The sequence below is a fragment of the Mytilus californianus genome, unplaced genomic scaffold (assembly GCF_021869535.1).
Source record: "Mytilus californianus isolate M0D057914Y unplaced genomic scaffold, xbMytCali1.0.p SCAF_2, whole genome shotgun sequence".
Taxonomy (NCBI): domain Eukaryota; kingdom Metazoa; phylum Mollusca; class Bivalvia; order Mytilida; family Mytilidae; genus Mytilus; species Mytilus californianus.
In genome coordinates this window covers 59,253,107-59,363,768 of record NW_026262668.1, presented here as the reverse complement: position 1 = coordinate 59,363,768, position 110,662 = coordinate 59,253,107, and the positions used below count along the sequence as shown (strand labels likewise).

Here is a 110,662-nt window from a genome sequence, read left to right as displayed (position 1 = left end):
GCAAACACTTAAACCTAGAGAATTCCATCACAAACAATGAGGGGTGTAATGTTAACGTGTGTTTGATAGTAATTAATGTACGCATCATACAGAAATGTCAATTTAAACCCATCAAATATAGCAATTGTGAATAATAAAAACTTTTCAAAAACTTTTACTTTAATGCAAAGGTAAATTGGCATTCCCTAATTGTACATTATTCATTGATTTACCTATGGTTATTTGTTATGTTCATTGCATTTTTTATTTACCGTTTCCTCAAGCGCCTACTAGACCATTCAAAACAACAGTAACAGCAAACACAAGAACAATCAATACAGCCAGAAATATAAAGCAACTGTTGTGTTCAGAAATTCCGTTCTCAGCAAATTTTGAGCTGTAAATAACTATCAATTATTATACCTCCTGTGATATATACATAATAAATGGCAAAAATGTGATGTGAGTATTAGTGGTAAAAGTCCAATGGCAAATATTACATGCATGTCAGGACGAGAACATGTTAATAGTGTATGAATATGAACTCCGAGATAAACTACCGAGGCACATTGTTCTGACTCCGACCCATCCAGTCTTCACTCATGCTCCTAAATACAGCGTGCCTAGCGAAGAAACTTCAAATTCTAATTTTCAAGTCTTGGTTTTGACCCTGTCGGGGATCGAACTAACGACCTCTCGCCCTCGAGATATGCACACTACCACAAGAAAACTATGCGGTAAGTGGAAAAATGAATGAATAGATAAATTAATGAATTAACAAGCTGATACTGTAATCAAAAAAGGTTTAGAGAAATGTGTTATACTGTAAACATATCGTTTGCGGTATGCAATTCGATAACTCACCATTTCAGGAAAACCCAGTCTTTGGGAATATGTTAAGCTACAAATGTCGGCCTTTTCAATATAATTATGTATAAAAGTTATGACTGAAAAAGTTTATGTTTATCTTCATGCTCTCTAAATTTGTAATTAAATGAATTTAAATAACATTAACTCCGTCAGTGTAAACTTTAGGTTCTTAACTCGGATAACAGTAGAAGTCATTGTTTTAATAAAATCAATCATATACTTCAATTTTGGCCGGAATGTCCCAGGTAATGGCAGGGTTTAGCGTTAACCCCGCCATATTCTTCACATGCCTGTCCCAAGCCAGGTAGTCAGGTGGTTTTCATGGTTCCTGTCTCTGTATGTGCCTGTCCGAATCAAGAAACCATTAAGCTTAATTGTTGGTTGTTGTCTTTCCTGATTGTATTGCGTTCATGTTTTTACTTAGATGCAACCGTTGGGTTTCTATTTTTGATTGTTTCATATTTAATAACCCAGGTCCTTTTATATCCTACTATGTGAGGTTGAAAATATGATAATATAATATATTTTTCAGATAATTGGCCAAAATAAAACAATAATCTAAAGCACTACTCCCATTATGCTAAAAAGATGTTAACTTTCCACAGAGGTCACAAATGTTCTCCCATTTAAAATGTGTAATCCACAAGCAATACAAAGATGTAAAAATTGTCTACCTGTAGTACACATCTTTTGATCCTGATTGTTTGATGGTGTGCAAATTGCTATCAACGACAATTACGTTACCTTTATAGTTTCTGTGTCCTGCAGCGACGTCATAAACGTCGTTGCATAGTAGACGATACAATAGAATTCCTTAACAACGTCCTTAGTAACGTGAAGTTCGTGATCAAATAGTGCTGCTAAAACAATGGAGAAAAGAGGGGAAGTCAATGAAGATAAGTATACAGAGCTGACAGAAAAGTGGAACTTAAAAATAAGTAAAACACCTTCAAGTGAAATTTCTGAATTACTGCCTTTGTTTTATCCTGCAAATCAAAAGAGAGACCGCTATATCAAAGAAGTTTTCGATTCCTTAGAATTTGATGTTGCTGATGTTGAGACCCTTTCTGATTGTAAAGAACAATTATATAGCGCTATTTCGTGTTTACATGGATCTACTGTAAAAGTGAAGTCTATGAAGCTGAAACGTGATGTATCGGATACCAGGAAAGAAGTTATTTTAACTGTTGAAAAGTTTATGAGCAAAATTAATATATTACTTTTATCTTTGGTAAGGACAAAACAGATTCCTGAGAGCCTCTATGTGGATGTTTTCATGTCGTTTTTAGATATATTTGGAATTCTTGGAATACCAGGTGAAGTTTTCAATCGAAAGATTCTTTTAGCTGGAGAAATTTATAGTCAACATCCGGGTTATTATCTTTTACCTCAAAATACTGCAGATTTATGTTTGAACACAATCGGCATATTATCTTACTCTACAAAAAACTTACAGAAAAGGTAAGACGGTTAATTGACCAACTATTTGTAACTTCATTTTTCATTTGTATTTGTTACTGAAATCACTGTTTTTGCCTGTCCGGTACATGTACAAAAAATCACTTATTATTTCATAGATTAGTGTACTCTTTTTAATGTTTGTTCCTCCTGTTGCCCCTTGAACTGAGGAATGTACTTTTTTACTCTAGATTGTGTGTATTCCAATAATCTATAGTAATACATAACAGTAACATTGAATTTCAATTTTATGAATAAATGTCTGTAACAGACTTTCGGACAAGCTACATAAGTTGTACTTGAGCCTCTCAGAAATACAGATGTTAAATCCGATGCCTCATGTAGAGAGAGTGCCTGCTGCAAGGCAAAATTTCTGTCCCTATCAAATATACCTTCATTTTACAGTGTCAGTCAGTAGACCTTCATCCCGGACGGCCACTATTACAGGACCTACCTATTGTATTTATTGTTATTTTTTTCAAGTTGTGATAATGCATGACATATTTGTCACTCGACGTTCAGCAACCAACAATTGATCAATCTCAGAAATACATTATAAATCTAAGTCGATAGATTACGTTTTTCTTGGTTGAGATTTTTTGATAAATGGGCGATAATTCAAATTGAATATTGTTCCATCGCATGCATAATATTTACATGTCCGATGCTTACTTTGTATGAATTATATCCTCTATTTGTAATTTTACTTGTGTATAAATGTACACTGTACATTTGTTATAGTGTATCTTGTATATTTACAGTACATTATATGCTTTCATTATATTATTTCCCATAATTTTGAGAAAGCAAATCTACATATTGATATCAGGAAAATTTTAGATATGAGGAAAAGAATGTCGAATGCGTCACTTCTGAAATGTTAATAATCTAAATTGATGAATAGTTTTTATGAAAACATATATAGCCGACTATAATGTATGGGTTTTGCTCATTGTTGAAGGCCGTACGGTTGCCTATGATTGCTTACAACCACTTCATTTGAACTTGGGTGGATAGCTGTCTCATTGGCAATCATATCACATCTCCTTATTTTTTATATAGATATGCAAGTGATATGATACAGCGGAAGTTTAACGATAAAAAAGCAAGAAGCTAAAAAAAATTTAAAAAAATGCACCCCCTTAAGCAAACTGGTTACAATAGCTATGTACATGCTACATGTATAAGTACATGTACCGATAATTAAGTCGCCCAAACCGAAGAGTTCGAGACTTGCGTTTGATACGTTTCGTTTTTTCTTCTTCTTTTTACCTTAACTTGTCCGACTATATAATGTTTTCTTGCTAACTCTCTATGATTGACAGTTTTAATTGTTTGATATTCTTTGGGTCAGTATCCAAACATGTACATGTATGCTGTTAGTTTGGTTATTCACATTGAACTTGTGTTTCTCTTGTGTCAACATAATAGATAAAAATAACTTGTTTGTTACGTATTTCCCTAAATCGTTTTTTTTAAATATAATAACAAAAGGCCCGCATAGATGATTGAAATTCAATGTAAATTCTAGTAAAATGTAGCATGAAGTAGGAAAGCAGTTGTTGTCTGTAATTATTTGATTTCTAGTATTTTTTATTAACGAACTGTGTTTCATATGTCTTTTATCAATTATTGGAAATCAAAAGTAGAAACGGAGATCTTTTGAGTGTTATTTTTGACCCGACGACATTGGATTTGAAAAAAAATGAATCATTCGATATTGAAGTTTTAAGATATTAGATTGATTAGAATAGGAATGAAAATAAGAACCACTAATATTTATATGACCAATAGGATAACATATTTCAGTAATCTGTTTTCAGCATAATGTGTCTGAAAAAAAACACAACACAACACAACACAACACAACACAAGACACCACACTACACCACATCACAACACAACACAACACAACACACCACAACACACAACACCACACCACAACACAACACAACAAAACACAACACAACACAACACATGGTTATCCCACATCTTCTTTTATTCATACGCATAAATCTAAAAAATCCATACATTTTCTTGTTGTATTGTAGACCCATTGTAGGCCTTGGGATGTTTTATGCTCTTTGGTCGGGTTGTTGTCTCTTTGACACAATAAATTCTATCATGCCATGCTCTATTCCCATTTTAACATGGGTAGGCATTATATTTGTCACCATTTTACACCTCGCTAACGCTCGGTATTAAGATATTGACAAATATAATGCCTACCCATGTTAAAATGAGCAATTGAAAAAATAGCAAACTTATTCAGGCCCCTAAAAATTATGTTAATATTACAGTTGCTTTAGTCTGGAAACTAGTGCAGAAAGGTTACTTGTGATGTCACTAATAAAAGTACATTGTTTGGGCCTATTGTTGAAGTTTTCCGTTATTTCGTTTTCAGCTCATCAAAGGAAAAGATCGACAAAGAATCGACTAAAGCATCTTCACCTAAATCTACCTTAAAAGAATCATCAAATGGTAACAATGTTGACTCTATTGCACAAACACCGTCTACACCATCGTCAATACATGAGAAAGCACAACCCGAGACTTGTAAAACGCCAAATCCGGTACGAAAATCTGATTGTATAATGCGTGAAAGAGTTTCACCACTGGACCAAAGTGTTAATGCTGGAAGTACCTCGGACACATATGGCATGTATTGTCATATACGAAAAAGAACTGTAGAAGGCCGAATTAAACTACCAGCTGTTAAATTGTCTCATCCTAATGGAGTTATCAATAAAATTCCAATTATCATTACACTTGCTCCAGACGAAACTGTAACTGAAGGCAGTAGTGAATCAACCAAGACTCAACAAGAAGAATCGTCTTCTCAGTTTGTCGGTCGTTCAATAGATTCTTCTTTTAGAGCGCCAGGCAGAAAGCTTAACATTCCTAAAAGATTGTTTTCAGGTGTCAGATCAGCAATGGAGCAGGAATTTCCAAGCTTTCTGCGGCAAACACCTAAACCTGGATTTTCGAAAGGCCCACTACCAATTATAGTCTCTACACCAGAGGCAACTGAAGCAGATATAAAACGAAAGAAAATGATATCGGAATCTACAGAAAATAATAAAAAAGAAAATATTCAGTTGAATGTTTCAGACGGAACTATGTCCTATTCTAGTGCTCAAAATGAAATAGCCTGCAAGTATTCAGAACCGATAGACAGTGGTGAATGTTCAAAGTCAATTTCTGTTCATCAAAGACAGATTAAAGATACCAAAAATGAAAATCAGGATGTTACACTGTGTAATTCGGTATCTTTGTTAGAGGATGACAGCTCCCATAATGGTACTGTCAAAAAAGAAAGCATATTTTCCCGCGTATCTGATATCAGACAATATGATAACACCACTATAAATGATATGCCTCGTTCTGAACAAATACGAAACAGTGCAGGAAATAATAAAAATACATCATCTAGAGTAGCAGGAAATCACGTGATAAATTATGCAAATATCTTTGAACCAAATGAATGTCTATACAATAAGATGAATAGCGAAAACATATTGCAAACACAAAGTAATTGTCAAATTTCATCAAGTAACTCAGACATTTGCCTTCACGACTTTGTTTTGAGACATGAAAATTGTGAGAATGTCTCGACTCAATATCAAAATAACAAAATGTGTATTTTTGAGAAAACAAAGAAACAAAGGTACAGAAAGAAAAGAAAAAGATACAGAAAAAGACCAAACCAGGTAGATATTACTTGTGTTCAAAATGCAAACTGCATACAACACAACAATAATCATTCACAGAAACATAAGAATGAAAAAAGAAGAAAGCAATTGCATAAAATTAAAACAGAAAAAAATCAAGGAAAAGAGCGAGTTAGCAGTGATTCAGGTGTGGCTGAGTTGAACTTCCATGGAAAGTTCGATGGCGTACATGTATGCGTTTCCTCCAGTAGTTTTCCTCAAAACTACATAGAGGAGAGTAATACTGTCTTGTCCAATTCAGGTGGACCAGATAAACCTGTATTTACTGCTACAACACAAAACAGTGTTTACTCTGTGAAATTAAATTCAGAATTTATATCAGTACAAGATGAATGGAAATGTAATAAATTCAAAATAGATAATACTGATGCCGAAGATTGTGTGCATACACATCAAAGTAAACAAAAAACGTATGCCCGAATGAAAACTGTTGAGTGGTTATTACAACAGCCGCTATGTGTTCCCGATACTTGTGAAGCTTTCACGATGTTAGATAATTCCCCAAAAAATATTGATGTCGGTGAATACCCTGATCAATTGTTAACAAATGACTACACTACAGATTTTGTAAATTATGTAGTAGATACAAATTACAATGCTACAAAACCATTATATACACACATTCCAGATGAATTCGTTCGAAGTTTGCTCCTTGAATGGCCTCACACAAGGACCAAACCAGTATCAGTTGGCTTTATCTTACACAAAACTAGAGTTGTTGTTGTCTCCCTTGAAATGTGTCATGATCATTTCGAACATTTAACCATAGACGGTGTTGTTATAACAGATGATGTAGCTGTAGTCCGTTATTCTTCGCCGTTCGATCTTTTAAACATAAAGGACAGAACATGTCTTTATAAGATTTTATCTCGTATTGGAACTGACTGAAACACTGTTATAATCTGAATGTGGAGTTATATATATTCAACTTCTAGGATGAAACATGTTTTGGCATTTAAGCATATTCAACTTTAATATTAAAAAAAAAACAGTAAACCATGGACTTATTTTAAAATTAAATCCCTTATACAAGACAAGGTTGTTTTAACACTTCTTTTTCTCTTCTTCGCAATAACTTGGCAACTTTACCACATCTTCATTTTATATTTTTAGCAGCCGGATAACAAAAACGGATATGCATCTTTCCGAAGGACCTTTTGGTTGATCCTTCCGGTTTACCACAAATAAAGGAAAAACAGGTACACTGTTTCGATAATCCTAATTTTGTTCCAATTCCAGTCATTAGGCGTACTTGTATAGATTTAGTTTAAACCCGACTTTCTAGAAATGGAAGTCTAAGTGTATAATTTTAACCTTGCCAAAGTCTATAAAGTTTCGGTGAACAAGAAAAACAATCTCGAAAAATAATGTTGATTTTTTTCAGTACTACAATGAATTGATACCTCTTATAAAAAAGAGACGGAAGATACCAAGGGGTCATTCAAAGTTCAAACAGCATTATCACCTCAGAAAATATTTTGTATTCCTTTATTGAACTTCTTTCCAAGATGACAATACAATTAAGACTAAAATTAGTTTCAGAAATCATTTTAAGCTTTCAGTGAAATAAAATACAGATCGCCGATCAAATTGGGCATCGAAACTTACTTGTATTCGTATCAAAAATAAAAGTATAAGCCTTCAACAAAGCTAACTTGACACTATGGTTTCTGACAAAGTAGTTTTGAAATTTCCTGTTAAAAGGAACAGAAATATTATCCAGCTTATTGAATTAACTGTAAAGAGTGTCACAAAATCATCGGCGACTTACTAACCTTTTTAAGCAAATTTTGAAAGAAGAAAAACGCTGATTAAAAACAATTGTATTTTTTGTTAGAATACTATATAAATATGGTTGATATTCGTATAAGTATTTCAAAGTTAACTTTATACAAAATTGTTTCACTTATTAATGAACAATTATATCAAAACTGAAAATTAAAATTCTCTCAGAAATCTATTTATTTGTGAGACAGTTGAGAAATCGGCAAACAATGTTGTCGCTTTCTGGCATAAGTGCTATACCAAGTGCAAGATACTCAATACTTGGTTTACAAATTCTAGAACGTTCGTTAATACTACGTGATTTTCTACTAGAGAAATGATAGCAGAAGAACACGTTGATACAACATATTATATGTGAGATGCTGCTGAACAGCTGTCAGACCACCAATTCATCCATTCCAATTTAGAACATATGTAAAAGTAACCCTACTCTGACAAATAAGTGCATTTGATGTCATTGTTTACTTAAATAAGAAACGAATTTGCAGAAATGAAACTTTTGGTGAAAGAGAAATATATTATACCATTTTGAGCCAAATTTACTTGTCCATGATTTTGAATTAAATATTGAGGATAATGCGATCCATAGTATACTTATTTAAGATTTCCAGAAAACCAGTGGTTATTTTTAGTAGTAGTTGACTACGAACGGTGGTGTTACACTACAACACTTTTAGCATTGGTTGAAAAAATTGGCATATATAAAGTTGATACATGTACAATCCAGGATATACTTGTATTTTATAAAGTTAAACTTGAGGTAAAATATTTAGAAAGCTGTGAAAATTGGAAAATTTGGTTGATTATATAGGGGTTTTGAAGTGGTGGTCTGACACATAAACATAAAGTTTTTACTACGTATTGTTCTCGAAAGTTACACACAAAACCATAGACGCGCTTTATCATTACATCCGGTAAACTATATTTCATCTGTGATTTGTTCTTTCCTTCTAAATAGTGCTCTTCCAACCAACAAAGAACTGTTTATAAAATATTGTAACAATTGTTATGTAAATAGCGATAATGAATTTCAGGAATGTTAAATTCTTCAGAAGTGTTGGATAAGCTTCCGTAATATGTTTTTTTGATGTTCAGTTTGTTTTGTTGACAGTTATGACATCTCAAATTTGTATACTTCATTACTAAATAATCTAAAAAAAAAGAATTCCTATTTAATAAAATGTCCTTTTGTAAATCTAAGAGTAATTATATTCTGTTGTAGTAGTTATACAATTCTTTGTTTTATAATAAAGCTTAAGAAAATGCCCTTGTTCGACAGGAAAAGAAATAGTTAAACCCATTATTTTCCTTGATAATTTTTATATTGGTTTTAGAAATAAAGTACCGGATATATGAACAGAGTTGTACATGTACATGCACAAAGAAAGGTTGCTGTCAGTGAATGACTACCAAGTGAATGTAACAAATTTTTGCTCCTTATCCATACACATTCATATTTTGTTTCTTGACGGCATTTACTACATTAATCTTTGAATTCTTTCTGCATTCAACCTTGAATCAATCATGCATATTTTTTCGACGTATACTATTTGTCTGTTAAATAAATCTGTGAAAAAGTACATTCCAAGCTGCCATTTGTTTGTGGTTGAAAAACGACTGGTTTATGACAAAATTAATACATTAATTTAGATTTACAACCTTTTTAGGTAATTTTTTTTCGAATAATGTATATGTTCAATTACTTAAAATCATAACATTACCGTGTTGGTTGACTGGTTGTAAAGTACATGAATTAAGATAATAACAAAATTCAATGGCCTGCTTAAGGGCATATGATACAGTTACAGGGAAGGTAATGCCGTCGCTTCCGTAAAATGTTACTTTTCTCGACGTCAAAAAGGTGACGTATTGGTATAGACCGAATAATCTGTCTCTTGTGTGTATATATTTGTCATTTCATATTTCATATTTCCTTTTATCATTTGGATTTTTATTATTATTTGTTTTTGTGTTACATTTGTCATTTCACATTTCCTTTTTATCATTTGGATTTTTATTTTATTTTTTTTGTGTCCACATGAAACAAAAAAAAAATAAAAATCAAATGATAAAAAGGAAATATGATTTTTTTTTTATTATTGTTATTATTAATGACAAATATAAACACACAAGAGACAGATTATTCGGTCTAACGTATTGGGAAAAGATGCATTTTTTGACTAATTTTGATAATTGGCTTGAAAACGAGTATACATGTACATGTACCCCTCTTTTTTAAATGATTATTTGTACTAACTTCTATAACAAAAAATTCAACGAAGAATTTTTTTTAAGATTAGATAAATTTACAGCCGAAAATGCCTTAAATGGCCATTTTCATATGCATCTGTTTCAGTCATAATTACGTTCAGTAACTCTGCATGTTACTGTTTTTTTTAAATGATTATGTCTAATTTACTGGTTGCCAATGTGAAGTATGATGATTTAGTACCTGTATTAACTTAATGTCTGAATCATTATTTCTTTTATCATTATACATGTATGCATCCATCCGTTGGGCAACTATTTGTTTTTTTCATGTCGACAAGTTTAAAATCCACCATAAAACCACTTTTCAACACACCTTCCCTCTTGTTATACCAGATGAACCAAACACTTTTGAAGATCTGGTAACATGCATGGTTTTACCATATTGGTTACATAAATACATTTAACATCGAATTTTTTATATTTCCTAAAAACATGTGTTAGACACCATGTTGTACATGTGTTCTCTTCTTTAAAATTGGCATTTTGTATTAAGTGCTTATTTCGACATAAAGTCTGTGCTAGTTTTTTTTTTTTAAATCAAAAGCACGTAATATCTTGTATCTCTCTAGATACCGTTGGTGGAAACTGTATTTCATTGAATTATGGTGAAAGTATTGATGTTGAGCATAAATGAATTATTAACTCCTCAATATTGCCGAAATTGTTGTAATTGTTTTACCAGGTCTACTTTTGTCTAAATCGATAATCGATGGACCAATCAAAACCATGCTTTTATACAACACTCTTAAAGAGGAAAATAAAGAAAGATATAAAAAGAAGAAGATATGGTATGATTGCCAATGAGACAACTATCAACCATGTCCACCAACATTCATAGTCAATTATAGAAGAAAAAAAATTCTGCATTCAGTCCCTAGCTTCCACCGTCTACGACTTAAAATCGTTATTACTTTTAATATATAACGGCATATGAACTTAAAAGTCATGGCGAAAATTAAGTGTGTAGTCTCTGAAAAAATGTCGTTTAGGGAAGACGGCAACAGTGATGTTGATACGGCTTACGCACAACGGCTTACGCACATGGCACAATGTTGAAGATTCATACAATGTTATTTATAGACCTGGTAATGTCAGATGATCATGTTTTGCTGTTGCAAAGCCAAACACTTTTCCATAATTGACAGACTGCCATCTTTCTTCCAAAATCATGGTCCTGTAGGTTTTGATTCAACCTTGCAATTGGCTTATGAATATTTTGATGAGTTTATCAATGAAGAGGATACCAGTTCGTTCGACGTAATTGTGGAATAAACCAATAGGTAGTCTACAAGTACATTAAATACTAGTGTTACAACTCCACATTCAAGAGAAAACAGCCAAATTTGCCTCAAATTATATCCATAAACATGTTTCAAGGAAGTTTTGAGTTTTTGCATTGTAATGACAACGGTTTATTTATTGAGAGAGGGAAACTGAATATGACGCACTTCATAAAGTTGCCAATATTATAAAATTTGTTAACAGGACCTTTGAGGAAAGTTACAGGTACGACAAGCAAAATCTATACAACGTATGCGCGTTGAATTACGCTTGTTTCAAATCAATGAAATTTGTTAATTTTGCAATCCACATTGCTGTATAAATGTGGTATAAATTTGGAACATAATAATAACAAAGAAAACTTTCACAAGTCTTACCATATACCAGAGGCTTGATATTTGTTTGATATTAAAGTACACAATAATTTGCCTCTTCATTTATTCACTATAAAACTTCTTAGATGTGCCTCTAGTTATAAAATAAACTTCTCATAGATACCACTGCAGTCTTAACACACCAAGCGCCAGACGTACGGTTTGTCTACAAAAGACTCACCAGTGATGCTCGAATCAAAAAGGTTAAAAAGGCCTAAGTAAATAGAAAGTTGAAGAGCACTGAGGACCCAAAATTCTAAACGATTTTGCAAAATACAGATAAGGTAATCTATTCTTGGGGTACAAATCCATAGTATTTAGAAAAATGTACGGTTTTGTAAACAGTTAATTTATAAATATGACCATATCATTGTATTGTATAATATCAGTTTTGTAAACAGTTAATTTATAATAATGATCATACCAAAGTCCAATAACTGAAAAAGCTGCCAAGTTGTTTTGCAATGCTATGTTGGAATATTTTTTGTTTTCAAAATACAAACCATAAATATAAATAAGAAGATATGGTATGAGTGCCAATGAGACAACTCTCCATCCAAGTCACAAAAAGCTAACAGTTATAGGTCAAAGTACGGCCTTCAACACGGAGCCTTGGCTCACACCGAACAGCAAGCTATAAAGGACCCCAAAATGACTATTGTAAAACAATTCAAACAGGAAAACCAACGGTCTAATCTATATAAAAACGAGAAACGATATACACATATAAACCACACCAACAAACGACAACCACTGAACAACAGGCTCCTGACTTGGACAGTAGTGTAACATTACAACATAAAAAGACACACTATAAAATATCAATTGAAATGGCTTAACTCGATCAAAAAGACATTTAAACAACAACAAGTAAACATATACTGAACAAATAAGTTTGATCTATGACACAATATAAATACAATATTAAAACGTAGGTGCCTATATAACATAGACGTTACATGTAGTAATAAAAACAGTGTCAAAAAGACAACTCTAACCTGGGACAAAATGGCGTTAAATAAAACAACGGTCACAGGTAAATTTAAATATAATAATTTTGTTGTTAGGAGTACGGAAGTAAACATTTTTTACAAATTTAATACCTTTGTTGTTCAGAGTACGATTACAGAAGTGAACATTGATCGTGATACTAAATAGTTATCAAAGGTGGTACATATTAAAGTAGTGAGACGAGGTATAACACAAAATAAGTAATCATTGAATTACAGAAATGCATTACAAATTGTTTCAACAGGCCAAATTGACACAGAAGTACGATTTGAGAGTACTCGCAGTTATTGAAAGGTAGTTAAAAGGCAAAAACAAGTAAAAATAAAAATCATGCATCAGAGACCAAAATCATTTAAAACTCATCCCAGGGATTTAGTGTTTTAACGCCATGGACAGTCAAAGAAGTCATTACTTGTGCAATGCCAAAATAAAAGTATCGACTTGTTGTTATATCTTTAAGTTCTAGTTTCAAAGCAGATTGTAAAAATGGTAACGACAATGGAGGGCGTCAAAGTGATGAGAAATTCTCTCATATGCCTTTTTAGCAAAAATGTCTTCAATCCGATTGCAAGAAATTGTCATTTTTAATTTATCATTGCATTTTGTCATTATTCACCAACCTTCTTATTACAGCTGTTGTATATTCTTTTCCCTGTAAGGTAAATTCAAATATCAACGAGTGTCTGGTGGATTGTCTTTGGCAAGAGCTAGAGATTTTTTTCTGCGATAAAACGCGTTTCTGTAAGAACCTCTTTAGACCTGATACATGAAGGCAAATCTTTGGTTAGCCAAATGCATAACATTTAAGGTGTTTCTGGGCGGCGTTCAAGATATACTGGTTCGGAGTTTGCTTGCTTGAATCCCAAGAGAATAATACTTGCTCCTAAATCTCATAGATACCTATAGTTAACATTATGAAAACTGATATCATGTATTTTGATTAAATTGTTAAATTAACGTAATAAAATATTATATATTTCATTAGATACACAAAGGTACATAATTTTTGCAAAAAAAGAATATTGCTATTGATGCTATAATGTATTTCATAATCATGATCATGATGATAATGAAAGCAGATTTTGCAAATAGTACGAAAAACCATACACATCTTGCAAATATTTGAAAATCTTATTTTAGAATTTAGACACATATATATATATAGTGTAAATCAAATAACCGAGGAAAAATATTATGATTTATTATGCGGATATTCGTGTGTCTGAATTCCAACATTAATAAAATAAATACTAGTATTAAACTATTGTATTTCAAAATGCATTTTACAGTTAATGTCATTCCTTGTTAATCAAAAATGTCCTAAATTTTATATAGTTTCACGTGACGCGTTTTTTGGATCATCTTAGTACTTGAACTATCGAAAAGTCTGTAAAGTACTCCGGACAGAAGCATTGTTAATAAACTAATCATAGATACACGGCATACCATTTTAGTCTACAAAAGACCCACCAGTGACGCTCGAATAAAAAAAGTTAAAAAGGCAAAATAAAGTGCAAAGTCGAAGAGTAATGAGGTTCTTAAATTCCGAAAGGTTTTGTCAAATACAGCTAAGGTAATTTATTCCTGGGGTAGAAATCCTTAGTATTTAGAAAAATTGACAGTTTTGAAACAGTTAATCAAAAATTATGACCATATCATTGTATTGTATAATATCAGCTATGTAATTAATTAAGAAAAAAAGAATTAATTTATAATCATTACCATATCAATTTACAGTACATATATAACATTAATAAATTGTAAACAAAAGAGGGACACGAAAGATACCAATGGGATAGTCATACTTATAAGTCGAAAACAAACCAACATGACATCTAGCAATTATACATGTATCTCAAAAATGTTACATTATTTCAGGCTTTCGCAAAATTTTTGCATTGATGAAACAATGAAAGACACTTCCGGAATAAAATGTTGTCGAAACTATATTGCTAACTATCATATTTTATTGTGTAATTGCCGATTAATTTTCTGTATTTGTATATTTTATAATTATTTTTATGTTAATCCATCCAACCCCTGAGTTCGGCAATACATTTAACTAAAAGAAATAGAAAATCAATTCAGTTTAGATACCAAACTTTTTGCTTTAAAATTTGATTATGAAGTTCACGTTTGGCATTCGTTAACAATATTTTGATAATAGCGGTTGCTGTCGGAAATGAACACAACACAAAGGGGCTGTGTATAACTAAAATGTTATATTAGAAATATTTTAAGTGCTTCTTATTGATCCTGAGAAATTACTTGTTTCACCGTCACTTTAGTATATTTATTAGAAACAGTCTTTCGTACACAAAATAAATATTTAAATGCATCAAAAGAAATATATATTTACGATGAAAATCAAATAACTTGTGGTAACAAACGTTTTTAACCATTGTCTTTACTTTTGGCAGTATAAAATCAAACTTTGAGAACGGGGATACAACTTGTTTGTTCTGAATAATATTTCGAAAAAAAATTGCGATAAATTAGTTTGCAAACGTAGACTATCTTCAACATTCGTTCATGCAAATGATTTCATTAACATTTAGTGTTTATATTGCAATCAAATTTGACACATCAGTATTGTCATTCCAACATACGTAGTTAGATAAAAAAAAAACCAGTTAGTTATAACATCGGCGTTATCAAAGAAAACCGTTGAAATATGACACGCCTGATCACGGTGTAAGTGTTGACAAGACTTATGTAGATTAGTTTTGTCTACTTCTTTTTAAAATTATATTCAAATGAATATAACATAACCTCGAATGAATGTTAGATGAGGTGACATGCATTATTTTTTCTAAATTTCTAAATCGTACATGCACATTGGTAACCAGTAAATTATACATAATTATAAAAAACAGTAACATGCAGAGTTACAGAACGTTGTTATGACTGAAACAGATGCATATGAATATGACCATTAAAATCAAATACGACGATTATCACGTTTAAACGCAAGAAAGCAGACGGATATACTATTTTCGAATGGATTAAGGCTGTGAGCTCGTTGATACAAATCAGAATTGAAAAAAACGGAATGGGTCTATGAATATTCATGCTACATCAATCTTTAAAAACCCAAATGTCTTAAAAACACTTGTCCTACCTCCATGATAAATATGTTGTTGTCCCTGCAGATAAAGCACCGACAACATCGTTTTTGTATGTAAATCACATTACATAAACTGCTTGATAAATGAATTAGGTATTGACAATTCACTTTGAAACTCAACATATACCCCCAAGACACTTACCCAGCAGGAAATCCTGGATAAACATAGGTCTGTTCTATGTTCCTTTGGAATTTCAACCAAAGATGAAAAACTGGATCTTTCTTCACTGTATTGGATACCTAAACTGCATAAATGTCCTTACAAACAACGTTATATTGCTGTGTCTTCAATGTGTTTCACGAAACTTCTTTCTAAATTATCAACACCAATTTTATCAGCAATCAAAGCCGGGCTTTAAAATTTATTGTGAAACTACCTATTCTAGTAGTGGCGTGAATCAGATGTGGATACTAAAAAGATCCTTTAGAGTACATAAAATCCTAAGACTCCTTCATCTTGCAATAGAATTAAAACATTTGACTTTTCTACACTTTACACAAACTAAAAGACAAATTTAAGAGATGGAACTGCTTTGTTTCATCAAAAAAGAATGGCCAACGTAGATACAAGTATCTTGTGTTAGGAAGGGATACATCGTATTTTGTAAAAAATCACTCTGATTCAAAATTTTTTTTCTTCTGAAACTGACATTATCAAAATGCTTGATTTTCTTGATTGACAACATATGTGTTATGTTTGGAGGAAATGTTTTTCAACAAACAATCGGCATTCCAATGGGAACCTACTGTGCTCCTCTTCTCGCCGACTTGTTCCTTTATTCATATGAGGCTGAATTAATACAGGAACTTCTTATGAAGAACAAAAAGAAGTTAGCAGTATCCTTTATCCTCATTTTCCGCTAAATAGATGATGTCCTCTTACTTAATAATTCGAAATTCGCATCTATCCTATCGAACTTGAGATAAAGGATACAACAGATAAGTCTGCCTGATATCTAGCAATTAACAATGAGGACCAGTTGAAAACAAAACCTCACGACAAAAGAGATAATTACAACTTCCTTATTGTGAACTTTCCATTTCTATGTAGCAACATTCCAGCAGCGCCTGCATACGGAGTATATATCTACCAGTTGATACAATATTCCAGGGCTTGTATTTCCTATCATTATTTCATTGATAGAGGGTTGCTGCTCACACGGAAGCTATTAAACCAAGGATTCCAATTGGTGAAGTTGAACTCATCCCTTCGTAAATTTTACGGACGCCTTCACGATTTGGTTGACCGTTATGGAATATCTGTTTCATAGATGACGACGGATAGGTTCCTATCGTCGAAACAACAATCCCGTCCCCTTTTCCCTGAATTAGACATATCACCGGCTGTGTACGTACATGCATATGATCAACACGACCCGTGCCACATGTGGAACAGGATCTGCTTACTCTTCTGGAGCACCTGAAATCATCCCTAGGTTTTGGTGGGGTTAATGTTACTCAGTCTTTATTTTTCTATTTTGAGTTTTGTGTACTAATGATTGTATGTTTGTCTTTCTCTTTTTTAGCCATTGCGATTTTAGTTTATTTTTGACTTATGATGAGTTTGAATGTCCCTTTGGTATCTTTCTCCTCTCATTTATCAATCATAGTGACATCACAGGTGACATTTCTGCCCCAAAGCTTTCTTTTTGGTTATTTTTAAAATCAAAATTTTATCATTTTGTTTGTATTATAAAAGAATGTTTTACTGATATAAGATAAAATATTCTCAAACCAACTTTTTAATGTTTTTATTTCATTTTAATGTAACTTTGTCTGATGTTTAATTGATGTTTTATATATTTTAATTTTCTGTAATGTGACACTGAGTTATAAAAAAATCATTGGACCTGTACATTGTATGTATTCATAAAATCACCATTTTTCATCTATTTAGTTTTAAAATTTTTGTTATGAAATTAAAGTTTGTGAAAAGAGATTAAATTGTACTGAATATTTTTATTTACCACAGGGATGACAAATGGCATTTTTGTTGTATTTTTCTATGCATGTAATAAAATATTGTTGCATATATTCTGCCGTTGCACCTCTTGAGGGGACATTCAACTTTTGAGGAAGTAAAATTATATTCTTATGGGGTTTAAAAAAAATCGATTAAGAAATTCCGGTATCGTTAATGCCATATATCTTTTTAATAAGGCTGTTGATTTTGTGCTAATACTGGAATGTTTAAACAGGGAAATAAACATTGATTCATTTTGGTGTTTTCAATATTTATAGTATTTAATAAGTCGTCAATACGATTAATACACTTATATAATGAATAACTATCTCATTAAAATGTTATCGAACGTTCAACTAGCAATCCTTTTTCAAATGTTAATTAGCTTTAATTGTAAATTTGTTTATGTGATCTTTTAAACGAACCCCTGTGTAAATTAAAAACCAGGTGTCTATCATTTGTAATTCTTTAAACTATTATAAGAGAATATTTGATATTTCAAGTTAAATCTAGTAAATTTGTATGGCGAAGCTTTATGGGGCGTCTATTAAAACGTGGAATTTAGAAGATAACATTGACTTGACAAATTCGCTATTGAACCCCATATAATGTCATAAGAAAAGACATAACTAAATAAGGAAGAAATAATTTGTAGCTAGTAAACACTAAAGACGTGCTCCAAGTTCGGTCATGAATGTTTTATTTTTCTATTTGAATAGGAAACTCGTGTGCCTACATGTTGGTAAACCACATGTCTTATGAATTCTAACATATCAGGTAAAATAAAAGAATAATGCCACAAAAATAATGGTCTTTTCCAAGAAATATGTTCCAATGTTGCCATATTACATGTATAATAGTACATACGATCTTTGAAAAGGGGGCGATTTCGGATATTTCAATATTTAATGGGTACAATTTCAAATTATGTGCAATTTGCGTAGAAATTATATAAGTACTTGCATTATATTTTACTGTTTTGATATATGGTTACAACTTCGATAAGCTACAGTAAATTACTTTTGATGTTAAAGTCATATGAAACGAGTTTCTTGTAATTTTAATGTTATCGAAATTATTGAACTAAGTCGTGCATATATACCTGGGGCCATATGCATAACGCTACTTAAGTTAAGATTTTGCTTAGTAAACACTTAAGTTAAGGAAACTCCGCCCTTTTTACTTAAGTGGTATGCATAAAAAATCTTAAACTAAGTATTTCCTTAGTAAAATCTTAGTTGGTTTAAGTCACGCCCACAAATCTTAAGTGGCATGCATAAAACCCCTTAAACTAAGAAAAGGCCTAAGATTATACTTAAGTATAAGGTACCTATAGAGCTACCTTAACTTTTCTAAAATATATAAAATCAGTCGAATGTATGCGTTTTTCGCAGAACATGGATAGATTAGCTCCCATTTAATTGAATAATGATTATATTCAGTAATATTTCGTTTGTTTATTGCTAAATATTAACGATCATTGTAATTTTCGTAAATTCACCTATAATTAACAAAATCAAGAGATAAGAGAGGGTAGTTCTATGATTTCATTCTACCCTTATTTCTCAATCTCGTTAGTGTGTATTCCGAAAAGTACTCACAGTTTTTACACGCATGGAATTCATGCAATTATATTTCTTTTGATTTGTTCTTGCCTGCTTACACAAGTACTATGAAATACACCGCCTGGTATCGATTGTAACTGTTAGATTAGTACAAAACTGTATGAAGGAAGGAAGCGATGAGGACCTATAGACATGCAACATCCTGTTTTGTTTTTAATTTTCAATTATATTGGTTTTTTTTTCCTACATATATTGGACAAATTTCCCCTGAAATTGTTTTGTTTCACTAACTGGGACAAAATCAAAACGTTTTAAGACCTACTCCGTGGAATTCGAAGTCTATATATATGATAATGGATAATTGTTCAATTTTTTCTAAAACCTACCATAAATACATGCAGTTTTGAGTCATCTTTCGGCGTGATAACTGTCAAGCGAAATATTCGAAAATACGCAAAGATGTTGATAATACCTTACAGTAAACATATGAATCTAACAATGTGTGTTTTAGTAAAAGATTGAAGGACTTTTGAAAATGCCCCTGTTTTGATATGAATTCATGGAAAATCAACATACCCCCTGTTTTATTGTTGTAAAAGGGAAGTGACAAAACAGTTTATTTTAAATCAAAATTAAAAAAAAAAAATCTTTATCATGTATTGTTAGAGTGAAAACATATAATTGTTGTCTCTAGAAAATAAACATATTGCCCTTCCATCCAGCATCTCCTATGAAAGATGAATGGTCGGTGCCTTAGAGATGGTACAAATCTGTTTTATAGATACGATGGCGTGGATTTATCTTTTAATTAAGATTTAATTAGCATATACCATTATTAAGCTGGATGGTTTGATCATGGAAGTAATATTTAAAAGGAATAAATTACTTCCATGGTTTGATACAAGATAATGTTGAGTTTTCATTCAGCGACTCCTTGGGTGATTGAAGTTTTGTTTTCCAAAAAGAATAAATTGCAAGTGGATTACTCGGAATCTTTTGATATTCTACATTTATCACGCCATACATAAGTTGTCCCACTTCTTTTGTATCTCTTAAGAATCTCTCCTGAGGGATTTGTTTTTCTACTTATTATATTGTTATATATTTATTATTTTGTTTCACCCTAAGGGTGAGTGGCGACCAGAAACACGGCATTTGGTCTATTTCAGACTAGCAGTAAAACTCTTGCCAAAACGGGACGTTCGTTTGGCTGTGCTGGATGTATAAGTACGCAACCACGTCCGGTCAGAATAGGGAGTTAAATCCTATGCCTCGTGTGTATAGAGAGTGCTACACACTCTGAACGTTAAGAACACATACAACATCTCTTTGGGGTTTGTAGTTGAGCCGTTGCAGGGAAGAATTCTGTCCCTATCCTATATACCTTCATTTTCCGGTGGTAGTACAAATTTTCTTGACCTTCATCCCGGAAAGCGTCTATTACAAGATCCACTTATTTCATCTATTGTTAATGTGTTCTCGTCCTGAACATGCATGACATATTTGCCACTGGACTTTAAGCAAACATCGATAAATCAATAAATTTCCTTCCAATTCCCTTTAGTAACAGTAGGGGGAAGTTTTGCATTATAAATATTTTGTTCTTCCCACGCTCGTCCACCAAAACAACCTTTTCTCTTATGCGCCAATTTGTTTGGTTATTTAAGTTGGTTACGTATTTGTTAATCGTTTTACACAGCAACATCAATTTAACCCCAGTGCTTTATACAATTATAATGTATTGTTCAATCAATGTAAATAAGACAAGACATGTAAATAATCAAAACAAACTTTTACACGGATGAGTACATGCGATGAGCTAACATATATCATACGGTAGTTATAGAAAGGTTCCGATTTAAGTATTCCTTAGTTAAGTGAAGACTTAAGTAATTTTATGCATACGACTAAAGAATTTTACTTAACTAAGGGAATTCTTAGTGAAATCTAAGTTTAAAGAACACTTAGGTAAAGATGTATTATGCATACGGGCCCTGGGCCCGTATGCATAAAGCTACTTAGGTTAAGATTTTCCTAAGTAAACACTTAAGTTAAGGAAACTCCGCCCTTTTTACTTATATTAAATCATGGTATGCATGAAAAATCTTAAACTAAGTATTTCCTTAGTAAAATCTTAGTTGTTTTAAGTCACGCCCACAAAACTTAAGTGGTATGCATAAAATCCCTTATATTAAGAAAACGCCTAAGATTATACTTAAGTCTTAGGTACCTGTAGAGCTACCTTAAATTTTCAAAAATAGTTAAAAATCAGTCAAAAGTGTGCGTTTTTTGTCTCGAGAAGATAAACAGGCCCTTCCATCCCACAACACCTATAAAAGATGAATAAAAGATTAAGTAGGGGGAAGTTTTGGATTACAAATATTTTTTTCTTCCCATGCTCATCCATCAAAACGTCAATATTTTCTCTTATGCGCCAATTTGTCATCTGTTTCAACATTTTACTTTGTTACGAATTATAGAATTGTTTTAACATACCAACATCAATTTAACCCCAGCTCTTGATAATAAAGTATGTATTGATCATTCAATGTATATAATCATAACAAACTTTTACACGGATGAGTACATGCGATGAGCTAACATATATCATACGGTAATCATGGTAATTAGAGAAAGGTCCCGATTAAAGTTCCCTAGTTAAGTGAAGACTTAAGTAATTTTATGCATACGACTTAAGAATGTTACTTAACTAAGGGAATTCTTAGTGAAATCTAAGTTTAAGGAACACTTAAGTTAAGATGTTTTATGCATACGGGCCCTGTATACTAAACTAAGTTCTGTATGCATTTTTTTCTATAACTAATCTATAACGTTATGTCGACAATTAATATTTCATTCAGTGATCGTTGATAGCAAGCTTATTGACTTTCGAGTTTGTTGCCGAAGTTAACCAAATCGTGAAATTGAAAATCAATCAACACAGAGCATGTGGAGCACGTGACAAATAAGTGAATAGATAGAGCTTTGTTTTTTTTTATGTTTTTTCCATGCGTTTCCATTTGTTAATTAAACTTTTCCTTATCTGTAGTTTAATGATTTGTTGTACTAAATTTGCTTTTTAAGAATCAGTTATTACTATTAACCTTACAGTGCACGTTTGTTTACATTCTTTCATTACGGTTTCTCCCCTCGCAGTTTCACTGTGCGGTGACTGAAGTTCTAACAAGAGGTCTCGTAGTTGAGGTTACCAGTGTATATAAGGTGCGAATCCAGTTAGTTCATTTTCACTGTTGTATGCGAGTATGTCTATTGTAGAATAAAGGATGATGGGAAAAACTGCGTTTGTTTACTCTTTGAAAATACAAAATTATAGATTTTAATGTATGTTTTAACAGAATTTCATTAGAATATAACTTTTTAATGTATAATAACAGGATTAAAGTCCAAAAAAGTGTTATTTATGCAGCAGAGTCCATAATATTGATTACTGAATGCGATTCATTTTAACTATAGATGCGATGAATTATCACTGTAAGTGCAATCATTTCTGGTGTGGAATTTTTGGAAGTGCGATGAATTTTCATTGTCGTTTTATATGATTATTCGACATACAACAACTGAAAATAGTTTTTAAATGACTTAATATTGATGATATTTACAGTTTGAAATGCAAGCTAGTCGTAGATGCTTACTTGAATATACACGGGTATAACCACGTTCATATCATGAATATTCAAATATTGTTGCCGTGAGTTTGCTATTAGCTTGTCATGGATCCAAAAATTTACTGGAGCAGAACATCCATGAATATAACGTTTTTCTACGACAAATTTTCTTTGAAAAGTTTTATAACTCGCTTATTTAGCTTTGAACAGTTGTCACGCCGTGTCATACATATTTCTGGCGTACTGATAGGCTTTTGCACAACGAACAGTACAAGAATGTACAACGAACGGTACTAAAGAAAGAAAACAAACTACAAAGAGAATGAATCGTACAGTGTCAAAATTCTGAGGTTAGTTTTTCAAGTAAATGTCTTCAAATAAAATTTAAACAACGGGTTTCTCATTCGTATTATGTATTTTAACAACAACAAAGCACAAAATACACGGTCGCATTTAGTGAAAGAGCCGACAAACTATGCTCTATTTGTAGTTTAATCAAGACTGAGTTACACATAGTGATTGTTTCGCGATGTTTACAAGTAATTCTCAGACCTGTCTATTTAAAAATAGTCACATGGTGTTCATGTAATATAAATGATATACAATGCTGCCAGGAGCAGTAAACTTTGTTTTCATAAACATTGAATACTTAACTGAACAGTTAGTCAATTAGTCTTTGGTGTAAATATAAGAACAGTATATCTACCAACATTGCTTCGCGATGTAGCGATTAGCGTCTGGAATCAACTGTACGGCGGTTATACCCCGTGGTATAGAACCATTTAAACATGTAATAATAAACTGTTTTCAATATTTTTTTGTATTCTCACAATTGCGTATTGGCTTATTTGTAACAGTTACACCGACTCATAAGAAATTCAAGAATATTTAAGGTGACCCGACTGTTGCTCGAACTTTCTTTACTGTATAAGATTTATACACAATGGCATGATACATATTAATGTATTTTGAAATTTATTTAATTATCCAGTCATCCAAGCGTCAATTGTTTGTGCAAGATGAAAACGTTTCCACTCATTCAATCGTGAAATGAAGATCGTTTTGTGAAAGCTCTTTGTTATCTCAAAATGCATCCATTAGAGCTATTTTCCTAACGCTTGTAGTTTAAAGGTTTTGTTGGCTTGCTTGCTTTGTTTGTATAAACGTTTGCTCAATCTTAATTACAATGCTTAGGCAACATTTACACAATCAAGGCCAACCACACCTTTTAACTACAAGCATTAGGAAATTAGCTCTAATGACGTTTAATTTATTAGTATGCGATGTAGATTTAGACCGAAACAGAAACTTTGCTTTTCCGGTGACGTGGATTGGCTTAACTGTCCAAGATATATATATTTAATGATGACGTTTCATAGGAAAGAATAAATTTTATCCTATATATAGATCAGGACAAATTATTTGAGAAAATAGAATAGACTATATTAGCAATAGATACCATGTTTAAGGAATTTATTGATATATTACCTCAGACTTTCACTCAATAAGTATGCATATATAATCAATCCTTCTGACTTCATAAATTTTGTTAGAGAGTCGGCTGAATTAAGACTTTATATAATGAAAATTAATTAATTTCCTTCTGTGAAAATGCATCGCATATACAATAGAAATGAATCGCCCTACAGTGAAAATGAGAGTCTAGTATCATTATTCGACAGTAAACATGAATCGCATAACAAAAACAGCATAATGGGATTTGATTCAATATCAACAAGCTGAATAACAAAACCTGTTTTAAGTTAAACTACATTAATAATTATGTTAAAAGGTACATTTTTCTGCAAATGAAACTTAACTGCTACTTTTAAATCTCTTGCACGCTCTGTTCGTGAACTATTCTTAATATTTATCTATTTGTGTATCAATTTTGCACCTGGATGGCTGTAGGCGCGATGAAAACCCGTCCGCATCTCATACCTATATCATGAATTTATAAAAACAGTACACATTATATATTATTTCTTATTTTATTCAAAAATCTTGAATTTGAGGTCTGTTTATTTATCATTCTACATCAGAAATTCATCACAGATACAGTAAAAATGACATTTTAGGATTCGCACATTACATACACTGGTTACTGCATATGAGAAAATATCAGCGATTTAGTGTACGACAAGACAATATTCAATAGCAGTACATTTATGAAGTTTTTGATAATGTAAAGAATTGTCTTTTACAGGAAAGTTCATATTCACTTGTTTTATAGTAAAACTGAGCCATTCAAGTATATAAAACATACTTAACCTTTTTTTTTTAAATTGGAAGTTTCATATGACTTTAATGTACGAATGACATCACCAGGTCGAAAATCAGTGATGTTCAAGTTGTTTAATAAATTGCGTAGGTATGATTATGATGTAGTTTCATAAATTATTTAAAAAATAAAAGCTTTTCATGTGCATTAAGATATCGACGCACTCAACCATGGACTATATATTTGAAATCAATTTAAAAGCATGAGGCCATGGTTACATGTATATAGCATGAGAATGTAATTGTAATATAAATGCTTATGCTTTATAATTGGCAAGGGGTTGAAGAAGCGTTGCTCGTACGCATATTTTTAATTAGAAGCGATTTCGCATTGCATATAAAATTTGTTTCTTTAACACGGTAGTTAAGTACGTAATGTCAATATACAATTGTAAAAGAGAGATAACGAGTAAAAAACGTTCTACAGTAAAATATGGAAAGCCAATTGTAACCCTATTGAAAACCTTGCACATATAAATTTGGCATGAATTTGATTATAAAGTTTTTTTTTCCTTTATGAACCTCTTGATGTCACAGTCTACATTTACTTTATAGAACGGGAAAATTTTAAAAAGCCGTCTACCGCAACGATCTAAATGTTCGCTTTGAGGGACTTTTCTATATTGCGGCTGTCTGAAGTGTTGCCGATGAATCCGCGTTCTCTCAACTAAAATATTCCCGGTTTGTCTGATGTATATTTCTTTGCAGCCGCAACATTCAATACAGTATATCAAATTTTCACTTTTACACGTCATGTCGGTACTAGCATATATTGTTTGTTCGGATTCTATCTTAAGTTCGCTTCCGATATAGATGTATGTACATGTACCACATCGAATATCCTTGCATTTAGACACTTGGAATTGTTTTTCCTCTCTGTTTGGTCGAATTTTACATGGGTCAATAAACGTTTTAAGTTTTTTGGTTGCCTTTTGCCTTGAATCAACGTTTCTTGATTTATTAGGGTACTTAATTTTGAATTTTGTCCAAGAGTTGGTAAATTTCTTCTCGCTACGGAATATATATTCCGGTAACGAGGATTGTGTGTGACAACAAACGATGTCATCATTTTCGGTAGATCTTTCGAATGTTATCCGTAGTTGTGCAATTGGGATTTGTTTAGCCATTTCAATACCCCATTTGATGAGACTTTGAGGATACTTTTGTGAAAAAATAAATATTTCAAGTTCTTATAATCGTATATCCTTTAAATCTTCATCCTCAACTACTGTGCATATTTTCAGAAACAGAAGGGGATATTCCTTTTTGTATGTGCGGGCAAAAATGTTTTAAATATTGAAGTGTCTTTATAGTAAATATCGGTTTTCACATCAGTGCCTTCTTTAATTACCTAAATGTCCAGAAATGATAGTTTATAAGAATTCATTTCCATGGTAAACTGTATAGCTGTATGGAGACTGTTTGGAATATCGGAAAACATTTTCAGCTCTTCATCGGAATTTGTCCAAATTATTAAGCAGTCGTCTAGATATCTTTCCAGGAAGTTTCAAATTGCCTGGCCATTTCTATATCCTCAATATCCTGATGCAGATTTTATTCTACAAAATCGCTAAGGTCGCGTAAGTTGGGGCAAATGTTGTACCCACAGCAGTTCCTCTCGTTTGTGTATAGTTTTCCAATCAGAATAAAAAATATTGTTGTCCTAAAAAAAATTTACGGATTCTAAAACGAAATCGATTGTATTGCTTCCCTGTGTTTTTCTATCCAATATTTTACAACTGCAATTCCCAGGTAATGTGATATATTTGTATATAAACTTGTTACATCAAAACTAACAAGGTCGGCATTCTTCATTGTAGTCCGTGGTTGATGTGATAAAATATGTTTTTTCTATACCCAAGACTTTTAACAATTCGATATATGTGCATTGTTTTTGCATTATCTATATCAAAGCTTCCTGTTACTAGTCTTCATATAAGGGAAATAAAGCTATACCTGCAAATTTATTAGGAATTGTATATGTCATATAAAATCTTAAATAAACACATGTACATCCCTCTGAAAGAAAGGTGTCTTGTAATGGGGGGATATTCAGAATTATCAACAAATGAATAGTTTTATTACTTTCAAATTTAAATTTGGATCTGTTTTGTTAATGGACTGTCTGATATTGTTTTATGTGTCTGTTTGTATGCTCGGGTGTATAAAGTTTATATATAAAGGCAACAGTAGTATACCGCTGTTCGAAACTCATAAATCGATAGGGATAAAAACAAATCCGGGTTACAAACTAAAACTTAGGGAAACGCATCAAATATAAGAGGAGAACAACGACACAACAAAAACACAACATTAAAATGTAACACACACAGACACGAACTATAATATAACAATGGCCATTTTCCTGACTTGGTACAGGACATTTTAAGAAAAAAATGGTGGGTTGAACCTGGTTTTGTGGCATGCCAAACCTCCCGCTTTTATGGCAACGTCAAACACAACACCAAAACGACAACATCACATGACAGGACCACAATACAAATAATTGGGAGAACATATAGGACAAACAAACACACGAATAATAGCTAACAAAGGGTACTAGGCTTAAAATTCAATACGCCAGACGCGCGTCTCGTCCACACAAGACCAACCAGTGACGCTCAGATGAAAAAAGTTTGAAAGCCAAAACAAGTACAAAGCTGAAGAGCACCGAGGACCAAAACTTCCAAAAAGTTGCGCCCAACACGGCCAGGGTTTTCTGCATGGGACAAGAACATCCTTATTATTTAGAATAATTTATAATTTTGCAAACAGTAAATTTTATAAAATGACTATATAATAGATATACATGACAAAACCGAAGTGGGGACTAACTACAGAATATAAACGGATACATTACATAAAACAATTTAATCCAACACATAAAAATACACAGCCGAGTTAGCCAAAGCCTCAACGCACAAAGTGACGTCACATTTGAAATTCTAAAAAAACACACAAAGTGACGTCACATTTGAATTTGTAAAAATATTTCTCAAAAATAGGATAGGATTAGGATTGATTCAAGACTAGATTTGTAATACTGACATTACATTTATTAATAACAATGAAAATTACAATACTTATAAATATCAAATTGTGTTAGTAATTAGATAATTAATTGTATTATCTAGCTATGTCGGTGTTTCTTCTTAATCAAACTGTAAACCAAATATATCGTATAAATTTCGTTGAACTAAACTAAAATCTAATAAATGAAGGGGGTGATTAATTATCTTTACCATAGCACACGAATATAACAGAAAAGACGTTAAGACATTTGACAAAATCCGACGAGAATAACAAATATAACATCAAAATTAAATACATGAATTTGGGATAGAAAAGTACCGTGACACGTCTTATAGCAATGCGGTTTCACACTCAGCAAAACAGTCACAATCGGGAATAAGTCACGTTCGGTAATTAAAAGATCAGACGACGTAATGACAAACACAATCTAACACGTGGTAAAAATGTCCTTAGTTAATTTGGACAAAGACACATCGTATGGACTAACCAATTCGTGATGGTGTCCGTAAAATTTACGGAGTGTCATTTTAATCTTTCCTATTCATAACTTTGTTGGAGCAGTTTCTGCGTAAGGAGCACACTCCTGTATGTGAAGTCCGTATAGTGTGAACAAGCACGAGAATAACGTATCAATTGAGATATGTAAACACCATACGAAGGGGCAGAGGGTATGTTACTGCTGGGAAATGGGAAATTGATAATTGGGAAGTTGAAATCGTCCCGTTTATCATAGACTTTCGTGTGAAGTCGTCCATCTGTGTCAATATTGAGGAAAAGATCAAGGTATGGAGCAGTCCTTCTAGTATCAGTAGTATCCTTAATTTCAAGTTCACTGGGATATATGAGATGTAAGTATTGGCTGAAATATGGGTTATTCAATGATAAAACATCATCAATATATCGGAAAGTAAAATTAAAGAATTTCACAAGGTGCTTTTTCTTTTCGTCTTCTAGAAGGTTCTGAATGAATTCTGCTTCATACGAGTACAAAAACAAATCGGCCAAATAATATCATTTATTTCTAATTGCACGTATATTTTGTTTCTTCCAATGTGCAGATATTAAATTTTAATTTAAATTTTTTTTTTTAAACTTTGAAATGTGCAAGGTGGAGTTTTTGTTTGGGACCAAGTACTTGACATCTCACTGTCGGTTTTAAGTGTAACATGTATGAAGCAAAACGTGTTTCTTTGGTATCCTTCATTTCAAGTTCAAGTGCATACCTTCGATCAAGAAACTCACCAAACTTTGGTTTACATAGAATGATCTATAGAGCAAACTGAAAGGTTCCCATTCTGCCTCCGAGTGAATACTTTCCGAATGCAGGCGTCACACTGTCCCGAAATTGACACAAAATGGCTATACGAACATGGAATTTTGAATTTCGCGTGAAGGTGGTCCCGAACTTGTTCAAAAGCCAATCATAAGCCGAAGCAAGTACGATGCCTACGGAAAGTCACACGATGGCACCCGAACCACACACGAAAGCAACACAAAGATGTGAATTTTTATTATGATGTTTATACGCAGGACACACGAAGGCAACACGATGAATATACGATGTCGTATTGAGAGTACGATGCGTTCGAACTTGGTCACGAAGGCGTCACGAGAACTCCCGATGGTATAAAACCTTCTGCCGGTCGTGGTAAATTTAATTTATTTACCTAATTGTTTGGTTCTCTATCCTTACTTTACAAGTTATTTTAATTTCTATGTTAAAGTAATTTGTAATAAAAAGTTTAGAAACAAAATTTATTCCTCTATACACTTTTTGCTTTGAATTAAATGCAATATGTGAAAATAATTTGTTCATCATTACAATATTAGTGTCTATGTATTGAGTTTACTGTCAAAGGCATTCTTCAATTACACGCCTGGCTCTGGAGAGTATATAGTTAAATATTTTCTTATGGTGCTCCATATTGTCTGATGGAAAACGGGTTCATCAAGCTCTTGTTGATCCCTAAAGCATTCTCCCCTATTATGAAGTATGGGACAGGAACGTCATCATCACATACAGACTTCTCTGCAAGGAGTGAATATGTTGTGCGGACTTTCCAGGCCTGCCTTCAGTTCTGACACTTTGTAGATATTGGCATCGTTCCTGGAACCATCAGAGCCGACATCAATCCAGATAGACTTGTAGTCAGTGGCGACAAGGGGCATGAGAACAATGTTGGAGAAGCCCTTGTAGTTTCTGTACGCAGAACTAGTATTCCCAGAACAGGGGACCGAAACATGCTTACCATCCAGAGCACCACAGCTTCATTTCTTCTCAAACTGCTCAGCAATGTCGGTCCACTCCACGTTGTAGTAAGGACACTAGATCACCTCAACAGCAAACTCGGCTTTGATGGTATCGCAGACACCATAGATAAAAGGGAGATGGTGTTTGAAGCAAATCTGAAGTTGAAGGACAGGCTTGGATAATTGTCAACGCAGGCCAGGTGTCGTAGAATATTGGACAGCTTGAGACGAGGAAAGAGAGACTGTCTGTACCATATTTTCATTCTTCTCTATTCTGCCTTATAACCTTCGCAGGACCTCAGCGTAGACGCCCTTGGGAGTCTTGTGTAGTGGTAGAAGGATTTCTCATCTTCTGTCTTCAGCTTCTTTATTAGAGTGTCCATAGCGTTCTCTTTTTTGTCAGACAGCTATTTTGTGACCCACATAGACCTCGGTTTCCTCCTTCGCCTCAGTTTGTCGCTGCACTGAAATGTAAGAAGCAAAACAAGATAAGGACATTGTCGAATATTAAAAAGGCAAATAGAAAGATATGACAAAGATATGCTGCCTTCTTTTTCCTGATTGTCTCATCATCAAAGTATGACATTCTGCAGGAACTGAATTGTGAATAATTATGATTTAAAATTTGGGAGTTACACACTCCTCTGTTCTGTAGAGTTGCTCAGGACAGTCTGAGGAAGATTCTGCAAGGCTTGTCCTTTATATGTCCACGTTACCATGACACATGTGAAACGCTTGAGCTACTCAAATTCGGCAGATTTCGCCGACACCGTGGTCTCATCTCGATGTTATCGTACTATAATACGATGGCTACACGACGGCATTGCGAGGGCTTCCCGTAGTCGTGTGGCCTTCCTAAGACAATCGGGCAGCTTCTTGTTTCCTTCGTATTGTCTTCGTGAGGCGAAAATCCCCGATGGCGCCGATGATCATACGAAGTAAAGTAAGATAACACGATTTGACAAGATGCCCTCACGATGGCCTTACGAAGGGCAAAATTGACATACAAATTCAACCTGAAATGAACCTTCGCAAGGTCTTTCGGAAATTGTTTGGCATGCCAAAGATTTTACCACCTCTCACGACGTTGCTGCCGGAGCCTGAGAACTCAACCGGTGGTCATACGATGGCTAAAGATGCCCCCACGAATGGCCCGTTGTTTTTACGATCACATTCGAATTTGAACATTTCCTTTACTGTGTGTTCATCTGGTGTCAATTTCGGGACAGTGTGACACCTGCAGGGAATAAAGGGCAAGTCGACAAAAAAAATGTTTTCTGCAGGAAAGCCAATTACATGTTTGGAAAACTCATTTCCCAGATGACGTATTGTCAAATATGTTAAAAAACAGAATCTTCACAACGCCAGTTACAAGTAACATACTCATGTTTGTTTATGATTTAGATTCGTTCTTAGTAACAGAAGGTTCTATTGCATTATGCGAGTGACGTTTCCATGTTTTCGCTACTGAGTAACAGAAGATTCATTTATATTATGCGAGGGACGTTTTCCATGTTTTCATTACTAAGTAACAGAAGATTCTATTATATTGTACCAAGGACATTTTTCATGTTTTTACTACTTAGTAACAGAAGATTCTATTACGATGTTTTCACAACTAAGTAACAGAAGATTCTATTACATTTAGCGAGGGACGTTTTCTATGTTTTCACTAATTAGTGTCAAAAGATTCTATTTCATTATGGGAGGGACGTTTTCCATGTTTTTACTACTCCATGTTTTTATTACTTAGTTACAGAAGATTCTAATACAGTATGAGGGGGACGTTTTCCATGTTTTCAATACATCAATTTCCTAACCCGTGCAAGCAGTTAGAACTGAATTGTCTTAAAAGTAGCTGAGTAGTACTTAAAATGGCAAGCTATACTTAAGAATTTGTACAAAATAGTAAAAGTCGCGAAGGTGACTGATTAATACGAGATTAACCGGATTGAAATATATGCAAAACAGCTTAATCTCTAAACAAGGTACACGTTTTTAAATTCAAATCTAAAAACAAGAGGCAACATTTTTATATTCAGTCATATCAGATGATGTTGAGATCAAAATGACATTTAACCCTTACCCATTTCCTAGTGTTTAAACAAGACAATATATTCAACTTGTCCCCAATTAAACACAAATATAGATTGGGGTTTCAATACCACCCCATAAGTTTTAAAGTAATGTCATTCCACTGTTTACTTAAGGAATGAGTGTTATATTTTTTCTGTCTATGAAGAAATAACATTAAAAATTTGGTGCACACTGAATAACTCGCGTAGCTCCATTTTTAAGGAGTAAATCATGAAAAAAAAACGTTGATAACGTCATGGTCTGAAGACAAAAATTATGTCTATGAGCTGATAGACAAAAACTTTCAGCCAATCAGAAGACGTGTTACATCCCAAATAAAATTATATGAACATTTTAAAGCAGCATTAGCTGCCAAATTCATGATCATTTATTTGCCTTTAATTCTCATATTTGATATATAACATACTAAAACGTACATTCAAATTACAAAAATATTAAAAAGGAACATTTAACAATATATTTACTCATTATAATGTATCGGGATTTCGTGCGTAGTTAAGACAAGACTAATAATTAACAACCGAGATGAACACCATAGACTGCCGACGGTCTTACGACCTGATATAAACATAAACATAGTAAAAAAAGATATTAAGCAGGTGCAATTGTATAATAACGATTTTTCTAGGTCTAAAATTGAGAATGGAAATGGGGAATGTGTCAAAGAGACAACAACCCGACCATAGAGCAGACAACAGCCGAAGGCCCCAATGGGTCTTCAATGCAACGAGAAACTCCCGCACCCGGAGGCGTCCTTCAGCTGGCCCCTAAACAAATATGTATACTAGTTCAGTGATAATGGACGTCATACTAAACTCCAAATTATACACAAGAAACTAAAATTAAAAATGATACAAGACTAACAATGGCCAGAGGCTCCTGACTTGGGACAGGCGCAAAAATGCGGCAGGGTTAAACATGTTTTTTGAGATCTCAATCCTCCCCCTATACCTCTAGCCAATGTAGAAAAAACAAACGTACAACAGTACGCACAGTAAAACTTAGTTTAAGAGAAGTCCGAGTCCGATGTCAGAATAGGAAACAAAAGAAAATAAACAAAATGACAATAATACATAAATAACAACAGACTACTAGCAGTTACTGACATGCCAGCTCCAGACCTCAATTCAACTGATTGAAAGATTATGTCTTCATCATATAAATACCAAGCACAATCCCTCCTGTTAGGATTTTAGTATTATACCATCATAAAATATATGAGAAGAACATAACCCTCTGTCATGCCAGCAACTGGTTTTAGAATACATATATTTAATTCCGATGCAAAGACCCTATAAGTGAATCAATATTAAAGCCAAAAATATGCAAACTTTAATGACCTGACAACAGTATCGTAACTGTTTGTTTTAAAACAGATGTAAAATATCGTTAACTGTGAAACGAATAGATTTTTGAGGCGCGAATCAGTCAACGAAATGGTTTTTTGGTGCCTTTCTTCTTTTACATTTAAATGTTGACATTCGTTTCTGTTTAATAACTGAACACAATTAGAATACGCGTGATCCATGGTCAAATCAAATATTGCATGAATACAGATTTAAATGAGTTGTATTATTGATTTGCAAGCCAATAATAAATTACCGATGTCTTTGAGCTAATTTTGGACCAAACTGACAGCTTATAGCGAAGTAGTATACCAATGTCAGGTAAAAGAATCCAAAGTCCGTGTATAAATATATAAACATCAAGATGAAAACAGTCACAATCATATGTAGGTTAATAGAGTCAGACCAAGAGGTCTTTGATATATATGTGTCACATAATCTTCTCTTTTTGATTTGCATTCAATGGTATGACGTTGCTTATATGTTTATATTTATGTATGATTTTTTAATATGTTCCAATTTATGGTATGCATGTATCATATAAAAAAGAAGAAAACACAAGGACGCGGAAGGGGTTAAATCTATTTATTCACATAAATACTAATATCATCAGTATTGACAGACCTGAAACAATTTTTGTCAATAGAAATGCAGAACACTTTGATAAAAATATTGGAAATGATAAAATCTGTAAAGTGTCAAATGATATTATCCTATTTCATATTAATGACGTCAAGTTGATGAAACTTGTAAGACTTAAATGATTGATAGTTTAAATTTTTTTTCCAAACCGAAACGGCCATTTTGATTTAAGCCAAAGAAAATATGAAAAGATTAAGTAAGTTTTTTTTATTCAGTGTTGTAGTCATTTTTTGACTTTTCCATATGAATTATGATTTGACACTTTGCTTTCGCTCGCAGTAAATCATGGTCTGTATAGCCTCTTTAGAGACTATAAAGGACATGTATTGTATATCTACTATGCCTTAAATAAATACCGAATTGACTGAAACGTGACTGAACAAACTTTAATTTGTCTCCTAGAAAGCAGACGTTCCAACCATTGCTTACAGAACGAATTGCATTATCAAAGACCTCTGTGGTATTACTAATCTTGAAGCAGCAATTTGACAACCATTGAACAACAGCCAATTAATCTGTTCAGTCTGTTAAAGAATAAAGTTCCAATATTAATTATATGTATAGAACATTTGTTGCTGAACTGCCTGAAACGTTATTGAACATATTATTTATAGCTATATTGTCTAAACAATACCAAATTACAACTAAGAATGCATTTTCAAAATATTTACAAAATAATTCATTATTCAAAGACATCTCAGTTTGAATTTATGTCAAAATGGTGATTTTCAGTCTGTGCAAATTAATTCATGCATGTCGTGTGGATGGACCAACACATATGACAAAGTTTGTATTTTTTTAATCAGTTTATGATTGCAGTAGTCTAGAACCGCAAAGGAATATGGTATATTATTGTCACTGCTTTTAGTTTGCAGGTGAACCAAATTATAATCTGGGTACGTATCTTTGATGAATTTTTACAACAAACGAAGGTGAACTTATTATAGAAAGGGATATATATTTTTATGATCCATTTTGTAACATCTTGTGATACGTTTATTTGGCAATCGCCAATGGCAGTCAGCAGGGTTTAAGAACATCTGTTGTTCGACCTGTTAGTCAAATGCGTTTTGTTAAAATATACTTTTTCACTTTTTTGGTCTTTTGGAAAATGTTGTTTGTGCTGTATTTAGACCCCTCTACCAAGAAATTTGTTTTGCATGCACACGTATAAAAATTGCGGTTTTCAACCAACGCAATCATAGGTTTGAACGTTGTTTTTAATTTAGACTTGTTTATATATATATATATATATATATATATATATATATAAGTACGTCTGAACCACTGACGACTCTACAACAGATTTTATCCATCGGATCACCAGCAGTGATGGTGATACAAGGCTGAAAATACATTCTCTATATATAATTTGTCTAAACAACAGCCAAACAATGTTAGATCTGTAAATTTGCGGAAGCAAATGTTTAGTTTTTCCCTGGCCGGAATTCGAACTCATGCTATTGAGATATCGTGGCACCAAATCGCCTTGCACTATGCCTGACGCGCTAGACCACTCGACCACCTAGGCTCTATAATAATAAAGCTTTCGGTAGCCCGATGTTACCTTTCCTCATCAGTTTTTATCTAGCGTCGTAACACAGTACATGATATATAATGCATAAAGATGGAATTGTTACAGATCAGCTGAACTATCTATTGTAAAGGATTAACGTAAGATGCAGTATCCCGGCCAGGGAAGAACAAAAAATTCGCTTCCGCAAATTTACAGATCTAACATTGTTTGGCTGTTATTTAGACGAATTATATATATATATATATGTGATAAGTACGTCTAAACAAGTGACAACTCTACGACAGATCCATCCATTGGATCACCAGTGAAGGTGATACACGACTGAAAACACATTTTATATTCATAACTACTCTAAATATCAGCACAACAATGTTAAATCTGTAAATTCAATGTTTGAAATGTCACCTTTATCATACATGTAATGTACATGCTTTATTCTTTATTATCAATGAACAGCTTTATATTATTCATGTATATCTACAACCAACAATCAATCAATCTTTTTGTAGATCCTTGATTTGTAATTGATTTCAAATATCCCCCCCCCCCCCCTGAAAGTAGATAAGATATAGAAAAACGATTATTCCACAAGGAGTATCTATGTAGCAGCAATATCTGTTCCAGTCTCTTATATAATTTGTTACTCCGGCTTAAACAATATTAAAACTATCTTTCCTAAAACATGGAATTCACTATCGATAATGTTATATACATGTAAAGACATATTTTCAATCGTTCTTTTAATTCCCTTTTGGAATTGAAGTATAATGTGAACCCTTAAACATAGATAGAGATGTTTATGAGGTTTTGCTGTACTTTAACATAATTCTTAATTAATATGTTATTCACATTATTCAATAGTGGACCCTGTCGCATTAATTGTTGAATCTGAATAAATGTTTAATCAAGGCTTCCTCGACAAATTGGCAGAAATCAACCTTCAGTGGATATTTAGTTTTATGATGTGACTGACTATTTTTGTAAACAATTATACAGCTTTTTAAAACGATTTCATTTGTATTCATTCGAAGAGAAATAGGGCGTCAATGTCATCTCTAGTTCTAAAATGTTGCAGAAGATGAAATGTAAATTTCCATTTTATCTTTTTTAATTTCATTTACATTAGATTGCTTTATAAAATAGACATTTATTAAATGAGCAAGTATTTTGATCATAATTTAAGATATGAAGATAACATCTTAAAAAATTTCTAATCGACAAATGTAAAACTGGTTAAATACAGACAAAATAAGGGTAGTCATTTCGTCTGTACGGCAACTGTTTAACATACCTGCACAAATCATCTATTAAATTACTAATATAAAACTACTTTAATTCTTTTTTTATTTCTATTCGATCCAAAGTCAATTTGTCTAACAGTGCTTAACACATGTAAACAAATGTGATGACCATTATGTACACAAATAAATCAAAATTTTAAATCTTGCTATTTCGTAATTATAAACGTTCACTTATTCACTTATACATATATGTATTTGAATATTAAAATAATAATCATCTGATTAATTTTGATCAGAAAATAAAGAAAATTACATGTATTCTAAGAATTAAATATTTTTTTCTGAATCTATCTTTCAAATTGATTTTATTCAACTGATTTTGTCCATGTTTGAATGGTATGCAATCTACCTTAGAAGTTATAGGACATCCTTAAATATTTCATTGTATGGCTTGAATTTAAGTTCGTTTTTAAAGACCACAAGCGAGCATCATTTGTGCATCTTACTCATTGTCGCATACAAATTACGCTCACATTGTCATTGCTATGTACAAATTAGCTTCGTACTTTTATAGGTGCAATACTTCAAATCATTTGCCTTTTCAACAGTTTTTCTGCATTCATATAAAAGCTGCGACAGTGTCCAGTCATAGAAATGTGTGTGAGCACAGCGATAAACAACATAGGCGTTGCTAATTGAAATCGACACTTAAGCAGTCTATCAAAGGAAAGCAATTTCTGTATAGTTATTATATCATATCTAATTTTGCATTTCAAATAGCTATATATCTATATTGATATATATGCTGTATTTTATGTTTTATCAACAGGTCATCGGAAAGGGTAACTTCGGATGTCGGAAATTAACATAAAGTGTTGAAGCGTACAGTGAACTATAAATATTCATATTTTCTCAGGTATAAATTATAATTTCATTTATAATTTGATGAGTATCATTAGTTATTTACTTGAGCACACAGGTAAGAGATTTAAAATGTTAATATTTGTTTATTCATTTGTATTTTTCTCTTGGTTAAAACTTTATTTCAGACGAGTTGCTTTTCCCAATATTTAGTTTTGGAGATATTATACTATATATGTCTTCATATTTCTTTTTATTTATTTCGATTTTCTACTTTTATTTTTGTTTTATTTTGTATGTTGTTATTTTTTTGAGTGAGTGCTTTTTTCAGAAATTTAGTAGTAATTTGTATTTTTGAGTCCGTCTGTCTAATTTGTATTTTTGAGTCCGTCTGTCTTCATTTCGGTTATTTTTAGTTTGTTTATATTTTCGGACGGAGATTCACAAAGAACACAACGAAATAGACAGCTTGTTGTGTATATCATCATATGCAAACATTATATGCACAATGTAAGAAAGAGCTCGCGTTGAATTTGTTTGCATCATGGTGTCATTCTTATGATAAAAGGCAGACGACCGGGCAGATGTGGTTTACCAACTGCATAGTTCTAAATAAAAAATTGTCATTTAAAAAGAACATCGAAATGTGCTATTAAATGCACCTCTCATTATTCTGGCTATTCACATCATAAAGTTTTGTATTTACTTTTTACATTCATATAATGAAGTTACATAAATATCATAAGTGCATTTAACTTCAAAAACTATAATATGAGGCTTTGTAAAGTAGTTATATATTCTTATTTGAAGTGCCGAATATATTATTTTATTTTAACTACTTATATTTTGTCCTTCTAAATCTAAATTATACATTTCACCTGATTCATGAATGTAGAGCAATTGTAATTTTACCACGGAAAAATAAAATTATGTTTTGATTAAATTTACATTCCCTTTTTTTTTACAATTTCAAAATGCTACTTATCACTGGAATTTCGCTATAAATGAGTGAAATAAGTGACTACTCCCGGAACAGGAACTGCGTACCTTTCTAGAGCATTTGCGCCTAACCTGCGTCCAACGACTGTTTTTTTTATAATATGTTATAGGAATATCAGGAGATTTTTCTTTTTAATGTATTGAAATTCATTACAGTTATTTTCGTGAACTCCAACACTATTCATGACGTTGCAATGAATGTGAAATATTCATCCAGAATTCATAAGTCTTTGTTTAGAAGTGATGTTTTGCAGACTGTTACTTATATTATCGTCTCTTTTCATTCTCATGCTGCTGTTTAGTATTTTCTACTGGAGATTTTAATTGTCCCTTTTTTTCTCCCAACTTTCAAAAAACCATAGTAATTACCTATGAAAACAGCTGTAAAATGAATATCATAAACGTTAAGATTAATTAGAAAAAAATGCTTTATCTTAATGAAATAGTAACCATAAAATAGATATTTTGTAATCATAAATTAAATTCAGCATGTACAATTATTCAACTCAAATGACCTTTTGAGAAATATGTTTGAAATATAATGAAATACAATATCAAAATACAGCCTATACGGTAATACAAATCATATAAGGTCCTACTTGTGTTTCCGGAGTATTTATATTCATATAACATTAACAAGATGGTTAAACTGTTGCCTTTTTGGCGTTAACATCCACCAATTCATTCATCCATCCATTTAGCCCGTTGTCCTAAATTGGCCGACCAAAATGATATAGTAAATGACTTATTACTTGTTCTGACTAATTACGTAAAATGGCGTATGATGCATGCACAGCATGAGACGCTTATCATGTGGACTCTCTCATTCTCGCTAATTTGTTGAGTTTTTATTTATATTGTTAGTTTCTTTTTGACGGATTTATGAAATTTGAACATTGGTAATCCAATATTGACTCTTTTTTATCACATGTAATTAATGTTGTTAGAGGATTGCAACTGGATCATGAGCGACTTGTATCAATTCACATATTTAAAGTTTCAAACAGTGATATAATATTTCTTATATTTTACCTGAATTTACATTAACATAATCGTGTATTTCTACACTGTTCGTCTCGCTGCTGTAGGACAGCTACGCCGGAATGAAGACGCTGATATTAGATTGTCGGACATTTTTGTATCAGCAGCTTCAATTCTAAACACTTGCTTTCAGAAACTGCAAACACTATGCAGATATGGTATAATTCAATCAGATTAACATATATGGGTTTTTTACTGGTGTATAATCAAGTATAGTACTCTTTTTAGCATAGTGTGATTAGCACAACTTTATTCTGAAAAACTACACGCCTGATTTCGTTATCTCAAATAATTTTTGCGTTGTAATGCTAAATATATTTTCGTTTCTATATGGTTAGGATTGTCTTGAGGCCTGTCCTTGTTATCAATTTCTATTAAATCCACAACTACATGTAACTAAGATGCGTCATAGGAATTAAACATTGTTAAGTTCAATGAAACTTTTGTTACCGCATTTTTATTATTGATGACTTGGTAGTTTTTGTGAATGCTTGAATATTATACCAGTCATTATCATTGATGTTAATTAATTTTTTTTCAAATTTTAATGCCGTTTAAGGAAAAACACTTGGTTTGCGGTTAAAATAAGACCAGTAATATGCAATTAGATTTAACTTTCACGTGTATACTAACATAATGATACTAGTAATAAAAAAGATATTATTAACAGGAATTATACAACAATATTGTACAGTACAACAGACTACACTAACAACCAACACGCGACTCCTCCAAAAATTAACTATAAATAGTACAAAATTTGGAGAACAGGGCTAAAATATGTTTGCTACTACAGGAAGCAAGCTAATGTTAACACAGCTGTAAATAAAATGGTGCGGCGCAGGAAAACATGTACTAATGTAATGATATATCTCCTGCGATTTATAATTTTAAATACCGTCGTTTCTATTAAAGTATTTTATTTTTATTTATGAAAAAAAGTTTTAAAGAATGATTACATTTTTATGACATTTATGGTGTTCAACTGATTTATATAGCAGATATAAACTTTAAGATAGTTTGATGCGAATTTCAGAGATAAAAAAAGGTGAAGAGGTTAAGCCTTTAAACAATAACAAATGTTTATAGTTTTACTCGCTTTCTGAATACTATGTATTATCCTTTAAAAAAGGGGGAAAACAAAAAAGAAGGGAATAAAAAGAAAGTCAAAAAAGAAAGAAAATATTTGAAAATAATTTTTATTTTTTTCGACTGAACAAATTCATTTTGATTTCAGGAAATTTTTAAACGTGATACTTTTCTCAATATGATGATTATTTTCTTTAAAATTTTCCAGTCAAAATTAGAATCGAATGCATGTTAAGCATTTAAAATTGTTTGTGTCAGTTTTGTTTCCTATGAGCTGTTAAAACGCTTCAAATTTTATTATTTGTCACATGATTGGCAAAGAAACAAAGTAATTACCATTTCGAATAACAACCAAGTTTTTTCAAAAATTTGTTATCTTCAACGTTTGGTAAATTGACAACTAAAATTTTTTCTCATATAACATATTTCAAAAAGTGTATAAGAGGTTGTTAAATTCATGTTACATAAACGATGGGTTGGAGTTCAAGATCTTTGTAAAATATAAAGCTTGTAATTGTCAGCTTTATTTCAAGAAATGTTTAAATTAGATTAAAACGCAAAACAGATTAATTAGGCATTTCTTTAAATTTCATTGTAAAGTGTAAGAGCTATTTGCAAAGTCCTATTCAAAACACAAGAAAAAAGTAATGCTCATTAATTTTCTTCTTCTATTATGTGTGTTTTCAAGCATGAAATAAAATTTAGTAGATACTATCTTTAGCAATGTCATCTTTATCATAAATATAATATCTTTAAAAGCAATTTATCATATAGCTAATAACTTTCATCAATATTTATCTGATAAAAGATTATATTTTTGCATACAATCTAAATATTAAAAAATGCAAATTATGTAATTTTGAAGGCTCGCGTTATGTTCAAACATTTCTGGAACATAGAATTTTTCTTCTTAAATTCTTGGCATCTAGGTTATGTTATTATGTGTAAACAAGAGAGAGAGAGAGAGAGAGAGAGAGAGAGAGAGAGAGAGAGAGAGAGAGAGATATTTTCGAAAACATTTAATAAGTTAATAATTATAATTAATTTTCGATATCATATTATTTTTTTAAAGAATAACTGGATGGACAAGGCAAGGCTTAGATAAAGTCCCGTTTTTGTTCTATAACTACAAAATATTGAATATATTACAACGGGACTAAATCTACTTTCTTTATAATGTAAATTTTTATTTAATTTAACCCATGTTTCGAGGGTAAAAAGTAATACGTTCATAATGCATTTCGATTTTGAATACTGTAAACACACTCAACAATTTTCTTTGAATATTTAGTTTGAAACCAAATCACTAACAGTTAATTTATCACTTTATGAAATCTGAGCCTTGCGAGCTCCTTACTATAACAAACATTCTTGTATATTTGACGTTTAACAAATTAAAAACTTGTGACTGACATGGCAGATAATACATTTAATGTAAAAAATGAATATGCTGTATAAAGAAAATTTAAATGTGACGTTTAACACATTGCATAAACATATCAACGGTATGATACAACTGATTTGGGCATATTGTGTAGACCACACACATTAGATAGCATATACCATTATAGATAAAGAACTATAATGAATAAAAGCGCTTGGGACGCATTACATTTCCAAAGTGTTATTTGCAGAAACTGGAATTTATTTTATTGTTTGATTAGTAAGCTACACCTTTAGAAAAGTGTGGGCTATAACTAAGGGGACGGGAAACTAAGCAATAAAAAGAAATAGTTGTTACAAATAGAAATCACGGAATATTGTATATTGTGTAATATGATCGAAACAAAAATCATGGCTTTATTGAGTTTCTCTGAATAGATAAGCAGTTCCATTCGCTTATTTCACCGGCTAAATGACTGCAAAAGCTTGTCTTTTTAATAAGAATTATTCAAACAATCGTTGAATCAATAATATTCTATTGATTTTACATCTAGTTAAACACACCTATTAATTCAAATGAAAAGCCATTAACTATAAAAATCAGAATGAACATACATTTGTTATCTTTAACAATTCGAATTATCATTCACGAGTGTCACACATCAACAAATAAAAAGATGTGTTTGATTTTATATAAATTAAAAGTTCGATGAGGTTCTAAAGATTCCATAACGTTGAAATGAATTATGTGGAAATGTTTGAAAATTCCTTTCATGGAAAATGTCATAATTAACTGGATTTGGAAATGACCATTTTGATCTTATCAAGGCGACAGTAGTTAGCCGATGTTAGTGTTCTAAATCTGTCTTACTGAGTCATGTTTAGGCTGTAAGTAAATTTTCGTGAAAATCAATGAAAATTCAGGAATATTCAGACTTTCTATCAATATAGATATTTTCAGTTTATTTTCAGAATGTTTGGCAGGTATTAATGACCTGAGCAAAACAATAAATACTAATACTAAACTCTCTTATAATGTACTGCAAATATTGGATTTTCTTTCCCCGTTTTGATAACGCTGCTGGTGGCATATAAGTTCCCGGGAATATCATCAGCTCAGTATTCTTTGCTGCAGTACTCACATGATTTGTAACATACTTTTCTTAAATTACCAGTTCATCAATTTAGAAATTATTAGGGTTCCTACTCCATCAAGCAGAGTCGACCTTAAATAGATTTCGTCGTGCAAACTGTTGTTTGTCCGTTTGTCTGTTGGTATGTTTCTTTGTTTAGCCGTGGCGTTGTCATTTTGTTTTTTGACTTATGAGTTTGAATATCCCTTTGGTATATTTCGCCTCTCTTTTAAATTCTGAGGTTTGAGCTGAATAATAAAAGCAATAGTGGTATACCGCTGTTCAATAGTAATAAATCGATTTAACTGAAACAAATCCGGGTCACAAACCAAAACTGAGGGAAACACATCAACTATAAGAGGAAACAAAACGGAACAACAGAAACACTGAACTGCTACAAAAACAAACGCCAACATACATAAAAACGGACTATGTGATAACAATTGCCATATTCCTGACTTGGTACAGAACATGTTAAGAAAAAATGGTGGGATGAACCTGGTTTAATGGCTAGCCAAACCTCACGCGTCTATAGCAATGTTAAAAATACCGCTAAAATGACAACATTACGTGACAGGAATAAAGTACAAATAAATGCAAGAACATTCAGGACAGAGAAATACATAAATAAATAATATAATAGAATAGAAAATTAATCCAGAAAGATGCATTGATAATTCATAACTCGGTGAAATGTGAAATTGGCATTGAGATCTAATCTTCGTAATATGCCAGAACTTTATAAATATAATTAATATCAGGAATTGAATTATTTTGCCGATTTTATCATGACCATAAATCAATTACTTTTATGGCAGTTTGTTTGCAAAAAGAAACAACACTTGATAAATTTGTTACGTTCTCTCCTTGTTTTGCATCAGTAATGTAATCTCAAATCATATCTTTTGGCATTATGAGGAAACAGAATGATCGCTTCTATATATTAATTAATATGCACTTATAGTGTATTTTCATAATTTGTTTAACTGAAAATCGGAAAATACAAAGAAAAAAATACAAAGTCTGACGAAACAGCTCTATGGACAAAATAGAAAATACGAAATGGCATAAGGACACCAATACATCAAAGAAAACAAAGAACAAGCTATATGAACCCCCACCCAAAAATAAGGGTGAATAAGGTACTTAGGTAAAGGAAACTGAGTAAATAAATGAATACAACAGATAAAGTTCCATGTTCCAGAAAAGTTGTGCTACATTTGAAATTTAAATATTCTTTTTAGGTTTCTTGTGATGGCTATAGAGTTATTATTTAGGAAAACATAACATATATTTTAGTTTGACACCAAGTAAATGTACTGGATGCCGATAGCAACATACATGTATGACGTTTCTGATTCAATCTAGTTATCACTATAAGGTTGGATCCGTTATTTTTGCAAGTCCTGGATACCAAATTAAATGTTCTTACAAACAAAGTTATATTGCTGGGTTTTCCAAGTACTCCACGAAACCTATTATCAAACTTTTAACATCAACTTTGTCAGCAATCTAAGCCGGCTTCAGCGTTACTGATTACCTATCTACACTAGGTGAGGTGATAAGCAGATGTGAATTCTTAAAAAATGACAAAGATATGTAAGAGTACTTACAATTAAATCCTCATTCATGTAGCAACAGAATCTAACATTTAACTTTTCTATCCTTTACATTAGTATCCCTAATTATCTACAACTACCTGTATTTGACAAAACCATTCGGAATGTTGGGTCCTCAATAATAATCACATTCGTACTTTATTTTACCTTTTCACTTTTTGGATTTGAGTTTCACTGATGAGTTTTTTGTAGACGAAACGTGCGTTTGACGAATTAAATTGTAAGCATGGTAGCTGTGATAATTATATGGTAGAGGCAGATTGAAAGAATTAATCCTACTTTGTTTTCACAAAGATTCAAATATCTTGTTTCAAGAAGGGTTAAATTTAGGCAACAGTAGTTTATCAATGTTTAAATCCCAGAAATCGACCAAGAAGACAAAAAAAAAGAGGCAACAAACACATACTGAGAAAATCACATGAACTTCATAAGATGCAAGACCAGGTGTGTAAAAAACCTTTGTATAAAACAATAAGATTTAAACAAAACTTACATCGTCCTATTCCCGATTGTGACATTTTGAATGAGTGTGGATAAGCATGGTGGGCGATGCATCTCGTGCTATTCCCGATTGTGACATTTTGAATGAGTGTGGATAAGCATGGTGGGCGATGTATCTCGTGCTATTCCCGAGCTTAGAACATCGATAAACTACTTTAGCCTTAATTTACATATAAAATCACAAAAAGGGTTAGATGAGAACAAATCGTTGCAACACAAATAATAATATGGGCTTTCCAATTATGATTTTTCCACTTATTTGAAGCATCGTTTGGTCCTCAATGCTCTTCAACTTCGAACTTTATTTGACCTTTTTAACTTTTTTGGATTCGAGCGTCACTGATGAGTCTTTTGTAGACGAAACGCGCGTCTGGCGTAAATACAAAATTTAATCCTGGTATCTATGATGAGTTTATTATTGGACAGCGCCTGCATATGGAGTATATACCAGAGCTTGTGTCCTATAACAGTTTCATTAATAGAGGTTTGCTACTTGCAATCAATATATTGGACTAAAGGTTCCACGTAGTAAAGTACGAAAGTTTTACGCCATCATGAGTTGGTTGAAAGTTATGGGATATCTGTGTCACAGATAACCATGAATATATTCAATTGTCGTAGCCCAATCCAGTCCTCTTCGATTGTGAATTCACCGAATGTGTACTAACCATGAGTCACGGGTGCCATTAGTTCAGCAGGATCTGCTTACTCTTCCGGAGCACTTGAAATCATTCTTTTGATTGGTGGCCTTCGGCTGCTTTCTGCTCTTTGGTCGGGTTGTTGTCTCTTTGACCCATTCCCCATTTCCATTCTCAATTTTATTCTGATGGTGTTTTGTTGCTCAGTCTTTCATTTCCTATGAAGTGTTTTGTGAACTTGTGTAACTTTTCTAAGAAATGAATTACATGAATTAAGCTATTACAATGTAATTTTCCATTACTATGTAGCATCATTCCATCAGCGCCTGTGTATGGAATATATATCTCTAAAGTGAGATACAGTATTCCAGAACTTGAGTATCCTATCATGATTTTCTCGATAGGGGTTACTACTTACAAGGAAGCTTTTGAAGTAACCCCTTAAAATATGTTCAGAGGAAAGCATGATCTAGGTGACCGTTGAATATAGAATATCTATGTGTCAAATTACAACGGATATGTTCCAATTGTCTTACCTACAATCCCGACCTCTTCCCCAATTTAGACATCACCGTTTTCGACTAATTCTCGAATTTGTACTTCCTTTTAACAACTCGCTGTGTTTATTTGGGTTTTCTCTCTAGATGTCGTTAATTGTAACAACATCGACACTGTAATTATAGCTTTACCGTGAGTATCCACAATTTCAAGTATTGTTTTCGACATTTTATTTCAAGATGTGGCTAAGTTTATTATATTATTTTTGTAACACTTTTTGTACGTAAAAGATTGAATAACATATTTAGTATTATCAAAATATAGACGTTGTCACTGTAAATGCGGCGTCCAGCTTATTTTAGATTTTGCCTTACCTCAGTTTTTGTTCGTTGCCTTGATTTGTCTTAAATATCTATTGGATTGAACACCGGTAAAAAATTATTAACAAAATACCAAATTCCAAGGTTAATTCAATAAGGGATGGAGGGGGAGGGAAAGTTCACATACCTGACAAAATCAAACGTTAGACTATATCAACCAGCGGAATGAATAGAAAACGATTGTCATATTCCTGACTTGGTACATGAATTTTCCGAATAACTACTTTCGCTTATATTTAACCTGTCGATTCACCCAGTATCTTCTGTGATTTCATAAGGAGTTTTTTACGTTGATTTGTTTGTTCTGAATCGATTTATAAGATTTGAACATCGATGCACTACTATTGACGTTAATGTACGAGGTCAAAGCTTAATATAATAATCAAATAACTCTGATGATTTTGATTTCGTTGCAATAGGACTTAAAAAACCTAGATATTATATCAATTTTATAAGAACTTGTTCATCATCATCATTCAATGATAGCCATTGAACGTGAAGCAATCATCAAACAATCAATCATTCAAGGATATTGATATGGTCAACTTTCAAGGTGTTACCCATAGAAATATTTATTAAGGACATTCCTTAATTACGAATAACGATTATAGTTTTTGAAAACAAATAAGTGGGACTGGAATTATGAAACAATGAAAGCATCAACAACAATAGGTAAATAATAAGATTTGAAAAAAATACCCGACGAGCTTAGGTCAATCAAAAGACTTCAGATATCTTGACTTTGGACCGGTTAAATTTCCAATACTGGATTCCATCAGATAAAAATGTGATATAGTACAGTGTATTTTCAAACTCTAAATTTCTGCGCTTTTGTTTCATTAAAAAATAATATCAAATTTCATATAAACAAAAATTAGCCAAATCAATGTTAATATTTATCCTGCAATTGGGTGTCTTATGATACATTAACAGCCCAACAGATATCGCTAGCCTGTATTTGTATACATTACAGATATCGCTTTATAGCTTCGCCCACTGCCGGATTACTTTTGTGTATTGCTGTTGACGAGAGTTGCATGAACTTTCGTGACCTCAGAATGTGTATTGCAGTCGCATTCTTACAGACAAACATGAACAGCAGGATTAACTCCATTTTCTACGGCGCCAATCTTCAAGTTCAAAACTTGAATGTATACATGTGTAACACACAAAATCAGCCATGCAACACTGTCAATAATCAGTGAATGTCACGGTCAGTTCGAAATTCTGAAGCGTAGCATAAATCATACAATTTTGTCTTAAATCGGACAGTGTTTTGTTATTTCTTTTTACAGTTTAAATTAGTTGTTATGTTATAATAAATAATTATCAACTTTGAGCGATGTATTATTGTTGACCATGCGAGATTCTTTTCGGCGTACCGGTCATCAGCTGATTGTGTGATTTTTGTAAATATTACTACGCGGGACTCAAAGATAAAATCAACAAAAACTAATAGATTTTAAATCGAAAATAAATGCAATAAATATGAGTTTTTTAAAATAAAATTGAGAATGGAAATGGGGAATGAGTCAAAGAGACAACAACCTGACCAAAGAGCAGAAAACAACCGAATGCCACCAATTTTGTCTTTCAAAGCAAAAACAATGTACAAAATTAATTGCAGGATAAAGACACTAAACAGTTATTGTCTATATATCTGTTCTCTGGTCAACTACGGATCTTTTACTATAACAGTATTAACTTTTATTTGTACATGTGTTTAACACAGCAATATTTTTGATATGTAAACAATACTGGATATATCATGAAAAAAATATTGTATTAGAAATAATTGAGACGATCTGTTTAGGGCACACACTTTTTGAAATGTAATCTTTAGAAACGAATATTAATAAGTTGAAAATAAAGGATATCAGGTGTATAAGACACAAATAAATGAATTGAGCAAAACCAATTGATCAAACCGTCAATGATTTTTTCTTCATCTGACAGTAACTTGTTGAAATATCTCAAATTCATTTGACTTTTGAATATATGTTTATCACTTTCTTCCGTTACTCTTTTTTGGCATACCAAATTATAAGCTTTGTATATCTGTTGATTTTTTTCCCAAAGCAATAGGTAGACTTGTATTTGGACGTAAAATTATAATGTAATGAAAAACTCGATGACTTGTTCACAGTGGGAAATCTAGTGAACGAGAACGAAAGAAAATTCACTCTTCTTACGAAAAAGTCGAGAAAATCAATAATAAAACAAAGTCGGTGACGATACAGATCAAAAAGTATTTCTAAACAACAGTTGTATATTTTAAAGAAATTATTTGTTAAACTGTGTTATTGGAAATATATTTGCAAATACACGATATGCAATGTTCAGTATTTATCGAGATAATTGCATTAGAAGTTTGTGAAGCTCTATCTCTATATTGTTAAAAAAAATTGGAAAAAATCATATACTTACAAAATCTAAAGATCTTTCGGGTCACTAATTTTCAGAGTGCTCAACAAAGTCCTTAGCATGTTACAATGTCCCAAAATATACTTATTTTTGACGTAAAAGTTGTCGAGTACAACGATCTGCTCTTGTCAGGTGAATATTCAATAAAAAATATTGTCTTTCGTGAATTTAAATGTCTGTCTGTGAAGGTTAAAAAATTAAAGATAAATATTTTGATAAGGTAGTTTACATCGGGATAAGGTCCATTTGAATTTGCTTAGTACCTTAATTTCAAAAGTTTTAATCTTTGCTGTATATCAACTTGATCTAGCTGCATCTATATACGGATAATAAGAATGTTCAAGAGAGGTATACAGCTAATAGAAAAATAAACTAAAGTTGGTACTCCAGGAATTTATTCGCATAGCAACATTTTAAACCAATTTTACTTCAAGCTCTCAAAGCCTGCTGTACTAGTCGTTTGCTATTTCAATAAAGGAAATGATAACATTAAATAAAAGCTTTGTTTTTATTTCAACTTATTTCTATTTCAACTATATACCAGAACGTTTTTCCGTGAATTTATAATTGATGGCGGCCTTGCTAAAACGGGACAAACATTGAAAAGCTCTTCTTTTCCGAGTTTACAGGGGAAGTAATATTTTTTCACTAGATTTCCCACTGTTCAATGTCATGAAACGTAGTACTTCTGATAATAATTATTTTCAAAGAATAGTGTGATAGTGGTAACAATTTAACAGTGACCATTTAGTACAACATTTCAAATTAGAAGTCTCTCCGGTAAATCACAAACATTTACTACCACTTTTTGTCAAAAATTTACTATGATTGTATTAACAAATTTCATTAACTGATCAAAATTGTAGACTGTTCTTGAAATTGATTTTTTACAGAAATTAAAAGTAATTTCATTTTACTGATTTCTCAGATAAAGCAATTTTTACACCACGTATTTATACATAATTATATAGGTCGTTGAAATACAAAAACCAGACCCTAGCTAATTTTCGTTTTGTCATTTCGGTCCTCTTTAAAGGCGACTATACAGTATTCGTTTTCTCTTTGTTGAAGGCCGTACGGTGATTTATTGTTGCTTAAATCCACGTCATTTGGTCCATACCACATCTCCTTTTTACTATTCAATACCTACACGAAATAATTAGATACATTTTGTAATGTATTATGTGATATGCATCAAATCGGACCGAAAAATGACAACTTTCTTGTGTAGATTCATTTCAAATGACACAAAGGTATTAAGACATATAATGATAATCGCTAATTATCGACCACATACGTATGCATTATAGATTTATTCAAATATTTAAGGTGTGTTATAAGTAAGCAAAAGCTGTCGAAGATATGGCCCTCTTACAATTATTCTAAGGAGGGTACAGACAACTATCAATCATCGAAACATGGTTTAGCTGTGTAGTATGAACTTTGTTTATCAATATTCATTAGAATTTTTTTTTAAATACTTAAAAATGTGAAATTTTCTCAATATAGTGGAAACTATGTGAACGTTATAATGATGAGAATTTTAAAACTATCAATTTAAGCATGATAAAATATTTTGTTGTCTTTTTCAGATATTCATTTTGTGATATATATGGAATATGCTATCCTACTAATAAGAAACTACAAAACAAAATGTCGAAAACCTTGTACGTCACAATTATTAGTTATATTATCACTTCATATCATGGTATAAATGCTTGTCCTACGGCAAGCTGCGGTTGTGTTGGAACAAAATATTTCTGTTCCAACAGACAGTTAACGTCAGTACCAGATGGTATAGAAGCAAATGTTACACTTCTGTAAGTATGGGTAAATAATGCTTAAGACTTTAAATATTACATATGTGTGCATTCTGCACTAGCCATACTTTATTTTTACTTGAATCTGACTACTCCAGGTAATTTTCCAAAAATCTTTTAAATATAAATAAAGTATGGGAATCTACATTTGAAAATTACTGTCACTGTGGCTATCTCAGGAATGATTCACATTAAAAAAAAATTCAAAATGTAAGAATGTTACATTTAATATTAATTAATCATTCGAAATTCCATTCTGATTGTGAAGTGTTAAACATTCAATTCAAAAATGATACGTCTCAAACCTTAGATTGAATGGCACTGTTTATTTGGATGAAACATGCTGAATGTATCAGTTTTCGATATTCAGATGGAGTACACGAGTTATAGATACATAGTAAATTGTAAAAAAAAAATCCAAAATACCACCAAATTTTGTTTATGTTTACTTCGCCTAAAAACCCTTATTTTGACCAAATATACATTTGTTTTGAAAGTTACATGAGAATCATGAATCACAAAGATATATACAAGGATGGATTCGGAAAAAAAATATATTAAGCATATTGTCGAAGTTATAACGTGACAATGATTTCATACTGCACCATCTTTTCGCGGAAAATGTGTAAAATCTAATATTGTGATACAGTTTCCTTACATAGTTGTTTTGAGGAAATACAAAGGAGATTCTAGAAACAATAACCCCAAATTAAACATTTTCACTAAAGTCGAAGTTGTTTCTATGAATATTTAAATATTTAGGAAAACCAAGTAAAATAAGTGACATTTTTAAATATGCAATTTTCCCTATTACTAGTGTAAAGATTGTTCTCAATCTTTCTTACAATACTTTTAGTCTCTAGATATTTATTCTATTCAATAGTTGAAATACCTTTGCCAGGTTTTCTAAATAAAATAACAACTAAACTACTATTTCAAGAAATAGAAATTATTATTATAACTATAAATTTCTACAAAGAATGAAAGTACAACATGTTTAACAGGTTTCTGTGATTTTCGTGCGTGAAGTATTTGCCTATTAAGTTTCTGTAAAGATGAGTTCAAATTCGTTTTGCTAGTCGGAAAATCCCCCTTTTATAATACTTAGCACACCTTATCCTTGCGTGTAAGAAAATAGGTCGCTACCGGTCAAGGTTAAATGTGTGTATTAAAGTTAGCGAGTACGTAAACATTGGATTATATTGGAGGAATGGACAATTTCATCCGACTTTACACCGATTTGGGAATATAAAGCAGGTAAAATGCAGTTACTAATGAAATGTAGTATTAATAACAAACTGGAAAACAAAAGATGTTATTCGAATGCCACATGTTGGCGGAATTTCGTAACGCAAAAAAGGAAACTGTCAGTTTTGCCGGGAACAAAATTTTCGGCTAAACAAAACTATGAAAGTATAATTAAACGTTCATAACACTGCTCTCCGTCAAATAAAATTTCGTCTCGAAATTAAAAAAAATAAATGTGATATATTTAACAAATTGGAACGTTCAATAAAACGATTTTAACAAGCACCTGCCGAGGAGCTTATAAATATCAAAGTAAATTAAAATATTAGTCAATTATCATAATAAAATATATATGTATATATATATTGCTGGCTATGTCACGATTAATCTGATATCACGACACGTAGTATGCTAAAAATTATATCAATGTAATTAAACACAACATATATTCAAATAAATAATGTCAACAAGTTATAGTTTTGTCTCTATTAATATTGTCACTAAAAAATTGTTTTTTAAAATTTTCAATGTCTCCTTTGTCCAACAACTTCACTGTATTATTGGTTCGTCTCTTGTTTTTCTTTCTGTCTGTGTCATCTTCTGTTATTTTCTCTTTCTGTGTCCTCATCTGCTCTTTTCTCTTTCTGTGTCCTCTTCTGCTCTTTTCTCTTTCTGTGTCCTCTTCTGCTCTTTTCTTCCTTTTTTCTCCAATCTTTTTGTGTGTCTTAAGTTACCTGTTTTCATTCTCAAGTTCTTTCTTAGTTTGGTCTAAATCTGTTTTACGGAAACTTTCTTTCAGTTGACTTATTTTTTCCTCCTGACAGAACATGTTTCCATCCTCTTTTCTAACTGAAACATTTACAATTTCTTCCGTAACTGGAACATTTTCATTTTCTTCTGTTACTGGAACATTCACAATTTCTTCTGTAACATTTAAAATTTCTTCTGTAACATTTACATTTTCTTCTGTAACATTTACATTTTCTTCTATAACATTTATATTTTCTTCTGTAACATTTACATTTTCTTCTGTAATTTGTTGCAAGAGCTCAGGCAACATCTGGACATCGACCTTGTCCATCTGTGTACCCTTATGACTTGCGCTTGTAATATTTCCTATATATACATGCATGTCCTGCGTAGTTGCTACCATGGGTTTTCTGTCATCGGCCATTACTGGCTCTGCCATTGAATCTCTGGTTGACAGGAACTCACTTCTTTCCGCTTCTTTGTCAATGATAAGCCCAGAATTTGTGTCCTTTACTCCGACTCTGGCTACTCCATCAGTTTGTCTCTTAGTCTCACATTCAATCCACTGACCATTAAACTGTAAGCCTTGCTTAGGATTGATTGTGATGTTCATTTCATCAATTAGGTCACAACCTAATAACATATTGTCACCAATGGGTGCTACATACACTGGCCATTTGAAGGTTTCACTTACAAAATCAAAGTCTACCTCTGTAATTCCTCTTGTTGTTAGGTTCTTTCCAACCTCAGCAACCACCAAATTCCTTGTTGCTCTCCTTAATTTTGACCGTTGACCCTTAGGAATCTGTTTATACAGCTTTTCACTAAGAACCGTCACCTCTGCTCCAGTGTCAATAACTGCGCATGCATTAGTCACAATCTTGTTAATGACCACTGGTAGCTGCTGTCACCCGATCAATGATAATATTTTCTTCTATACCTTTGATTGGTTCTGCACTACCCATTACCTCCTTTGGTGTGTTCTTCTGTGTGTTCTGCTGTATCTCCCTTGACTCCTCAAACAACAGATCTAGGCTTAAGTCGAGGTTCCTTGTAACTAGGCTACATGTATCTCCTTCAAATGATCTATTTATAGCTGTTGTACCCACTGTTTCTCTTTGACAAGGTTTTTTTCTCATTTAATATACTAGTATCTTTATCTTCAATTTTTTCTATAACTATAGGGGCTGGCACTTGGCCGACAGTTTCAGCCCTCGCAAGTTTAAAGACTTTAAGTTTTGATTTTGATTCAGTTCATAGTTGATTTTCAAACCATTTCTGTTATTGTTATCTTTATGATACTGGTTTCTCTTTCCTTTTGGTCAATCTTTTATGTAATGGCCTTCTTCATTACAACTAAAACATCTTGAATTCTTAAATCTGATCTTTTTGTCACTAAACATCTGCTTATTTGGCCTTGAACTACTGTCAGACTCCTGTGTTTTGTTGTACTTTGCCATTTTTCATTGAATAATTTTTTCAAAAGACTCTGACATGCCTCTTTCAAACTGTGTCAATCTTTCCTCTGTGACATATCTCTTCCCTCCAACTTTTCTGACCTCTATGTGCTCAGATTCACAATCATCAGTGTCACTGCAATCTGTTGTACCAAGCTGGCGGATGTTTCTATCTCTTGAACCTCTCTTATAGGTCTCATATAAAGTAACTTGGTGAGTTACCTCTGTAATGCTGGTAATCCTTTTTGTAAGCAGTTCAATGGCTATACTCTGATCTGGCAGGCCTCTTAACAGATACTCCACGCTCAGTGTACTGTGGGTTGCTGTGTCAATTGTAGGGAAAGACTTCCCGACTAACATCTCGACCCTTGATGCATATTCTTGTATTGTCTCTCTATTGTTCTTTCTCAAAGTATGGAGCTCTTGTCTGTAAGTTTCAGGGTACCCATGGTCTCCGAATCTGTTTGACATGGCTGCGCAAAGTACTGAATATGTTCTTTTTGTCTCTGGTGTAAGAAATGAGGCATATACCATTGCTTCATCTTTGAGAGCTGTAACCAGTTCTACGGCTTTGGTTGATGGACTCCAATTATTCATTTCTGCAATCAATTCAAATTGCATCACATATGCATTCCATGGATCCTTCCCGTTATAGAATGGCACTCTTGTTCAGCGTCCATTTTCATTTACTCTTGTAACTTCTGATGTGTTGATATACTGTGGTCCACTGGGATGCTGTATTGCTATCAAGTTTGGCTCTGTGATTGGTAAATACTGTTGGGAATCTCTGTTTTGAACTCGATATTTTAGAAAATTACTGTTTGGGTCTTGACTCTGCATAAAGTTGCTATTTGGAATTCGGTTTTGTGAGTAGTCACCTCTTTGAACTGTATTGTTTGGATATGTGTTGCTCAAAAATTGACTCTGAGTATACCGGTTCATGTGATTGTTAATAACTGGATTCTTTGAAATTTTGCTACTTGCAATATCTTGGTTTACATAACTTTGGGTACCAGCATATACAATTGACCCTAACTGCTCTGTTGACTGGGTAATTGTGTTCACTAGATTTTGATTAGGGTTTGTTTGACTTGAACTTGGTATCGGAAGGCTGTTTTGTTGGGCTGTTCTCTTTAATTCAAAATTTTCATTCTTTAAGGCATCTAATTGTCTTCTTAATTGTGTGAGCTCATCACTATCAGAATTGATTGATCTTGAAATTAAAGCGCTATCACTTCGACTTTGAGTTGGAACAAGGAACGGATAAAAGTTATTCTCAATTTGTTGACTTATAGCAGGTAAGTTGATAGTATGATCCATGGTACGAGGATTTTCTTCAGTCAAATTAGTTATCTCCCTTTCTCCTTCATTAATTGACAATAGGCAATATATTTGAATACCTATTTATTGTCTCCCCATGATTGAATTCAGGGATATTAAACCTTGCATTAAAATAATCATGAGAGTTTCTAGGTTCCCCTGAAAAAATGGGCCTCCATATTCCCAGATGATATGGCATGGTTCGGAATGGCTAAACTACTTGGTGGGTTTATTCCAGATCCCCTTCCTCTTCCCCTTCCTAAAGACATTGATCTCGTGGACATACTAGGTTGTCTATTTCTCAAATTATACATCTTACTTTTGACTCCTAATGGAATCAAGAGTTTCAATTTACTAATCAACTTGGAATAAATTTTATCCTTGTTAATCCTGCGTTTTTTTTTTTTTTTTAGAATTATTCAACTTAGAGGACTTTTTATCCTTGTTGAAATTGATAAAGAATTTCCTATGTCTTACTTTTAAAACACAATTTGGATTATGAATCTATCCTTATTTTGTGAAATAGACTATATACATTACAAATTTGAAATAGACTATAATTTTTTAACTTTGACTCTATCGAAAAATCATTATAACTTCAACTTGGATTTATATTTATCCTTGTTGTAAAACAAATAAGCTTATGAAATGGACTATTTAATTTACAACTTTGAAATAGACTATAAATTTTACAACTGGACCCTATTGAAAAATTATGGTTTTAATATTCAACTTGGATTCAGATTTATTCTTGTTAAAAATAGACTCCTAAATTCAAAACTCAACTTGGATCAAAGTTTATCCTTGTTGAATATGGTATTCAATATTAATCTAGCTCAACTTGAATTTTATTTTATCCTTGTTGAAATTTGACTTAAAATATTTTATCCTTTAACATTCAACTTAGATTAGAATTTATCTTTGTTGATGTATACCCCTTAACTATTTTATTTCAACTTGGATTCATATTTATCCTTGTTGATATATATTCAATTTAATAATTATAACCTTTTCAACTTGGATTAAAATTTATCCCTATTGACACAGATTTTGATTAACTATTATTTCTTTTCAACTTGGATTTATATTTATCCTTGTTGATATATATTTAAACTCAATAAATTCCTTCAACTTGGATTAGAATTTATCCTTGTTGAATCTAAAATTAATGAAATATATACTATAAGCTTAATTAATCTTACCAACTGTACTTTTCTTTTCTTTCACCTTTTGTTGAAGTGTCCTTTTTTATTATGTTCAGTTTTTTTTTAAGTGTAAACAAATATGGAGTGTAATAATTTTAAAATATTTTTTCTTTGTCACCAGTGTAAAGATTGTTCTCAATCTTTCTTACAATACTTTTAGTCTCTAGATATTTATTCTATTCAATAGTTGAAATACCTTTGCCAGGTTTTCTAAATAAAATAACAACTAAACTACTATTTCAAGAAAAAGAAATTATTATTATAACTTTAAATTACTACAAAGAATGAAAGTACAATATGTTTAACGGTTTTCTGTGTTTTTCGTGCGTGAAGTATTTACCTATTAAGTTTCTGTAAAGATGAGTTCAAATTCGTTTTGCTAGTCGGAAAATCCCCTTTTTATAATACTTAGCACGCCTTATCCTTGCGTGTAAGAAAATAGGTCGCTACCGGTCAAGGTTAAATGTGTGTATTAAAGTTAGCGAGTACGTAAACATTGGACTATATTGAAGGAATGGACAATTTCATCCGACTTTACACCGATTTTGGAATATAAAGCAGGTAAAATGCAGTTACTAATGAAATTTAGTATTAATAACAAACTGCAAAACAAAAGATGTTATTCGAATATGCCACATGTTGGAGGAATTTCGTAACGCAAAATAGGAAACTGTCAGTTTTGCCGGGAACAATATTTTCGGCTTAACAAAACTATGAAAGTATATTTAAACGTTCATAACAACTAGTATATGTTGCAATAGTTACTCATGGTATGTAAAAGTTTTTTTTTTGCCTTATAAAATGCCCGTAAAAGAGAGGCGAAAGATACCAAAGGGACATTCAAACTCATAAGTCGAAAATAAACTGACAACGCCATTGAAAAAAAAGACCAAAAGACAATCAACAGTGTACAAAAAACAACATAGGTAACTGAAGACTGAGCAACACGAAACCATCAAAATCGTGGGTGATCTCAGGTGGTACGGAAGGGTAAGCAAATCCTGTAAAATGAGCATGGTTACTGTTTCTTCTTGTGTTCTTTTTTGTATCAGAGGTGTATACCAATACATATTATGACACTTAAAATTAAATAATGTCAGGGAAGTATTTACAGATATTATGAAAATATATCTATCAGCTGGTATTTATAGAAATATATTCATTATTGGCCGTAAATTGTAATTAATAGCAGTTAAGAATAAAATGTTTTTACGTAACCACACACCGACAACATGTATCTTAATTATTATATAATTTTTAATATGTTATATTTAGATGCTGTGTTCTTGCACGAAATGTTTATTCAAATTGCACCTATTCAGAACATCTTCAATAAAAAAATGAAGGACAAATTATTTGATGTTAGAAATGATATATGAAAATCTTCTTGATCATTTAACCGGAACTTACAAAATAATTTCTGGACCACACATTTAAATTCTTTGATTAACAAATTTTGATTTATGTGTCGTGAAATTGTAAACATTCACAATATTTTTAATGTAAATATATAAATATTATATATATATTAATATGTTAATTGGTTTGAAGTAGAATTTGAAGTAGAAACGATCTTTATCGTTTGTTCATCTTAATTTTGATTGGTGCATCATGCGCTCACAATTTAAAATATCTACTGCAGATTATAAGTAAAATAGATAATGGTTGTATTCCTAAATATGTAACGTGAACTTTGACCTATAATTGTTTACTTTTATAAATTTTGACTTGGATGGAGAGTTGTCTCATTGGCACTCATACCACATCTTCTTATATCTATTGATAACGAAAAGCAGAAAAATTAAACCCCTTTTTGAAAAAGAGAGAAAAACGGTAGTGTCTTCCAAATAAGAAATTTAAGAATATTATTGCTAAGTCGGTCACATCTAATGAAGAATCAATCGATTGTGAAATATAAGTCCGAAAGGTTCCATCTGTAAAGCAGTAACTCCTTATTTCCTATATAAACTCAATTTTATACATATAGCAAGTGATATTTCTACTTCAAATCTTCGTTTTGTAACTGTTTAATTTTCAGGTACACTAGAAGATTTGTACATGTATCATTTATGCTAATGTGTTTATGTTAACCAAGTTATAGATACAAACACATTTCACGGCTGTCAGTCCCGTATCATTTGTATCTAGAAGTTTGTCAATAAGATGCAATTAAAAAATCATTAGCTAGAAATAGATGTTATCTTGAATTAGCAACAAAACGATCTAACAGTGAAAATAAAATCTGTAGTATGACAATGACTAGAAATAAATATTAAAGTCAAAATTATGTTAAAATATAAGCAACATTAAAAAGCAAATGCTGTGCTTATAGAAGAAATGGTAAAACTATTGTTCAGGCCATATAACTGATATAACATATTCACAACTATAAGTCTTGTCAGGTATTTTAAAAGACACGAGTATAAGGCCTTTGTACTGGTGAGTAGAATGGGATATAATTGGACCCTTAAGTCTGTAAAAAAAAAAATGGCGCTCCATATGAAATTTTATAATAACCTTGACATATTATTATAAATGTGTGTGGATTTTTGTTAATCGGCTATTCATAATAGGTACTTCCCTTTCCTAAATTGTATTTTAATGGACAATGTCTTTGTGTAATCGATAATGAACAACGAGAATAACGTTGACACCAAAGATGTATTGTGTTATTTCCATATTTGTCTATTAAAACGAAATTTACGATACATGTTCGTTTTCCTTATATGTGTTTGGCGTACATTCAGAAAACAATAAATCTAGTCTAAAAATAGTAAAACAATGGACTATTGAGACATCAGAAATGATTATACACCCTTATCATTTTTCTTAAAACAATGAAAACGGAAGCCGAATCTCACAAGTATATGTATAAAATAAAATTGAGAATGGAAACGGGGAATGTGTCAAAGACAACAACACGGCCGAAGAGCAGAACACATAATTATACATGTATATTGTTTTATCCTAGTCATTTTGGGGCCCTTTGTAGCTTTCTGTTCGGTGGGAGCCAAGGCTCTGTGTATAATTGTTTACTTTTTACACATTGTGACTTAGATGGATAGTTGTCTCATTGGCACTTATACCACATCTTCTTATTTATATATAAAGAGACTGAAGTTTATTTATACATTTCAAACAAAACACTGATTATTTTAATCTTAAAAAAATAAACATCAACACATCGGTTGTAATCAATTGCTAAATTTATCTTAATATTACCTTCGTGTTGTAATGAATATCATTATAGTCTAACCACAAGTTGAATCACACTTCTTCATCAGGGTATACGTTGGCGGCAAAAGCAATGCAAGTCGACAATACGTTCGGTGTCTCCATGCCGTTTGGTTTGATCTGCAATATTTGTCTTAGGCACAATTCGATGAATTTGATGCTTTTTTGTGTGAAAGAATATACATTGAAATACCTCACAGTATAATTGAATAAATCTATTGGCTAATAAAAGATCACGTGGTGTGAATTAATTCGAATATTTTTGTCAAAAACGGCAGGACCGATGAATAACTTCGACAGATTGTACTATCAAGGGAATAACCCTATAATTTACCGCCGGTGAGACCAAATTGTATCGTCTGGTGATTAACATCATAATTCACCGCCGGTGAGGCTTATATGTGTTTGGTATAATAAAACAGTTACGGTCCTATGAGTCGGGAGATGTTAAAAATTGTCAATCATGCTAAGGGTTGTTCCCCTTTAACCCTTAGCAGGGTTGAGTATTTTGGATATCCCCCCTCAGAGAGTCGTAATTGTATATTATCATGCGATAAAGCCTAACATATTTTTTTTAAACGTATCTCCAGTTGAATATATTTTAATCAGTTTAAACTTCTCGCTTTTTTTCCCATACGACATCTTCACCAGTTAATGAAATAAACACTTTTAAAATTTCATGCATACCAAACGCTTTTCTGGATTTACCTTTATTTCATTAGGAATGCTCGAACTTAAAATTGAAAACTAAAGATGCGTGAACACGCTGCCACGTTTGTAGCTATTATGAATAAAAAGGACTCAAACAGAATAGATAAATTCATCTAAAAATTAGGTAAACTTTGATGCGGGAGTTGAAAAATTAAATTCTATATAATTTTTTTAATTTATGACCAGGATATGTGAATGAAATGAATACAGATAATTGAAAATATTGAAAAAAAATGACGACAATATGATTTTATTGTTCGTAGTATCTCTGTGATGTATCAGATTGACGCTGTTGGTGGAAAGTCTGATTTTAGTCTAATTCATTCATCAGGCGATTTTTTTTAAATATCGCCTTATATATCATATACAAACTATGTTTTTCCTTCTGATTTTGTTGCATCATCATGGTGACGTAAGTTGGTCTCCCTATAATTTAAACATAGCTATTTTCTTTTTACTCGCGTTTGTAATAAAAAATGGTTATGTTCAATTAATTGATAAAATTGCACTTATTTCTTTTACTGCAAATTGTGATGCAGACTAGCGGATGATTTAATGTTGGAACATTTGTATAATTTTTAGTTCCAAATGATTGATTAAAGTAAATTATAAAGAATGGTATTTTTAAAAATATTGACTTAATTGCATAATAGTATAGTAAATTCATGTAAACTTTTGGTAACCATGCGCCTAACTTTGACTGAGGTACATACATACATTTCATATTTGCATTCCAATTTAATGGTGAGAATATTGGTGGACATGTTGTATTCCTCTGCAATTTTATGAAAAGAAAACATAATTAAGCATAAAACGGTTAAATTTCACTACTAGTATTGAGAAACACCAGTAACCATATTTATTAAAGATTGATCAAAATATGTATTTAGTGAAATATCCTAATCGTACAGTGTTCTAAAGCAACATTGTTTTTAAAAAAAGAGGCGAAGGATACCAAAGGGACATTCAAACTCATGAGTCGAAAATAAACTGACAACGCCATGGCTGAAAAAAGAAAAAGACAAACAAAGTTAACAACAGTACACATAACACAATATAGAAAACCAAAGACTGAGCAACACGAACACCACCAAAAACTGGGGGTGATCTCAAGTGCTCCGGAAGGGTAAGCAGATCCTGCTCCACATGTGGCAAACGTCGTGTTGCACATGTTAGTACAAATCCGGTGGTATGTCTAATTCGGTAGGTCACATTCGGGGAAAAGGGGACTCGATTGTAGTTACGACAATTGGAACATATCCGTTGTCATCTGTGAAACGGATACTCCGTAACGGTCAACCAACTCGTGATGGCGTCCGTAAAATTTACGAAGTGAAGATTTCAACTTCACCACTTGGAACTCTTAGTTTAATAGCTTCCTTGTGAGCAGCAACCCTCTATCAAGGAAATCATGATAGGAAATACAATCCCTGGATTATAGTATCAATTGGGAGATAAAAACTCTGTATGCAGGCGCTGCTGGAATGTTGCTACATAGAAATGGAAAGTTCACAATTGTGAAGCTGAAATCATCTCTTTTGTCGTAAAGTAAATGAAATGGAAACATCAAGACTTAATGCCAAAATATGTATTCCGGCTTAACATCCAGTTTTCTCAGTAGTTATGTAAATGTGATCTCAATTTTGACAGATTACATTTTATTCAGCACCATTAATTCCCATTCTAATTTTATTGATTTTAAGCGCTAGCTACAGTGTATAGGAAACAATCGTCTAGTGTATTGAATTTTGAGCCTTGGATCTTTGATGCGTATACAAAAACATGGTCGATTCCATTGCCGGTGGACGTTTCGTTCTCGTAGTATCTCCAGACCAGTAGCCACATATCTTGTGTTGACATGAAATATCATTGATGTAGTGATTTTCTGTAATTTTACTGTTCATTATATGTTACAAAACATATGTAATTTGAAAACAAAGGGTTTTCTACTCCAGGCATAGATAACCTATGCCAGATTTGGAACAACGCTTTGGTTTTCAATGCTGTTCAACTTCGGAATTGATCGGCATTCTTATTTTAAAAAGAGAGGCTTTCTATAAGTAAATGTTTTGTCAGTTTTTTTTCAATATTGCAAGTTCAATTTTGTCATGCAAATTACACGTTTTAACCGTTTCCGAACTGACAATAATCTCGTAAATAACCATGTTCTCTGCTTGTGAAATTCACACAACTGTTGTTAATTTATAATCTCTAAGTTTCCTAACACTTACTTTAAAAACTGTTCGTTAAAACAACCGAAGTTCATTATTGGTCATTGATTCACAAATAATTGATTTTTTTTTTTCAAAACCGCTATCTACTTCGACATTTAGTGTTATTTGTCCATTAAATTAATAAAAACTTTGAAAACATTCAATATGAAAAGAATTATACAATGTGTAATTTTGGGAAAACATTATTTAGAGACTGGTACACTTGGTACCTGTTATATCAGAAAAAGAACTTTAAATTTACAGGTGAATGACTGAACAATCAAAATGAAACATCTAAGCAAAATGTTTTATCAAATGGAATCAAAAGTTACAAATATTCCTGATATGTCATTCGTCATAAAAGTAAATGTGCAATAAATTATTTATAGGTAGATAAAGTGCATTATTTTGTGAGAAACCTCAAACTTCCATAAGATTACAACGCATTATTCCTTCAAGTTGGCAATTAAAAAATCAAATTCATCATTTGACAGATGATTTGAAACCACAGAGGAAGACAGTCGAACGTTAAAAACACATTATATGGATTTTTTCTTCCAGTTAATAAATTTAAGTCTACTTTATTTATCAATAAAATCTAAATGTTGTAGAAGTGATTTAGTTTTCTGGTCGAAAACCACAATGTATAAGCTCCATAATAAACAAACTTTTTAAACTGCTCGAGGATAAAAGTAAAATTGTTGTCTTAATCGATGCAATTAATCAGATTTCTTCACTTATACAAATTATATGTAAATAAAGTAAGAAGATGTCAAAGGATATTCAGTAATAAAACGTCAGAGAAGACCAAGGAAATCCACAAATACATTGGAGAAAAATTAAAGCCCACAAAATATTAACCATGATTGAGCAATAAGTACCTCAAGTTTTCCAAAAGAATAAGATGTTCCTCCAACTAATGACACCTAATGTTGTGCACATATGTACCGTAATAGTATTCAAATTTCATGCATGAGCTAATGCAAATTTAAAAATTTTGTGTGAATTTATAATCGTGACCTCAAATTAAGCAGTAAAAAAAAAACGAAAATTATGATTGGAAATATCGTATTACCTGAAATAATGTAGTTATGTTGTATGTGGTTTGCGCATTGTTGAATGCTGTACGGTGACTTGTGTTTCGTGCATTGTTGAATGCCGCACGGTGACTTGTAATTGTTTATTCGCTAGTTCTTAGGTCTTAAGTGGATAGTTGTTTCAGTGACAATCATACCACATCTCTATATATTTCCACGAATTTATACAAATTGTCTTTATACATGTATAAAAATATTATGATCATACATTTATACATGCCTTTACCAATTATTGAGGGCCTAAGTAAACGTCGGCCAAAATATTATCCCCTTTTGTATTTTTTGGTCTTTCATGCAAATTCGTCCCATGTATTATTAGTGTTTATGGCTGTATTAACATTAATGCTACACATTTTACTGCTCCCAATGAGCTTTTCAACAATTCAGACAAGATCTAAAAAATCTAAAAACCTTTGGAGAGCTGATAAAACCAAAAAAAACAAATCTATAATCAAATCCGGAGAAGGAACTAGAGCTTTTCATGGGGAGATACGTTCCTTAAATTAAATTATTTTCTAAGATTTATAACAGTTACAGCAAATTTTAATAAAAAAAATATCCGTCTTTTAATGCCAGTTCAGAATTACTGAGTTACTGGGCTTTCGATAGCCTCAGGTACTAACTGCCTATCAGTAGAGAGACGATTGAAATAATGAAAGTGAACAAGGATTTATGAAATAATCAATGTTTTCAACTATATAGTCAAATAAAATTGAGAATGGAAATGGTGAATGTGTCAAAGAGACAACAACCCGACCAAACAGCAGAAAACAGACGACGGCCACCAATGGGTCTTCAACAAAGCGAGCAAATACCGCACCCGGAGGCGGGCTTCAGCTGGCCCCTAAACAAAATGTGTACTAGTTCAATGAAAATGGACGTGACACTAAACTCCAAAACATATAAATGAACTAAAATTAAAAAACATACAAGACTAACAACGACAGAGGCTCCTGACTTGGGACAGGCGCAATAATGTGGCGGGGTTAAACATGTTTTGTGAGATCTCAACCCGCCCCCTATACCTCTAGCCAATGTAGAATAAACAAACACACAGTAATACGCACAGTAAAACATATATTTCATGATTTTCATATTAAGAAATACAGAATATTCTTTAAAAAATAGATTTATTTTAGTATGATAGGAACTGAAAAATATATACTGAAGTTAAAAAAGTATTACTTGAATATATTTCTATGTATTTAGAGCTTGATCCAGGAATTAGTACATTTGACTTCTAGCTTAAAAGAAATAAGTTTGATATTATAATATATAATTGCTGCAGTTGTATGATCATTTACTGTATAAATTGTAATATTAAATTTTGTGTTAATATTCGAATTTTCAGTTTAATTTTCATTCTCAAAAGAAATATTTGTAGATGTCCTTGTCCTAAAAAGGATTTTTAACAAGTTTTCATTTGTGCAAGTATTTCGCACTTCACACCTAGAGATACCAATCGCATCTTAAATTTCAAAAGAAGTCAATTAGATAAAGTTAGATAAACAATCTGACCTTTTATTAAGTACGTAAAATAAGATCCCCATCATGTCTCCTTATTGAAGAGATAGTACTAATTGAGATGAATTGAAAAGAATTATAGCGAAAGAAAATAGTTATTACCATCAAAACTTATTATTTTCGATGTTCTACAAGTTTTAAATAAGGGTACGCTGACCCACGGTTATATTGAATTTATAATAGTTTTTGTAACCTTAGATGTAAACAGTATAACATATATAATTTTATGTGACAAGATATACAACAAAATGATAAATCACCTTATCTATTTCCTTAAATTAAAACAAGAAACAGGTATACATGACTGTGTATAAAGTAATCGAAAATATACGGAAGGGAAACAAACAACTGCATATTATTGAATGTTATTCAACAATCATCATTCTATAGACTCTCTCAATATAGATAAACTATAGAAGACAAAATAATGGCAACGGCTCCCTTTTATGACAAAACAACGTGTGTATACATGTAGCACATTTTTCCGATTTGTCACTGTTGTATTTTTAAACAATTCCTTTCTTTGGGCTCTTCCGACATCACCTTTTTAAATCCTGCATCCGCAACTGATTGATATTTTGTCAAATTTGAAACACTTTAATACAACCAGTTATATACAAGACATGCTCAGTAAGGTGTGACCATTTGTTCATTATTGAAAGACTCACTGTGATTTTGAGATGAAGAACAGCAATAACAACTCTGTTATTTTTTCTCTTAACATGTCAAGTATGTGTAGAAATTTTAATTCATGAATCAATTCCCAACATCCCTTCTTTTCCATTAATATACATCTGTAAGGATTGATTCTCATGTCTCTAATCCCAAATTACCTGACCACATTGTTTTTCGGGAGTTCGTTCATATGAACTTCGTCGTCAACAGTTTTTTGTTTAAATAATTTGAACCCACTGTATACATTTATATACACATTAGATAAAAAACAACAAAAAACGTATCAATTTTACGCATTTGTTGTTAAGGGCTGGTTTCTCAAAATATGTCAAGTTTCAATTAGATGCATGTAACTGTAATCTGTTAGTGTTTTCTTATGCATTATATGTTGGTTTTTTTTCAGGCATTTAGAAAAAAATCGTCTCATCGCAATTGATGATAGCGTTTTTTCTGGATTCACAGAATTGCAAAAGTTGTAAGTACATAGCACAGTCAATTTGAACCATTTTGGTGTTACAATAAACGTCTTGCTAGTCTAGTCATCTATTCGACACAATATGAAGACGTATGCATGCAATCTATGACGTGACCTCAGTTGGAAACTGTCAATGTGCTCAGCATGTTCAGTTTTAAAAAGGAATGCCAGATGGAAAAAAACAAACTAGGGATGTCAGGAGAAAGACCGATTGCCTGGATTGTTCGACCCGCACAAAAAAGCATTTTGATACACGTAAAACGAAGATTCACATTATTTCATTATTTATAAAAGGTATGAAATCAAACAGAACTAAGAAAATTGGCATATACTATAACACATGCTGACCTGTCTATTTGAATTTATATCTATTTTGGGGTCACACTCCCATCGAAATCTTGTCATTCATTCTCATAAACGCACGCTATTGATATCTACCACGATCATGATTCCTTGCATTGCATTTTGCAATTCTGAAATACATTTTACTATGTTATAAATCAAATATTAGATGAGATGGTTAAACATTGAGCAGATAATGCCGCTTTAAATAAATATTTTGTCCCGAAATAAAATTAAATATATGTGTTGCTCAGAACATAGGATATGTAGTAAGGTTCATTTAAAAAGTTTGTACCACAGGACAGAGTAGGTGTTTTTCTTGTAGGGAGCTAGAATTTCTATATCTCATGAATGCATTGTAACAATGACCAGACTCTAACTAGAGACCAATCAAGCTAGTTCCAATTCTAGTTAGATCACTAAATCACTAAAAGGTCATTTTATTTCAAAATACAACACAACAATAAGGTCATCATACTGTTGTCAAAATACCCAACTGTCTATACAAAATGTTAAGTTGACTGTTTATCCTAGTGATTATTAATGACTAACTAAGTGTTCCATAATTTTACTACAGTTTCCTTTATAAAAGTTAAATTATATGAGTTATATCCCCTTATATTGCTAAGTTAAGAAAAATATTAATCAAACAAAACATGTTCTCTATTTATTAAAAGATCGTAATAATAAGATAAACATATCATTTTCTTTCTTTTTCAGACATTTAAATGATAATGAGATTATCAGTATAACAGCCAATGCGTTTCAAGATCTTACATCGTTAGAACGCATGTATGTTTCTGGATTCAAATCATTAATATTGTATTTTGATTGCATTAATGTATAGTAGCGACGAACTAGATTTGGTTAAACACTGATATGATTCGCTTTCTTTGCAGACAAATATAGAGCAATTTGACGAATTGTCATGTTACTGTTTTATTAAATGCATAATTATATAATTATCACAAGGTCGTCTAAAAAACCCCAAGATATTTTGTATGTATTTACATCTTTCGTATTTGAGTTATGTTCTTGGTCTTTCTACTTGGCAGGAGATAACTTAATTTTCAAAAACATTCTATCGACCATTACAAAATTAATGTATTATACGTAACAGACGTCATGCAAGCTCAACACTTAAGGTTAAATAACAGAATTATGTCGATTCTTCTAGCCTGTCATTATATTAGGTACTTTTGAAACACATTTCTAACAAATGGTAAACAATAGCACGAAGTAATTACTTCTAATCAGAATATTTTGAGCATACGTTACAATTTTCATGATAATAAGATATTCAGATGCTTATTTAATACTAGAAAATGTGAATGGGTTAACTTTAGTATAAAATCATTTACTTATTACATACATTTTGTTAAATATTCAGTTGATATATACTGTAAACGGGTTTGCTTTAGGTTAGTTTTGATTTCTCAATTTATGCTGTGCCAAATCGTTTCGTCAAAGTAATCCATACCAGCACATCGAAAGCATCACATTCGATACTATTCTTTTTGATTCAAACCCAATGAAAAACATGCATTGTATGGTTTTGTTTTTGTAGATATCTACAAGATAACCAAATAACCAGCTTACCGTCAGGGTTATTTTCTGCCAACATTAATCTTGTAAATGTGTAAGTAAAACGAATATCCTCTAATGGTTGTTTTATTGTACTTTCTACACACATCTTGATTATGAACAAATCGGTTATTTACCTTGCATATAATTTTGTGTTATGTTACAGCAGGTATATTACTAATGAATATCTAATATGTGAGGGTTTTTAGCGCATATTGGTAGAGTTACTAAGAAATGTAGTCAAATGCCTTGATAAGGAATCATATTTTGTCCATTCAATTCAGAAAAAATAATTGAATTATTTTTAATTTAGTAATTAATTTAGTTACTCGATTATGTTTGTTTGATTTTAGCCTCTAATCTAACATGACCCGTTATATTTGTCAATAGCATAATACAAAGTAAAATTGAGAATGGAAAGGTACATTACAAAAATACAATAAAAGCAAGCTCATACAATTCATTTAACTCTCTTGTTTCTGTATTGGCGTCGACAAAACAAAGACACAAGTAAAATGGTACATAATACCATGCTATTCTCGAATAGGTAATTATTTTATCCTTTAACGTTGTTACTTTAAGGATTTTGTCGTATTTTATACGGTCAATATTTCAATTGCAGATATGTACAAGAAAATAATCTTACCATGGTATCAGCTGCTGTATTTGGGGCGATAACATCAATAACTACAATGTAAGTTTATATATAAGATAAGGGAACCTAAATTGCACCTATTTTGACAGTTTTTTTCACCTTTGTTTATTTGGCAGCTGTTTCCTAGCAGTTGATATTGGAAATCCCCATGACATATCTGATCATGATATATATTGATAGTTGCTGCGAAAAATTTGAAATAAAGAAATAGAATACAGTCTCCACTCTTTAAATACAGATTACTGTATGTGTTATGTAACAGTAAACAAATTCATCGTTTGACACTTATCCATATACATACATATGTGTGTATGTGTTTTACATATTTATGTTGGAAATGAAGTGATATGGTACTTAATTTAATAAAAAAAATTCCTAGGCGCAACCTAAAGCACAGGAACAGCGCCACTGTAAATGTCAATGAGACTTCTGTCCACCAGAGTTCAAATGACGTGGAAGTAAGCAATTATAGGTTACAGTACAGCCTTTAACAATGAGAAAACCTCATACCTTATAACCAGCTGCAAAAGGACACGGCAAGAAATTAAATGTGAAACAATTCAAACGAGAAAACTAACGGCCTAATTTATAACAATAAGCACCGTTAAAGCGAAATTCATAGCTAGATGTATAGCAGGCAACTAAATCTATCCTTCTAAATTGCATTTAAGAAAACAGATGCGATATAATTTTAACAATTCACAGAATTACCAGAAAGAAATTAATTAATAATAAAAGCGAAACAAATTGTTAAATAAGCTAATGAATGAATCTGTCTTTCAGACAAATAACAGATAATCCGCTTGTATGTTGCACTATGACAGATTTATTAATTTGGAAAAACAACCAATCAAGTCTGACTGACGGTTCCTTTACAGCAACGTGTTATGACTTTAATACAGAGACTAACATCAACTCATTTGATTCGTCAAATTGTTCAATAGGTGAGTAATGTTAAACTCACTCACAAACGTACATTGTATAGCCCATTCCGCAAAAACTATTCAAACTTGTTTTCATTGGAATATTGTGTTTACCGTATACATATATAAAGGGTAAAATAGACCAAAACGTCATTATAATAGTTTACTCAGAAATGTATTTATGTAAAAACATTATCCCACTTTATGGTCAGTTTGGGCGAATGGGCGAGCGGATGGGCGGTGAAAAGTGTGTGCCTTGTTTGTGTAATCAATTCCTCCTATAGTTTTAAACAAAGATCCTTGCAACATTTCAGGAATATTGCATACATGCTAAAACTGTGCGATATGGAATTGTTTTCAAAATAAATAAAAATTTTCAGACTTGGGTTATTTTTCAGCAAAATTATGAAAGAGGGCTTCAACATCTCCTACAGTTTTCAACCCAGATCTCTAATACTATACACTAAGATTATACATGTTGACGGTGTGCGCCTGCTTTTATACTTTTCCGGACTTGGGAACTTAGTTATTTTTCAGCAAAATTAACAAGTTCCATGTAATTACAATTACATTGTAAAATTCTACATTGAGTAGTCATAACCTGGCTATTTGAGACTGGCCCATTTTTGAATTATAAGTTGCTTGACAGTGGATTACGTGGACAGACTCCTCTTGTTCCGTACATTACGGTCATGGAATAATTACCAGATCAAGGCCTTCATACTATGGTCCTGACTGTATTAAATCCAGTAATGAAACAATACAGTATAACTAAGACCCATGTCCGGGAAAGATTGAATTACGTCTAGATAATTTTGATGTGGGTTCATTTCATTTACGTTAAATAATTATGACATTTTTACGCAAGTGTTTAGTTAGTTTACGCGCATTTCCCCCACGTACCATACAGCTTAATATTGTTAAAAATACAAACTTATGTATAGGTAGTTATGGGATAAATAGATTTTTTTGATAATTTGCCAAAATGTTGTTTAAATTGTGCTTGTTCAAAAATATAATGAAACTATGGGTGACGGAGTTTTTTTGTATCAAGCTACAGGTTGTTCAAAATTGTCACAATGTTAAAAGTTAACAATTATAGTTCAAAGTACGGCCTTCAACACGGAGCCTTGGCTCACACCGAACAGCAAGCTATAAAGGGCCCCAAAATGACTAGTGTAAAACAATTCAAACATGAAAACCAACGGTCTAATCTATATAAAAAATGAGAAACGAGAACTATGTATAGGTCATTTGACTTTGGGGTCCTTTGCATTTCCAACTCGTAACGATCATCTGTTTACCATAAATAAATTTCGAACCTTCATGTAATTACAACTACATTATAAACATTTTACATTGATTAGTCACAAATATTACAACCCGGTCATTTGAATCTTTTTGCCCATTTTTATAAAAGAAGTTGCTGGACAATGGAGTATGTGGACAGATTCCTCCTGTTCAGTGACCTGCGGGGATGGAATAATTACCAGATCAAGGAATTGTGATAATCCTGCGCCTAAAGACAGTGGTCCTGATTGTATCGGATCCAGTAATGAAACAATACAGTGTAACTTAGACCCTTGTCCAGGTAAGATTAAATTAAGTTTAGATAATTTTGATATGGGTTCATTTCTTTTACTGTAAATCTCAATGACATTTGAGCGCGATATGCGGTTAAATTACAAGCTTTTTTCCCCATTATCATACAGTTTCATATCTTTAAAATACAGCCAAACATAGGTTAAGGTAGATAGGGGTCCAAATTAACATCGATAGAATTTTTGATAATTTGTCAAAATATTAATTAAATTTTTTTTTTTTTCAAAAATAACCAACAAAAGTATGGGTGACGGAGTTTTTTTTTATACTCAAGCTACTAGTTGTTAAAAATTGTCAAGTAAGGTATATATTATAAAATAAAAAAACAATTGGAGTCACGGAACTTATTTTCGTTATCTTCCTATAAAACAAAAATAGGTTAATGTACTTCAAATTCCTTTATAAAAGTAAGATTATATGCGTTATCTCCCTTTAAAATGCTAAGGTGGGGGGAAAATGCATTAAACAAAACGGATCCTATATTTGTAAAACAGTCGTAATAATAAGATAAAACACACAATTTACTTCATTAAGATGAAAAATCTTACAAATGAATTTTATTTGTCTCTCAAAATTTGCACATTTCATTTGAAAGATCTAGGCCGGTTGTTTTCTGCTATTTAACGACTGAAGACACCTGCTGTACCTAAAGGTAGATTCACTGTTTACCGCCATCTCGGATTGAACAATAGCAGTACACAATCAGGCTAGTTCTTTGCCTAAATCTGCTTATTTTGAGACAGATTTCCATTTATATGCAAGACTGTTTATTTGTATAAAGAAAAATAAGTGATTTATTTATATTTAACATTGCCATAAAGCGCGGAGGTTTGGCTAGCCACAAAACCAGGTTCAACCCACCATTTTTACTTAAAATGTCCTGTACCAAGTCAGGAATATGGCAGTTGTTATTTAATAGTTCGTTTCTATGAATGTTGCATTGTTGTTTGTTTTTTATTGCACTTCTGTGTTCGGTTATTTCGTTGTTTTCCTCTTATAGTTCATGTGTTTCCCTCGGTTTTAGTTTGTAACCCGGATTTGTTTTCTCTCAATCGATTTATAACTTTTGAACAGCGGTATACTACTGTTGCCTTTATTTATTGCATTATCCAAAATGTTTAAACAAATACCAAATATTTGTGTTTTTAGTATCAATTTTTCAACTCAGCCATTTAAAGGGAGATAACTCGTATAGTAAAAATCTTATACTGGAATGATAGTGAAATTTTAATTTTTTACTTCTAGCAAGAAAACAAGTTCGGTGACACCATTTTTATTTTTATTTTCTTAGAAGCATATTATAAAACCTATCATCTCATATTTTATTTCAAAATTCAATTTCATAGATATCTTTTTATTCACAAAATTGTGTTTTTTAATGAACAATCTATGCAATATTAGGCATTTTTGCACAACTTGTAGCTTGAAAAATAGCACGGTGACCCATACTTTTTATCATATTTTTGAAAAAAGCATGGTAAAATATCCATTTTGGCAAATATAACAAAATTTTATCTGAGGAAATATATACCGATGATCCACCCTAAATACAATCATAAAATTTTAATTATTATTGCAACACATTACATTTCTTCGGACAGAGATCAAAAGTTGGGGTTTATCCTTAACTGTTCATTCCATGACAAATGTTGAAAGAATGTTTGAATGTTTCGTCATTCGCGTTCACTGTATCATATTTTATCGTTATTCAAATTCAATATATATGTCCTACTATCGTTTTAATTTTATATCACTTTTAATATTCTGCAGTAAATTTTTAGAACCATATGAGATAAATCAATTTAAATATGCTTATTACAAACTAGTGGTCCTTAGTTTAAAGCTTTGCTAATTTATGTTTCATTTCTGCTATCATTATTTTGCTTGGCATGTGTATGTGTAGATAAACTTATATATGTGTTCTTGCATGTTTGTCTAGTGTTATCTGTTATGTTAATTTGTACTTTAAGTAAGTCGGTTCTAAAAGCTCTCAAGAGCTTATGTTCTACTGTATTGTATGCTTTTTACTACAGTTTTCAACCCAGATCTTTGCAACGTTATAGGAATATTGAATACATGCTAAAACTGTGCGCTTGCTATTATGGAATTGTTTTAAAACAAAATCACTTTTTCCAGACTAAGGTAATTTTTCAGCAAAAATTATGAAAGAGGGTACATATTTTGTGTATTCAACTTTTCCTAAAGTTTTCAACCCAGATCCCTAATGCTACACAGAAAGATTATACACATGTGAAGTTGTGCACCTGCTATAATATTTTTCTGGACTTAGAAACTTAGTTATTTTACAGCAAAATTAACAAGCTCAATGTGATTATAATTACATTGTAAACATTCTACATTGATTAGTTATAGCCTGGCCATTTGAGAGTTTGACTCATTTTTGAATTATAAGTTGCTTTACAGTGGATTACGTGGACAGACTCCTCTTGTTCAGTACCCTATGGGGATGGAATAATTACCAGATTAAGGCCTTCGTACTATGGTCCTGATTGTATTAAATCCAGTAATGAAATAATACAGTGTGACTTAGACCAATGTCCGGGAAAGACTGAATTACGTCTAGATAATTTTGATATTGCGGTAAATAATCATGACATTTGAGCGCAGCTGTTTATTAAATTTTCGCGCATTTTCCCCCATTACCATAAAGCTTAATATTATAAAAAAAAACCTTATATTTAGGGTGTCAAAAATGTTGTTCAAATTAAATTACCGGACCAATTTATGTTGTTTTGCTCTTGCCTCATTTATTCAGCATGCAGTTCCGTTCTAAAGATTACGATATCTTTGATTCTACTTTTGGTAAGTTGGCACTTGTTTGTGACAATGCATTATCGTCTTCTCTTAACTCTAAACACTAATTAACATGGCGGAAGCTTTATTATGCTTTTATATATAGCCAACTGTTGTCTTAGCAAATATAAATTGTTGTGCGATTTATTGAACCTGTATTTCAAGTCGTACATGTACAACGCAGTAACAAACACCCATCATCTATAGTAACCGTGTGCTAATTCTACACGATTACTGAAGTGGATTGCTTTCGTCCTAAGAAGGTTGCATTCCGACGTTTTACGTATTCCACAAAAACTTGAAGTAGATTCACATCCACTCAAGTCATGAATGATCGGCAGAATTTCGGAGACAACTGGAACAAAAGACGAAACAGTGGCGTGAACTGGAATAGATAGTTTGTTATCCTTCAAGCTGTCAACAGAACCAGACTGAACCCATACTTCTTTTGTAATTCTATGCATCAAGTAGAAATGGACAGCCAGAACAAGAACATCATTATCATCTGATTTGATACCAATTCTATCCTTACCGTCTTTCACCAAACATAGCATCAGCGTAAAAAGCATGTAAAATCATTGTGGTATCTGCCTATTCGTGGTTACAACGTAAAGTAGGACAGCTGATAACACCACCGTCTGTCAGCTTTTGAGAATTTCCGATTTTGCTTTGATGTTATTCACGGCTTTATTGGCATCGCCAATTGATATGTCGCTTTCAAGTAAAATGCTCGATTTACCTTGTCCTTGATGAGCACACAATGGTGGCATCCATGTATTGCTTCTTAAGTTTAGTCTTGCATTAACAGTAATTCAGTAGGTATAACCAAGTAGGTTTCGTCCTAGATCACGAGTTGGAAAAATGAATAAAGTTGATTATTTATTTATAGTTAAAAGTAGCTGTTGCTGGTGTATGCTCACCCCAGTGAACTTTCATATGTACGAACAGAATGAAACGATTGTGATTGTATTAGCCTTTCTATCCATATATTTGTGTATAAATACTTGTTAACATATATGTAGCACGTATAATGAATGAACAAAACAAAGCATTGTTTCACCATAACTATAACTTTGTATTATGTCAATATATATTGTTAGTTTAAATGTCAATGGTATGGTAGACAATAAAAAACGAATGCCGTTTTTTATTGGTGTAAAAAAAAAAACATTGATGTAATATATTGGCAAGAAACACATAGCTCCAGCGATGTCGAAACAAAATGGAAAAATAAATGGAAGGGGGAAAGTTTTGGAACCATGGTTCAAGTAATTCAAAAGGGGTGGCTATTCTTTTTTCAGAAAAAAATAAATTTGAAATCACTGAAACCGGACGTGATACTAATGATAGAACAATTTCTGTACATGTTAAAACGCCTGGTAATTACGGGATTTATATTTACAATATTTATGCTCCCAATTTGGCTGGTGACAGAAAATTATTTTTTGAAAAAGATATACTTATTGATAACAATGATAGAAATATCGTCCTTGGGGATTTTAACTGTTCTCTTATAAAAATTTAGATCGAAAACCGGTGCCTTTTCGAGACGACATAGGATCACATGAATTAAAAACATTTGTCGAGCATAGAGAGTTAAAAGACGTGTGGAGAAAGCGATACCCTAAAGACAAACAATATACTTTTTGTCGGGGTAACTCAAGGTCACGAATTGATTATATTTTAATAAGTAGTGAACTTCAATATTACATCCCAGCTCCTTTGTTCTACCAGGGGTGATCTGAGCCGGATCATCCCTACCACATCACCCCAGCTTGAGTTTCTTTGTTTTGCATGCTTTCCTTTGTTTTATAACATTTAGGCGGGAATGCCTAATCCACAATAAAACTTAGAATTATTTATTGAAAACACTCTTTCAGATTTTATGTAGAAAAAATCCATTGTCTATGCTGAGATTCGAACTCAAGACCTTTAGCATATCAACCCACGACACATACCCCTAGACCAGGACGACTGGATACCAACTCTCAGTAATTCAACATATTTAAAGGAAGCAAGATATTTTCATAAGTGGGGCGAGTTGGCAGACCTTTATTCAGTGGGATTTTAACCCTTTTCATAAATAAGGCGAGTTGTCAGACTGATTTTTCAATGGGATTTTACCCTTATTCATAAGTGGGGTGAGTTGTTAATCAAGAGTGGGGCGATTTTTTAGAATGTGGCGATTTAGTGTGAGCCGATTGGCCAGTGGGGCGAGTTGACATGGTTTCATATTTAAACATCGTGTTCGGGGGACATAAAGGGTATATATTATATAGTAATATATAAAGTATATTATAATAGTTGTGTGGCGTTCTAAACCAGATTTTATGAATTGTAAATGGTTTTTCGTCCAATCTAAAACAGCTGGGATGTAAAATAGTTATCCCATTCGGACTTGGTGTGTCAGTGTTAGATCACCCTCTGTCCTCCGGCCATCGGGGTGATCTTAAACTGACACACCGCGTCCTCATGGGATACCTATTACTAAATCGCAACAGGTATATAGTTTATTTTCAGCGACCACGACGGTGTGTTCATGAAATTTAAAATTAATGAACCAGAACGCGGTCCCGGAACGTGGAAAATGAACTCATCAGTTATTCAATCGGACTTAGAAATACGTTCGAAAGCTTTTGGGGAAACTGGAAATTAAAAAAAATCAGTTCGAAAATAATCTTTAATGGTGGGAGGAAACTAAGATAAAAATAAAAAGTATTACTATAGAAGTTGCAAAGCAATTGAATGTTACAGAAAAACAAATAAGGGAGTGGGAAAAAAGATTGAATAATATAACGGGAATCGATCCTTTCAATAATGAAAACGAATTAAATAACTTGAAAGCTAAAATTAAAGATATATACGAATAAAAAGCCGAAGCAGCCAGAATTATGTCTAAGGTTAATTGGTACGAGAAAGGCGAAAAATCTACAGGGTACTAAAAATGACTTCTTTAAACTCGAAAAAAAGAGGGGCGCGGAAAAAATATAGACTAGAATAAAGGGTTAAGATGGGAGGTATAAAGATGATATAGAATCTATTCTAGAAGAACAAGTAGCTTTCTACAAAAAAATATTTACGTCCGAGGGGTGGGATAGGGATGCTGCAGAAAATCTATTACAGAATCTAGATCATGAACTAAGTAAAGAAAATAAAAAAATGTGTGAAATGGAAATAACTTTTGATGAAATTACTAATGCCGTTAAAATGTTGAAACTTGATAAATCCCCTGGGGAAGACGGAATTGTGAATGAATTTTATAAAACGTATTGATATTTGATAAGCGACGACTTCGTGGCGGTTATTAAGGAAATTTTCGACAAAAATTTGCTCTGTGAATCTCAATACAGAGGTATGACAACGTTTATGTTTAAATCTGGGGAGAAGAGGGCATAACAAATTGGCGTCCTATAACGCTCTTGAACATAGACTATAAAATCATATCTAAAGTACTTGTGGAAAGGTAAAAAAGCGTACTTCCACAAATAATTGATTTGGATCAAAAAGGTTTTGTCAAAGGGCGCAACATTTTTCAAGGCAATAGATTACTGCAAGATATAATAGATTTTTGCGAATTAGAAAATGAGGAGGGAACGATCTAATTCTTAGACCAACAAAAAGCATTTGATAGGGCGGAGTAGGAATAGGTAGACTTTTGTTTATTAAAATTTGGGTTTGGGGAATAATTCAGGAGTTGGGTAAAAATGCTTTTCATTAACGCTAAGACGTGTATTCAAACTAATGGGTTTACTTCTAAATTTGTAAGCATAACTCGTTCAATTCGTTAAGGATGCACAATCGCTCCCATGTTATATATTCTGCAAGCAGAACCATTTGCAGCATCAATTAGAAACAATCCGAATATCGAAGGAATGAAACTTCCAACTAGAACCGGGGACTATATTGAAACAAAGCTAAATATGTTTGCTGACGATACTCAACTCTTTAATAAAAACGAGGAGTCTATCGAAGAAACATTTAAAACTTTAAAACTGTACGAAAACGCTTCAGGGGCTAGAATGAATATGGAAAAAGCTGTTGGTATGTATTTAGGCAGGTGGCGAAATCAAAATTATGAGATTAATCTTTCGAAACGGGTTAATTATGAGATTAATCTATCGAAACAGCAGTGGATCTTCGATCAAAGCTAGGTAAAGTCAGTTAATGTCGATTTTCACGTCATTGGCACCACATTTGACATTTACGATAAATAGTTGAATAATCGATAGACAGTTTAAGACATTAAAATTCCTTGAGGTATTTAGGTAATTTAAACTCGTTAACTAAGCGTCTTTTTCAACACTCCCGCTCCACTATAATGCGAGATCATTCGTGACTGGTTTTTATTCTTTTGTCTTATGATGAAATGCAGTAAACTTAAAACCAATGAATGAAATGTGTAAGAACTATATATCAATACTTCCTTCTAATTGTTGCATGTTTTTCCCGAAGAAAACAGATAACGTATCGGTGTTTTCATATTAGGTTTCAAAGAAAATATAATTAAATATATATCTACATATAAATTATATATAAACACCCGGTTTAAATTAAAAAAATAAGAATTCATTAAGGAATTACAAAACATGCTTACGTAGTTGTTGTTACATCTAAAGTACAAAAATATTAAGTTTACAAATTTAGAAAATAACTGATGAGTCAAATGGCAGAAAGGTCATATTAAAAATTTCAACATCTGGGTGATAATCGATATGAATTCTTATGTTTGACAAACCTTTTTCATTCAAATATGTCATCATGTTGTTAGTATTATTAATTGATAAATTTCATGAATCTCTAGTAGAATCCATTTTTGTATCAATTTCGTTATACGATTTATTTATGGTTTCCATTTCTATCCTTTGTTTTTACTTTTTTTTTTGGCGGAAATTAATTCCTGCTGTTTACAAATCTTTCGAAACACCAAAGTTTTTCCACTTCACCAAACAAAGATTTGGCATAAGTATTGAAATTTTGTTTGGTCCTCAATGTTCTTCAACCTCGTTATTGCTAAATGCGTCTTATGCGAAAAAGTACAAGCCTTGTATATTTGGTGAGCTTTTACATTGTACAACCACTGGGTAAATGCCGCTGTTGTTGGTAGTTTCGTCCTTGATGGTACCGCCAACTCAGTATAAGCAGCACTTCTGTGCTGATACGAAATATCATTGAAACAGTCCATTTTACTTATTTGACTGACATACTTTTCCTTCTGCTTACACCCTATTTCGACCTCATACCTTCTTCGCGTTTCGTCATTTAGGGGAATCTGTTTTAAAGAGTTTTTAATTGTTTTAAGTTTGATTGGCCAATTTAGGACCTCCGAAAAATATACATTTGAATTCGACATCACGAATTTAAATCGTTATCAAGAATTGAACAATTCGTTATAACATATTTAATTCGTGCTAACGAATTTCCGAAACTAGTTATTACAGTTTTTGTTATTCGTAATTACGAATTAAATTCGTTATCACAATTTTTTTTTATTCGTGATAACAGATTAAAATCGTAAAAACGAATTTTATAAATCGTTATAACGAATTGTATAAATCGTTTTAACGGATTAAATTCGTTATCACGAATTCGTAGAATTAGTTATCTCATTTTTTTTATGATAACTGATTAAAATCGTAATAATGATTTTCATAAATAGTTATAACGGATTAAATTTGATATCCCGATATCGTAGAAATAGTTTTTACGAATTTTATCCTTTATCAGGAATTATACAATTTGTTATAACGATTTTAAATCGTTATTACGAATTACAAAAATCTGTGATAACGAATTTAATCAATAATCACGAATTACAAAAAAAAACCTGTGATACATGTAACAAATTACACACATTCGTGAGAACGAATTTAATCTTTGATAGTGAATTATACAATTCGTCATCACGTTTTTAATTCGTTATCACGAATTACAAACATTGTGATAACTAATTTTATCCGTTTTGATTTACAAAAACTGTCATGACTAATTTAATCTGTGATAACGAATTCTACAATTCGTGATTACGATTGTAATTCATGATATCGAATTCAAAATATATTTTTGGGAGGTCTTAAATGGGCTTCCGTATGTATTCCTTGTTTGCCTTTTAACCACTGATTAATTTTAGATTCCCTTTCAATATATATCAATCAACGTGCAACTAACAGGTTGAATTAATGTTTTACTTTCAGAATTTGGAACTTTGGTAATCAGTCTTGTCTTAGGAATTTGTGGTGCTACCGGAGTTATATGTTTGATCATATTAATCTTACTAAAGAAAAGGTCGCGCAAGAAAGTAAAACATAAAACTACGAAAGACAGAACGTCAATGGTCAGTAAGTCATTTTTTGTTTGTTTGTTTGATAGATTGTTTAATATTTGTTTGAATTTTTTTTTCATCATTTTTTTTTCGTGTGTACTTATACAAATAAATAATGAAACAATATTATCGGGAACATACATGTATGTAGTGATTTAAGAATTTAACCTTTAATTTCTACAAATATGAAGTTGGTTCCAATTTGTAACACGTTTATCTCAGTTTTATTTTGATTTATAGTAAAAAACAAATGACAGTTGATCTGTAACCATAGTATTATTCTAATGTTTTATATTTTGAAAACTAAGCATTTCTATTGCCAAATTATCAAGCAATCTCAAAATTTTGAGATCCTACTTAGGAAGAATGTTCACTGCATTTACATTACAAAACATGTTTTGTATTCACCAATTTTTGTTTCCAGGAGAAACATCATGAAGCATGGACATAGATGCCGTAACAACATTGAACGTTTAAAGACCACGGTATTAAGAATTTAGAGTTCGTAATACAACTAATAGTAACGGGCACTTACAGCGGAAGATTACGGGGGTAAATCAAAACTGCTATAAGAACAAAACGATCAAAACGATCAAAACTCAGGATTGGTTTTTTTTTATTTTTAATTGTTACTCTTTTATGTAATGTTTGCACCAATGCACTATTTTTTGTAATTTGTTTAATACAATATACACGATTTACCATCAATGATTGTGAAATTACACTTTGCGTTACTATTAATCTTCTTTTTGATGAAGTAATGTTTGTTTGAGTTTCAAAATAGAAAACAAAGGGGATTTGAGCTAAACGCGAATGTAACCACAAACAGCAAAAAAGGACATCAAGATGCATCCACAAAAAAGGGACATTGAGATTAAATATAACGGAAACTATCGATGATATGTCTTCAACCCAAATTACTAGTAAGACAATAACACTTAAACTAAAGACAACCACCAGACGACATACTAAAACATGGCAAGGTTAAACGCGACAAGGTGATAGGACGTGCCGCTGGAATAGGTCTAATTTTCCAGCTTGAAAATATGTGAATAGGTGGGGAAAACTATCAGAAATATATGATAAGGTCAATAAAGTTCCAATTACTGGTATATGAAAAGTCCTGTAATTTTTTCACAGCCGAAAGTCTCGCCGTAAGTAAACATAACATACGGAATCTTAGCCTTAAATATTCCACTTTTCCAACACACCATACGAAACCAAACCAATATGGGAAAAGGTTACATTTTTACCTACGCAATATATGAAAAGGTATACATTTTTAAGATCTAAATTATATGAAAAGGGTGGGGTAACAGAACCCCAGCGACACCCCCTATCAATTAAGTATTGAAGTCCCCCCAAAATTTAGCCATGCAGGTTATGTATTACAATGATTGATGTGTAGTCTGCCAGCCTCTACAAATAGATCATTATACTTTATGTCCGATAGTTGTGCATATCTAAATAGCATTTTATCATATAATTATGAATATGACAAAAAAAAATCATAAATGAGTTCGGTGCGAGCACTTTTCTCACACCTTTGAAAATTGACATGTGTACATAAATGTAGCTACAATGGAATAATTTTATTTAAAAAAGAATTTCATTTCTGTTTGTTATATACATTTTAGTTACATACACCAATAGTATTTGTACATACGATAAGATATGTATATACAATTAATAATATGCTGCTGAATGAATCTGAAAGTAAACGAGTGATGTCTTTTTGTAAAATATACTGAAAAATAATTTGAATCTTTAATTTTATATATATGTGGTACATGTGTTCGATATCTTAATAGAAACAAAAATGATATAACGGTTTGTAATAGATAAGGCTGTGATATAGACTTTTTGTGTGTTAAGTTTGTTCTTTGTATGATAAATATGGATTCCATGACCGAAATTAAAATGTAAGAAGGAATCTTGAATAAATAAGAGTTTTAATACTTTTTGCTTTCTTTCTGTTACTATGAGCATTCTATCCCAGGAAATAAAAAGAAATTATCATATTTTCATTTAACAGTATCAACTACATGGGTTATACATCCTCATTTAATGTTAAAGATACCAATACTTATTGATCGGAAGTGCCCGTATGTAATATGCGGTCGGGAATTCATATGAGGCATTCATAATCCTTAAGTCGAAGAACTAGCAACACCATACAGAGTCACAAGACGAAAATTTAAGCAACATTTTTCCCTCGAATGGGACATCATCGAGTTGTTCCTACATGGGCAACACGACGGGTACCACATCTGAAACCAGACATGCTTACCATTCCTGAACTCCTGAGACCATCTTCGGTATTTTGTGGGGTCCGTGTTGCTCCGTCTTTCGTTTTTTCTATGTTGTGATTTGAAGACTGTTTGTCTTTTTTTGTTTTTTTTTACCATGGCGTTGTCGGCTTGTTATCGACTTATAAATGTGAATATCCTTTTTATATCTTCAACCTTTATGTTACTCTTACCTGTCCTATTTTTATAATTCACGGTATAATCAGATAGAATTACCCGTATTAAGACAGTAGATACACATTATGAAGTGTAAAAAAGAGAAGAAGAAAAATAATAATAGAGAGTAGTGTTATTCGATGTGGCGTTTTGCAAAGAAATAACTGAAACAAATGTTTAAAATTTTCCTAATTACCGTGTGATATAAATGTTAATATATAAACTTTAAAGCCATAGTGTGGTTTATAGAGCTTGTCGTTCTGTTTATACATCTGTCAACTGTTGAAAAGTGTGTATTGGCTTATAGATGTCTTGCTTTTTCTGTGTCGTTAGGTTGCTGCATCATTAAAATATACCCAATATCTTCTCTTGACCTCACCCGACCGACAGTAAAACTTTGCTAAAGGGTTTGTGTCTGTTTGGCTGTGTGGGGTGTATGAATTCAAAGCCACGTCCGGTCGAAAACGAGATATTATAAAATTGTATAAATTCGATGCCTCGTCTTAGGAGTTTGCCACACACTCAGCACGTTAAAGAACCATTGCAACAACTCTTTGAGTAGTCCGTAGATGGTCTGTTGCAAGAGAGAATTTCAGTCGAAATCGAAGAAAACCTACTCAGTCTACCTGTCGTGCATGTAATGTTTGCCACTGAACGATAAGCAATCAATCAATCTTTTTATTTATATATCCAATTAAGCTAAACACACCAGTACTGCATCATAGAGGTTAACGTATGTAATTATTTACGAGTGTGATGAGAGATCGACAAGTTTAATTAGTTTTTCTCTATCTATATCTTTTTGTTTCAATTGAACTTCGTTTTCTCGTCTGTACACTTGTTCATCTTTTTTTCATGGATATTTGTTAATTTCACCAGTACTTTGGGATGAACTCGATTACTCCCCTTTCCCTACGGAAACATTTTTATATTATATAATGAATTCTCTAAAATGGTATTTACAGAACAAAATATGAAATATACACTATTTTTAAGATCACACTATGACTTCATATTAGTTCCAAAGTGTAATAGTTATGTATTGTAAAGTGCAATAAATGACAAATAAAACCAGACTTGTTTTGTTTGATTATCAATGAGGCTTTTGTCATGATACTGTTGGAATCATTGAGAATTTCAATAAAGTAAAAAAAAAATTTTTTGTCTCGATATTACCTCCGAAACCGTGCATTGGTTTTGCCTTCCAACGATTTAAATGTTTGCGCCACTGATGAGTGTTGTGTAGTCGAAAAACGTTCGTCTGGTGGAATAAATTATAATAAGCCTGGCTATGGAATGCATTAATCTATACAATGGATAGAAAATTTACATTATTATTCAAATTGTAAATAATTAGATATAAGAAGATGTGGTATGAGTGCTAATGAGACAACTCTCCATCCAAGTCACAATTTGTAAAAGTAAACCATTATAGGTCAATAAGTCATTACAGTTTTAAATTTAAAAGTCATACAAATAAATGTTTTAGGTTCCTGGTAAATAACTTTAAAAAAACACCATAGAAAAAATGAACTTGATTACAATCTAATGAAAATAAGATGAGAAGTACGCTTACTACTCAAGATATGCAATTATCAAATACGACCTTGATATTATTTTATGGGTTATTGCAATGCAAAAATCTTACATAAAATTTAAATGAGATATTTATGTGTATTTAAATATATGAACTTATTGATTGATGTAAAGAATGTTTAGAATAGAGGTATATGTTCTTTCTCATGGCGAAAATAATTATATTTGATATAAAAAGTAGCCTTGTACTAAGTCTGTTTTGTTTTGTTTAGAAGTACAAAATCAACACCAAGTTCCTATATTTTCGTGGTTTCAAAAACTAAAATAAACTGATTATAGTTATTTCAGAAACACGTGTCGAACACATTGAAATCGATAGGTACCACATGATTACGTTCATACTTCTAGGTCGTGGCCGCTGCTGTCAGTCTACCGATAGTAAAATCTGACCAGAAGTTAGGGCTTCGATTCTTGCATGAAAAAAGTGACACATTTTGATTGCAAATGAATATGAAAATAAAACTTGATAAATTTCGTGCATCCGAAGCGCATTTATGGAATTATCTTCACCAGGAACGTTCAAACCTGAATATTTAAAAGCCAGGTATGTATATATATATATATATACAAGTCTAAATTGATTTGATTTGATTTTTGGTGTTTTAACGCCACTTTTAAGCACCGCTTTTGGGCTATTTCGTGGCGGCCAGTTTTTATTGGTGGAGGAAGCCGGAGTGCCCGGAGAAAACCACCGACCTTCGATAGGAAAACTGACAATCCTAGTCAATTAAGATTGGAGTCGAGTGCACCCGCACGAGCGGGGTTCGAACTCACAACCTCAGTGTTGACTGGCTAGTGGTTACAGTAGTAACTACTTAGACCACTCGGCCACCGAGGCCCCCCAAGTCTAAATTGAAAACAACGTTCAAACCTATGATTGCGTTGAATAAAAACCGCAATTTTTATACGTGTGCATGTAAAACAAATTTCTTGGTAGAGGGGTCTAAATACAGCACAAACAACATTTTACAAAAGACCAAAAAAGTGAAAAGTATATTTTAACAAATCGCATTTGACTAACAGGTCGAACAACTGATGTTCTTAAACCCTACTATATATATGTATAAATAAGTCTAAATTGAAAACAACGTTCAAACCTATGATTGCGTTGGATATATATATACATGTAACTATACACAATACAAGGTCAATGTCAGACAAATATCAACTTTTTTTGTATAATGATTAGAAATTGATTAATTACCCTGGGGAAGGACGAAGTTTACCGAATCCTTACTTCTTCAGTTTATTGCCGAATACTAAATATATTTCTCTGACATTGACCTAATATTGTTTTATATTGCAGATAAAAAGGATTAAAAATTGTAGTTATAAAAATTTTAATGTTTACACAAAAATGAAAATTATTATTCCGTCCCTAAACGAGTCTTAAGTGACGTGACATTGAATCGATATTGCACGAAATATCCCTTTGTTACAATATTTATAATTAGGTTAACTTTGCAAAACCTTAATATTTTTTTAGAAATTTCTTAATTTATCCACAGAATCCAATAAACAAAAATCAGTTATAAATCATGTCAGTACCGAATCACTGACTACTGGAATGATGATAGCATATGGACTTCCAGTCCACCAGCAGCGGCATCTTAAAAATAACAATTTATATATTTCGTGCGTCCGAAGCATTTTTCTTGATTTACTTTCGTCAGAAACGCAAATGTTCAGTTTATACAATGTTTAAATATACTAAACGAGAGGCGGAATATACAACAGGGATATACAAAAGAGAGGCGAAAGATACCAAAGAGATATTCAAACTCATAAGTCGAAAACAAACTAACAATGCCACGGCAAAAAAACGAAAAACGACGAAAAGACAAACAGTACACAAAACACAACAAAGAAAACTAAAGACTGAGCAACACGAAATCCTTCAAGGTGATCTCGTGTCTTACGGAAGGGTTAGCAGATCCTGCTCCACATGTGGCACCCGTCGTGTTGCTCATGTAAGTAAAAATCCGCTGATAAGTCGGTAGGTCACATTCGAGAAAAAGAGGACGGGATTGAGGTTACGATAATTGGGACATTTCCGTCGTCATCTGCGAAACAGATATTCCAAAACGGTCAACCAACTCGTGATGGCGTCCGTAAAATTTGCGAAGTGAAGATTTCAACTTCATCACTTGGAACTCTTGCTTTAATAGCTCTATCAAGGAAATCATGATAAGAAATGCAAACTCTGGAAAATCGTATCAACTGGGAGATACTCCATATGCAAGTGCTGCTGGAATGTTGCTACATAGAAATGGAAAGTTTGCAATTGGGAAGGTCAAATCCTCTCTTTTGTCGTATAGGTTTGTTCTCAACCGACCTTCGTTGTCAATTTCTATATGTTGGTCAAGATATAAGGTAGACTTAACTGTATCTATTGTATCCTATATTTCATTACAAGTTTAATGGGATAGATGTGTTCAACATAGTCACCAAACTTCGAATTATTTAGTGAGAGAACATCATCTATATAGCGGATCGTTAAAAGATAATTCTAGCTTCTTTTCATTCTTCCTTAGAAGCTCCTGTATGAAGTCTGCCTCATATTAATAAAGGAACAAGTCGGCAAGGAGCGGAGGACAGTTGGTTCCCATAAAATTATTAGTTTGTCTGGGAATTTTTCTTAAATACCACGGGAACTAAAATTGTGTTTGTCTTATTTTTTCTTCAAAATAGCACCACGCGGTGCATGTCTAGTCTAGCATATACATTGGATATCGCAATTTGTAAGGTTTATTTAATCGTAGTACGCATGCACTTTTTGTTTTTGTTTTTTGTTTTGTCCAATTACTTTTTTATCATATTTAATCTGCCTGTGTTTTAATAGAATATTCATTATTTTGTATCTTCGAAGTCTTTGTTTTCACATCACATTTTTCATTTGAACAGTTGTCATATTCAAAAGTAGTACATTTTTTTATGTACTTAAATTTGCATAATTTCCCTCGGTTTTTGTTTGTTGATTGGTCCACTTCTATATTATACTCAACTAACAGTTACTGAATGACCTATCTAGATCATAAATTTCGGTTCGAATATATTTACATTGGATTAGTAGGAAAAATGTCATTAGTTACAATGTTCTCAATGGATATTTCAATAATTAGATTACTTCATGTTATTTTGAAAACCTATTAGTATTTGCACAATGCCAATGTCAATGAATTGCATCTTGCATTATGCTGTCTTTGTAAAATTGTTTGGATGTACGACTTTGTTTGTTGTCTATATAATGAGAACTTATGAAATACTTTATTACCATATAGTGCTCTAATTATTTAATAGGACGATGCTGCATACACCATAGGTTATCAATTGAAAAGACTTTGATTGAATCGTTCGGTTTCCGGTTTATTGATAAGCGACTAAGGATTGAGTACCATCAATCATATAGTGTTTACAAATTCAGACTCGGAACAATATCTATTCGGAAAGCTTCTAATACGATTAATCAAGAAAAGGCTTTATTGACATATTTTATTTTGCTAATGTTGATCGCAGTTGCATATTTTAGAGTATTTTTTTTGTCAGATTAAACGCATTTAAAAAGTCAATTATTGAAAATGTCAATACCATACTTGACCTAGATTTGAAAAACTAGTATGAAGAAAGAAACAGATAAAATATAAAAGTTAAACGACAAAAAAGTTTTATTTATTATTTCATGTCATAGCACTAGGTAAACCATGCGACATTAGAAAAATATATTTATAATTTTTTCTATTTTTAAAGACCGTTTAAATATAAACGTAATATTCTGATTTTATTCCAAAAGACATATTTTTTACTTAAATAAACATTCGATAGAATAAAAGCTAGCACTAAATGTTACATTGTTTTTAATGGATTAAGTCTGGTTTAATGTTTGGTTGTGGAGTGTTTACTTAACTGCTGTCTGTCTTTTGTCTTCATGATTTTTAAAACAACTGCAAATTATGATCAAAATGTATCATTTTAGATAATGTAAAGGCATTTTGATATTTATGTTTTTACAAAAAGCCAAAAATAGAAAATTTTTAGTATTTCAAAATATTAAAAGTCTTAAAATTTATTCATAATTATGACCATATCAATGATAATTCATGTCAACATAGAATTATCCAGCTGACAAAAGCTTTAAACAATATTGTTTCATATGCTAAAATCTTCCATTTGATTTTGCCTTACATAAAAATTGGAATCACAGCAAATCCTGGAATCCCACTTATTCACAAATATTATATAATAAAAGAGAAGATTTTATAGAAAAGAACCAATTATCATTCTCTACTTTAGTATTAAGATAAAAAGAAGGGCGATGCAAATCTCTCTTCTTTATATTGTATACAAAAATATCAGACAAAGCCTTATAAATAACGATATTAAGCCGGCTGGTCTAGGTTGTTCGACTAGTTTAATTTTTACACCTATGCATCGGAATTTTCTTGTTTTAAACATGATGTACTACTTTCCAGTATGTTCTTTTTGACCGGGCCTGATTTGGTGGTGTTACATCTGACAAATTCTATCCGATTTGTTTTGCAAAGAATTCCGCTCAAACCGGTCCTAAAGATCCTCCTAAACTTGCAGTGAGGTTAGAGTTTTTTTTATCCGTGTTGAAGGCCTCACTGTGACTTTGAGATGAAGAACATCAAAAAAAGCGCTGTTCCTTTACTTTTTGTGTGCTTTTTGCTGTGCATGTACTGACTCTGTGGCATGTATGGATACCCCATATCCTTTGTTTTTTCTATTATTCTAAGGTTCTACAATACCGAATGGCCTTTAATACTAATGTAATGATGTATATTCAACTGGAGTCGTTAAGCCGATGTGTGAAAAAATTCTAAAGATTTACCCAAAAAATTGTATTCACTATTCACAATTTTGCAAAAACATCTTTTGAATGTTCTACCCTCTACGTATACATTACTATTATCATGCTCAATTGAAACATCGACTAAAGTTTGTTATTACACAATTGATGCTTTTTACAGAAACTATGAATCGGAGGCACATATTCTTTGTTTAGATATCATATACAATCTTACTTTGTGAAAAACCACACTGATTCCAACCACAAATTAGCCAAAGACAAAATAGTAAAAATTCTCAACATATTTGTTGAGTTTGATGGATTGGTTTTTCAACAGATTCGATTCTCTATATACAAATGCGTACTTATTGTGTAACCCTAATTTTTGTACTCGAATGTATGAAGCAGAATTAATACAAGAACTACTCACAGACAAAAAGATCAATCATCTCTAAATTGACACTCAGATATATTAATGATGTTCTGTAACTCAATTACCCATATTTTAATCAGTGCATGCATCTCATATATTACAGTGAACTTGAAATCAAAGATACTACCGAAACTTGAAAGTGTGCTTTTATCTGGACATCTTCTTGATATTGACCCTGACGGACAACTTCACACTGGAATCTATAAAACGTGATAATTTCATCTTTTACTTTACCATCTCTCCATTTCTCACAGTAATGGAACTGGATCTGCTTACCATTCCTGGGGACCTGCGATCAACCCCTGGTTTTTGGTGGGGTTTATGTTGCTCAGTTTTCAGTTTTCTATGTTGTGTTTTGTATTGTTGTTTGTCTTCGTGTCTTTCGTTGTTTGCCATAGCGTTGTCAGTTAATTTTCTAATTATGAATTAAGATGTCCCTTTGGTATCTTTGGTATCTTTAGCCTCTCTTTTCCAATATACCCTCTGCCTAATTGAATGGCGTTTAAATATCTGAATCGTCACGTTGCGGTCATAAATGTTCACATTATACGGAATGCATTACAAGAGGTGTGCTCATGACACAAAAGACTGCACCAACAGGGTTATGAGAAAATACCAGTGCATTCGACAATACATAGGGTTGAGGTCACCCTCACAAATTGGTTGACCGATACGATTTGTCTGTTTTTCAGTACACAAAAGAAGCATAAAATACCAAGGCGACAACCAAAAATCATTAGTAAAAAAAGACAGACAAAACATATTGGCGAAATCTCTCTCTCTCTCTCTCTCTCTCTCTCTCTCTCTCTCTCTCTCTCTCTCTCTCTCATTGATAAACATTGTTTGCTTCTAAGAATTACCTTAACAATAAAGTTCTTGAGTATAAGAAGGTAAAAATATATGTTAACAAAGGTCCCCGAGTACATTTCACGTTATATTTTGTAATATCAGGTGCATTTTATGCTGTGTTTATGTTTGTAGATCTAAATTTAAATATCTTTCAGAATCTGCAATAAAAAAGAAACACTTTCCTGCATGCCTTACAATGATGGTTTTCTAAACTTGATTAAAAATTACAATTGTCTGGAAAGATTTATCACTGCCGTTTGATGCTGCTAGCAAAACGGGGAACGAATCGAATGGAACGAAAACATATAATAATACTTTACATTTACAATATTTTTGATGTACTTTTATGACAGAGATTGATATTCTTTTACAGGGATAACGATCTTGCTGATTGTCTTCACCCAATATAATGAAAAGACAACTATTGTTTTAAAAGAATTCATATAGTCAATATATTCTTCACACAACAACTAATAATAAGGAAAGAAATAAATATTTTTTGTTGGATTATTGTTTTTTTTTCGATGATGGAATACTATTTATGTTTTAGATTATAAGTCATAAGTACTTTCCTGGATCTGTTATTTGAAGATATGGTATCAGTTTTTTGCATTTTAATATAATCTAAAGTTACATGCAACTATGATCAAAATGGCTTGTATGAACATCTCGAGGATTCTTTTCACATTTAACTACATAGAAAATCATTGAAGCAACTGTAGTGGAAGACATTTGCAAAAATAGAAAATCTAAAACACAATACGGGAAAACCTAAAGGAAAAGAAGAAATTAAAAAAAAAAACCGCAAACACATCTTTCAATAAAGTGTAAGTATTTTGAAGGGGAAAGCATATTAATCTTCCTACGGATCATTCGTTGTTTATATAAAAATAAGAAGATGTGGTATGATTCCCAATGAAAAAACTCCTTACCAGACATCAAATGACGTAGAAGTTAGCAACTATAGATCAACGTACGGCCTTCAACAATAAGTAAAACCCATAACTCTTTAAGTTTTCTCTTTTCAATTGTTTTACATTTGGTTATCCTGTGTCTCTCTATAGCTAATGATTATATAGTATGGTTTTAGCTCATTGTTGAGGGCCATAAAATTTCCTATACGTAGTTGCTCACATGTATGTCCTTGGGATTTGAATAAACTCATCATAGATATCCGGCTTAAAATTTTGTACGTCAGACGCATGTTTCGTGTACAAAAGTCTCAGCAGTGACGTTCGAAACAAGCTAAATTTATAGTTTTGTAAACAGTTAATTTATAAGTATGAGCATATCAATGATAACGCATGTCAACACAGAAGTGCAGACTAATGGGCCGGCGATACCCTCGGGGAGAAAACCTCCACCAGCAACGGTATCGACCCAGTGGTTGTAAATGAACTTATTATTGATACCAGGCTTAAAATTTTGTACTCCAGACGCACGTCGTGCCATTGACAAACATGTCCATCTTTTTATTTGATATCGATCTGTTTGTCACTATTATCTATAATACTAAAGGTGTTAATTTCTTCGGCTTCTTTCCTATACGGCTCTAAGAGTATTCTAAGGTTTTATTATTTTTCTGTTCTCTTTTGGATAAACATTGAGTATATTTCACGGATAAGTATTTTTTAAATAAAATAACGTTGCTTTTAAGAACACCTATTGCACATTAAATGTAACAAAATATAATCCTATTAATATGACCAACTTGGACATTGCAAAATACAGAAACAATACAAATAAAGATTACCTTGAAGCACGCCGACAGACATGTATATGATAGATCCCTCAGCAGGAAACAAGGTATGATTGATGGTTGGTTGCTTACCGTAATTTATGACATTAAGGTATACATATTTTTTTGAATGACAAAAAAAAAAAAACAATAAAACGGGCATAGGTAACACTTTATGACCCTGTTACTAACACAAAACAATATCTAATAAATATATGATCATTACACAACTAAAAGACTATTTAATCAAATAAACTCTTTTTATTCAATTTCTAATCATTTGGCAGTTTTTGTAGGTTACCTTAAATAAAAAAACGACGAAAGCAATAATATGTATGCTAGGATAATTTCAATTAAGTTATTCCTGATATCAGACGGGCTTATCTCTTATTTAAAATACACTTGTGACGTAAATCTTTTGTTCAAAATCTTCATTATTTTTCAGGAATGGAGAGTTATTTTCTATTGCTCATCTTCATTCATCCGGACGTTTTGCCCTTTGGATGTTTCCACGGGCACTTTCTTAAAAAGTATTCACCCATTGAAATAATTCTAAAGGACGAAACGCGATATTGAATGAAGATGAAAAGTCACTAAAACGGTTGATACTGGATTTTTTAAAATTGAGATCGTAGTAATACAATGAACACCAAATATCTCATTATCAACAAACAGCTTTTTTTGCCAGTCGTAATTCCATCATATAAAATATAGTATCGTTTCTACTAAAATTAAACAACATTATCCACAATTTGTTTTCAAATGCAAATCTTGGCTGAATTTCTGTCACGGATCCAAGCGGGTAAAAACGAATATTTTTTTCTATTGTAGCCATTCCTCTTTTGTGCATCTACAAAATATCAAATGTGTTAACTAAGTTGAATTCTTTTATAATATTGAACACATTAACATTATTCAATTATGAAAATTAGAGAACAAAATATTTCAATTAAAGATTTGCTCTTAATTTTACCGTTTAAGATATCATTTCCTTGAAATTTAAAATGTTGTATTTTGATTTTTGTACATTTTACTATATAAATTAAAAACAGAAAAATTACTCGGAGAGTTTCTACAATAATATTGTGGTTTAATAGAATAAATAGTTCAAGAAACTGAAATGGTCAAAATGGCGTATTCGGAATAGTATTTGATAGTTCGTTGTTATAACTTGAATATAGTACTAATGAATAAAACTTGAGGGGGGGGGGGGGGGGGTATAGATAACATTTGAATAAGGCTTATCTTAAGTATTGAGCGGGGTTTTTATTCAATTTTCAACAGAAACGCGTAAAATAATCGAATTCATTCACTGTTGTATATCTACAGTGCAAATGACGGTGTTAATCTTGAAATGTTGAAATGTTGAAACGAAATTAAAAAGAAGTTGTCCACTTGAGTTAAAAAAAATACAAAACGGAACTCAGAAATGTTTTTATCATGCGGGTTTATACTTCTTAAACTTTTTTGCTCCCTCTCTGATAATAGGGAAGAACGAAAAATACTCTCAGTTTGCTTGAATTGCTATTGAAGCATGTTAAGACTCATCTAAACAACGCATAACATTTTTGTTCGTTGTAATAAGCAAAGAGAAAGAAAAAATGTTGGTTATGCATGAAAAACTATTTTCTTGTTTAATTTTATTTCATCTGATAGAATGGTTTGAAATATAGAATAACATTTTGTTTTCGATATGGCTTATAATCGAGAACACCCTTATTAGTTAAATAACCTAGACTTGATTGTTACATACCTGGAAATTTATTCTAGTTGTACCATTTCATTTTTCTCAGACTACATTTGTACATCCAATATTTATCAAACGAGAAAACACACATAATCCATTTACATATATGCATAAATACTAATTTTGTTTATTCTCCCGAAATACCACTTAAGGTTCCGCTAAAGTCAAATTTAAGATCAACTTCAAAGTTCAATAAATACATATTCAGTTTATATAGCATACCATATTATACATCAAAATCTTCCTTGTGATGAGTACTGTCATAAAATATCATTTACAAACAACATGAAATGTTCACAGGTCCAATATTCTTCAAATTAGTAGTCTATGCTTCAAAAAATTCTACTGTTTTTTCAAGTTCCCAAAATCCTGAAAAAAATATTTAAAAAGGTAGAGGAAAAGCTTATGACGTACAAGCTACTGTTTATTGATGTTAAAATACACCCCACAGTATGTATTAAGAGAATTAAGTTTGCTAGGTTAAAGAAAATTAGAGGACATATTTAATATGGAACTACTTTCCTACAAAAGTATGGAAGCCCATCTTCGATGAAAATAACATTAATCGACCATTTAGTATAAATCAATGGTATGCTCATTTATGGCATATTTACAGCATAAATTAATGTGTGTAGAGACATTTAATAATAAATTCATTTAAATTTACTGGGAAAATACTGTATTTTGCACAAAAATGAAAAAGGGGACTGTAAAAGTGAACATTATACATGTTATACACTCCAACTTTATTATGTATATGTTTACAAAACAAAGTTATTTATTTGAAGCTAAAAACTTTACATTTTCTTGAACTACTATGGCTAACAACATTATAATTTTGTGTTCAAATTTCTTTTGTAATTAGTAAGTTATTGATAATCATGTTAATCACATAAAACTGGAGGTAAGAAAATTTTTATTATCTTGTATAACATTTTTAGCAATCTTTCACATTGTAACTTATTGTAAAGCTTAGTATAACATGTTTGTTCATCTATTAACAGTAAGTCTACATTTTGACTCAAAATCAGCTCAGTCTGCCCATTCATTATAGTAAATCACTGTCTGTTGAGTTTGACCAATGAAGCATGTACACATGCATGTATATGTTCAAATTTACTGAAAATATGGTCAAAGACAACTTTAAATTTTTCAATAAGTAAAGATTATTTTATCCTTTATATGTGTTATTATTAAACTGAAGACACCTTAATTATTTGGTTGTTTTAATTTCATGAAGACATATATAAGTGTATATACACAATGTTTATATGTTACATTAATTGAAAAAATACATTTCATAAATAGAATCGTATTTGTACTGGTCTTATATTAGAGGTACAAAGTCACACAGTTTTTTAAATGACAAATTACACATATTCTTAAATGTTTTAACACTAAAAATTTTGGGGCCCTTTATAGCTTGCTGTTCAGTGTGAGCCAATGCTTCCTGTTGAAGGCCATATACTTTCAACCTATAATTGGTTTACTTTTATAAATTGTTTTTTGGGATGGAGAGTTGTCTCATTGGCACTCATACCACATTTTCTTATATCTATCAAGCACACTAATCTGATTCATTTTTGTTGTAAAAGATTTAAAAAACTACAACTTGTGCTCAATTACAATAATATACACATGTACATGTATAATAATTTGATTCACTACTCATTTGTTCTGTCATTCATTGAATATTGCTTTATGAATAAATCAATCCTTGATTTGATGCCTAGTTATTTTTATTCATTGTTTTATTTTATTGTTGGTTTGCTGTAACATTAAGGTTTATCCCATAAACATGACAAACTGTATAATTAATAATTTCTAGGTAATGTACCTGTTTATCTAAACTGAAGTTAAGCTATACATCACAAAACTCAACAGATCCAGACTGGTAATCTTGAATTAAATGGTTTATTTCATAAGCCTCATCCTCTCCTTCATATTTGATCTCATAAACAGAATTCAAATTGCCATCAGTCCCAGACAATACAGAAAGAATAGTTCCTTTGTACCACTCTTTTTTACCTAATTGTTCATCGATTATCCATTCCTGTTTGATACTTCTACCCAAAAATTTGGTTGGTCTCAGCCTTGTTCTCCTGAAAGAAAAGTAAGGAAGCACAAACTGTATTATTTAATTTGTACAATAAGAAAGAGCAATGTATGATAATAAACGAATAAAGTGATTTTTTATGTCAAAACATGTTATAACTAGACAATTCATAAATTTAATAGGTCTTACTATTTTTATTAAGAAGGGATATAGTTACGATACTGTTGTCAGGTCAATAAAGATTGCATATTTTGGCGTTAATATTTAATCACTTATAGGGTCTTTGCATCGGAATTAAACACATTTATTTAAAAACCAGTTGTTGGCATGACACGGGTTATGTTCTTCTCATATATGTTATGATGGTATGATACTAAACACCTAACGGGAAGGATTGTGCCTGATATTCATATGATGAAGACATAATCTTTCAATCAGTTTAATTGAAGTCTGGAGCTGGCATGTCAGTTAACTGCTAGTAGTCTGTTGTTATTTATGTATTATTGTCATTTTGTTTATTTTCTTTGGTTACATCTTCTGACATCAGACTCGGACTTCTCTTGAACTGAATTTTAATGTGCGTATTGTTATACGTTTACTTTTCTACATTGGCTAGATGTATAGGGGGAGGGTTGAGATCCCATAAACATGTTTAACCCCGCCGCATTTTTGCGCCTGTCCCAAGTCAGGAGCCTTTGACCTTTGTAAGTCTTTTATCATTTTTAATTTTAGTTTCTTTTGTACAATTTAGAGTTTAGTATGGCGTTCATTATCACTGAACTAGTATATATATTTGTTTAGGGGCCAGCTGAAGGACGCCTCCGGGTGCGGGAATTTCTCGCTGCATTGAAGACCTGTTGGATACCTTCTGCTGTTGTCTGTTCTATGGTCGGGTTGTTGTCTCTCTTGACACATTCCCCATTTCCATTCTCAATTTTATTGACTTCAAATAATATCATTGATTTAAAAAAAAATGACCTAAAGTTGTTTATGCTGGTGGTTATGTTGAGCTGTTGAATTGCTGTTTCATGAATGCAAGCTTCAATTCTCATTTTAATCATTCTTCATTGTTTCCATGGTTATATGACCTTACTATTTAGCTTTTTTATATAAATGGTAATGTTCTATACATTTTCATTGAAATGTTTTACCAAAAGTTTATCTACAGTTATAAAGATTTTTTTTTAGCAAATAATGTGTTTTGTCAACAACTTATATACATCTTTTATGGCATATAATAAATCATGCTTTTTAATGTTTATATCAAATATATTATATTCAAACATAATGATAAAGTTACCTATTGCGAATTGGAGCAAGTCTTTGAAGTTCAGTGTCAACTATATCAGAGTCAGATGAGCTGGGTGATTCAGATACTCGTTTCTTAGATCTTGCATTAACTTATTCTGTAGAGCTTTTACTTCTCTTTTCTTCTAGGTCGCTTTGATTGTAATGATGCAGTATACTGTAAATGAAATATTTAGTATTAAAACGGTGTCAGTTTTCATTAAAATTTGCCAAAAAAATATATAACATATTTGAAGACGATATTGAAAAGCACTGCAAAAAGTGTTGAAGCTTTAGTTAGAGTACATCTGATTCTTAATTTCCTCCAAGAGGGGCACTGGATCATGTGCTGTTTATTTCTCACTTGTACAACAACACCGCCTATGATATATATATATATATATTATTACAAAGATAAAATATATATATATATACCTGTAATATATACATATATCTTTGTATAAGCTCTTATGCAATATTCACAAGCAATTACCATTTAATTTGTAGAAGGATTCAATACAAATAATTTTTATTTGCCATACTGATATTGACATATACCATGTATACCAAGTAGTTCTTTTAAATACATGTATTCATATATGATACAAGACAATTTATCTTTCATGATCAGTTTAAACACCAACAAATCAAATATTTAATGCTTAATATGCCAGTAAACACATTATCTCTTAGTCTATATAGCATTGTTTGATGTCTGTCATATAAATATAAATTAAATTTTTATTTAACATACATTTGTACACGTTCATGTAATAGCATGAACATAATTGTTTAATGATACCAGTATGAATTTCAATTGAAAATCAACATGAAAATCATACATATTTTCAACTTACACTCATATAAGGCGATGGAAGGCATCTGATTGAAAAAAAAATAGCTTTAATGCACTGTGTCTATACTTACTGTTGTACATGTATATCAAACGTATTTTACTTATGGTTACCATGCTTCATGTCAGGGGGTCTGAATGGGGATATCATGCATTTTCATATACAATAATTTAGGTGATTTTTCTCTATTCTTACTGTACATTATCATCCAATTTTTTCTTTTGGCCTGATTTTTGTCTAGTTTTGTTCCATTCATCTGTATTCTCTTAACCTCATTCCAGACAATATTGTATTCATAACAACTTACCCATATTCCAGGTTCTCGAATACCTGGGCTTTTTCCTTCTCGAGGACTTGCTAACTCTGGAAGTAGCAATTTGTTGTAGAATGCTTCCAGTTTTGGCAACATGGTGTTTTCCCACAAATCAATATTACGATAAATTCGCTGAATAAAAAGTTGATGAGGATTTAAAGTTCTAACTACAAAATCGATCCATTCTCTGTTACAAATGTTGATAAGACCATGGCATTGATAAAAATATATGTGATTTTCTTTAAGTTCCAGTTTTTCATTCAGATTTTTGAGACAAAAGTTTTTGTTTTCCGAAGCTTGCCAAAGATTTATAGGTTTGGAATGTAACAAATTTTTAATTTCAATTAAACCAGATTTTCCTTTAGATGTTGAAACCAAACCATCTGAACTTCCAGCCAAGAAGGTTTGAGTTGAATGTATAAGAAGTCCACTGAGCTCAACACAAACATTTTCGGATTCCTCAGCTTTTTTCAATTTATATTCTTCAATAGTTGTATCTTCTTCAAGAATACCTTTTCTGGTGTGACGATTTCCAGTTAATGTAGAGTATAGAATATTACGGATAAATTTAGCTGCTAGAAGTGACGGGTTTCGTTTAACAATAGATCCAAAATTAGATGCTTTAATTCTTTTTTTTTCTCTCAGAATGCCAAAGACCAGATTGTGATTGTAAAATTGTAAAATTTGTTATGTTTAAGCGTTGTTGTTCCGAAAGGTGAATATGAAGGTTTAAATAGTCTTGTTTCAGTTTTTTCGAGATTATCAGAAGAAACGTCATCAGTAACATCTATGGCTTCTGAACCATAAGCTTTGCGAGCTTTCTTGAAGGTGCTTGTTTTGAGACAGGACATCTTTTTCTTCCATCGAACCTGTTGAATATTAGGTTTAGACTTGTGCCTGATCGAATTGGCCAATGTCTGTTCATGACGAGCATACAATTTCCGGAAAAGATGTCCTGGCTCAGTACCAGTACTTGACTCCCAAACCTTACAAGAACACTGTGGTCCTAAATTCATTCGTAGAGCCCCACCATAGCAACAAGCATGCCAAGATCTACGATTGCAGAGGTTGTGTACCTTGCCCCCATCAAACTTGGTTCGGATATGCATTCAGCCTTCTGCGAGATTGGTTGTGGAGTTGTTTATAAGTCGATCGGATTTTTCAGCAATCCTGCATAAAAGGTTTGTTACGTCTTTTATGATGTGCTGCTCCACATTACTGTATGCTATCGTGGTACCAAAGCGAGCCTGTTCCTGCGCTGAAATAGATGCCCCCTCACTCCAGTAATTTATCTGTTGGTCAATTAACTGTTCTTCAATACCTGATTCAGATGTGTTGGTAGATATTTGTAGAGATGTATTATCCTCATTTGTAGTTTGGAGCTGCTGATTTTTTGCCCGACAAAAATCAGAACATTGGCTATGGTTGCCAAAAACATGGCGAACAGAATTCTTTATGTCATGTGTTAGTTTTCTTATGGCATTATATTTATCATTTTTTTTGTCCTTTAGATCTCTGGAGCGGACACGTATCGCACATCTGAGTGCACCTACAAGTCGAACTCGAGTATTTTTTGTCAAGTGATGTTTTCCTTTATTGAGTGGATTATCTGTTACCAATTTTTCTAGGTTTGATCTAAAACATTTACAAAGGTGATTTGCACACTCCTCTTTTGAAACAGACCGTCCCCAACCTGGTACTTCCTCTCTGATTCTAGCAAAAACAGAGGAATCCCCATCCCCTACCAGTCTCATATATCTAAGTCCGTGTCTGTTTTCGGCCTCACGAAACCCTTCCAATATTTTTATAATGTAATAATTTTTTTGTTTCTTTGCCAATAATTATAGCTTCACCACCAGCTGCATTGTACGAATGTTAATGTGTTCTTTTAGACCACCCACCATCTGCTATAACTGTAATTGCCGGAATTTCTTCATGGAAATCATTTCTTTTAATAGCTAGACGCCTCTCTTCTTGGCCTGCAATCATCATCTCTTTATCTAGAACGCTGTGCCACCAATTGCCTATCTCTGTTTCAATTGCGCTAAAAGACGGCTGCGATAACCCTGGGGAATTTAGAGTTGCTAAAAACTCATTAAGGTGAGATGGGCCATTGCCGTACACCATACTGCCCCAAACTGCACGTACATTCATGTCATATCTTTTAGATCCTGGGTCCTTTGGACTGCTTTCAAGCTTAAATTTCTATAAACATCCCATGCACTGAGCCAACATAACAGTAGCCAAACCCAGCGAACGCACTTCTGTCTCTAACTTAATTGGTGCCTTCCCTTCCTTAGCCATGTTTATTGCACCGGCACATAAACATACATGCAAAGTTATATCAGATATGTGTGCTTGTAGACAGTCTAAATTCACAACCCGATAACCCTTTGCAATTGGCAAGTTGTTTTTTACTTTTCGAATCTTTAGCTTCAAGTCACAACCAGTTGGGAATGTTGTATAAACTTCTTTGTTTCCATACAGTGGTTTGTTATTGAAATGTTTGTTTATTTTGCGTATTTTCAACTTCAAAATGTGTTTTCTTTGTTTTCTCTGCCTTTTTATTTCATAAACTGGTCTACCCAAATGTTTTACTCTTTTAAATGTTCTGTGTCTCCCTAAACCTCTACCAAAAATGCGACCTTTCTTGTATTTGCTCCCCATTTTACTTCATATATATATTGTTGCAATTCAATCTGTTTCCCTTTCAGTGTTTCCTTTTGCCTTCCTTAGATTTTTGTTTTATATGTTCCTCTAATGAAAATTATAATTTTTACTTACCTGTCAAAGTATACCATTCTTACCTATATATATGTGCCTCAAAATCATTATTTTTTTTAAAATAAATTTGTAATTATTGAAATATTACCTACCGGAAATGCATGTGTGCAGAGAAAATCATTCCACAAACTTAGTTTATTTTTATCCCTTGTACTTACAAACAGCCTCCGATCGATCATTAATTATGTTATTTGTTTGGGGTTTATATATATAAGTGACATGACACATAATCTTACCTATAAATATTCACCGATTGTCCATAAAAAGTATTAAAACTGTTTGTTTACGTCTTCGTGATCTCTGATCAACCATTTTTCTCCGAACCGGATATAAGTTATCTGAAATAAATAATGCTTTCGTATTAGAGTTAAGCGTTAAATATTATGTAAATCGTTTAATAACTACGCATTTGATATTAAAATAAACTTCTTCGTATCAAAACCAGTGTTGTATTATTAAAAATTTCAATATTATTGAATATTATATTGTCGTTTTGGTGTTGTGTTTGACGTTGCCATAATAGCGGGAGGTTTGGCATGCCACAAAACCAGGTTCAACCCACCATTTTTTTCTTAAAATGTCCTGTACCAATTCAGGAAAATGGCCATTGTTATATTATAGTTCGTTTCTGTGTGTGTTACATTTTAATGTTGTGTTTTTGTTGTGTCGTTGTTCTCCTCTTATATTTGATGCATTTCCCTCAGTTTTAGTTTGTAACCCGGATTTGCTTTTATCTCTATCGATTTATGAGTTTTCGAACAGCGGTATACTACTGTTGCTTTTATTTATAGAGTTTTCTCTAATTCGAAACAGCGGATTAATTTTAACTTCTACTTTCGGTTTCCAAAGGTATGGACAACTGTAAATAAATGTTGATTTTACAGTAAAAAAAGGTAAATGCATTTAACAAATAAATGTTATGGACACGCAATACAATATTAAATTTAAGAAAAATCATAATAAAGAGGGATCAAAACTAGGGATTTCTAATGCATTCTGGAAATTCAACGCCACATTGAAATTTAAAAATGGCGCCCTTTATTTTTTGTACAGCAGTCAAACAATTTAGTAGAACTGTTTAACAGATAATTAACATGCATTTTAAATGCTAGCTTGTACTTCATACAAACTTACCCACACATTGTACGATCCTGGACAAGGAAAAGTGCTATTCATGAGAACTGGATTTATTGGAAAAATGTGTCTTGGAAAGTCCAATTTTCATCTTTTAAAATCAGAATTAGGTATTTTGTTTTTTGAAATTTTCCAAAATCCTTTCATTACAAGTAACTTCATATTGGTGTTAATGTATGGACTTAATATTAAGACACAAGTGTAAGAACAAGCTTAGAAATAACACATTTAATATAATGCCTCATATGAAGAAAAATTTGACTTAAGCGGAACCTTAAAGACACAAATAAATATCATTTCAATCCCACTACAAGAAAGACGTGCGTGTCCAATGACTTAAAACTAAAATCTGGTTGAACTTTATATTCAAGATCTTTTTATAAATACTTCGTTAAGTGAGTAGATGGTCATCTTGATCTTAAATTTTGCATGCGGATAATTGGGTACAATACGGGGGAATTGAAAAGGAAACCATTACAAAATGAAATAAAATTCATTAAAATGTTATAATCTGAAGATTTGTTCTTAATATTTAAGGTGTAAGTTTAGTTAGCGAAAGTCAAAATAACTGTTTATTCCTAGGAAGTAATGGGCGTCGGTATTACGGGCATCCGCTCCATTTTTTCACAGGAATGGAAAGTTATTTGGAATTTCTCTATAACTTAAAATACACTTGTGATGTAAATCTTTTGTTCAGACTCTCCATTATTTTTCAGGAAAAGAGAGTTAATTTCTATTGCTCATCTTCATTCATCCGCACGTTTAAACCTTTGGATATTTCCACGGGTACTTTCTTAAAAAGTAATCACCCATTGAAATAATTCTAAAGGACGAAACGCGATATTGAATGAAGATGAAAAGTCACTAAAACGGTTGATACTGGATTTTTTAAAATTGAGATCGTAGTAATACAATGAACACCAAATATCTCATTATCAACAAACAGCTTTTTTAGCCAGTCGTAATTCCATCATATAAAATATAGTATCGTTTCTACTAAAATTAAACAACATTATCCACAATTTGTTTTCAAATGCAAATCTTGGCTGAATTTCTGTCACGGATCCAAGCGGGTAAAAACGAATATTTTCCATTGTAGCCATTCCTCTTTTAATTATGAAAGTTAGAGAACAAAATATTTCAATTAAATATTTGCTCTTAATTTTACCGTTTAAGATATCATTTCCTTGAAATCTAAAATATTGTATATTGATTTTTGTACATAAAAAATCGTTTGTTGCATTTTACTATATACATTTAAAACAGAAAAAATACTCGGAGAGTTTCTACAATAATATTGTGGTTTAATAGAATAAATAGTTCAAGAAACTGAAATGGTCAAAATGGCGTATTCGGAATATTATTTGATAGCTCGTTGTTATAATTTGAATATAGTACTAATGAATAGTATTCGAGGGGTATAGATAACATTTGAATAAGGCTTATCTTAAATAGTGAGCGAGGTTTTTATTCAATTTTCAACAGAAACGCGTAACATAAGCAAATTCATTCACTGTTGTTATATGTCCATAGGCAAATATAACCGTTATATCTGCAGTGCAAATAACGGTGTTTATCTTGAAATGTTGAAATGAAATTATTAGTTAAATAACCTAGACTAGAGTGTTGCATACCTGGAAATTTATTCTAGTTGTACCATTTCATTTTTCTCAGACTACATTTGTACATTCAATATTTATCAAACGAAAAACACACATAATCAATTTACATATATGCATGAATACTAATTTTGTTTCTTCTCCCGAAATACCACTTAAAGACACAAATAAATATCCTTTCAATCCCACTACAAGAAAGACGTGCCTGTCCAATGACTTAAAACAAAAATCTGGACGAACTTTATTCAAGATCTTTTTATCGGTATTATTCTACTATTCATAAATACTTCAATAAGTGAGTAGATGGTCATTTTGATCTTAAATTTTGCCTGCGGATTATGGGGTACAAAACGGGGGAATTGAAAAAGAAACCATTACAAAATGAAATAAAATTCCTTAAAATGTTATAATCTGTAGATTTGTTCTTAATATTTAAGGTGTAATTTAAGTTAGTGAAAGTCCAAATCACTGTCCATTCCTGGGAAATAATGATGGATCATACAATCTCCTTCCATGTAAAATAAAAAAAAACAACATGTATAGTCAAATTTAATTTGTTTTTAATTATGCATTTATCAAAGCACTTTTTACTAGGTGAATGGTACCTTTAGGTACTGAGAGTCAAGCAGCAGCAGTACATGCTCAACTAATCTTAGTTTTGATATGACACGCCAAAAGAAACATAAACATTTTTTTTTATTTTTTAAGACAAACAAAACATATTTACTATCACAAGTTAATTGATTTTCATAGTTTTAGTGTTCCTAAACCTTTGCAATTTTGTTAAACAATCATCAGAATGAAACTTCCACATTGCATCAGATCAATCTTACCATATACTGGTAATTTTCTATAAAAGAAACTTCATGTAGGACAGACAAATACGTTTATTAATGAAGGATAGGAAACAAACAACATTAACTCGATACGCGTCAAACAAAGTGAAAATTGGAACAAAGAACAAGTATTCTCTTCTTAAGCACTTCCTTATCGTTAAAAGTTATATTACTGAATGTGAAAAGAAATCCACTTTAACTATTTCAAGTATTATATCATTTGTATACAATTCTTCAAATTTAATTTCCGCTATATATATAATGTACTTTTACTTTCTTTCGAGAATTACAATTCGCTTGCATTTTTTCTGCATCTCATCTAATCCAATAAGCTAGATATCGAACATTTGCGCATACCATTCATACGGGGTGATTTAGTGCTTGCTATACTGTAAAGACAACCGTCTATTGATGAAGACTGTTGGTTGTCCTTTAGATATCATTTGAGTATTTTTGTATGTGTACCCAACCTCTCTTTTTATTGGAATAACACTTATATTTTGATTTCAAATGATTTTTGGTAGGTATGGTTAAAGCAAATAAACCAAACTAAAACTTGCGCTATTCTGTTTTCCAGCCTCTTTATCATTTTGTTCAGATTTTCATAGAAATCTAGTTAAGGTTGCATTACAGCTATATTGAGTCGATGAGAGCAGAATAGAATCTTACACAAATAAACCAATTTTGAATTTAAACGGTATTTTTTATCTGAACAGCTCTTAAAACAAGGAACTATACATTTTTTAACAGTCATGTTCAGTCTGTCAGCAAATTTTCAGACCTATTTTCTACGGTAAATTCAGTACTGTTAAGACAATTCGCTTGCAGTCAATTGAGATCTATTCAGATTCTGTTCAGACTGTATAGTTGTTGTTATTTACCTGTAAAAAATAATACGTATTGACTTATTTTCAGCTACTTAACAGCACTGGGTTGACTGCAAACCATTCATCTGAACTGTACTGAATTTCCAACAAAAAAATATCTGAAAATCAACGCAAACTCTCCAAAACAAATATAAGTGAACGGATCTAGATAACTACAAAAAAAACCCATACATAATGAATATAAAATATTACGGTAATATTTAACTTTTTATGCTGTATGTACTTGTTGAAGGAGTACTAGTACCATAACAGTCAGTTCGTATTCCTACCGTTCTTTCTTTTTCCTAATTAGATACCCCTTTTTGTTGACTGCAAATACCGAAGTAGTCATCAGCTGAATAGTCAGTGATTCGGTACTGACAGGAATTATAACACACATTAGTATAATCTCTTGTTGCTGAATCAAGACATTACTTTTAGAAACTAAGGTTCAAAATAGGCAAAGTTGACCATATATGTATTTGCCTAATACACTTAGATTACATTTATTCATATAGCCCCTAACGTGACTACGTATTTTTTACATCCTTGACTTTCAAATGTTTAGGTCTGAGCATTTCCAGTGAAGGTTAATAAAAAAGCGCTTTAGGGGTGCAAAATTTATAAAGTGCTATTTTCCTTTGACATACAAGTCTGTAAACAGATTTAAATAAAACTGTGTACAGAGCTGACGACTTCACACCGTCAGATGATTTTAACATTTTGTTGAACTGTGAAAAAATCAACATGATCAAGTTTAACAGGGAAACCTGTTTTATTTAAATCATAATCATCATTAGTTTCTCACATGTAGTTATCTAAATGAATTCAATTATGACTTTCACTGTATATAGGGATATATTTGGTCAAGATAACTTGGTGATGACTGGTCTTTGGGATAATTTCAGCTAAATTCATTTCTGTGTTGAAATGAAATATCATTGATATGGTCATACATATAAAATTACTGTTTACAAAACTTCGAATTTTTCGAAATACTAAGGATTTTAGATAACCTTAGTATTGGTGGGGTTCGTGTTGCTCAGGCTTTAGTTTTCTATGTTGTGTTTTGTGCACTATTGTTTGTCTGTTGGTCTTTTTCTTTTTTAGCCCTGGCGTTGTCAGTTTATTTTCGACTTATGAGTTTGAATGTACCTTTGGTATCTTTCGCCTCTCCTTTATTATTGTTAGCTGTATTTGGCTAAATTTTTAGAAATTTTTGGTCCTCAATGTCTCTTCGTACTTTGTGTGGCCTTTTTATTATTTTTATTCGAGCGTCACTGATGAGTCTTTTTTCTTTTTTAGACGAAACAATCGTCTGGCGTACTATAAAACCAGGTTCAATCCACCATTTTCTACATTTGAAAATGCCTGTACCAAGTCAGGAATATGACAGTTGTTGTCCATTCGTTTGATGTGTTTTTTCATTTGATTTTGCCATGTGATAAGGGACTTTCCGATTGAATTTTCCTCGGAGTTCAGTATTTTTGTGATTTTACTTTTTTTAATCCTGGTATCTATGATGAGTTTATTGTTTCACTTGTCTACATTATGATCCACCATTATCTACAGAAGGAAATGTACCAAGTCAGGAATGTGACAGTTGTTTTCCATTCGTTTGATGTGTTTGAGCTCCCCATCTGATACTTAACGTTTTGAAATTTCCTTGGAGTTAGGTATGTTTGTTATTTCACTTTTTACTAGTAAAGACATTTGGCTATGACAAGATAGGGACTCAGTAGTTATAATACCACTACATTGATTATTGAATATACTGTTATAACTGCGATATTGTCAGAGAAGAAATGAAAATAAAGAGACAAGTTAACAGCAAGCTGTTTAAGATAATGATTGAATAAAAAAATAAGCTTTGAATATTATTTTAACAATGAAAGGCAGTAGAACAGCTTTAGGCACCCTGGTTTTATTGAAAATATTTTTACCAGGTAAGTTATTGTTTTAAAGTTTTTTTCTAAGTAATTTTACAAAGTATTGAATTGTGCTTATCATTTGTTATATTTTATGAATGCAAAATTTACCAGTATCAATCCTTTACTTTTGCATACTAGTATTTGATAAGATGATAATAATGAACATCATGAACATGAACATGGCAACGGAAATAAAAAAAACCCACCTTTTTATAGATTTTACCGCGTGAACACATTAAAAGGGTAAAACACTGCTCATAAATATTTCAGACTAACTTACAGTTTGCCATATTCCGATTGAGTGAATTTATTAAGATGGATTTCGATTTCAATAAATACATTTAATGAATTTGAAAGAATATTGCGTTGAACAATGTACAAATATAAGATGATGCCAGCTGTTAATGCATTTGAAAGCTGCATAATTTATTATCTAAATTTGAAAGAGGAAAACTTTATGATAAACTCATCATAGATACCAGAACTGAAATTTTGTATTTGCGCCAGACGCGCGTTTCGTCTACAAAAGACTCATCAGTGACGCTCGAATAAAAAAAATTAAAAAGGCCAAATAAAGTACGAAGATGAAGAGCATTGAGGACCAAAAATTCCTAAAATACAGCTAAGGTAATCTTTTCCTGAGGTAGAAAAGCCTTAGTATTTCAAAAATTCAAAGTTTTGTAAACAGTTAATTTATAATTATAACCATATCAATGATATCATGACACCGCTAGATTTCAAATGAAGCGGATATAATCAGTAGGCCAGCGTATAGCCTTTATGTTGAGAAAAACCCTTTTCGAATAGTTGGCCAAAAGGTCCCTGACAAGACAAATGTGAAACAATTCAAACGAGAAAACTAACGGCCTAATTGTTTTACAAATCAATTTACGAAAGATAAATATGACAGACATGAACCAACGAAAACTGCTGAGCTACGGTCTCCTGACTTGGGACAGGCACATAAATAATGTGGCGGGGTTTAACATATTTGTGAGTGCTTAAATTTCCCCTAACCTGGACAGTGATGTAACAGAACGACATAAGAACAAACTGTAAAAATCATTTAGTTGCAATTATCGTTACGAGGCACAAAAACAGCTTACATAAAAATTAAAGACTAAAAGCATCGATATAAGAGTACTCTCAGTTACTGGAAGCTATTTCAAAGCTAATTACAAGTGATAAATAAATTATGTTCTCCCAGACTAAAGTATCAATCAGGTAACAACCAACGGATTAAGTGTAAAAACGTCATAAACATTATGAGAAATGCATGACGCATGTCTGTTATAATTATATTTCTACCAGTATCATTCTTTGACCTCGAGTGAACATTATAAACA

The 110,662-nt window shown here is 32.0% G+C and overlaps 2 protein-coding genes and 1 long non-coding RNA gene across 5 annotated transcripts; 2 read left to right on the top strand and 1 right to left on the bottom strand.

The window, feature by feature from the left end:
* Nucleotides 1-1,700: 1,700 nt before the first annotated feature.
* On the top strand, nt 1,701-7,107 carry LOC127728798 (uncharacterized). Its single transcript, XM_052236410.1, has 2 exons — nt 1,701-2,310; nt 4,712-7,107. Exons 1-2 carry the CDS (start codon nt 1,718-1,720, stop codon nt 6,924-6,926), a joined length of 2,808 nt encoding a protein of 935 aa, XP_052092370.1. The 5' UTR covers nt 1,701-1,717; the 3' UTR covers nt 6,927-7,107.
* Nucleotides 7,108-38,392: 31,285 nt separating this feature from the next.
* On the top strand, nt 38,393-85,025 carry LOC127730135 (slit homolog 3 protein-like). Of its 3 annotated transcripts, none has more exons than XM_052238278.1 (10): nt 38,393-38,446; nt 51,626-51,853; nt 67,691-67,762; nt 68,825-68,896; nt 69,672-69,743; nt 70,311-70,382; nt 71,127-71,287; nt 72,690-72,857; nt 81,874-82,013; nt 82,426-85,025. In XM_052238278.1, exons 2-10 carry the CDS (start codon nt 51,687-51,689, stop codon nt 82,450-82,452), a joined length of 951 nt encoding a protein of 316 aa, XP_052094238.1. In that variant the 5' UTR covers nt 38,393-38,446; nt 51,626-51,686; the 3' UTR covers nt 82,453-85,025. The 3 variants fall into 3 exon arrangements, with proteins under 3 accessions (XP_052094238.1, XP_052094237.1, XP_052094239.1); XM_052238277.1 differs by having other exon boundaries at nt 72,687-72,857; XM_052238279.1 differs by having other exon boundaries at nt 72,687-72,857; nt 81,874-82,017.
* A 10,799-nt stretch (nt 85,026-95,824) lies between these two features.
* LOC127728797 (uncharacterized) lies at nt 95,825-103,247 on the bottom strand. The gene is made up of 3 exons (XR_007994377.1): nt 103,167-103,247; nt 97,474-97,738; nt 95,825-96,005 (listed from the first exon to the last, which is right to left on the bottom strand). It is a non-coding gene; the product is annotated as an uncharacterized LOC127728797 (long non-coding RNA).
* Between the last annotated feature and the right edge of the window lie 7,415 nt (nt 103,248-110,662).

What these genes read in the sequence shown, in the direction of transcription:
- LOC127730135 (XM_052238277.1), top strand. Translation starts at nt 51,687, where the DNA reads ATGTCGAAAACCTTGTACGTCACAATTATTAGTTATATTATCACTTCA. An exon ending in TTCGTCAAATTGTTCAATAG is followed by an intron (nt 71,288 to 72,686) that starts GTGAGTAATGTT and finishes TTTTTATAAAAG; the next exon opens with AAGTTGCTGGACAATGGAGT. An exon ending in TAACTTAGACCCTTGTCCAG is followed by an intron (nt 72,858 to 81,873) that starts GTAAGATTAAAT and finishes TTTTACTTTCAG; the next exon opens with AATTTGGAACTTTGGTAATC.
- LOC127728798 (XM_052236410.1), top strand. Translation starts at nt 1,718, where the DNA reads ATGGAGAAAAGAGGGGAAGTCAATGAAGATAAGTATACAGAGCTGACA. An exon ending in ACAAAAAACTTACAGAAAAG is followed by an intron (nt 2,311 to 4,711) that starts GTAAGACGGTTA and finishes TTTCGTTTTCAG; the next exon opens with CTCATCAAAGGAAAAGATCG.